This window comes from Poecile atricapillus, chromosome Z (genome assembly GCF_030490865.1).
Source record: "Poecile atricapillus isolate bPoeAtr1 chromosome Z, bPoeAtr1.hap1, whole genome shotgun sequence".
Taxonomy (NCBI): Eukaryota; Metazoa; Chordata; class Aves; order Passeriformes; family Paridae; genus Poecile; species Poecile atricapillus.
In genome coordinates, this window is record NC_081289.1 from 57,775,574 (window position 1) to 57,878,652 (window position 103,079).

At 38.8% G+C, this 103,079-nt stretch overlaps 3 protein-coding genes across 8 annotated transcripts; 1 reads left to right on the forward strand and 2 right to left on the reverse strand.

Moving 5' to 3' along the window:
• Positions 1 to 33,029: 33,029 nt before the first annotated feature.
• On the reverse strand, positions 33,030 to 45,268 carry LOC131573461 (cysteine-rich with EGF-like domain protein 2-A). The gene is made up of 10 exons (XM_058827441.1): positions 44,973 to 45,268; positions 43,960 to 44,042; positions 43,405 to 43,515; positions 41,094 to 41,185; positions 40,014 to 40,190; positions 38,682 to 38,780; positions 37,026 to 37,103; positions 36,160 to 36,255; positions 35,177 to 35,317; positions 33,030 to 33,601 (listed from the first exon to the last, which is right to left on the reverse strand). The coding sequence occupies exons 1-10, from the start codon at positions 45,144 to 45,146 to the stop codon at positions 33,543 to 33,545; spliced, it is 1,110 nt and encodes a 369-aa protein (XP_058683424.1). The 5' UTR covers positions 45,147 to 45,268; the 3' UTR covers positions 33,030 to 33,542.
• Positions 45,269 to 45,566: 298 nt separating this feature from the next.
• Positions 45,567 to 60,664, forward strand: LOC131573475 (dol-P-Man:Man(7)GlcNAc(2)-PP-Dol alpha-1,6-mannosyltransferase-like). Of its 2 annotated transcripts, none has more exons than XM_058827467.1 (10): positions 45,567 to 45,685; positions 49,407 to 49,596; positions 49,743 to 49,875; positions 50,393 to 50,566; positions 51,904 to 52,098; positions 53,431 to 53,534; positions 53,990 to 54,213; positions 54,953 to 55,122; positions 55,309 to 55,384; positions 59,393 to 60,664. In XM_058827467.1, the coding sequence occupies exons 2-10, from the start codon at positions 49,432 to 49,434 to the stop codon at positions 59,622 to 59,624; spliced, it is 1,473 nt and encodes a 490-aa protein (XP_058683450.1). In that variant the 5' UTR covers positions 45,567 to 45,685; positions 49,407 to 49,431; the 3' UTR covers positions 59,625 to 60,664. The 2 variants fall into 2 exon arrangements, with proteins under 2 accessions (XP_058683450.1, XP_058683449.1); XM_058827466.1 differs by lacking the exon at positions 45,567 to 45,685 and adding an exon at positions 45,938 to 46,207.
• A 5,339-nt stretch (positions 60,665 to 66,003) lies between these two features.
• On the reverse strand, positions 66,004 to 92,391 carry LOC131573164 (zinc finger BED domain-containing protein 4-like). Of its 5 annotated transcripts, none has more exons than XM_058826854.1 (4): positions 92,222 to 92,391; positions 85,552 to 85,628; positions 80,301 to 80,447; positions 66,004 to 71,645 (listed from the first exon to the last, which is right to left on the reverse strand). In XM_058826854.1, the coding sequence occupies exon 4, from the start codon at positions 71,239 to 71,241 to the stop codon at positions 67,723 to 67,725; it is 3,519 nt and encodes a 1,172-aa protein (XP_058682837.1). In that variant the 5' UTR covers positions 71,242 to 71,645; positions 80,301 to 80,447; positions 85,552 to 85,628; positions 92,222 to 92,391; the 3' UTR covers positions 66,004 to 67,722. The 5 variants fall into 5 exon arrangements, with proteins under 5 accessions (XP_058682837.1, XP_058682840.1, XP_058682836.1 ...); XM_058826857.1 differs by lacking the exon at positions 92,222 to 92,391 and adding an exon at positions 91,457 to 91,588; XM_058826853.1 differs by lacking the exon at positions 80,301 to 80,447.
• Positions 92,392 to 103,079: the final 10,688 nt, after the last annotated feature.

The following is a 103,079-nucleotide window of genomic DNA, read 5'->3' on the forward strand; positions in this document are numbered from 1 at the left end:
ATTTATGAAATATATATGAAAATTCTGCATCCCACCTGTACTTTATAAGCACAAAAGGAATCCACCCTCCAGATGCACATAAGCTAAACCCTACCACATCACTTCCCTGCCAAAGACATGTGCATTTTTTGGAAATCAGAAGTAGAGCCCAGAACAAATCTAAATCATTCACTTGAATGATAATAATACTACTAATAAATATATACAGAGTTTATAGCTTCTCTTGTTTAATCAAAAAGTTCAGGTTACCTAATCTGTACTCTGACACATTACATGTCATTACAACTTATCAATTTACCCTTCTCAAATGTTTAAATATAGAAATTTAGGACTATGAAAGAAATGCTCAACATCCCAGAGTTGAGCTAAACTATTTATTACATGAAGTTTTCTACTCCCTCCTTATCCCAAAGAATTCTGCTCTTGTAGCCAGGCAAAGGGGTAATTGTTACGGCCTGCATCCTACTGCTCCACCTTTAAACAAGAAAGAGGAGGTGGGAATACACAGCTGGATGTACTGTCACCTTCAAAACCAGAAGCTAGATGCAAATCTGAGTTCATCTTTTTAGCACTGGGGTCAAAGTACTCTGAAGCTCAATAGTGATCATGTTTACAACAGGGGAAATCAAAGTCTTACCAGTGTCCAAGGCCCTTTTTTTGTTACAATACTGAAATTATTTCTATTACTAATCTTGCTGTTATTCTCTACATATCCTGTTTATTCAACAGTGATTTCAAATGCAAGTTCAAATGTAAATAGCAGACTCTTTTATCCCTGGAGTCAGGCTATTCTCCCAGAATACTGCAGAAGTCAGTAGGAGAAATTGTACCAAGAATAATTTTTGGTCTTTCCATTGTTTTTGACACCTCAAACATATGCAAATTTTTTTTCATGTGGGGCATGTGAACCATCTTCAAGAGAAAGTGGTCATAAAGGGCCACTGCAGAAAGTCCTCCACTGGTATGTGACTTCCCATGGCATGATTAGTGCTGTCTCTGCTGCCTGTCTTCCTTCAGCTGCCTGACTTTTGACAGGTGATGTTCTGGGAGCTAGGATCTGAAAGGTGTCAAATGGGAGGTAACATACCTCAGTAGATCTGGATTTTCTAATTTCTTATGGAAACTTTTCTTCAACAGGTACCCATTAAACAATCCTGTTTTAACTTACACTGGTATCAGGCATCCTGAAATCAGTGACTTGTGACTCTTAGTTTCCATGCATGAATCAGGGACCCCAATACTTTGGGGTCTGCTCATGGCTACGTGTCAATGCCTTCTTCTCTTTGCCTCATCTTAGACAGAGAGAGCTTTCTTGAAGAAAGCTCTCTATGAAAAGCCACCAGGAAGAGTTATTCCTGTGAGAAGGCTGGGTGCTGTAACCCCCTGATGTCATGGAAACAGGCTAGTGAAGTTTCATGCTATTTTTGCCTTATTTCAAGACACATGTTCATGCAAATGAGGATTTGCTCCTACTGATTAATGCTGTTCAACTTTTGTTGAGTCACTTCACAGTGAAATTACTGATTTCTACTGGCTTAATGGAAGGATAAAAGATGAAGAAAAGTTCCCACAAAAGTCATCTAGATTAGCCCTGTGATTGAGGGTGGTGCTTAGAGATTACAGCAATTTAACTAAAATGTTTTGAACCTACTTAGCCAAAATCCATAACATTTCCATATCCTTAGGGAAATTTATTTGACTGGATGTATATTCATTTTAGGCACTGGGGCAGATTGATAAATTTTTACAAAAGGAAGTGAGTCCCAGATTATCCAAATGAATATATAAATTGAAAAACTCTATTTTCATACTGGGACTGAAACTGAAAAATGTCTTTTTCTCTTATATTAACTGAATTGATTACATGAAAATTACTGAAATTAAAGTCATGTGTCCCTGATTAGTGCAGAGAAAACAAATAGATTCTATGTTCACTGTGCCAAAGAGCAGAAGTATGGTGAGGCCATTTCTAAAAGATTTCTCATAAATTACCGCACAACTTTCTCACAAATCCAGAGAAAATTTCTCTTATCAGCCTAGGATTATTTTGGCATTAGGTCAGGGATTAACTCAAGAACTTCAAAAGTAAAAACAGAAAGAGGAGGGAAATGTCTGGAAAAGTAAATCTGGTTGACTCCTGCTAAGTTTCTGGAATGTCAACTATTGTTACGGTTATACTTTGTAATGTGTGTCTCATAGGTGCCACAGTACTACTCTAAATGGAAGAGGCGATCCCTGACCCAACAAGTTTACATCTGCTTTTCAGTTTTGGAGCACAGAAAACACATAAGAGGCCAAAATACAGAGCCTAAAAATCTACAGTAACCTGTCATACCTTCATTTGATCATAACAAAGAACATCAAAGATTAGGTTTGGATTTTTCCTAACTAAGAAAGGAAATTGTTGGAGTTTTTAACCCATCTGTTAGACCGGGTGAATTAACAAGCTCAAATAAAACACTTGCTCTCCTGTATCCTATTTCAGAAGGATACATGAGCACTGAAAGAGCTTGCATTCTAAGAGACCACTACTTTCTTTGGCCCAGAAGCTGTAGTGGACATTATTACCAACTTAATGGATATTGTAAGTGTAAGAAAGAAGACATCCCAGAAATGCAAACCTGGAAGTTCCATCCTTTATGATTACTGATTTGCTTGTGTCCTTCCCTTTACACTAGTGCTGCATGGACTCCTATGGCAGTGACTGGTTTTGATGATAAGAGATATTGCAGGTTGTGTTGAATTGTTTATTACTGTCAGTAGAGGGAAAAATAGGAGAGATGAGTTTCATATGATGAAACTGGGATGATTTCAACCCACCAGTGTGATGGTGGGTTTGTTTAACTCAAAAGGTAATACTCAGCTAGGACACCTATAGACAATAAAAGGTTCGGGTCTGTGCTTGATATTTAGACCCCCATCTTCCATATTTTTCATAGGTGTGAAGGCATGGAACTCTCTTAATTACTGTGGTGGTGTTAAGGATTTACCAACTCCAAGGAAAAACCAGAAGAAATGTCTTACATACAGATTAAGTGTCTTGCCAATCAGGTCACAGGATTAATCACAGAGGCATGGGAATGTGCACATCTGCATGTGTGAACATAGGCACACTTGCAAGTGTTTAGGGATCCACATCTGTACACCATCAGGAGTCTGTGCCTTGCTTTGATACCGCTTCAGAAATCCACAGAGCCTGTGTCATGAGGGTGGGGGACAAGCCGGGACCCCAGGGAATGTGACATGTGGGTATTTATTCATCATTTTCTCATGACAGCGGCATCCTCATAGACTGTCTGCATTTATTTATTTATTTTGCTGGCATTGCTTGTGGAGGTCTTAAATCATCCTAAATTAAACATTTGAATAAAAATGCCTGAGAGTTGTCAGCATGCAATTCCTCTCCGTATTCTTTTCTAAGCTTTGCATCCAGCCTTCACAGTACAGATGCTTACAGTCTGGTGTGTTATAACTTGCTTTTATTTTCAAATAGTGTATTTTTTCAACATTTCAGAACTGTACAACCTCCATCAGGACATAATGACAGCTGAACACAGGTTTTAAATAGCTGCCTGATATTTAGAAATACAGCTTTCTAGATGTCCAAGATTAGGTCTGTGATTCATTCAAAGTTGAAAGAAGGAAGGTAATGACTCTTCTCTAACGCACTGTGGTTATAAAGAGGATCTAGTTTTAGAAATCTCTGACTAACCAAATTGTAAAGCAAGGGAGAATAGCTACTGTGTTAATGAGTGACCACTACATAGGAAGGTCAGTATTAACATACAGAGAGCCATGGAGGTGTCCTTCACCACTGCTCTCCATAAGCTAAGGCTGCATTGGCTATAAAAACTTCAAAGAGCTTTGGCAAAAAAAACCAAAACAAAACAAAATAAACAAAACAGAACAAAAAAAGACACAAAAAACCAACCCCAAAACAAAGCTCAGCAGATCTCTCTTGTCCATTCTTTGGCCCACAACCCAGAGGCAAGTGGAGCTGTGCAGGTTTGCAGCAGCAAGGCCCAAGGGCAGCAGAGCACCCAGGATATCAGGCAGTCTATCAGGACACTCAGCACACAGCTGTTGTGTAGCTGATCCTCACAGGCAGGAGAGCACCAGCACTGCAGGCTGTGCAGTCCTGAAACCATGGCAAAGGCAGAGTTAGTTCAGGCTCAGAGCAGCATTCACAGCAATACACTGCTTCTATGGCCAAGTCAACATCTGCATCTAGCGGAGCTATAGACAAAGACATCACTCAGAGCTCTGGGCTCTCCTGGCAGTCCACCAGTGCACAATTTTGACTTGCCTCAATAGTGGCAGGTTAAAGCTCAAGAGTCAGGAATTAAATGCTGACTTTGTTATGTCTGACTTACTGATTCAGTTACTCACTGCTCACTACTGAATCAACTGGAGTGTCCCTCCTTGGAGATAGTCAAGAACCATCTGGACACAATTCTGTGTCATGTGCTCTGGGATGACCCTGCTTGAGTGGGGAGGTTGAACCAGATGACCCACTGTGCTCCCTTCCGACCTTATCCATACTGTGATTCCATACAAAAACTTGATTTAGCTCCACAATATTTTTTGCAGATGCTTTTTTTAGAGGGAACATAAAAGTAGATAATGAATCAATACTAGTAAGCTTTGAAAACTGCAGTAACATTACTGAAGTAAACAGAGTGCTTTTTTGTGTTAAACTATTTGCAAACTGTGAAATATAAACATTTTTTATAATTGACTACTTAAGAAATGTAGTACAAAGGAACAGTCATAGCCAGCCACCTGAGACAATAAATAGCAATCAAGTCTATTCTATAACTCAGCAATTCAAAATTGTTGGTCTTGACATATTTTAACTGAGGTATTATAACTAATTTCAAGTGTGGTGGTAAAGAAAATTACTGCTTATATAACTTTCCTAAACCAACTACTCTGTTTATTCTTTACATTAATGATATCTGATGTCAAGTCCTATTTGTTGGAGTCTGAGACACAGAGTGTGTGCCCTTGTTTCTGATACTTAGTTCTAAGATCCAGAAGAACACTGAATTTCATACAATATGAAATTCATGAGCATGTTTTCATGGTGATACATGAAAACAACTGTTAAAGTTAGATAGGAAAGCTAAAAGTGTGAGTGTGTAGATTAGAGAATTTCTTAAGTCACTATGTGAAAAAGTTAGTTTAGAGTATAAGTTAGTTTAGAAAGCAGAAGGCAAGATGGAGGATTTAGAACGTTGTTTCTTTTCCTTCTTTCTTCTTCATGTTCTTCTTCTAGAGGTTTTTGGGTAATAGTAAGTGATTGGTTAAAAAAATGCCACAGTGCAGTACACAGGTGATAAGTCATTGGGTCATTAAGAAAAATAATATACATGTCTATTGTTAATTGTGTAAGAATAAGTATAAAGATAAAAGAACTGTGTAGGTCAAGGCCATTTTGTGCTTTCAAAGCCAAAGCGAGCCACAAGGCCTTGTCGTACCATCAGAAAGAAATGAGCCAGATTGCAGTGATTTAAACTTGTGCAGCCAGTCTGGAGAGACCTGCCAAGTTTTGTAATGACCTTCTAATAAACACAAGAAACAAGATTCTAATGAGCTCGGCAGTTTTCCTCAAACCTAGAGAACTGAGACAAGCAGGACTCCCCACAAGGGAGGATCCCAAAGGAGCTCAGCTCAGAGGAGACTGAGAAATCCAGTAGGAGAAAGAAAAATACAGAAGTGCAGCAGAATCAGAAAAAGAGAAAAAAGAAACGAAAAATAATTTTTTAGAGAAAAGTTACACTAGTGCTTCATTACACTTCAGCTTTGCTTTTTTCATTTATTTATTTTTATAATTTAGAGAGGTTTGAATAACTGGTGTGATAATGAATAACACTATCATGTTGCTCATTCAGGCTCCAGTGGTCACCAAAAGGAAGGTTTTGGTGCCCATCAGCCATGAGAAAATTGGCTTACATTTTGTTTAACCAATCACTGGCAGTTCAGAGATAGGAGCTTCTAGTCATCAAACACATCCTTGCCCTTAATCCCTAGATTTAATATTCTTACTTTCATTTCATACTGTATCTCTCACCCAACTTAAATATCTTTCTAATGTCCTCTGAGAATGTCTAGAATGCCAAGAAAAACTTTCATGTTGCTATGATCATGAATAATATGACACCTGACTATAATTCAAGGTACTGTCAAAATCCTTTATTAAAATCTCCTAATTTAGCAAGCAATTTTATCCATATAAAGAGAAAAACCGGCATATCCTGCACTATTCCCTGAACTGTGAGAAGACCATTCATTTATAATATTTTCCAGGATATTTTTGGATTGTTTTTCTACCAGAGAAAGACACTAGCCATTTCATTGACTGACTGATTTCACTGACTCCATTTTCTTAAAAGATCCCATGGAATACATGAGTAACACCATGAGTATGGTTTGGCAGGAACATAAATAATCTTAAACATCACTTGCCTTGATTGCTGAAACCTCTTTAAGTCATTCCAAGATGAGATTGTGTTTTGACGGACTTCTATATATGCTGAAATGTGGACAGGTCCAAGGAAAATCCTGATATCTGGAATGAGAGCTCCTTTAAGTTTGATGCAGCCCTATGGCATATCAAACTCTACACATTGAAAACCCATTGTGTAGTGCCCACCTGCCCCTGCTGCCTCCAGCAGTACCTCAGCATGGGGACAAAGTTTCTTCCATGATTTTAGACTGGTTGTGGGGTGCCAAGACAAACAGAAGCTCAGGAAACAGCCTTGGAAGAGAGACCCTGAAGGCCAAAAAAACACTGGAAAGCTCCAGAGCTGGGATAGCAGCATTGTGGACAGATCCTTCCCTTCTCACACCACCCAACACAGAGGGGAGAGAGCAGAAGCACTACCATTATATGACCCAGCCCGAGAGATATGCAGCTCCCTATATACACTAAAAAAGGAAGATAAAAAAAGACTAGGTGTCTCCTCAGACATCTGCAAAGGTCATTGCTCTCATTTTTCACCTAAAAAAACAGTTCCCCATTGTGCTGTTCCTCATGTTGGCACAGCCCATTCTCTCCGCAAACACCCAGACTGACATAGTTCCATCTTGGCCCTGGTGTCCTGTTTGTCCAGTGCCACCTTCACCAGCAGCACTAGCTCCATCTTCCAGCATTCTCAGCACCTGCCTTCATGTTCTAACCCACTGATCTCATCTTGTTCTTGTCTTAACACTCTCCCATTCTTTCCATGTGGGATGGACCTATTAGCAATAATTTAGCACCAATCTCCAACCTCACGGATCTCTAACTGAGAGAAACAGCTTAGGAGTCATGGTGACTATTGATTAACATCATCCCACTCTACACTTTGCCATGACTGCCTCATACAACACAAAACCCCTGCCTAAGTGTTGAATTTACCTTATTATAATATATAATTGAGCAATTGCTCATTGGAGCAAGCACACAGACCAATGCAGAAGCAGGAAGCAGAAACAAGGTTTTCCTCTTGCCAAGGATGTACCTATAAATAGTAGCCTGAAGATTTAGATGCTTTTCTGCTTTCTATCCTCCCATCAGTTTCGCATTCTGCCTGTAGACTAAATGACCATCACCACAGTCTTGTCTGTAGGCTGCAAGGAGTGCAATATTCTGGGAAGGACAATCTGAATCTCATCAGGATGAGAGAAATATTAAACCAGATCTCCCCTTTTCTGATTAACATCTATAGTCTTGCAATGCTATCTGTTTTCTTTAGCTGTGATTTGGAAATTGCTGGTTTTTTTCTGTGCTGAACTCAATGTCATGTGATAGACAGGTCTAATTTGCTGCAAAATTTGCTTAGATCTAAGACAGATTCCAGAAAGCTCCACTAGCTATCACAGCCAGCCTCAAGGAATAAGCCACAGAGCTTTGACGACCCCAGCAAGTGCAGAAGGCTCTGTGCAGAGCACAGCACTGTCACCTGGAGGCACCCAGGGACACTGAGCAATCTGGCTGAGTTCTGCAGCCCCTGTGGTTTGTGTGGGCCAGCTGGAACTGCTCAGAATTAGCTGAGATTGATGTCTGTGGGAGCAGGGCCGAGCAGGTACACACCAGTCTGTGGGACGGCTTATGGTGTCAGATAGATGTATCCTCTCCTGGATGCTTCCTTCCCCTGCAGCAGAGAGGGCAAAGGAGCACAGCTCACAGGGCTGAGCCACAGCAGCTTGCATGCTGGAACAAACTCAGAAACAAGCTCAGAGGTTCAAGTTCAGTGCAGTGGTCTTTGTACAGCAGTGCCTTCCTGGTTCTCTCCTTAGAGGCATTCTCTCCTGAGCAGTGAGAGTACGAGAAAAACCATTGAAAATGGTGAAGCTTGCAGATATTTGTATATTGGGGTTGTGCAGCTTCCTCAGATGCATTGTTAGAAACCATATAGCACACTGGTGATTTATTAGGAAATACTGGATTTTTATTATTTTGTTACATAGTTAATAGGGTGTCAATCCTATATTATAACCTTATATTATAACTGTTTTAATAGTTATCTACACAATTATACAGGGGTTAACACCCTGAACCTTGCAACAGGCTAAATCTTTCTTTTCTATCTTTTGGCCCAAGGTGAATTTTTTTTTAAAGACATTTCAGTAAATTGCTTCATCCATCCCAAAGTTCTGTCGAGGTAAAAATTACATTTTGTTTCTCTCTTTTACAAAATTAGAAGAGTAGTTTTACCATGACAATAACTCAGGAACATTTAGAGAGGAAGAGACAGACTGCCACCTACTAAACACACCACGCAAAATAAAAATACATACCCTATACTTCATAGCTAGAAACATGGGGTTTTTTAGTTAAAAGTTTAACTCCATATAAGCAATAACATCAGTTACTATAGATTAAATGGCCTAAATTAAAATGGTAATATCAGACTATCAAGTGTTCTCAAATAAGATAAAAACCAATGTGAAATACTCTATCATCTGTGTGTATGGCTGAATGAACCAATAATGAGATTAGTCAGGGTCTGGCTGCAGCCAGGTGAGTGGTCTGCTCTACCAAGGATGGGTGACTGCTTTTCTACACAAATGGGGCCCATCCTAAAAAATCAGCTGCTGCACAAAAAACATCATTAGTTACCTGACAGTATCCTGATAAAACCCAAGACAATAAAAGGATGAGGGATAAAGGATTCGACTCTACTCATGTCAAAGGTTTGGAATTACCAATGGTCAAATGATGCAGTAGAGGCAAAAGTGTCATAATGGACACCACAAAGCGTATTTCACATGTGGTTCCACACAATGTCCAGAACAGGCAATACAGCATTCATTGGTGATATGGCACAAAGGAGAGGAGCACCTCAGCGTGTCTGATATATATAAAAGCAATATTTAATTTGTTAATGTTTTTTAACAAAATAAATTTCTTAAACCATATTTAGCTCAAGTTGGGAATTGCCATAATCACCAGAAAGCAATGAGGTGACCTCCAGCAGCCATGTTCATGTGCACATTGGAAGCAGGACATCCTGAGGTGCTCCTCTCCTTTGTGCTTCCCAATGGAATCCAAGCTCACGTCTGTGTCTGAGACCCGTGTCTGGGCAGCTCTGTGCCAAATCAAATTTTTACAGCACAGCATTTATAAAGCTTTTAGGGGGAGCTGATCACTAGGCAGGACTATGAAAAAGGATATTATGATTGCTTGGTGAGTGTTAGCATCTGCCATGGAAATCTGACTATCTTAATTAATGTTAGATGGAATAAATATGTTGTAACAAGAAGTGCAGAAAAAAACTAAAAGTTCTTCTGCACCAAAGGTTATCAAGATGACACTATTCTGGAGGAAGCATTACTTAAGAGTTTGAGAGCTGGTCAAAAGACAGAAAGCAAAAAAATAGGGCTTAAGTGTCACTTATAGGATGAAGAAAATACTGGAATATCCTCAGGTACAGATGATGGAAAAAGTTTTATTTAACATCTTCATGAATGACCTGGAAAAATAAGTACACAGTGAAACCCCCAATTATCCAGACCTAAATACTACATGTAGTCAAATGCCACCCCAATGGAGAGGAGACACAGAAGGGCTTCACTGACCTGAGGAAAAGTGTAAAGTTCCCTATAAAAGAAAAATTCCCCTTCAGAACAGACTGCATCTGCACTATTGTTCTTTACTGACACAGATTTGCAGGAGAGGACTTCTCAGGTGGGCAAGGACTTATTCCTTCATGGGAGAGGCCATTATCCATGAGATTGTAGCAATAGATGTTCCTTTTCCAGGGAAAAATCTCAACCTCCATTTTGTGATCAATCACAAATTGCCATATTTCAGAAAGAAATCGAAGGCTCAAGGAGAACTTGTGGGTCTTTTGTTCTCACTGGATGAAATGTTGCATGAAAACAGGTGTCCAGTAACATCTCCAGCTTCCAGACTGGATTCAGTATCTAATGGCAGCTTACTATGTATGAGAATACTGTGTTGTTCCACTCATCACTATATTTAAAGAAATATTTTTTATTTTCCAAATGTGAAGAGTTGTGAGGATCTTTTTTTCCTGAGCTGTTCAAGGAAGCAAAAAATCTAACTCCTTCATATTTTCAAAGAATAATGAGATGCACTGTTCTCCATCTTAGCTCAAGGCTGTTACTCCTGGCCAAAGTCTTCATCACTACTAACCCAGTGTGATATTGATAGCTATTAGTGCAAGCACAGTGATGGACACTTGCAGAGCTGAAGCTTTGAAGCCTTTTTTTGAAGTTTATTTTTGGAATGGATGACATTGAATTTTTAGGATTAGGATTAATTTTGGACTAAGACAACGAGGTCTTGGTGTTGAAATTGTTTAAAGTATTCAAGGAATACTTGTAGATTCTTGTGCTACTTTAGATAACTTAGGTACTCCAAGCCATTTGGAGGTAGCACGGGGCTTGCATACGATGCTGAATTTGCAAAATATTTGACATTTCTTGGAACAGCAGGTGGAACGTCTCACAAGCATTTAAAATTACACAGGATCTACATTTAGATAACTGAATCCAGATGCACATGAGTGTATTCTAGAATGAAATAGACTTGAATTTTGGCAGCTTAGATTTAAACAGCTAACTTTTTGAGCAACAGGTGTCAGATGAACTTTGTTTTTATCATTTTTGTTTATGTAATGGATAAAGGTTTCCTCCACATTTTCTTATCACCTTGCACTCATTACACTATGACTTTAACTATCAGTGATCTCCTGTTCCCAAGTGTCCAGGCAGAGGATGAAATCACAGCCCTTAGATTCACAAACATGAAATATACACACCCTATGCATCTCCAGCATGAATAGAAGTTGCATGACCGTGTCTCCAGATAGTTTTAGTCAGATCAGCCACTACAGTTAAAGAAATTCTCAGCAATATTATCATGGCTCTGGGCTGGGCACATGCTTACCCCAGCTGCTGGCCATCCTCCTACTCAGCAACCACTCTGCCAGTGGGCAAGATCAGGCTGACCGGTGGCAGCTGGCATTGTACTTACAGAGCAGAAGGGAGACTGCTGGTAGGGTTTAGAATACATGTTTTACAGCATGCCAGTGCAAGGCAGGAGCCAGTTTTATGACATTTGGCTGGTATGAAATGTCTATCCTCAATGCTTTAGGGAATGAGAAAATAAACAGCGCCAAATATGCAAATTGAAATCATCCTATTCCATACTTGCATTTTGCAAGTATGATAGTGTGCCTGGCAATTATGTCCTCAGCTAACCCTATATCTAGTAACCCCAGGCTAGCCCTTTCTGATTATCAGTTATAAAATTTGTGTTTTGCACTCTACCTTGAAAATTATTATGTTGGGTGTTGCTTATATATGCCTGCAGCTCACTGCAAGTAATTTGGAGAAACATGGTAAACAAGAGAAGCCCTGTTTTTCTGCAGTGGTATGACTTGGCTACAGAATCACTTGTACAAAATTGCTTGTAAATTGACATTTACATTTAAATAATTAACTTTGTGTTGAATTTGACCTTTCTTGAACTCTTGCACTATAGAATATATATACAAGAGTATTCATGGGAAATTATTTTTTTTATACTTTTAAACTTTCAACCTGCTAAAAAAATGCTGTAAACAAGTTCTTGGACTCCTACATTTTTCTCTACTTCATGACTTCTGCAATACTAATAAATGAAGTCTTTCATACTTCTATCTGAACTAAAGGTAATATTTACCTTTAGCATACTTCTATGGAATTTTTCAGCAAAAACCTCTTTTGCAAAGACTCTGAAATCCACTTCACACAGAGATGCTCCAGCAGCTGGGTACTTAACTATCAGATATAAGAGGGATGTTGTGTGACATCTGAGGTCATGAAGCAGCTTACAGGCAGCATTCAAAAGCATGTATGAACGAATCCAAACTAACTGTATGAACACAAGCAACCTCCATTTACTCGTAAAGCCTGACTATGAAAGGGTTCATTGTATCTCTGTGTATACGTGTGTGAGTGCAGATACAATCACTGGCAACTGGCTCTTCATGGTAGACCAAAGTCAAATAGCAAGTGAAAATGAGGACATGAAAAACAACCTGCTCTGCAGTCACCTTAGTTTTTCCTTATATTAATTTTAATTTTTTTTTAAATGAAGGAGATCAATTATACCAAACAAGCAAGAAACCAGCCACAACAATTATTCACAGTCCAACATGAATATGTAACCAAGCAGCAGAGAAAACACCCCAATAAAAAGGCACAAAGATAAATAAGTGAAAAAAGGGAAACGGTGCATGTTGCTTAGCGTGGATGTGATTAGGATGGGGTAGATCTGCCTAGCACAGGCTATAAAGCACCTGCTCAAAGCCAGGGGTTGGAACTTTTCTACCATATCCTGGTTACTCAGAGATTGTTTTGTAGTGTGGTTGGTGTAAGCTAAAAGCCACCATGACATCTGGTGATGACTCTGGAGCACTATCAGGAAAGAGAATTTGACAATATCTGGGACGCCCTGGAAGTGCAAAAACTAGCATATTTCCAGCTGGATTCAAGAGGCCAGGATGTGGTCCATGTGGCCGTGGAGTTTTCATTCCCCTTCTACCTGGAGTGATTCACCTCAATCCCCATCAGTACTTAAAATGTCAAGTCACCCTAGGTGACCACAGAAAGCCAAAAAAGGCCTTTTTCTCACTGTGGCTGAACCACAGTGTTTGCTTCCTGTCTTCTGGAATTTCCTTATATAAATTGTAGCTCAGGGGATTCCCTCTCCTATTGCTTTTATAAGAGCTGTTCTTAGGCTGTCCTCACTTTCCCCTTCCTGGACGCACTGCTGCCTTTTATGACACTGCACTTTTGACCTGCAATCCCCCACCTTTTCCCTTTTTTTTCTTTTGTTAAGAAAAGGGTTTTCCAGCTGATTTTCTTGTATCACCCAGTTACTGAGAAGCTCCTAAATAATTTCACTGATTTCTCCAGCACCTTTGGTTCTCTGAATATAACTCCGATTGGAACAGCACAAACCAGAGAGAACGGCAGCCCCTGCTTATTGGTCCCTTACCCCAGTGAGAGGCTCCTCCCCACCAGCCAGCCCCTGACTGGGAACCTCCAACCCAGTGCCACTGAACACTGTGAGCTCCCAGAGCTGTGCCACATTTTGGCAGCTTCATGGTCAGACACCTCATCCATCACACAGGTCAAACTCAGCCAGAGCTCAGATGAAGTCTTCAGGTTGATTTTTTCAAACAAACCAATCTCCAGTATGATCTCAGGGCAGGAAGGGTGCTCTTGGAGCCTGGCCCTTGGCTTTGCTGCTCAGCTGAGATTTTGGGAGTGCTGAGGCAGTTAAACACATTAAAGCCATCAGCATGCTTCTCCATCTCACAAATGCTTGAAAAACATAGGACAAAGATTACAAGTTTTAAAGCTGGATGGAAGGTTTACTCAAATTAACTTAAATCAGTGAAATATTCCAAACTGACTCCACTGATTTTTAAGCTGGACTATTCTTAAAAGTTTTCAAGGCATTTTTAGACCTTTGGGGAGCTATAGGGAACAATGTACCAAGAAAGTACAGCAAAGCAAGCTGTGAGGATTTGGGAAGGAAACAAGACTTCTGGCATTTTTGGACCATGTGTCAGGGATTTGGCACTATACTCAGATGTAATAAAATATCCCACAAAAGAGGAAGATGGTAGCATTTACCCTGAAAAGAAATGGAAAAGATAGTTAGTATTGTTACTACTATATCTCAGAGCCCTTCTCTTGGCCCCAAGGGAAGAAAAGGATTTCATCCACATGGGTTTACTCTTTTAAGCTGTCACATTTCCCTAATAAACTTACAGGACATGAAAACAACAGTGGACACAAACCAGGTGTCTCAGCTCTATCTGGAATCCAAGCTTACTTTATCCACTGTTCCTGAATAAATATCATATCTGCATGAGGGAATGCCACATCCCAAATATATCCAGATAATGCATACATATTTTAAGCTTTCTCCTTTCTATAAAAAGCAAAATAGCAGTTTCTTTACCATTTAAAGAAGTATCATTGAACGGGCTCTTTGTGAAGCCAAGTGTGCATGTACTTGTCTTGGCATTATGGAAATGATGGGGATGTGCATGGGTTAAACTTTTGCCTGACCAGATTTCATGCTCTTAGCAGGTTTCCCTGTGAGCACCACTGGAGCACTTGTAGGTGTCTGGAATCGAATGTCCGGGGGACAGGAGGAGGTTTGGGGATCCCTTGCCCTCCGACTGTGCAGTCAGGGGTTGGTGCTCATCACCAGGAACCCCCGCCCTTGCTGTCCAGCTGGGTGAAAGGGAAAGCACAACCTGCTCCTCTGCCTCTGCGGACACAGGCCAGACCTGGCAACGAAACATTAAACAAACGCGTATTAGCAACAAAAAGTCCGTGCTCGGGAGCCCCTGGAGCCCGCTGCTCTGGCACGGAGCCGCACTTCCCTCTAGCGGCGGCACCCCTGCCCGGGGACCGCGCCGCACCTCGGAAACATCAAAGGTCTCATCCCACAGGAGTGTGCCACACGGATGCACGGACAGGAACACCCGTGCCTGTGCTGGGTAGAAAAGGGCAAAGATAGGCATATGCAAGAAATCTTCAGTTAGGAATGTAAATGGTTTTGGCCTGAAGGATGATTATTTTAGCATCCACCACACACAGTGCTTGATACATTTATACACATGCATATCCTTATATCTACATACAGACTTCTTAGTGCTGTTCACTCTGTGTTGGTTTGTAAATCAGCACCCTACTAGATAGCTTTCCCTTTTTATTTAGGCACCTGCTGTTCACAGAAAAACATGAGCCAGAAAGAGTTGAGAACAGGTAAACATTGCATTCCCAGACTTCTTTCATTTTGCAAAGGGAAGCTGAAAACTCCCCAATAACAAGATGTAGGTTTCTGCAATGGAAAACACCCAGGGAACTCCCCAAGCCTTTCAGCAAGCCCAGCAGTTTTCTAACCAAAAGCTAAAAATAACCTGATGAGCAAGTGGCACCTTCAGTAAGGGAAATGGCAGCAAGGGTGCCTTGACGTGGCCCACACAGCATATTTTAAGCATGGATTTGTGCATGATGTGAAAGCCATGCCAGGGAAACTAATCAGCCTAGATTTCTACCAACCCCTGGATGCCCCAGGTCCGGGATACACAGCTGCTGAAACACTCAAGGATGACACGTTTAGAAGGTGAACAGCACCCATCAATTAGAAAAATGCAGTGCTGCTTTCTGTTTCTGTTTGCTTACAACACAAATTTGTGCCTTGCTGTCTTGGAAGGCTGCTGCATTTTGCATTATCTGTGAGTTATATACTTTTAATAGCACCTACTGAGACATCTTCTTCAGAATCCTCCTCTGTTCATAAACGTGATCCAATGCTTGCATGTGTAGTATCACGTACCAAAAATAGCTCACAGCTCCTACCCTTATTCTGAATATATCACACAAAAGAAGCACCATAGAAGCAGCACACAGAAATAGAAATCGTGGGCAAAGTAAAAAGGATTATTGTAATTCAGACTCCTGTAAGTGCATTGGCATTGTCTTTCCTTACACGGTGTCATTCTATTTTTAGTAAGATTCATATCTTTTTTAGTACTTGAAGTTTGAATGGGATAGAGACAGGTGAGAAAAAATGTTTTTCCAAAATGGCGGTAAGCTTCCAAAGAAAAAAATATCTCTTGCAATTGAAATTAACCTTCACACTTTTAATAAGACCAATGTGGAGGGGTTTAGTATAAAACCTAATATCTTAAATTTATAGAAGAGAGTGAGAGATTTTAATGATCTCTGAAAGAAACAGGACCAATTTGTACCACAAAAAGTGGTAAGTGAGGATGCCTGGTCAAGGTTAGGAGAGTAGTCATTATGATGAAGAATATTTTTATTGGTCACCACTTCTCACCCATATTTGCTAGGGCTCCCAGTCCCTCTGGGCTGGCCTCAGTCTTGTCTTTTCCACATCCCCGCCTCTGAAATTTGTTCCTGTTTTCCCCCCAGGGTGGTCCAGCTCTCCCTCGTTGAAGGCTGGGCAGTAAGGGGTTAAGTTACCCCTGCCTTGGCCCATTGAGGAAGCCTGGCTCCACTCACTCACCTCCCATCACTCCTCTCCACCCACAGGTCTTGATCCCAGGAGTACAGATTTCTAATTTCTTCTCCAAACTCCTCAGCCAGTTGCAACACCCAGGCCCGGGGAACCTCAGTCCCTTCCCCTCATGTCCTTGCCTAGCCCATCTCAAAGTTCCACCTGCTGCCTTTGTTCTGCTGTCTCTGTTCTCCCTCTGTCCAACCTTATCTTGCACTTTCATGGTCTTGCACTTTCTTTGCTTCCTTCAGAATTCATCAGCCTCTATACTATCCATTATTTCCTTTCTTACCTTACAGTCCCAGTTTCCTTATCCAACAAGTCCCAGGTAATGCAGTAAATTAACCCAGCCATCATAGCAAACTTTATCCAAGTTTTTAAGTCCTGAGGAAAGCCAGGGCAAGAATGTCAAATAAAAAGGTCCTGGAGATCCAATGGAGACCTTGTTTAACCTCTTTAGTTTTATTAGGAGAGAGTTTTATATGTCTCAGGGGAGCCTGCCAAAGAAATCCCTAGGAAGAGGAATCACTTCTCTCTGCTGTCCTGGAGTAGAGTTGTGGAAGAATGAGTCATTTTGCAGATCAAAAGGTCTGGGAATTGTTCATGTTTACAAGAGACATGGATTCCAGATCTAAGCTGAAAACACAGTGATTAGACAGGAGATCAAAGTAAGAACATCAAATACATCTGACCCAGATGTAACATGGCCACGAGGGCCTTCATGGTTTTGTCATGTTATGCCAAGCCATATTTCCATTTCAAAACAAACAGTACCTTATCTGAGCAGAATGGGACATCACAGACAAATGCAAGTTTCACCATTTTGCTTAATATATGTAGTTTCATTTCTTTATCCAGGTGCTTAAATGCATAACAGCTGTTGCTTTCATCCCTAATTCCCAAATGATCCACTGCCAAACCACTAAGGATGGAAGTTTTACTGGTGCCATGTGCTCCTAGTTCAAGTGTATGTCATTTCACTATTGTTGCTGAACTGCTTTGTCCCCCCAGGGAAACCTGACCAGAACTGCAAAGAGACACCAAACAAACACACCCTGCCTAGCTGTGCTGGCCATGTTCGCTGTGGAGTCACTTGAATGTTACAGGAGGACTGAAGGGAAACCATCTCTGGAGAATCAAATCACAAACAAATTCCACCAGCTAGTACAATAGGCTCCAGTGCCACAGTTATGAAGCAAGAGCAATAGCTGTGGCTTTTAAGCAGATATGAAAAGAAGATTTTGTAACATTAATGCTTATGTAACTATGCATGCTTCAGAGTGACAAGATTTGTCAATCAAAAGGCTGTCAAAAGGAAAGATCAAGAAGTGCAAATGTGTAACATTTTTAATGATTTCTAAATTGCTAATCATGATTTTTGAATGATCAGTTAGAAGCTATTGTAAAGCAAACAATCATATACGTAATGTAAGTAGCATAAAGTCTTCTCAGAGGTGATTTCTGCAGCATCTGAAGGCTTCATCCTGGAAACTGATGCAACTTTGCTGAAGTTAATGATCTGCCCAATTGCAATGAAAAGGGGTTTCATGTTTTTCTTTTACTTATTACATTCCAGTAGGTTAATTAAAATAACAAAGTATAAATGGTCTAAGTTATGAGGTCTTGATATTTGGAGACATAGTGTTTCAAATATAAGGGCAAGAACCAGCTGCAGTTTTAGGAGCACCCTAGCAGAGACACCTAATGTATATAAGGGAAAGACTGTGATGTGCAACATCAGAACCTGGCATTTATGAACACTAGAGTTTGAATCATCTTACTAAGGACAGCAGGAATAATGACAGCTACCTATTAAATACCTGAAAATGTTCTTTAAAGGATGTGAGGAGAGTAAAGTTTCAAAACACCTCAGTATCAGTCATCAAGAGAGAGCACACAGAATGAATGCATCATCTGCTGACCAGAGGCACTAATTACCCAGTCAGTACACAGATGAGATCAGCATTCACTGATGTAGCACTCACAAGTTTAAGCACCATCTAACAGTATTAAGTTTGTACTTAAGCAGGAGACCACAAGAATGTAAAGTTTTTGTCATGGTCATTACCTCCTTAGCTAGAGTGAGAATGAAATTTATTTTGAGCTCTTTAGTGATAACTCATGACCATTTTCATCATTAGATTCCAAAAAAAACAGAACCCAATTAATATAAAGCCTGGAAAGAATCCTAATACCTAACAAAATTCTACACTGCAGATAATCTGACACTAGGTTGCAATAGGTGAGGCTTATCATCAAGCAGGCTGAAGTTATACAAAAGATAATGAACACAAATGCTTGGATTCAAAGTGAAAAAAATAGGGATATGCCATTTCCTGCTAAAAATGTTTTGTGTGACTCATTTGAAGGAAGGCACCTGCAGGACTTGCTGCACTTGATGCTCGGTGTTTCATACAACATGGATCTCCTTTTTCTTAGAGAGGAAGTGGAAACAGGTGGCTTCAGTTACTTTTGTGGATTACATTTGATGAATTGATGTATTCTGCAAAAATCTAATTGTGTTTTGGGTGCTTTTTTTCTGTTCTTTTTTTTAATGAACACTCAGCAAGCACTAGATGACAAGAACACAGCATTTTTCTAGTGTAGTTTAATTACTCTGAATTCTAAGAAAATTAAGAATCTCCTTTTCTCCTGTAATTTCAGCAACTTCTTGTCTCACTGAGCAGACACACCTACCACAGCTTTGCCTAACTGTAAGTCCAGGAGTGGAGCATATCCTAAGAAAAAAGTAATTTCCTGTTCTGATTCGGTATGAGCAATGAGTCTCTAACACTTCACAGGTGGTTTTTATTGCTTAAACTATTCCTAAAGCTACCCTGTAAAACAGCTCTGTAATACAGAGTCTATTTCTGACTGAAGATGCTTGTGTGGGTAGGAGCCATTTATGGGGTTTGGCTGACTCATCAGGGGCCTCGTGAGGAAACGTTCGGCTTGCCACGAGTAAGGAATGGGCAGATTTCCACAGTGGGGAGCATATGGAGAGCAGTGATGTGCTTCTCCCACCACCTTCAGCCCAGCCAGAGGTCAAAGTGATTTCTGCCAGAGTTTATAACAGCACACAGGTTACTTCCATCTTAGCAGGGCAAGACCTACTAAGTAAGAGTTATGTGTCTAATTAAGGAACAAACTTCTCCTGATGCTATGCTGTATTAATCCAATTTTGGTGGTTTCTGTGTGAAGGGAATCCCTGTCTGCCCTGATGGGTAAATCAACAACCCCTCATCCTCAGCTAAGTTCAACCCAGACAACAGAGCTGTCTAGAGCTTCTGAACCCAAAGGTTTTGGTTTTGCATGAGGTCCACAAATGCCCAGGTGAAGATTTCTCAAACTCAGGTGCTGTGCACAGATGGAGCTGATTTGAGGTCCCCATACTGCTGCTCTGACAGGAGCCCAATGTGCAGATGGGTCAATGCCAAACCCAAGTGCTGATACAGAATCAATACATCTACATTGAGGGATCCCTGGGCACCTCCTGACCCTTTTAAACAGCCCTGGCAGTGTGGCTGTGGGCTATGGCAGTGGGCAGCTTATCACACAGTGCGACCAAGGTATTGTAAACTAGATAGGACAACAACACTTGAAGCCTTTCTGGAGAGATTTGATAGAGGAACAGGTAATTCCTAAGTACCCCTAAAAGCCATCACTGTTGGACACCACAAATTTTGTATACACAAAGCTGAACAAAGAAAATTCATGTTTTTTGTAGAAGACTTGGAAGATATTAAGCAGGTGTTATCAAAAATACCAAATAATTTAATTGCAACATACAGGTCTGATCCCAAAAGATACTTAAGGCATTTAATATCTTATTATAAACTATCCTATTGTAATTACTTTTTTTTTTTACCTTTTTTTTTTTTTTTTTGAGAAACTACAGAGTTGGTCTGGAAAACAGACTCTCACAGACAATTATTACCATTGATAATTTAATAGAAAATTATTTTATTAATAATAGTGGAAAATGAGTAATACAGTTTACTGAACTGGTAGACATACTCAGCCAGCATAACAATAGAATTTTATATTGAAAATATACTCCTTTCATGAGAAGCTTCACCCTGGAGAAATGGCATGTTATTTATTAATAACATAGCACAACACTAAAACTACTATACAACTGATGGGATTTGGGATTAATTATCATTGCTATGAACCATGAAATTTCTGCAAGCATAAATTTTTATCAATGTGATAAAATAGGTGGTTTAAAATACGTCTGTCAGTTGCCTGCGGGGTATTCAGACTGTCAGAAAAACTTTTCCAATTAAGAAAGGACACGTTTTTCTGATCTTTTCCTTGGTAAAACTGCAATGCAGATCTTCCTTGAAAAATGTATGCTGATTCTAAAGCCTTAGTAGTTTTGCATCCAAGCCTCATTTGTATCCTTATTCTGTGATAACCTGCATTCAAAGTGGTGCAGTCACAGCCAGACTTGATTTCCATCATTGCATACCCGTTACAATGACATTTCTGCTAATTCAAGCCAAATTAAGCCTCCCTGCAGAACAAAAAACTATCCATTTCTAAATCAGGAGGGACTGACTTTGTTTGCTGAGCCACACTGTTTTCTCAGCTTCACTGGGGATATAATAGTCTGACTTTGCATTAAGTCTCCTGACACATCCAAAACAAGAATCATCATCAAGCATTTTCTTCACTGAGGGGTACTAGCTTTTGTGTTCAGAAATGTTATCTATGTTTTACTTGGGCAACTGTTTCATAAATATTTCTACTTGCAGTTTGACTCAGCAAACAACCAGGCTTTGGTACAGGTATATAAACACATTGCCTGCCCCACTCAGTACTGCTTAACTCTTGAAGAGAAATCTGCAGTCATAATAAACAACTTGTGATATCTGTGTGAAGCACCTACTGTGGACTGGCACCATACCAAGAGATTTTCAGACACTCCAGCCCAGTGTTCTGGAAGGAGACTTTTTAAGAGGCATTTGGCACCAGCAGGCCCAGAGATGCAGCTGCCAATGTCACCCAAATTACTGCTCCACTCATGCTTAGTCCTTATTTGCAAGAACTTCCCACATGAGGGACTGGCTGATAAAGGTATTTTGCTTTTTCTTACATGTGAGCAAGCAAACCCATCTGCTATTCAATTTATCCCTCTGTTTAGCCTCTTGGAGTAGAGATTTCTCTTTGTGAGAGAGCCAGAACAAACAAAGTTTTATCTGTTATGTTATTGTCTAATTCTCTAATTCAAGTATTCTGACAAAAAGCATTTATCTTTATTCTCTTTTGAACTTTTGTTCCTTTCTGAAAGCTAATTCACTCCAATACAAGCAGGTCCCCAATGGCTAGGGTATTCTCCTTGAAAGAGACCTCTAAAACACTGGCAGAAAGGTTTCTGTTTCCAACCATTCATTTTTAGTGCTCTAAGGTCTCAGTCATGGTCCAGCTAAAAACTGTGGGTAAGTCTCCCACTGACTGAAAGCAATAGTAAACCTGACTTAGAGTGATACCCCCAAGTGACAAGGTTGGCTGACTAGTTCCATCCTTTCAGGGGTGCTGAATCACTGTGGATCACCCCAGTTTTTACTGGCAAGGGAAAGAATCCCATCTTTCTCTTTAGACACCAATAGAAGTGAGGTAAAACACCAAGTGTAAGAAAAAAGTAAGAAGCAAGCAAAGGCCTTTGGACAGCTGTGGTCTGAGGAAGGAGACTGGCTGCAGATAAAAGCAAGAAGGGAGTGGGGAGGAATGCAGCAGGTGGGGAAGGGAGGGGAAGAGAAAGCCAAGGAGTTAGCCAGAAAAAAATGATCCTCAGCATCGCTTAATCAATATCACCTGCTATCTCCAAAAATTTGTTCAGTGTTGGAAAGCATTCTTGAACTTCTCTCTGACTGCATGCACAGCTTCACCAATTAGCTAGATGTTTGTCTTTAACTTTGAAGATGGAGAATGTCATCTAAATATAATAACTTAAGTTGTGTTTTCAACTGGAAAGGAATAATAATTTCATTTTTCTGGTTTCATTGATTTCCACTACAATATCAATTCTGAAAATCAGTTTCCACTTTAAGCACTAGCCACTGTACCTAAGAGCTGTTATGTGGGAACATATGTTGTGACTCCTGCTAGCAGTAGACACAAGTATTCTAGAAAATCATTCACGACTTGTCACCATGAGTTACATCACTAGCTATGAAAGCATGAGAGGTTAAAAAAGGTTGATGAAGTTTAGCATTTCTTAACAGGACCTCATACAAAAAGTTGGTTCTGTGAAGAAGAATGTTTTGTCCTGTTGTTATTGCTATCCCCTAAAAAGTTTTGGTTTTTTTTAGAATTGGTACTTTTTAGGCAAAATAAAGGGAAAAACCAAAAAAATTCATTTGGAAAAAAAAAGAGATTGAGAGAATATGCTTTTGTCAAGTTGCATTTTATAATTTTCTCTGTCCATCTATTCTGTTCTTGCTGTGGCATACCACAACATTGACTCCCTAAACAAGAGGCTGCATAAATTCCAATTTTGACCATTCAACCAAACCTTGCATAATCAAAAGCAACTTTTTCTCTCTGCCTGTTATTTTCCTTGAATTCTGGCCAAAATTGCAGCTGCCTGTCCTTTCAAAGTTTACATTAATTCTCAGATTTGTTTGAACTGATATATGTTATGCTCCACAGTCCAAAGCCTGGAGTTATTTTATCATTTTGGACATGTCACACTGGAGTTTTTGAGTGGTTTTCCCACTTCTGTGGTGATACAAATTTCACAGAAGCACTAGAAAGCACAAAATCACTATGATCCCCATGTTCACTAGAGATGTTTGGTTTTCACCAGATACGACTGAATTCATCTAAAGCCAAGGCTGCCGCAGGCCTGTCGGGTTCTCCAGAGCAAGCCAGGTAACCACACAGATGCCTTGAATAACAATGACTATGTGTGGCCAGTTATCCCACTAAATTTCCTAATTAAGGTCAACGGTTTTAATTCCTGAGTCTGGCCTTCAAATTCAATGAGACATCAGAGACATTCCACCCTCTGTATGAAGAGATGTGCTCTCCTACCTCACACTGGGATAACACCGTACAGGCCAGTTTATCAAGGCAAGGCCTACCCAAAGGATAAAGCTCAATGAAGCAAACAATCCAAAAATCACACAAATAACTTACAGGAAGGCTAGATCTAGAACTCATAGGAATCTCATTCCTGCCTGCACTCCACCATGGGTTTATTTATGGATGTTTTCTGAACATCCTATGCTTGAAAAAGGGTCCTTCAAAGGTGGATCTGGAAAAGCTCAGAGCAATCTTTGTTGAAATCTTACAGGATAAAACTCACACCTCGGTGTGCTGCCTCTACACATATCTCAATTCATCAGTCATCTGTCCCTGCTGACAGGTGTAAGACAAAAAGTTTTGGAGACGTGTTCCACAGCTCTTCCTGTGAAAGAGCTAAAGTAAAATGTCAGTGTACTACTGGAATGACTTTTGTGGCAATGGCCTGATGCTCTGTTTCACTGGCACTACCTTTACCATATATTCCAGACTATCCTGGTTTTCAGAAGGTTCTGTACTTTGTTCTACACATCATCACATCTATTTTTTCCTATAGTCCTATTGTGTTTTAAAAAAATTGTCGAAGCTCACTTAGTTTGGATGCTTTGAGAAAAATCTCCTGCTTGCTGCTTATTCACAGAGGACAGCAGGATTAAAAGAAGTGATACTAGCAATGATAAAACTCACCGGTGACTGTTTCCCACAACTTATTTTAACAAACTCCCATCATCTCCTTGTTCAACTGCTACGAGGAATTGTAAGGGTTTTCAGGCTTTCCTGGAACCTTAAATACAGTTGTCATGCTTAGTGTGCAGAATTATGACGTTTTTTCCTCCTTCTTTATATTTGTAAATACAAGGACTCAAAAAGTGTTGCCTGTCCATTCTTTTACTGCAAACTCAGAAGCTCATGATCCTGTGATAAAATCGCTGTCTATACCAAAGAACAGTGAAACTTTTTGTCACAGCATGAGTATTTCCTGGAACCACTTTTAAGTTCTGAAATAAACAAATTTCCCATGAAAGTTTATTCAACTGCTATTCAAAGAACATTAACTCATATAGCGGGTTCTTTCCAGTACTGTGCTTCTAACTCATATAAACACTGTGTTCTTACTTCACATTGAGGGAAGTCCAAATATTAGTATAATACAGAATGCAAGCCAATATGGAGCATGTACCTCCATGGGTGATGCTTTCCCTGGTAAATATCAGACAATTTTCAGAGTAATAGCAGATAATTCTTCAGAAGTACTACATATTCTTGTTTATAGAATTCTATGAAAGCTGACAGGTTTTTAAATTGCTGTTAACAGATACATAAGTTTACAGGATTTGAAACACATGCTCTGATATAGCTAAATTCAACAACCATGGATGTTTCCTGTGGAAGTGTGAGATGTAGAACAGGGGTCAGCATCTTTTCAAGTGCCATGTGCCAGACTACTTTTTTTCCCCCCAACTAGAAGCTAAGTGCACTTGAAGGAGCTCAGCGGCAGCTAGAGAACACTGCATCTGAAGGGATGACCTCTCCCCCAATTCTGGCACTTTATGTTGTTGACTCTTGCCTTAGATGGAAACATTTCAACCATATGCAGACCTCTCTCTGCAGTACCTTAAACCCTCCAGGCTGATGTTGAACCCTTTCCCATTAAAATTTAAACGCATCAATTACAGACGGAGATTATTCATAACCTTAAAATGAAACAAATAACAGAAGATAACTTCACCTTTCTTCAGGTAACAAAAATGGTAACTGTCTGGTCTATACATATTCCAGCACCTAAGTCCTCCTTTGCTAATCTCTTACTTTTTCCAACCATGAAATCATAAAAATTGAAATGAAAGGTGCAATACAATAGATTGTGACCTTCACAAAACCATATATTTTTGCTGACCCAGTACATTTCCACAAAGTTTTGGGAAGAAAGTGGTAGAATTTAATTGACCATAGTGTCAAGTCAAGGGTCTTGTACAAAATACTGCTATACTGCCCCTAAAGAGTCACCAGCTTTCAGCAAGTCATCTGGCTCATGTGGTGCCAGGTTGCAAATTGGTCATAAAAGGTTCCATTAGTCTCAGTGCTCTGACAATCCTGGGAGCTCCAGATGCACCACCAAAAATTCTGAAAAGGTCCCAGGTGTTTCTTGCCACCTCATTGTCATGCTTATGATTCGCAGAAAACATAGAGCCGTAGACAGCAGGATTAACTGTTGATGTAGATGACTGGCAGAGGAGCAGATTGAAGAACAGTGAAGTAGCAACAGTTGTGCTTTAATAATCTCTGTTTCTACAGATGAGTAGTGACATAAATATATTTGGTTTTTAGAGAAAGATTATGAACCTTTATAAATAAAAGTAATGCTTATAGTAAGGTTTTCATCACTCTATCAAGTTAAATGTTCTTTCTCTTAACTTCTTAACTCTATCAAGTTAAATTTTTGCCTTGCACCTTGACTATCATATCACACGAGAGATATGTAAGCTATATAAGGAAGACTATTTTTCTTCTTGATGTATTATTTTTCAAAGAAACGTGTTCCTCTTTTATGTGCTGAATAGACTAGAAATCCATTATCTTATTTTGTAGTTTAACTTGTAGTAACATTGTATACAAATCTGTAATCCATAAGCCTACAAACTTTAAAGTTTCATACATAATTCTGGTAAATTCATTCTATTAAAGGCAGCAGAACTGTTGATTTGAATAAAAATGGAGTGTAAATATAATAATTCATAGAAAAATGGGATCTAGCTGAGATGGAGGAATGGACTGACAATGCCTAATGAAACTCAAAAAGGACAAGCCCAAATTGCTGCCCTTTGGAAGGAAGATCCTCTTGCAGTGACACCGTCTGTTTGGGGACTGACAGCTGGAGAGCAACTGTGTAAAAGAGCCCTGCGTGTCCAGTGGGCAGTGAGATGAATGTGAGCCAGCAGTACCCTGGCAGCAGAGAGTCAGCAGCCTTCTGGGATGCATTAGAAGCAGAGCCACTAGATCAAGGATTCACAGCAGCGCACAGCAAGACGGCAAGAAACAGCAGGTGTAAGTTGGAACACAGCAGGTTCAACCTGAGCACAGAGATGAACATTTTGTCTGTGAGAGCAGCTGCCAAAAGAGGACATGCAGTCTCCATTATTATGGGTTTTCAAGAGTGGGTAAGGCAACTACTCAGCTCTCACAGCAACCCTGCCTCACAACTCGTTTGGATGAGAAACAACCTGGAATACCTTCAAGCCTGAATTTCCACATTTTTAGAATTGTGTTATACTGACAAGATCTTGGTTTGCACTTTTGCAAAAACAGCAGTGTAGGTTTATTCAACAAAGTATGTGGTCTATTCGACACTTTTACTGAAGTACAATGAGGCCCATATAATTAACCGCTCACATTTTCAGCCCCTCCCCTCAGTAAAGTAACTCTGAGGCAGTAACCTCCTGAGGCATACAATATAACATATTGGAAGCTTAAGAGTACCCTCTGCTGGCTTAAAACAGAAGTGAAAATCTGCAGCACAATATACTGAAACGGCATGGCAGAGAAAAACTCCTTTTCCTGAGTAGCACAGCTGCGCATCTCTGCATGGGGCAAACAGCTGTGTTGTGGCATTTATCACCTGCAAAGGGAATGCCTGAAGCAACAGTGCACCACAGAGCTCTCTTTCCCAAACAACTGGAATTCCAGAGCTGTTCCATTAGAATGACTGTCTTGTCAAATGGCCTGTCAAGCACCATCTGTGTGAAGAGATTTGGCCTAGAAGAAAACTTATTCTAGAGACACTCTGTTTGTTTTGAACATGAAAAGTGTGCAATGAATTGATAACAAAATCATGTTGTAAAAGCCATAACAGCTTGTGCCTTAATGACTCATCTTTTCTCCCTTGCAAACTCATGGGAAGAGTTTATCCAGCTTCTACAGCTCACACGGCAGTAAAATATCTTGTTGCAAAAGCTGACATCAGTTAGGAAGAATTTATTTTAACCACTGCATATCTTATGATGTATAATGAAAACAAAATTAAAGTTATGAAGTACTTCAATTGGCAGGTGTCTATCTATGGCACACAGGTCTATATATACCTACCTATGAAAATGTTTCTTAATAACATAAGCATTTCAATGCATAGATGAGTAAACAAAAAAAATGGAGTAGAGACAATTCTTTATTTCCTAACCTAAATACTAAGAAGCTGCTGCTTCAGTCCAGTCTCTTGGCCAAATTATTAAAGAGCTCCAAGAGATTGCCACTGAAGGTAGATACCACACCATCTCTTTCTTGTGGCTGCTCCATACATCTGATGACTTTGTAGTCCCTCTTTTACACTCCCAGTTATGTGTGACCTTTCTATTTGCCCATGCTGAGCTGTCACAGGTAACCTTGCTGTTACTTGATAAATAAATGAAAACAACTTTCTTAAAGTTACAAAATCACTGAGGGGATACACTCACACAGAAAAAAAAAGATTAATTTCCCAAGAGCAAGTTGATTTATCTCAGTACTGAAACTATGTTTCACTGCTGCTAAGAGTTATGGTTAGCCTTTTTATTTAGGTGACTACATTTCATACAAAAATGTCAGCTGTTGTTATGCTTTTCTAAATGGTAGTTTCTGGTCTTCTTTGCTTTAGTGCTTGAAAATGTGACACTGAAAAGCCAACTAAAAGGCTGCATCTTTTTTATGCTAAATATCAAAGATGAGTCTCAGTTCCCTGAACATGTTCCTCTTCCACCTTCTGCAAAGTAAAGATCTTATATAGGACTATCTTTTGTCTGTGCATTACCTCAAACAAACGAGGCATAATCCCAGCTGCACGTGGGAGAGTTCTTGTTTATTGTGCTAGTCATTAAAAAGGATTACTATTAAATGATAATATATTCTAGTAGATAAAATATTGTGGAATGTTGGAAAATACATTACCTCAGCAATTTTTAGATACTGCATTTCCAAATGGTAATGGAAATCTGGTGAAATTCCAAATTCCATACTGGTGAGGGAAGAATAAGATGACCCACAAGGTCTTGCTTGTTAGAATACTGACTGATTTATTCATATATCCCTTTTTTGGGGCAGCCATTTTTATCTCTGAAAAAACAAACAAATGGAAAAAAGACCTGAGTAAGTAGGACACTTTATTTCTTAAAGTGTGTATTCCTTCTTCCATTAAAGCAAACAAACAAACAAACAAGACTTTTTTTTTAAACTACTAAATACTAAAGAAAATCAACAGTTTTTTGGTTTTTAATTACAAATAATTTCTTACAGGCACACAGAATGGGCAAGAATAACAGGATCTGGACCAAATTCCTAGAAGCCACTGAAAAAATCAGTGTGAACCAGAATTGATTTAATTAAGGAGCTTTTTCTTTTTTCCTCAAGGAAGACAAATTTGTGTAGTCCAAGTATGAGATCTATTAAAAGTCCTCCAGAGATACAGAATGATTTATGAAGTTACTGTATACTTAATCTACCAAAATGATACACTATGTGGATGTCACAATTTCCAAAACATGAAGCACCACCACCAAAGTATCCAAAATTTTTCAAATATGCTTAAAAATATTGGCATAGCAGTCCCAATATGTATTTAAAGATCCAACTGTTCTCCTTTTTTCTTCCCTTTTGGATTTACTGTGCACTGTGAATACAGAATTCAGCAGTAGAAACAATTCTTCTAGCTGCACAACTTTCTAGCTACTGCTCACGCAATTCTGCCCTAGTGGATGCAGTACTAGATATGAATCCTACACATCAAATGCTGTGATGCAAACTGGGGGATGTGTGAGGATTAGGGCATGCCTCTAACAAAAGCAAATCAAAAAAATGACCCTTAGTCCCAAAGAGCCTGCAGCCACCCCACCGACTAAGACTGAATAAGAAGGGCTGGATTCAACAAAAAAAGCACCATTAAGTAGAGCAAATATTTTTACCTCAGCAGTAGATCAAGAAGTGTAACCAAATACTATTTTGCATTCAAAGCAGTAGCAAGATCATAATCCTTTATATCAGAAGAGTAGACCTGGGTAGCTCAGGCATCAGCCTGAGAGGAGAACTAAGGCAGACAGTCCTAGACAGAAGGATCCAAGGCAGTTGGTTGATTCTCACTGATCACTTTCTCCATCCTGAGGTGTGGGAAATCAAGCAAAGGTGGCAGGAAGCTGTCAAGAATGAACGAGTTCCTGACTAAAATAAAAAGGAACACACAAGGTGGAAACAGTGGCAAGTGACCTGGAAGAAATACAGACCCACTGTCTTAGCATGAAGGAGTGGAATCAAGAAAACCAAAGCCTGCCTGGAGAAGAACCAGCAAGAATTTGAAGGGTATTAAAGGCTGCTATAGGCATGTCTGCAGCAAATGAAACCATGAAATTAGACAAGGTGTGAAGTTGCTGAAAGGGATGAGAAAAATTCCATTTTGATGCAAGGAAGGGAGGGAAAAAAAAACCAAACACAGGCAGTTACTTTGAATAACCTCAGAAGATTCCTTTCAGAACACATAAAATACAATCTTAGGCAATAATCCATAGCAGTCTCACAGACAGAGGGAAGGGAGGGGTATCAGGAGGTCAGGTAGGACTATTATGGACAACAGTCCTTCATATTATTACTACATATTATCCAGGACTTCTTGGATTTTTAAAGCTTTTATTTTCTTGCTAGGAGCTTTGTTGTTTATTTTTCTCTCAACACATTTTTTTCCAGTTAATTAAGGCAAACTTGAATTATTAGTGTACTTTGTGCGGTATTAAGAATGGTCTGAAATTAACCTGAAGGGCAGGGTGTATCCTATTCATCAGGGAGAATTGTCTCAATATATCCACATAGTGCCACACAGACTGAGAGCTTTATGCTTGAAGTATGATTTGGTGATTTTCACAATTCTTGGTGTTTTTTCAACTTACAAATATTATTGTTTGACTCTTCAACTGACAGCTGCCTGAGTAGTACCTCTCCCATACACGTTAGGATGATGTATGATCAGTCCTCATCATCCATAGAAAGTCCTGTGTTTGTACATGTACCTCATATATGTCCTGATCTTGTCAATAACTTATTGACTTTGGCATGTTCTCTGAGAAAAAAGATTATGATTTGAACCCTTTCAGGTGATCGCTGACTTTCTGAATTACTGAAGTCATCAAGGTGTTCTGCAAAAGAAAATTAATTTACCCTATTTAGGAATTGATTGTATTACACTTTGAAGAGAACTCAGTGTCTATTACAGACATGTTGGGAATTTTCATCAAAGAAAATATTCAGTATTATGTATCAATGCTGAAAACATTTCAGCACATACCTTGACTTCTAAGTTTAGACACTGCAGGATTGTGGTATAGATGCTGCATACTTGAGACTGCTTTCCTGGTATGTTGAGAGCCTTAACTGAAACATGAAGGTCTTTTGAGCTTGCTTGCTCCTGGAAAGTGTTTCTTTCAAGGAGCATTCAAGAAAAAGAATCTTGTCCTTTCAAGATACACTAGATACACTATTCGGTACTATTTCCCATAGCAAAAGAACACTTAGTTTTAGGTCAAGAAACCTCAAAGCAAAACAATCTAGCAAAAGGGATGCTGCTTCCAGTTTGATACCACAGTATGAAATCTACAAAATAAATCATACGTGTGGACCTAGAAGTTCACCTTTGTATTTATGAGAGAAGTACCTAACCAACACTTCACTGAGACACAAATCTTCTTTGTTGGATATCTCAGATAACTTCTGAAGTATTTACCAACATATTTGCATACTTGGACATGAGACCTATAATTCCAGACAACCCTAAGTACGAAGACTTGTGCCATGTAACCAGATATCCCTACAATGCAATAAAAAATTTAATGGAAATAGCTTTCTTTTAACACCAAAATATTAACATATACAGTAGAAAGCACTGATAGTCTGGACTGGCTTTGTTAACAAAATGCACTTGATTTTCATTGCCTGTTTCTGCTAATCAGTTCAAATCCTGCTCCTCCACCCACTCCATTCTGACTATAAAGGGCAAAACCCAAACCAACTCAGAGTCCAATCCCCACTGTATTCAAGGCAGAGGGGGGGAAAAAGATTAAGTTCAGTCAAAACAATTTTTAGTTTCAACTTCTAAAATGGGGCAGTAATTACAGTCTGAAATAGTAAAAGGAGAATACAATTCTTTAAAAACTCAGCATGAAGAGGGCATAAGACAGTAGCACAGTACTAAATATTTATCACATATATACCTTGGCCAACATTCCTTCAGTGAAAGCTCTAAATATTTGGACTCACCTTTCTGGACCCCACAATAATTTAATGCAGAACAACACATGCCTATAATTGGTGGTAGGAGAATGGGAGAATTCAGGAAATAGAATACTAGTGACTCCTAATACCCAGGTACTATGTCTGTATGTTTTGTAGGGAACAACACTCTGATGGTTCTACTCTGGTAATGGAAAGCTGAAAATATTTTTATCCAGAACTGAAAAAGTCTGATTGTATCAGACTACTCATTACTTTTGCAGGTCATGTGAGGAAGAGTGATAAAAACCATAAGCTTCAAGAATTTATTTTTCTGTGGTGATAAAGAGGAGAAACTCTTCCTCACATGACTCCAGAAGTATATAGAAGATGCCTGATTTTTACTATTTTCCTATTTCCTATTCATAGCCTTTTTATGTCCCCTTACCTCAGGGTACTGTTTATAACTTCTTCATAGTCAAGACTTTACTGTGCTCTTCTTAGCTGTATTCTATAACCCCCTTGCTATACTCCCTGTATCCATCACCACAATGTACTCTAAACTTTACTCACTTCCAGAGACTGTACATGGATGGTCCTTGTTTTATTTACAGCTCTGACAGTCCTACAGAATATATCCATTTTAGCTCTTATACTTGCCTTTAAGCTTAGAAACAACACAAAGGCAGTTGAGTCTATGATATGCTTATAAGCTCTCCCTGTGAAATGGCACAAGAGACAAGATGAAGATCTGATTGCAGGATGCTTGCTCTGCAGTAGACAGGAAGCTGTTACACATGGCAGTAGGCTGTAGTGAAAGTCCTGTATTCATCAGTTCTAGCGAGTACTCACATAATAACTATGAGCTATTGCGGGCATGTGTTAGCCAAACCTACTTTCCATCACTTTCTAAACTAGTTTACATAGTTGATGCAAGTATCTGTCAGAAAGACCTGTTTACCTGCTTTTGAAAAGTGAAGTTGACATAGCTCTTCCTTTAGAGGAAAGTGTGTGTGAGAGAGGGGATGTTGTTGGGTTGGGGTTTTTATTTCATGTATATTCCAATACAACTGAGTGCTAGTATTCCATGCTGAACTGAAGTACAGTTTACAAGGTTCTGGGGTTTTGGTTTTCTGAGGGTTGTTTGGGCTGCTTTCGTGGCTTTTTCACTGACTTAAAAGAAAAATAGGCATGACAACACATCAAGGTATTAACATCTTAAAAATTTTAAGGCACATTCCAACAAAATAAACTTTTATTGAATGCAATATTAAGCATTCTATTTTATTTACGGGAACAGTGCTTCCCTCCCCCAACAGAGAGATTCCCTTTGACAATTTCCAAAAGCTGTATTTCAGTTACAGAAATATTTCTCATGATTAGAAACAACAAACTTCAGTCTAAATTTTCCTTGAATTATGAAGTGCAACTGAATTCTTCCAGAAGATAATAGTTTTCAGTAGGCACTAGAATGAGAAGCCTGCAAGTTGTTTACAGTTGCTGGGTACAGTGTTATGTTCATTCAAATTTTATACTAACCCATCTAGAGTGTTCTTTTAGAAGAATTATATAAAAAGTGGGATTTAAGAATAAAGAAATGCAGCTTAAAGATCAGGTTGTCACCATTTAAAAAAAAGTCTTAATGGCAACCTGTGTATTTCATACCACTTCCACAGTATGTCAGCTAGCACAGACTTAATCCAATAATTTAAAACTTTAGGTAGGAATGTCTTTTGGTTCTGAGTGTGGATCATAAGTCAACATGTTCAGTATGTGAAGGCTCAGTTGTTTCACTCTCTACTTCCTCTCCTGTGAAACAAAAATATCACAATTACAATACAAATCTACTATCAAATATACATATATAATTAATTATATAAATATAACCATGACTTTTGAAATTAGGATTTTTTTAAAGTGAAACCCAAATTAACATATTTACAAAGAACAGAGAAGCAGTTAAGCCATATGTAACACCTACTTGCACTATTCTCCTAATCTAAGCATGCATTTAATTTTTTTACTACATGCAAACAAAATTTTTTCAAATAAACTTTTATAATTCTATTAGTGGAAGTAGAAAAACAAAAACAGCACAGGCACTTCTATTCTAGGCTTTTGTTTTCAGCTATTCACAGTGAATTTCCTCCTTTCTACACAACCTCTCAGTAGTAGTTCCATTATTTGAAAAAACAGGGCAAGTCTTACTCAAAATTGTTTTTTATAGTAAACTGCTCAGTTCAGATGTTAAAACAACCTTTTAAAAAGCAGAGCAATTTTATTATACTGGGAAAATCATCATCTAAGCAAAAAAAACCTAAGCCAATTTGTCAACCTTTTATTTTCCTTTTAGTCTCAAAATGTCAAACCACATTAACAAAGGTAGTAACTGATACCCTGTGTATCTGTATCAGAGAAGTACGTAACTGATTCTAAAGGACTAATAGCAGTGAGCACTGAGAGTAAAAGAAATGAACTGAGTGGCCTCGAGCAGCAATACAACATTCATCTTTACAACTTAATAGTACAAGTTGAAAAATCAGTCTTGGGGACAGAAATGGGAGGACAAAAAAACCACCCAAATAAGCTAGGAAGTAGAAAGAAAACAAAGGTATGAAATTAGGTGTCTTTCATCTATTCTCCTACAGCTATTATTGCAAAATAATCCCATCTTTCTCCATGGAATTGTAAAAGAGGCCTAGATGGAGTAATGGAACATTAAATGAATACAGTTCTGTCCATATGGGCCAACATATCCTAGAAAAAAATGATAGTTGAATTTTTTGGCAAAAGGTATAATTTAAATGAAATTAAACAGTTCCCTGTGACTGACAGATGGACGTCTTCCCCATTTCACCTTAACACCACCTCTGGCACTCACATGATCACAAAATAAACAAATTCAGTTTTGTTATAGAGCAGAGAGAATTTGTAACTCTTTTTTTAATTTGTAATTTTCTGAGATTTCAGTGAGTTGAAGATTGCATGCAATCAGATAAACCTTTAAGTCACTACAACTAATGATAAAGGAAAAAACTGGGGAGGACAAACTCATTTTTATGACAGTAGAAATTTGCTAGCTCATTTTATGTAACAAAGCCAAACCTTTAAGTGACTTAAAAACACAACCTTGAGTTAAGCAAGAATGTGTTAGTAATGCAAGAACAGAATGTTTACGAACATAAACTATCTTGAAGTAAAAAAACACAGGTCAGAGTGTGGCCTACACTACAAACTACTGATACAGACTACAGCTGTACAAAGATGAGAAATAATACAGAAGGGTTTACAAGTAACTAGACCCTTAGACTTAAATAAAACTCAAAGTTTTTGACGCACCATATTTTTTTAATTGTTTTAAATTGTCCCTTAAAAGCTACTTGCCTGATTTTACAGTTTGAACACATGTTCCATCCTTATCTTCAAACCCTTCTGAACATACACACTTGTAACTACCCGACGTATTAACACAGTCTTGATTCTCATTCATGCAGACCTTTTCAGGAAGGTTACATTCATCTATATCTAGAGATAGCACAGGAAAGAAAGAGTCCACTGCTGTTATTTTGTTATAAAACTTTTTTGTGCTCAGTCATATAAACAAAATGCTGTTCAAATATGACAAACATTGAGGAGCAGAATGCTGCTGCAACAGATTTAACTTCTGTTAAAATAATCTAATTCTTCATGATTTGGACTGTTTCAAAGTTATTCAGGTAACATCCAGTACAGTTGTTTTTTAATGTTTTGCAGGTCCCTGTATGGAGAAATGTATTAAACAGTTATGTTTGTCACAATTAGGCAATTTGTCTTAAACTACTGAACATTTCCCCCACAGTCATTTTCTATTTATGCCATCAAAGTATAGCTAAAGGGAACAGAGCTTGTAAATACTACATCAGCACAGTTAATAGCTACTTCAGATTATGCTCTTTCCCACAAAGGAAGTCTAATTTCATGTTACAATTCACCAAGAATGACTATCATTTGAACTTGGACACTGATGGATTATCAGAATGCCTGTGTTTCTGTTACAAAATGAATAGAAACACAGATCTGATGAAGTAGTAAGTAACTGACAACAGACTCATGTAGCTGTTTCCTGAACCTACTATAAAAATACCTTGCTCCTTTGTACCAGTGGTTCACTTTAAGCCTTGTCAAGCATATTAGCTGGGTAATACAAAGGAAGTTATTGAGAACATCTTTGCAGCTAATACCAGAAGGACTAGGTCCATCTTGATGGGAATGAAAGCTGAAGCACACAAATGTGAATGTAATTCTGAGCTCCTCAGCATGGCTAGAGTGCATAGCTAATCAAGAGTGAGTTAACCAGCGTTCTACTAGGTACTGCTAAATCCACCAACCTGTACACTTCTCATCTTCCTTTACGTATCCAGATGAGCAGGTCTTACATTTTTCAGAACCTTCTCCTGTGCAATCTACACAGCTGGCATCACATGCTAAAGATAAAATATGTTATGTGTAAAAAAAATTTGTTTATCTGGGGTTTAAAATACCACCCTCAAAGTCAGACAGCTTACCCACATAAGGAATCACAGACTGGCTTGGCTGGAAGTTGACCTTAAAGATCATCTAGTTCCAACCCCCCTTAGGGGGTTGGACACTCTTCACTAGACCAGGTAGCTTGGAGTTCCATTAAACCAGTCTTTGAACACATCCAGGGACAGAGCATTCATAACTTCTCAGGTCCAGTGCCTCAACTCTCTCATAGTAAAGATTTCCTTCCTAATATATAATCAAAGCCTACTCTATTTCAGCTTGAAGCCACTCCTCCTTGTCTCGTCTACTACATGTCCTTGTAAAAAGTCCTTCTCCACCTTTGTTGTAGGCCTCTTTAGGTATTGAAACGCTCTGGAGCCTTCTTTCATCCAGACTGGACAACCTCAGCTCTCTCAGCCTGTCCTTATAGGGAAGGTGACCCTCTTGATCAAGATTTTCACAGCTGTCCTCTGGCACTCAGGCAGGTCCATGCCTTCCTTATGTTGGAGGCAGTACTCAAGGTGGGGGGGGTGTCTTACAAAAGCCAAGTAGAAATAACCAGAAATCTCTTGTTTTGCTTGTACAATAGGTCTAAAGCCTCATCATCCCTGTGCCCAGTGAGGATCAGACCACACTGTACCAAATATATATCATGCATTTTATAAGCATTACCTCTAGCATTAGTTTAGGATTCTAGACAGTAAAATACAACAGCAAATTGAAAAGAAACCTTTGCAAGAGAAAGATCCATCTGTGTTCAAACAATACTGGTGATCTTTGCAAGGAGAAGAAGCACATTCATCTAAATCTGAAACATAAAAAGTGACAAGTTACTTAAAATAGTAGTCAAGATTAAACAGACAGATGCTATAAACTGACTGCATTGAGAATAGTTGTTGCAATGTGTTTGGAGTCAGGTATGCAACATAGTGGACATAGAACTACCATGGTAACACAGTTTTGTTCAGTTTAAACCTGTATTAGAAAATCAAAATCGATTCTCATATGCTTTGTGATGACAATTAGAGATATATCAGAAATTCAAGAGCTCAAATTAAATAAACTTCCAGTAAACCTGTGATCTTTGTCATTTTCAAGTCATGCATTTATGCAAACATTTTAACAAACAAGCAGACAGACAATTGTTTTAGAACACAATTTTCTTCTGTACTCCTACATTACCAAGTTATAGAATTCTTCATATAACTAAAAAATTTATACTAATGCACATACACGCACCTCTTAGTATTCTACACAAAGCAAATTGGAACAAATCAGGTTAAGATTAGCAGCAGTCAAGCTGAAAACCAATTCTACTGCAGAGTTAAAACATGCAAGTCTTATGATTTTGAAGAAAGGGTGCAACAGTATTTCATTAAAAAATTCAAACAAAGAAATACTATTTCAGTCCCTTTCTTCCTGTCATTGCTGTCACTCTCATCTTGCTGCTGCGCCCATCATTCCTATTGATTACTCAACTGATTTATAGTTCAGTAGTGGCAATAATTATTTGGAAAAAACCCAGCTGCACAGAAGACAGTACCAAAGCATCTTAAAAGTGCCCTGGGAGTGCTCAGTAGTGGCCCAAGCAGGTATTGCAAGATCTGTAATTCAAGCCCAGTTCTCACTGGCACTTTGAAAAGGAAGCAGTGTTCATGTAATTTCTAAGACACTGTTTCCGGGCATTATGTTAGAGGTCTTTAAATGGTCAAATTCAACCACTTAAACAGAATGTGTTACTCTCCCCTAGTGCTTTCCTGCACTGGGAGTATTTTTAGTGTTCACATTTTTCCTGAAGTGTTTCACATCGCCTCATAAACCAAGTTAAATGCTAAGATAAAAACAGGTAAGAGATTAACGGAAGCACTGAGCTTGATGTCTCCTAGTATTTCTGTCTAACAACAGGAAAGGTTAGCACCTCATGGCTTTTAGTGACTTGTTGAACTCTACCAGGGTTGAGCATTTACAACAAAGTTATGTGAAGGTAAATGTGTAATTAGTACAAAGTAGTTAAGTTTATGAATTTTCTACTAATTGACAAAATGGCTGAAGTCAAGAGCAGGACATTGTTTAGCATTCAAATAAACACCAAAAAAACTCACGTCTAAAAATAAACACCCCACTTGCTGTTCTATGTATTCCACTAAACTAAAAAGACATACAGTGAACAGTATGATAACCATCATCACCAGGCAATCAGTGGTAAGAAAATACTGTTTTCCTGCAACATGAAACAAATTGGGAAAAGAGAGACTAATAAAATTGTAGAAATCTAAACTGACAGATCATTTCCACAGAATACAATAAAACTTGGAAGTGATGTTGTCTAATCTTACTAGCCATTGTTACTACAAAACCTGTTTGAAGTCTGCCAAGCATTACTCACCCACACAAGCTCCATCTTCATTTTTAATCCAGCCTTCTTTACAGTCTTGGCAGTCCTTGTTACTTGAACCAGTACAAGTCTTACAGGCAGCATGGCAGGCTGGTAGGAGAAAATTACAACCTGAGTTTTGTTGAGAGATCCCAAGACGAGTTCTGGCACACAAACTCTCAGAGAAAACTTTACCTAGCCTTCATTGGAAGACATCATTTTTTAGTAGCTTCAAAGTCCCATTCACAAGATGGCACCTCTCTAAGTTCAAGATTTAATACAGAAACATCCAGCTATCTGAGCAAAACAACTGCGAAATCCCAAAATATCCCTGGAAACCAAATCTAGCAATTACAGTTATTTGCACCACTGAGAACACTGCCATGAAATTCTAGTGACTGGAAGTGGCAGGTCCAATTTCTAAAATATTTGGAAAGGGGAGATCAGGAAGGCAAATTTAGCTCAGCCTCTCAAGGCTGGGACATGAATTTAAACATAAAACTCTGCATTTTTTTTCCTAATGAATCGTTAAACTACCTCATAGCTAGTTTGCAACTAGCTATGAGAGCAACGTGTAAAGTGATTTAACTCTAAAGAACTTCAGAAGGAAATATACTAAAAATCCAGCTGTGTATCCATATTGTACACATGTATATATATATACAACATACACATATAACAGAACCTATGTAACATTTGTATGTTACATATTGTAATCTAAGTATGCTATATATTGTAATCTAAGACAAATCATATAGAAGAAATACTACACAACCAGATTAAAATAAAAAACCCAAACAATATAGACTATTTAAAAACAAGCTTATTAGATCCCAGGGTCAGGATGTAACTGTTGCAGAATTTAACCAAGAGTCTAAGAACAGCTGAAAATCTGACCAATGCAAAATTTTATTCCTACAACCTGACTTTGTTTCAAAATTAAATTTAGGCGTATCTAACTGGAATCTAAGTCATTTGCAGTACAGATCAACTGTTTCCATGCCCATTGATTCCATTTATGATTATCTGAGACATGAGGAAAAACTCAGTCCAGTATGCAGTAATTTCAGCTCAAGATCTTAACAGTACTTTGGAAGCAGAGAAGCAAAGATTTTTATGAATTCAGCTTCTTAAAGCAGAAAAAAACAATTTAAAAATCAAGGGCAGTGTGGAAGGATGACTTCGCAAAACCTTAGAATTCCAGCCAACTGTCTTTTATGCTTAAAGCTGAGTGACCAAACTATGTTTTGTTTCTACATTTGTTAGTTACAACTGCTTTTATTTTTGCTTGCAAAAACTGAAGAACTAACACAAAGATAGAAGCATGTGTTAAGACTTGGTTACCTGTACAAACAGAGTGCGTTTCATTTCTCAAGGAACTGAAGTAACCACTAGAACAGTCCAAACAAAATTGTCCTGTGTACTCCTTTTTACAGCTACATGAGCCATCTCCACCTCGGGTACCATCACCATCACAGTGGCCATTCCCATGGCAAGGTCTTTCTGATCCACCACGACAAGCTAAAAAGGGATCAAAAATATTTTTAAATCAGATGTTTAAGGAAATAACTTCTGACCTTCAGGCACAAGCATCCGAAGTCCATCCCTCTTCACAGAAAAGAAAAAAAAAAAAATTTAAAAATGTCACACTAAATTCTTCTATTCCTTCTTTAGAAGGATATAATTTCCAAGAGTCTTTTTCACCCTTGAGAGTAATCAAAAGTTTTGCAATAAGGCAATGCTCAATAATATATTCAAGTACAATGGAAACGCAAACGAATCTCCCAGAAAGTTCAGTTATCAATTTGATTTTGGGTAAAGACCATGGATCAAAATTTTATTTATTTTCCTAGCTTCCTGAATAAAATCGGTATTTTTATTTTTTTTTTATCTCTGAGACAGCTCATATCACATTTGTAAAAGTCTACCGGCTATCATTTAGATCAATATAGAGAATAGAGACTTAATTTTTACCAATATATTAAGTGGCCAAAATTGATCTCTTAACAAGGTACAGTTTTAGAGATTTATAAATTTTACCAGCTTCAGAGGCAAAAATATGTCTCATCACTTTTGGTCAATTATTGTTGTCCAGAGAGATTCTGCAAGACCACCTAAACAACAGACTTCGTGTTACAGAGAGCCTTTGAGGATGGGTCAGGTGTGGATATGAGCATCACATTGATTGTTTCTCAGTACCTTTGACAGCTTAGTACATTACTACATGCCCAGAAGACTTTTATTCAGGCAGGATATTCACAAGGTAGCCAGTCGGTTTTGAGGCCCCCAGCAAGTACATACTACACAGCAGCCTGTGTCTCATGCAAAATATCATACATCATATATTTGTCCATGACAGTAAAGACTGAAACAAACAGGTTAAAAAACTGTGTCTGCCACTGAATTTTTCAGAAGAAAAATTACCAAGGCAATCAGGTCCATAAGTTCCAGCAGGGCAGCAAACTTCTATTGTTTCAATGCAAAACCACTTAAACAAATCTGGATACTTCTTCTTTCTGCATATGAAAGACATTAATTTACAAACAAAAAGAACAAATATTCTTTAAAAGCCAACTCACACAACTGACACAGCACAACAGAGGAGAAACCTATTGCACATGACAGATTAGAAACCTATTTCTTCCGATAATTTCAGGAATCAATTTCTAGAAGTAGTCCTCCAACTTGAAAACGCACCTTTTAAAATACAATACTATTAATAAGCTCTGTTCAAATTTTATAGATCATATTTAAGAAGAAAGTGAAATAAGAGCAACAAATAAAATCAATTCATCTTCATACATGCACACACCCCTTTTTTTAAACACCTTACTTTTAGGGAGGGCTTATATATAGTTTAGACAGTCTTATTTATGTCTTTCTCTCATAGATAATTGCTGTACCTTTATATCAAGTATACAGAAGACAGCCCAGAAGAGATGCCAACATTTGTTCAAATTACTGGCAACTTGACAATAGGGTTAAAATTTCTCCCTTTTTGTTTTAGAAGACATATTTAAAGTTAAGAAGTTAGTTATGTGCTGCTTGAGCACCAGCATACAAGCTCCCTGCTCCTTGCAGGAGTTCCTACACTAAACTATGTGAGCTAGAGTGTCCTCCAGATGATTCCTGAACTCTGACAGGCTTGGTGCTGTGGGGAACCTGTTCCAGTGATCAACCACTCTTTATGTAACAACACGTAAAAAATACCTAAGGTGTTGATGGGCAAAGAAACTGTCTTTGGAAACTACCACAGAAACTGAATGACATTTTGATACTTTAGGTTAAAGAAAGGAAAGCAAATTATCAATTGCATGCACTCAAAAGGTCTATTAAAAACAGAAACTTTCCAAAACCCAATGTGTTTTATGAATTGTTTTGATTATTTTAGGAAGTCTACTTTGTCAAATTTTCTAGTTTAAGACCAGTTCCGCAAATTTTAGCCAAAATAAAGACTTTGGGTTGCATAGTTTACCTTTCTGGAAGGCATGTCCTAGGAGGAGCACCTAAGGACTCTGTGCTCGTCTAGAAGGAGGTGGAGGGGGTGGCCTCATTGCCCTCTGCAGCTTCCTGAGGAGGGAAAGGGGAGAAGGAGGTGCCAATCTCTGTTGTACTTAATGACAGGACACAAGAGAAGGGCTCACAGCTGCACCAGGAGAGGTTTAGACTGGACATCTGGAAACATTTCTTTACCAAGAGGGTGATCAAATACTGGGACAGGTTTCCCAGGAAGGTGGTGGAGGACCCAAGCCTGTCAGTGTTTTAGAGGTGTTTGGACAATGACCTTGACAACATGCTTTAACTTTTGATCAGCCCTGAGATGGTCAGGCAGTGGGACTAAGTGATCGTTTTAAGTTCCTTCCAACTGAAATACTGTATTTTCTGCTCTGCTATTCTATTCCCTTCACAATGTGTTGACACATACGCAATCTTGTATAGTTAGGTAAAAGGATAAAGCAAGCAGTCATTTAAAAGTAAGTGGAGGATCAAAAAGCCTTATCCAGCTATGAAACATTATAACAGCAGTTCACCCTATTGAATTTGAGCTAATTAGGAATGCTGACAGTCTAAATTAGTGAAAAATACTTAGAAGAAATGTGATTTGGAACTAAAAAACCCAAACATTAAGAAATTTAAATGTTACACTGCCATCTGTGCACTAATTATATTCAAGACTGGTATACAAAATACTTAGGTATAACACAATTCCCAGTCTGACTTAAAATGCAGGTAGAAAAGTCTAACTACTACTAAAAACTACTCTACCATCTTCAAGAGATCCAACTTCTACACTGAATAGCACCAACTATTCTTTTGATTGCCAGGAGAACAAAATGTAGTTTCAGGAAAAAAAGCAAGTAAACAAAAAACCCACAAGAACCAAAAAGCCTCTTGCAGTTTTGTGTCAAAGGAAAAGAATAAGGGACTAAACTTCAAAATTTTTCAATGTTAGTTTGCCTTGACAGCCTGCTGGTAACTAAGTAGACAGTGTGTAAGAAACAAGTGTAGATCCTTTGGCACAACACTGCTGGAATTGAAAATCAAAAAGAACATAGTACAGCAGCACATGATACTAAAAGTTAGCCTGAAACTAGCTGTACCCAATGGCAGCTCTTGAAAGACAATAAAGAATTACTCATACTGCTATTGTACAGGCACAAGGTTTAACATTATTAGTTCATCCTTCTAGATAATTTACTCACACAAAGATCTCCACCAAGAAAATGATACTTACAACTTGAACCACCATTTCTCTATAAGCTCTTCATGTTCCTCAACCATGTTGTTACATTCGAAGTTACTACTGTCACACAGATTCTCTATGATCTCTACAAGACGAATTTCACTATAAGCAGAGAAGGAAAACTGTAAATTTAATTTAAACGTTCAATACAACTCAAGACCTGGCAGAGCAGTCAGACTTCAGTGAGAATATTTCACCAGTTTATGGGGTGCCCTGGATTAGTTTAAATACATACCAAATATCAGAGTAAAGAACTAATAAACTAATAATTACTAATAATTACTTCAGTGATTACTACTATGACTAATAACAGAATTAACCCCTGTTGTTTTCAGAAATAAGACTAATAAAGGCAATAATAAGGTGTTTGAGTCTTTACTATAATCTTTAGATTACAATGTAATGCAACATTATAATCATTAAGAATTTAAGGTTCGGACAAGAGAAACCTTAGCTGCCAAGTTCAATACATTAAGCTCCAAGCAAACACTGATACACAGAGCAAACACAAAATGCAGCTGAATAAGAAGTGCTGAGACAGCATACCTGGACTCATACTTTGACAGCGTCTTCTCTTCCCAAGCAGTGTTTCCACCACCGAAGTTTTTTTTAGCTGTATCTGCTAAACCCTACAAATAAAAAGTACCAGAAATTACACAGGGTTTGTTTCTAACAAAAATTAAGGGTAATCACAAATGCTTACATGAAATTGTGAAAAGCACCATGCATAAACTACAGAAGAGCTCTCAAGCTGCTGATCAAATTCCTGAATGAAAGCAACAGCTAATGACAACATGAAAAATGAGAAAGTGTATGTTACAGGATAACATGATTAAATTTCCCTAGTGCGTAAACAAGGCCACGTTACAGCCGATTTACAAAAAAAAAAAAACCCAAACAAAACCATGTATGTATGAAACTTTACACCCTTCTCCCCCAAGTTCTTAGGAAATTTATTTATTACCATATGAGCAGAACCTCTACTTCATTCAGTTTTGATAACAGCCCGGTCGGCACCACGTTGTAAGTTAAGCACACAAGCTTACAACAGGGCGATCAGCACAGCTGATCCCAATCGTAGCCAATGGTACCACACGACACCTCGCAGAAAACGCCGCAGCTCAAGTGACCTGGCGAGCCCGCAGCAGCCGAAATGCGTACGGAGAGTACAAAGCACCGCTCACCAGGCGCAGCAGCCCCCGCTGCCGGCCCAGAATTTACTGTGCCACACGTACGGCTGCTGCAAGTAGCCACAGACAGTGAATGTTTGGGTACGAAGCTTTCACCAGCACTTCCTATGGAGCCGGACACGCTCCAATGGAGCCAGCCTTTTTGTACAAGAAGCACCACAGCACCTTTGGCGGCAGAGATGTAGCCCCACCCGCCTCAGCACTGCGACCGCTGCCGGAGCGGGACCCGCTGCTGCCCCACCACAGGCCCGGCCGCCGCCCCTCGGCGCCGCGGGCGCGGAGCCGCCTACGCCGCTGCTCGGCCCCGCCGGGAGACCCCGCGAAGCTCTGCTCCACCGCGGGGCCGTCCGCCCACACCCCGCGACCCACCTGGTTGAACCTGTCGACGATGCCCCGGCAGGTGGAGCACGCCAGGCGCCGCCGCTCACCGGCGCCGCGGACAGGCGGCGGCAGCAGCAACAGGGCGGAACAGAGCAGCACTGCCAAGGCCACGCGAGACGCTCGTGGCGCGGGGCCCGGGCGAGGAGAGGGGCCGGGCCCCATGACGAGGGCGCGGGACCCCTGGACGCGGAGCGGGGCCGCCCCAGCCGAGCCCCCTCAGCACCGGCGGCCGCGCTCGCCCCGCCCCGGCCCGGCCCGGCCCCGTCGGCGGCGGCCCGCGAGCTCCATTCAGATTTCCGCGTCAGCCCCACGCGCGCACCAGCCACGGGCGCTCATTGGTCGAGGAGACGGAGCGGAGGGACGTGGTCCAATCAGCGGCCGCCACGCTCCGAACCAATGGGAGCCCCCCGCGTGCCCAGAGAGCCGGGTAGGGGGCGGGGCAGAGCTGCCGGAGAGGGCGACGCCCATCGGCCTCTTGCGCCGCCATCATGAGAAAGGGCAGGCACCGGTTCCGATGGGGCTTCAGAGCCGCCCGCCATTTGTATTTGACAGCCGCCTCGGAGACCTCCCGCTGCCGGGGGCGTGCCCTGCCATCACCTAATATGGCCGGCGGGGGAGGCGGTCACGTGCTCGCGGGACTGGCGCTGCCGCTCCCGCGCTGCCGGCGCCCTCTGCGGGGCGGCCACGTGGGCGCGCGCGCGGTGAGTGCGGGACGGGCCGCGGGCGCTGCCCGGGGCGGCGGGGCGGGTGAAGGCAGGGAGGGAGGGAGGGATGGATGGATGGGGCGGCGGCCGAGCGGGAGAGCCGCCAGCTGTCCGTGCCTTTGCTGCAGCCGGGCCAGAGGGCGTTCCCGGGAGCCCCGCCGGGCGCTGCCAGGCGGCCGCCCTAGCTCTCCGCCTCCCGGGCGCGGGAACTGTGGTGTGGCGGGAGGGAGCACGGCCGGGCCGGGCCGGGCAGGGCAGAGCAGGGTAGCCGCCTCCTGAGGGGTGTGCGCGGGGCGCGCTGCCTTGCCCCTGCCGCGGGGGCCTGGCGGCCTCGGGGCGGCGTCGGCGGCTGCAGGAGCAGCGGGTGCTGTTTGGCCACGGCCTGAAGCCCCCAGGGAGCCCCCTCACAAGAGTGACCTGACACGGGCGGCACCTCAAACCTGCCCCGCCTGGGCTGGGCTGTCCGGGCGTCCCCTGCGATGGCGGCGTGGGAAGGGTGGGTGTTCGGGTTGGATTTGGGTAGGTTTCAGTCGAGAGCATTCTGCATGTTTTTTTATCCCGGCCCCAAGAGTGCCATTTCTTTCTGTATCGCTGCGTCGTACCTTTGTGTCTAGTGGTGTCCCACACTGTATTTCCTGCCACTACCTTCTCTCCTTTTCTTTCTCCTAAGTTTGTTTTTGGTTTCTGTTTTTTTGTGTTTTTTTTTTATCTAGCCTCGAAACTCATGAGGATGTGTATATAAGCATAGTAACTGCAGTTTTTTCCTAATACAAGAAGAAAAGGCAATCCCAGCAACTACAAGGTTTAAATCTGCCCTCATTGAGGTATTAATTCTAGAGCAAACTTGAAAGAGCTATTAGAGCATAGGAAAAAAGCCATGGAAATTTAAGATAATGCAAAATGAGCTTTTTCAAAGGTAGATCAAGTTAAGAGGGAAGACCTTATGCTGGGGTGCACTTGGCAGTTCTGCTTAGATGCCTCCATGTGAAGCAGTGAAATGGCTCTAGACAGATTTAACATGCAGTTTGGCCGCCAAACTCTAGCTCTTCTGAAGCATGTCTGAAAAACATAAATAAGCTAAATTTGGTAAATTTTTCACGGGGAGAGTAAAAAATTTATGTGAACTAGTGATACTTCCACTGAAAAAGTATAAAACATAAACAAACCATTTTTGATGGAAGTACCTCAGCTATATTTTTTTTTACATTAAAACCCACATTTTTTTTCACCCAGTTTAATCCCAGGAAAGGATGAATCCTTTGTGTTAAAATCTCTGCTCTTCTATGATTCCATCTGGATGTAGATTCCTGTGGGAGGAGTCAGTGTGGCTATGTTGTAGAGGCCTGAGGAAGATTCTTCTGAAGTTGCCAGAATGTAATCAATGGACAAACCTGTGTGTGTTTGCTTATGGTTATTCCTCTAAGCTTCATTATTAAATTAATTTTATTACGGGAAAATATGTTTCTGTGGTTTTGGCATTTAAAAAATAAAAAACCATAATTGCAATTATTTGCTTTTTATATAGCAAATTTATTTTAATCATCAAATTCAATGTCTACCTGTCCTTGATAAATTCTTCTTGACAAGACCACTGAATTTATTAGGCTGTATCCCAGAAACCCGGGTGTTGTCTTCATGCTTTGGTTTTTTATCTTCTAGCATGTTTCCCTTCAGGAAACTTCAGTATCTGTAATGCATATAATTATCTTCAAGATGTACACGTATGCTGGCATGCTTACTTTTTTCAGGCATACAAAAGGATTGGAGTCAACAAGATTAAAAAAAAAAAAGTTTATGATAAACTATCTGTGGGATATATAGCTTTGCTTTCATTCTGATTTAGGAAGTTTGGTACTGATTATTCATGTGGTTTATCAGCTAAAGATAGCGGGTGCAGGTTCTGTTGTAGATTGGTCAGAGTATAATGAATGCAGTATTTATAGGTGATGTCAGCAGCTTGTTGTTATGCAGATGATGTAGCTAAGAAGGAAGAAATAGAACTTCTTGGCACTTGGATCCTTTTATAAGGATTTATTGGGTCCTAAAATACCTGCAGTGTTGAGAAGCTGTGAACTTGGGGTAAGGAGTACCTACATTGTGGGTGAATATGCGGTTTCACCTGATGCATGAGCTGCTCAAGTGTTGTGTTGCTGTGTGCAGCAGTGGATTGACCCTTCAGTGTCCGTTTTTCTCCTCAGTTAAGTTTGCCCAGAAACGTGAGATTCTTGTGCATTTATTGGAAGAATTTGCCTTCTATAGACAAGAATTTGTGCAACATAAAATGCCCTGTGCAGGAACTTAATTCCTGCCAGACACTTTTTGAGGTATCCTGGTGTCAGTCCCATACATCTTTTTTCTACTCCTGTGGGAAAAGGATTCTGTTGTAGCATAAACCATCGTTATCCATTCTTGTAAAGAAGTAATACTAGACACAGGTTAAAAAGGCTGTTGCTACTTCCTGGAGTGAAGGGTTTGTTTAGGCTCTTGACAATGACAACAGTCTTTGAGCCCAGACTTGAGAGCTTCAATTACAGTCTTCAGCAGAAGCAATCATCAGAAAAAGATTTGCCGAGTCAATGAGATATTTAAAATAATATGCAGATACATGCAATTTACAGGAAGTACACAAATTTCAGGATTTATTTGTGCTAGGTGTGAATACAAGGAATGTGAGCTCACTTGTTTTTACTGATGAGCAGCACAAACATCAGTTCAGGAAAAGGTAGCTCTAGGACGCAGTTGCTAAGTGATGCCAGGGAATCTGCCAGTTGTCATACATCTGTTTGATGGACATATTTAGACCAAAACGCAGGAGAAAACATCTCTAGCCAAAACCCCAGTTGTACCTTAAAAGTACTGGTTTTGAAATTTTGTCTCTGAGAACAGAACAAGAATAACAATAACCAAAATCTCTTGTATTTTATTAAATTGTAAACTTAAAAAAAAAATTAAAAGCTTAAATTAAAAGAGCATGAAATAGATTTGCTCTGGCATCGTGTGAACACATGATTTTATCATGATGATAAAATGCAAATAAATACTACTATAAGAATGGCTCAGTGGTGTTGTGAAATGAAGCACTAGGGAGGGGTGGCCTTCATGTCTGGGAGAAGTGTGAAGTGGGGTACAGAGTGTCTCTTGCCATAGTGACGTGTGTGGGTGCCAGAGGGCATCTTTTGTCCTTCTGTGGCTAAATCCAGACCTAGCTGCTGTCAAACCTGGGAGATCAAAGTACTCTGTTCTGAATAATTTCTCATGCTTATGGATTCTCTCCCACTGATTTTGGAGCCCTGAACAAACAAGACAGTATGTTCTAAAGATCATGGGTAAATCCACTGTGCAGTTAAAGTATGGTAAATTACAAAGCTGTCTGTCCCACAAATCTGAGGTGACATTCAGCAGTGGGGCAGTATGGAAGGCAAAGGGATATACTTTCTTTTAGGGTCCATGTTTTGAGTTTTTTTAGGTGAAAATTAAAACAATTATATTTACAGATGGTGGCATAAATTCTGAAATGCTTCTGGATATATTTTTGACTACCTTAATCCACTGAATGTAGTAAAAAAATTCCTGGATTTTTTGTCTTACTAGTCTTTGTTTAAACTTTTCAACTGCTGTAATACATTTTCCTTGCAAAATCAATATTTTTTTCTGGTTGTGCACTTCATGCCATATTATTTATGTAATTTAAAAAAAAATTTCTTTTTAATTACAACAGAATAGATCTGAACTTAAAACCTAAGATGGCTCAGAAGAGGAGCTCAAGTGGGAGGTCATTCCCATTGCTGCTGCTGCTTATTGCTGTGGCCTTTGTTCATTTAACTGTCTGTCCCTTTACAAAAGTGGAGGAAAGCTTTAACCTACAAGCTATCCATGATGTGGTGTACCACCAGCTGGACTTGGATAAGGTAAATTGAAAATAATATCTTCATTTTTGGACAGTGATAAAGATGGCAATTCCCTGCAGTACCTGTAGGATGAATGTGGTGTGAATATGATTTATTTTCCCTTGTTTCTGATTTGCCTTATTTTAAGTAGATTCTCCTTTTTGCAGTATGACCATCATGAATTTCCTGGAGTTGTCCCAAGAACGTTCCTTGGACCAATTTTTATTGCTGCTCTTTCCAGCCCAGCCATCTACGTACTTTCTGTGCTAAGAATGTCCAAGTTTTATTCTCAGCTGATAGGTATGAGAACTTCAGATCCTCGGAGATGTCACCCATTAGAGCATCAGTTAAAACATTTTTGCTACATTTGGATCAATGGTTAAATTGTGATATTCTTTTCTTCAATGAAGGAAAACTCAAACCGTGGTACTTGGGGCCAACATGGCCACTCCATTCCTTCTTAAGGGAGTAACTAACAGCACGCAGAAAGTCTGTGCTAACAAATGTCAGGCAGTGTAAAAAAAGCAAGTGTCTCAAGTCTTTTCAGAGAGTACACTCCCATGCACACTTCAGAAAGGATCCTTAACTTTGTCATGGAAGCACTGACCTTTGTGCAGAACTACCAGACAGATTAAAAGTGGATTAGAATAGATAAACTAAAGGAAGTTTTGTTTGGCTTTTTGTTTCTTTGAAGGTAGTTATATTGTGGTATCTTAAGTGTTAATCTTCAGAATGTTTTCCCACTTATGTAACATGGCCATTCATCAGTGATCCATCTGACAATACTCTTTAATTCCTGTTTTTATTCTCCTGATAGTCCGAGGAAGTTTGGGGCTCTGTGTGATTTACACATTATGGAAGCTACAGAAAGAAGTTAGAAAACAATTTGGAGCAACTACAGCATCAATCTTCTGTCTCATCACTGTTACTCAGTTTCATTTGATGTTTTACTGTACAAGAACCCTCCCTAATGTGTTTGCACTTCCATCTGGTAGGTATTTAAAGTAAAAAGATTAAAACCTAAAACTTACTTTCAAATATATCAGCAGTTAATGCACAGGAAAAGTATGGTCAGACCACATTAACATATCTACTTGATTAAATTGTGTGATAACAAGACTAGAAAGTTAGTTTTCTAGTCTAAATTTCTTCCTCTTTTTTTACCATATATGCGTACGACGACTGTTGAATCAAGTTTTATTGAATGTGAGTACGTGTAGGTTTTGTCAGATAACTTTGGTTAGCTAAAGGTTTCAGTACAGTCCAATGCATGAAGCATAGAGCTATGAAAAAGGAGGAGGTATACCTGCAGTTCAAAAAAAACCATGTGAACTTGGTCTGCAAAGGACTTTTTCATGGGATTGTAGAAGAAATTGCTACTGCAACATCTCCACCTTCCTCTTCTGAAGCTGTCTACAAATGCAGCAGTTTCTATACTTAGAGTAAAAAAAAATCAAAGTTAAACCCTTCTCTCTGTATACAATTTTCCCCCAGAGATGATAAAGAGGAAAATTAATCACATGTGACAGATATTAACTGAGTCAGTAAATGCTTCAGTGCAAGTTGTTCTGCTAATAAAATTAGGAGGTTGATGTAAGAACCTGTATAGATGAGAAATGAGAAACAAAAGCAGATGAATTGTCAGATAAACTGGGTAGTAATGTCTCAGATAATTTATGCATATTTAAAAATGCAAGTTGTTTCATGATTTTGTACCTTAGTATTTTATGTTTTCCTTAGGATCCAGAGCACTTTACTATGTTGAGATTTAAATTACAAGTAGAGACAACTTCATCTGTAGAGACAGGTGTCCCACCTAATCATGTAAATGAATTTATAGATCTTTCTTCCTCAGCAGTAGTCTGTAGTCTCATTTTTATGTTTGAAATGGGTTTGCGTTATAGTGAATATAGAATATACTCATCCAAGAGAATAAACCAACTGCCCAGCTGATATTGAGTAATAATAATGATGAATCACAGTTTCAGAAACTTTTAGTACTCCCTTAAGGTTTGTTTTTCTTTCCCCTCCTCAACAGCAATTAAATACAGTGTCTAGAAAGAGTTCCCATGTATTCCTTCTGTGGTTATACTTTTCTTAATTACTTAAGCATCAACAGTATAAAGCTGTGCATTATTCCAAATTACATTTCTCTCAAAGGAGGAATTTCTGGACTAGAAATGGTAGAGAGACCAAGAGAGGATTGATGGGAAGTTAGAGGAACAAGATACCATTAAATGTTACCCTTCAGAAAATAAGTAATTCAGTGTGTTGGATGATATGTTTTGGGTTTTTTTGTTTGTTTTATTGTTTGGTTTTTTTTTGCAGTGCTCCTGGCATTGACATTTTGGATACAGCAAAAGCAAAGGCAGTTCATTTGGTTCTCAGCTTTGGCGATTATAGTCTTCAGATCAGAGCTCTGCATATTCTTAGGCCTCATGCTCCTCGTGACGTTATTAACTAAAAGAATCTCCATTTTCAAGGTGCTTTCCCATGCTGTTCCAGCTGGAATGTTTTGGTTGGGTAAGTGCTTGCTTAGAGGAAGGCAAATGGCATTAAGTTCAAGAGACATCTGGAGTTTTGACTGATTTATCTGTTGAATGGTCCTTAAGGGGTTTTTTTGGGGCATGGCAGTGGAGAAAGGGTAAGTGGGGTGTTATGAGTTGTTTTTGGTTTAATTTGATTTTATTTTCTAATAATATGACAGGATTTTTTTTGTATCTTTGTGAGGAAAAAATTTCTGTGTGAGGAAATAGATGTGCAAAGCAGAGAAAGCTACTGCGGCCTCTGAGTTCAGATGCTTACAGTATAATGTCCTGATCTTAAAGAGGCTTAGTGTGAGTTAACTTCAGTACAATTAGTACCTGGCTTTGGCTACTTGTGCATATTATCTGTTGTAACATCTATTGCCTCAGCTATCTATAAGCTGAGTCCCAAGATAAAATATAACTGTGTGGCAGAGATACCAATCAGGTGGGTTGTGAGCAGAGCTGCAGTTCAGCTGTGTTCCATTATTAAATGAAATTTAACAGCTTAAGTGATCTTCATGCTGGGGTTGTTGAAAAATTCCCTTGTCTCTGCCCGTCCATGGAAGACCCGTGTATATATGCACATAAATACTCTAAGCTGCTCTGCCAGACTGCCTAATTAAAAATGCTGTTGTCAGATACGTAATGATGACCCCTAGCAGTGTGCTGTCCCTTCCACAGAGTGCACAATAGAAACACTAAACAATTGTGCATTTGGAGGCACCTCATGATGTAGAGTTTGGATGTCTGATGGGAATTAACCACTGGTACTCCCATTTCCTATCTGAGCAAAATCCTTAAATATCAGAGCAGTTTTCAAAGAGCTGAGTGGGGGAGATAGGGCTGACAGTTTTGGTATTTTTTTTGCTTTTCATCCCTTATTCTCATTCACCCTCTACCTAATGAATAGTAGCAAACTTTGTGATTGTTTCTTCTAACTTAACAAAGAAGAGTTTTAGCTTCACAATAAAAAATTTAGTATTATTTGAATTTATCATGAGCTTCTTACCATTCATTACATTTAATGCTCTTAATTAATAGTCTTCTAAAACAAACCTCAGTTAAACCATGTTTTTCAAACCTGGGGTTGTAGTGGGGTGAATCCAAATTGGATTCATGTCTAACATGCTTCTTTTAAGGCTTTTGTTCAGAAGTGCCTCCCTTCTCTGTATCTCCCCTGCAAGACAGACATATTCAGTCTTCTCTGTGGTTTTGGGTGAGGTTTACAGTGCATGGTTCAGTTTATGTTGGTCTCGATATTCTGTACATGTTTTGCTTTTCCCTGGTTTTTAGTTCATGCAGATTTGTATCTCTTTAATTCTTTTAGGGCTAACAATTGCTGTGGATTCTCTATTTTGGAGGCAGCTTGTGTGGCCTGAGGGGAAAGTACTCTGGTATAACACAGTTTTAAACAAAAGTTCCAACTGGGGAGTATCCTTTGAAACATCCAGAGAAAAAGAACACTACCAGCCAAAGCAAAGACTTGATGTGACTTATTTCTGAGACTCAGGGTGTTAGATTCTATTTTTCAGTATTTAAAACTTACGAGACAATGTCTGTCTCTTAGGTTTTTCTGCAAATTGTAAGTCTCCTCTGCTAACTTTTTTCTTGCCCATTTGTGTCCTACCGATATAAAGCCGGGTTTCTTTCCCTTAGTTTTTCATGTTGCCCATCATTAGTGCCATTTGATGTGCCTCTGTTGGGTAATGTGAATGTAATTAAGCAACTGTTTTTAGTTCTCTAAAAATAAGGCAGGAGATGAAAGGCTGGAAGAATGTGTATACAAAAAGTATACTGCATATTTGCAAAATTTGTGGGTAAATAATGTAAAGAATGGTTACTTTACTTGTTAGCAGTGAAAGCATCCTTAACTCTTCACCTTGAAGACCTCCCCCTTCTTGTGGTATTTCTATTCAGCCCTGCCTCGTGCTTTGGGATGCAGCATAATATTTGTACCTTTAGGGGTAACGGAAAAGAGAACTCGGATTTTACTTCTGCCAGCGCTGGGCTTTATTTTCTTGTATTCGTTTCTCCCACACAAAGAGCTACGTTTCATCATCTATACTTTCCCTGTCTTCAACATTGTGGCTGCTAAAATGTGCTCACGAATGTAAGTTCAAAATCCTGTTTATTCATTGGTTTTTTTTCCTCTGAAAATGCAAAAGGAAAACTATTAATACTATTTTTATGCACTTTTTTTCCATCTTGAACTCTGGATAATATTGAAATATTCATATGTTGTAGAAAGGAGTTTGAGGTCTTTGTACCCATTTGACTGCAGAGAGGAGTGGAAACAGAGAAGAGTCAAATGGGGCTTTTGATGGGACTGTTTGGGAAGTCTGGAGGAGAATTGAGATAGAGCCCTAATTTTACTGTTACGTTGTTACAATGCAGTTTATTTCATCTACCAGAAAAAAAGAGATATTCCAGGGTACTCCTGAGCTGTTAACACAACTTACCTCAGGAGACAGGTTAATACACCAGCGAGGCTTGTGAAACATGGAGTTAAATAGTTATGTTTGGGTATATTAAGTAAACAAATTGAAGTTCAGAGTTTAACTTCTTTAAAAGAGAATATATTCGTAGTTGAAGTTTTTAAACACAGAAATACTTTGCTTTATTGATAAGTTTTTCTTAGATTTATTAATGAGAATATTCTAATTTAATGTCATTAGAAGTTAATTATCTAGAAATTAGTAATAAATACATGCCATGCAGGATTAATAAAATTTGCATTAATCTTTATTATCTAGAGGTGGAGGTTCCATAACAGTTGTGTCACAGTAGTCAGTGACCAGTATGAAAGAAAATAGCAGTTTATTCTTTGTTGTTTTTCTCTTCTTCAACAGTCTGAATAACTACCGGAGATCCTGGCTGTACAAACTTGGATCTTTCTTTATTATAATGCATCTTCTACTTAATGCTGTTTATTCAGGAACATCTTTATATGTTTCACATTTCAATTATCCTGGAGGAGTGGCAATTCAGAAGTTACATGAGTTGGTACCTTCTACAGCAGGTATGTAAAGCTGGCTTGAGGTATGTTCACCTAATTTTGATTTCAGTATATCTTTTCATGTACTGAACACCACTTCTTCAAATTAGGTACATGCATCGTCTTTGTTACTATTTTGTTAATTTATTACTAATCAGAGTATAGTTGGAAGAGTTTTGAAACTGTATTCTTTTTTCTTTATTTATGTAGATGTCTCTGTTCATATTGATGTGGCTGCAGCACAAACAGGAGTTTCTCGGTTTCTAGAAATCAATTCCGATTGGAGGTATGTTCTGAATGAAGTATTTTGATTTGTGGACAGTAGCCTGCTCTTTCCTTTTTTGCATATGCACAGGGACAATAATTGCAAACACAATTTCTGGTACAGCATATTTATTAAACTAGCTTAAGAACAATATGAATCTACAGAGAATTTTGGATGTCTGCAGTACTGCCATTTCAGATATAAAGCACTACAGTGTTTTTTCATTGTTTTGGTTGATTCTGATTTGCCTGTATAGCATAGAATATTTCAAAGGACAAGAGGAAATGGCCTCAAGTTGTGCCAGGGGAGGTTTAGGTGCAATACTAGGAAAAAGTCCTTCATGGCAGAGGTTGTCAAGCATTGGAACATGCTGCCCGGGGAAGTGGTGGAATTACCATCCCTGGAAGTGTTAAAAGTGTGGATATGGCACTTGGGGCCATGGTTTAATGGTGGATGTGGTGGTGGTGCTAAGGTGACAATTTGGCTTGATGCTCTTCGACATCTTTTCTACCCTTAATAATTCTATGATTCTAAAGACATCAGAAACAGCACAAAAATTGTGGGCTTACCAAAATTAATACCAATATGTTTAATGAGGCTAGGCTTGATACCCCACGAGACTTTAAACCTAAACCTGAAAGAGTTGTTCTTGGCAAACAGTATATATAATGATTTGTTTGTCTGAATGACGTGTGGCAGTGTGAGGCTCATGTACATTTTAATACTGAAAGTCTATTTTTATGTGGAACATCCTTCATATAGATGGCATGGAAGCTGCTGCTGTGAACACATTCATTAGCTCTGAGGGAAGGCTGTTGAGTGCTTTGTTACTATGAGTAGGGTGATACACAAATACTTTTTAAGGGTTGGAATATTGGAATGAATAGTAGGAGATGTGGGCTCGCATTATTTGCTTTTCAGGATGAAAACAAAAAAAAAAATAGGCACCTTTCTGATTTTTAGGCCTACCTCTTCAGCTGAAGCATAAGGTTTTAATTTAAATGAAAATTATGTTAATGAAAATTATTCATTAGAAGGTGACACAAAGCCTCCCTTCATACTGCACAAAACAAAAGCAACACAAGCAGAGTTTGATTTAAGAGATATTCTGAGCATAGAGTTCTTTTGCCCCAGTTACAGTATTCAGGATCAGATGAACAAACATAATTTAATTGTTGGTATGTTATGAGATAGAAGTAATTTGAAAGTAAAGCAGAAGGGGAAAGAATGCTTCCAAGGGAATTACAAAAATCATCGATCTCGCTATGCCTTTTTATTTCCAAGCACTCTCATGATGCTACACACTGTTAAAAGCCTTCTCAATTACCTGTCCACTGTTTATTTCATGTTGTTTTTTTGTATGTTTCATCTAGAGAAAGTCTTAAGCCATGAATTGGGAAGAGACATACATTAAGCTGCTATAGTACAAGGGATAGAATGTGCATGATAGCTAAGATGTTTCAATCTTTGCAGTTTTTAAATATACTTAAATACACACACTACTCTGCATACAACTCTACTCTCTCAGAGGTGCTTCATTCCAATGAGCTTTTTGAGTTAGTGAGTGTTGGATTACTTTGTGTTTATAAGGCTTGTAAGGCCTAGTGGGATTGGAAGGTGAATGAATAATATCCCTGTCACTGACTGATGTTTCATAGTGTTGCAGCTACAAAGCAGTTTCTCTCTCACTTTTATCTGTACTCAGCAAAACAAAGGCTCAAGGAAGGGCTGATTCAGCATAAATTTTCACATTAAAAAAACCAGGCAAAATCCACAACTGAGCATCATACACAGGACTACCACTTGGTCTGACAGCACAGTAGTGCAAAGTTTAGTGGCACCAACTGTCCATTTTCTTGTTGTCCAAGAAAGTGTCAGCCTTTCAGATGGGTAAAAATTAACATCTTTATAGACTGTATATGTCAGGTGGAAACAGATTAGGGATGGGGTGGCTGTGAAGGCTGATGATTCATCAGGTAACTGCAATCCATAAATCATCTTAAAGTTATCAGCTTTCAGTAGAGTGCTCAGATTAGATCTATTTGCCTCAAGAAAAATGCAAGTGATATATTATTTTTCTTCAAAGGGTGATTGAAAGGAGCTTGATGCAGGTTCTTAAATGGAACAGGTGTTACAATCTTGTCTTCAATTAGTGCAGTCTCTTTGAACCCTGACTAAATATGCTGTGTAAGCTTAAAGTATTTAAAAATAATAAAATTCAGAAATGCTTGCAGCCAGATGAAAGGCCTTCTACTTGCTGATGAAGAAAATGTGAAATTAGTTGGTAAGGTTGTTACAAAGTAATGCTGTTCCTTCTGCCAGTTTGGATGCATCTACCAACCTAAGGGGTATTGTGATATTTTTGGAAATAGCAGGTGAAATTAGCATGCAATTGTTTTAGAAGAAGAAGAAAACACCTATTCATTGTGCAGATTCTGCATTATATGGTGTATTTAGTGACCCTTATGAATTCTGTCAGTCTGGGATCTTTTCTGAGTTGCCAAAATTTTAGTTAACAATCCACACAAAACCTCTAGTTTTCTGTAAAGTCCTTCCTTCAGATGTCTTAAATGTTAATGCCCTGTCAGGCAGCATTACAAAATTATCAATAGATACTTTTTTCAGGGAATTCAGACACAGGAGAGGCCAGGCCTGCAAAGATGCAGGGTGGATTTAATCCTAGGTGCATTTAAGGGTATGTAGGGCTGGGACTGCACTGCTTCCCTACCTGTGTCCACATCTGCAAGGGAAGTCACAGCCTGAATAAGATGCCTCTGAAATGTGTGGAAGGATTAAGGTGCCTAAGAATAGGAGTTCCAAGTGCTGGTAGAAAACAGAACAGGGCAAGAGAAAAGGGGAAAAATGGGGCACTGGTCTTCACTCAGGTTACAGAGCCTAACAGTGGTTTATGGAGTGTTTTGGAGTGAACCGACCTCCTTCTTTGAAGCTGCTGGATTGAGGACTCAATCAGGCTGCCATGTCCAGTATGGATATCCTAACCCTTAAGCTATAAATGGTACCTGACTCTCCTCAGTGAATGAACAAATAACTATTGCGAAGTAGAATCATGTCCTCATGAGACAGTGAGGGAGATCTGTCTCAATTCCTAGAAGATTAAAGGGGTTCATACAGTTCTTAAGCGGTAATGAACTTCAGTTTTGGGCTTAGATGAGATGAAAAGTGACTGAAACTAGATCTTTCACATCCCTGCCAAATGGCTAAGTCACTTGTTTTCTCATCTTGTAAAATCCTTCAGTAGCTAGTGAACATAAGTCCTTTTAAGAAACAATTGTAAGTGTACATAATTAATAGCCCTAGAACTCAGTAGTTATATTTTTTTTTTAATTTTACATGTAATTTATATGTATTCTGGTACTTAAACAGCTCATAAAAGCTGACCCAGAGTGACCTGCCCAAACATGTAGTAGATCAGGAAACTGAACTTAGAAATAGCAAGTGCCAAATCAGCACTGTAATTTCCAGGCTCTTTCTTTCCTCCAGTGTTCAAGGAGGTCTTCTCCCTGCTATTCTCTGAGGCTCCTACTCTAATGTATGACTACCAGAAGAAAAAGGTTTCTGCTTAAGTACCACATAAGGTACTTTTTAGAATTACTAAAAAACCCCACAAACAAACAACAGCAAAAAAGCCCAAACCCCCCCCCCCCCCACCCCTTCCCATTTCTCCAAATGCGATTCTTGTAGGGTAAAACTTAAAAATTGGTCCAGTTTCCTACAATTTTAGGCTTTGGAGTCATTTTTCCACTAAATTCAAATAGGGAACTAGTAAAAAAAATTCTAGGAGTTGTGATTTATATCACAATAGCAGCAGAAAGACTTGCATGGAGTGACTGAATCCCTACACTCTTCAAAAACACTGTTTCTTCCTCTAGTACTGTTTAATCAGGAGATATAACTGAGAACATTAGTTCCTTTTTGTGTTTCATCTTGGATGCTACATGCCACTGCAATAATGGCCATCTTTAATAGGTAAAACAAGGAATAAAAATAAACCCTCTTTATTCTTTACAGGTATGACAAAAGAGAAGATGTTAAACCAGGAGACCAGTTGATGTTTTCTTATACACATATACTGATGGAAACAAATCCTCTTCAAATATCACATTACAAGACAACCCACAGGCCACTGGCAAATATACCTGGCATCAGTAAAATTGGGTTGAACCTTACTGCACTACCTCCTTTTACTTTAAACTTGAAACCAAAATTAGTACTGTTGGAGAAACTTCCTCTATCATCTTGACTGTGAATTTTAAGTAAGTCTTTGATGTGATTTTGCTGATGACTGAACTATATAAGACAGCAACAAATTGTCATTCCAGCACTGCAACTCAGCTTCTGTGGAAAGGCACAGAAAATCTCTGTACCTGCCAATTGGTATTTAGCTCCGTCCTGTTTCTTACATAAATAATACAGTGCATTCCTATTCAGTATATTCTCAGTATACTGAGTTGTATTGTTAGATATATTTCAGAGAGGTTGCCTACAAGTTCACTGATATTGAGTAAAACCTGTGTACTTGGTTTGGTAGTCTGTTTCATCACGTAGCACAGGTATGTCCTAATTGTCCTATATAAGATACAAAATCAACAGGTTTGTGCTAGGGCAATAATTTGATATGTAATCTATGTGTGCAAAGATGTATTACTTAATGTATTTACAGGATTGTAACCCCCTCAGCTGTCAGGTTGCCTGTGTGAAACCTAATGATGTTACCAACATAGAAAAGCCATATTCATTGTAGCTTCATCATAATTCCTAACTGTGCCCTGTAGGCTACCAAACTAATGAAATATTCACTTAAAAAGCAGTTGGACCTCTTGACAAGTGTTTCATAACAGATTTGAGTACTAAGGATGATTATCTTCATTACAACAGTTCAAGAAAAAGCAGTAACTTGGATTTCTTGGGAAAAATAACTTTTATTATGCAGAATTTACCTATGAAAATGTCCATTTTAAGATAGGTGCTTTTTTTTTTTATTAAGTAATCCCTTTGGAAAGGAGTACTCTAATGTGCCATTTGCTGCATTCTATAAACTAGAGTAAGATTGCATGCTCTGTAGTTTCTTTACTAGATTTTTTTTTTTAAGGATGTCTGCATAAATTGCTGAATGGAACAAGGGAGAAAGGTTAAAATTCTGGTTAGGGCCAGTTGTAATGTGACGGAAGCTCCTTTAGTGTAAAATGTCAGCATCACTGAAATTATCACAGGCAGAAAACTATTCCTTGCTGACTGAAAACTTGAGTAAAATCTGATTGTGGAATAAAGTGGTTTGGGTTTTTTGTTTTGTTTGTTTTCTTTTTATTCTAAAATTGCTTGATTCAGGAACTACCTTTACTTGTGTATGTTTCAGTTTTTGGGACCATGTTTTCCTTTTAGCCTCTAGATTATATATCAGTGGAACTGATCTGGTGGGGTGGAGTCTGCTCCCCTGTGGGTGGCTGTTGTTGCCCAGGCTTCCTTGGCCTGAGCAGATCTGGCAAAGGCAACCTGCAGAACTTGTTGGTCCAGTCTCTGGCCGCTCTTGAAATTTAAATCATTCACTTACTATCTATTTGACTTGTCTTTGAAAAAAAAGTAGCTTCCTCCAGAGCCAGTCTGAACATCAAACAATTCACAAGAGACAGAAGGAAATGCATGTGCAAATAGCTGCAGAGTTGGAACCACACAAAGGAAAACTTTGATTTAAGGATGTAGGTAGGCCTTCATATTAAGGCTAATCATTGATTTCATGTAACTGTCCCCCATGCTGGAATCCACAACTCAAGAACCCAAACTGAAATTTATCCTGCCCAGGTGTATACAAATGTCTGTGTGGTTGCTCCAGCTTTCCAAATCCCTGGCTGTCAGAATCCTTCTGTAGGAACTTGCTTCTATCACCTACAGAGAAAAACGTAGGGCTACTGTGCTTGCAGAATAGGCATCTCAAGCTACTGTCTGAAGTAGCACTGAATATGTACACAAGGCATTTGAAGAGTTTCATCTTGCTGAATCTCATACATCATAGGGTCCTTCCCCACAGACTTGATCTGGTGTGTAGGTGCTACCTGTGGGACTTAAACCAGTGATGGTGTTCAGCTGTGGTGCTCGTGTGTACTACTGTTCACAGCCTCATCTCCCATGGAAATAGAAGCCATCAGCTCAAACTGGCCTTTTACTCTATTTGTTTGGGGTAAAGAAAGGTAAAATACATACAAGGAGACAGGAAAGAGATACTGGATTGCAGTTTTGAAGAGTGTCTGAAGTCTATTTGGGTCCTGTTACATCTTATTCTCCTTATGTAGTTATTGAAAGTGCTTAGTTTGAAAATCTGCAACTGTAGTTTTGTAGCTAAAAGGGCTAGATTGTGATCCAGGCACTACAGTACCTGTGGCTATATGACATCTGTAACAGCATGTTGTCAGGGCAGGTTTAAGCTGGATATTAGGAAAAGGTTCTTCACCCAAAGGATGGCTGGGCACTGGTACAGGCTCCCCAGGGAAGTGGTCACAGCACCAAGCCTGGCAGAGTTCAAGAAGTGTTTGAACAACACTCTCAGGGAGATGGTGTGACTCTTGGAGATGTCCTGTTCAGGACCAGGGTTTGAACTTTAATGATCCTTGTGTGTCCTTTCCAACTCATGTATTCCTTTCTAACTATGATTCTATGGCTAACTATCTCAGACACAGGCCAGGAATATTATGGTGGCCCACACTTGGAATAAGCAGGGCAGCTGCCGAACAGGGATGAAGATTACTGCAGTTTTCCCTAAAGGCTGCTTGAATAAAACAAGCAACCCTTGGAACAGAAGCTAAAGCCATCTCTCTCTTAAATGAATCTTCTAATCTCCAAGTCTTGTGTTGCCTTTCTTTAGCTCCACAAGAACAACAGAGCTTATTTTCTCCTTTAATATAAATTAATATTCAGCGTACTTGCATGGAAGAAAAAGGTGTGAGTTTAAGTTCCCTTAAATAAAAGAAGGCATAAGGGAAGTCTCTTGCTCCTTCTACAAACCTGAAGTGGGGTATTACAAGTTCTACATTTGGGGGACATCTGAGGAAGTGTCAAGTTACAGACTGAATGGGGCAGGTAGGAGGACAGACTGAACACTTGGAGTTTTTGAAGGGACTTTAAAATAACAAATTTCTCCTGCCTATTTAAGTTCTTAAAAGAAAAATACCTTTTGATTTGACTGATTACAATCCTACCATGAAGTTCAGCTTTTATCAAAAGCAGAAATAAGGTGAGCATACTGAATTAACTGAAGGTTGAATTAACCTGAATAAAGCAAAAAGATAGTACAGTTCATCTCTAATGCTGCTATAGAATGAAATTTGCTTTAGGGTGTCTTGTTTAAACTCTCCAAGGGTCAAATGTTGTGTAGCATTATACATTGATCTTTCCAGTTTGACTTAATTTCTTGGAAGCAATGCTTGTTCCTGTAAAAAGTCCAACAGATTACTTGGACAAAAATACGTAATCATGCCATTTCACATGGAGAAGGTGAATAATCAGTCCTATAGCCTGAGATGTAAGACATTCTTGTTATTAAACTAAATAAAGTAATTGCATGAAAAAAAAAGTTGTGGAACCTGCCAGTAGAGGACATTTCTAGAAGATGAAAGTAAAAACTGCTTCAAAATAAAGGTAAACTGATGACTCTTCCATCAAGAACCAAAAGAACTAAAGATTAAGGAACAACTTCCAGTTCACAAGGTCTCTAATATCAAGAGCTAGAAAAAACTAGACTATATTGACCTTATACCTCCCTTAAGTACTTGCTAGGGTCTTCTCTCTCAAGCTAAATTGGGGTGAGGAGATATGGAGAATGCTTTTATTGGATCTGACATAAAATACATTTATCTGCTACAACTGAAGAAAAAGCAGAGCATGTCTCATGTGAGGCAGCTTACACATTCAGAAAGAGTGTTTCCCTTGCATCTGGCAGCATTTTTTCATAACTTACACAGAAATTCCAAGAATGATAGCCTAGTGTTGCTTCCCTTTACTACATGTGCTCACTCTTACATACTCCCCTTCTACCACCACCCTCAAAGAGCTTTCCTTCTTAGTATTCAAAGGCTCTTTCTTGTGCAAGTGACTTCACTTTCTGCTTGCAAGAAAAGAAGAAAACTTTTCATCACTGATGAAACTGATGAGTTTATCACTGATGTAAGCAAGAGTGTTTAGCCACAGCTATCTCAGTGAGCTGGTTACATAATTAGTCTCAACTATGCCAAGACTAATGTTAAGAGGCTGTTAAACAGTGATACATGAAATGTATCACTATCTGCTTAACATGTGACACCAAAGATTAAAAGGGTATTTGCAAAAATTCTTTAAGCTAAATAACAAATAGCTCTACAAAGGTTTTCTTTATTTCCTATTTATATAGGTATGATTTCAAATTGTAACTGGTCCATTTTATATGCAGCTACTTATTTTAGAGCAGCTCTTCAGATAAACATGAGCAACTCTTAACTACTTTTTGGTTGCTCATTCCAGACCTTTTGACAACCTTTATGATATTAAGGGCAGCCAGTGTTTCCTCTGAAATTCTACATCTTACTGTCAATGGCACTCTTTCACCAATTCTGCTTTCTTTCAGCTACAACTGCCCTTGGTTCTGTACTAAGGCTTCTTCATCTGTCAATTTGTGCAAAGTATAAGGTAAAAATGCTGCCTGAAATGAAGTCCACCTTGTCCTTTAGAACTGCCAACTTAAGAAGCTGGAAGAAGGCACCGGTTCATAGAGAAAATGAAGAGTCAGGGACAGCTTAAGCAAAGATCCTGTCCTTAGAACCCAAGTTGATACCTGAGTTGGGAGATTGCTGTGGTTACTATTTCTGGTTGGCATACTCATTTTATGAAATCACTTTAGGGTCAGCTTTGCAATGAATTTCAGTTCTTTATAATTCAGAAGCTATTTTTGGGGAGCAAAGGGAAGGTATTTGTAGTAAGTGCTCACTGACTAAATTCTGCAAACACGTTTCCTTCATTTGGACTTGGTGGGCAGGAAAAGAGGCCACATACAAAAAGAGGTAAATGTGGGGGAAGCGTTATCTCAGGTTTCTGAAGCATAATATGCATCTCAATAGATCGTTTCCATTATATAACCTTCACAAGACCTGAGTTCTTTGAAAAGGCAGTTGCAGATCTCAGCTTCTTCCTACTTTTATTACTACAAACTTTTTCTTGCTGCAGTGTATAGTTATTACACCTACTTTTGCCTACTTTTAAAAGATGCAGAAGCTTTAAGATTTTTATGACGACCAAGTATCATCTACACTTTACTTTCTATTCTAACACTGAAAAAGCACTGCTTACTGAATTTATTTCTGAAGTTGTTAATGTTTAAGTATCACTGTTGCAGGGTCAGCATGTTATGCATTTGGGAACTGTCTGCTGCCGCAGTGATTGGTGCAGCACATCGGGTTGATGAGAACTCCTACTGTTTACAGCTTTATTAGTCTGAGGGAAAGCACTGTAAAAATAGGGGGCATCTTATCCATTACAAATATGAGAAAGGTTGTGAAAACAGAATTTTGGCAATCACTGAGAATTTACATTAAAAATAATAAGGCAAACCCAACACAAAACACAGTCACTCAATAACTTACCTCAAGATTCAATGAAAGCTTCCAGCCCCTCTTTTGGAGTCATTCTTTTCTCACAGGCAGCAGTGCCTGACCTGAAGGAGATACTCCTGTAACTCCTATAAAAGGATCAAGGCTTACAACTGAAAATAGCAACTTTATGTTCTCAGTTTCCCTTATTTTTATATAAGACTAAGTTTTTCAGTTTTAAGGTCTTTTGGGCCTGTGTATTATCTTAAAAAAATTCTAGCATAAGCTTTTATTTAATTTAACCAAGCTGACACTGAAACAGTGTGGTCTTAAACACGGAGCCCTTAAAAAATGCAAGCCAAACCAAAATGAAAAAGGGAAATCACAGTATAAATAGACTAACTTCAACTGATGAAATTTTACTTTTAAAAACAGTGACTAGTTCTTGTGTTCTCTGTAAGTTTTGACAAAAAAGCATGACTATACAATTATCTGTATGACTAAGAAGCAGATTTGGGGCTACAAAATACCATCACTACAACTTTCCACACAGAGAGTTTGATAGGAGCTACAGCAAAGACTTAGAAGCCAAGATGCTTGCGTCCAGAGAACTGTGATTTTCAGGTGAGCTTGTTCACTGCCAGCATTCCTCCTCATGTGATGCGACTCCAAAATGCTCTAAGTCTTAGGTTGTATTTACATTCAAGCCTTGAGTGAAAATTGTATCATTTGTTTAAAAAGAAAATTGTTTTTGATTTTTTTTTTTTTCATTTTCTCTCCACTGCTTTGGAGAGATTAAAAATCTCCTTTACAAGGGTCAAGGTTATATTCACAGTTAAAATGTAGAAGAAAAAATTGAGGTAATGATTAACCAGTAACCATTTAAACATGTTTCCCAATAAGCTGCTTCAAATTCACCTACTTCCAGCTATATATAAATGAGAACAAATTGTTTTATTACTGCAAAAAAAAAGTGTGCTATTCTCATTTAACCCTAGAAGACCAAAGAGATGATGACTGTTGATACAGAAGTAAACATCTTAAAATACTGCAGGGGAAAAAACAGTATTAGTCTTTCCCAAGTACACGATGTAGTAATTTACTTAAACAGTACAGGTATAAACATAATATGATGGAATAACACTTGAAATACCTGAAACAGTAAAATGTTTAGAGAAATGACACATGGAAACCAGAGCCACTTGTGAAATAATTAAACTAATTTTTCTGAAGTTAAAACAGCTTTTGGAAAATGAAAAGAAGCAGAATCCAGGCTCAAGTCCAAAGAACTAAATGGAAAACCCATCTTTTCACACAGCTTGTTCTGTGGTATATTTATGATTACAACTGTTTGAATTAATTTTTATTCAATGGTTGTCTTAAATCCACAATAAAAAAAAAAAGGCAGTGTTGACTACCACTGGAAAATTGCAAATAAAATGTTTAATTTCAGAAACTGAGTTCACCATTTATAAATACACTAAAACATAGTAAATGCAAAATTAGATTAGGCATAGGTAGAGTATTTTAACAAAGCTACAACTTTTCTAAAAGGTCATAGGCAAATGATGACTTGTTTCCCAAAAATGTATTCAATGAAAACTGAAATGATAAGATGAATCTTTCTAGAGTTAAACTAAGGAGAATGTTCCTTTCAAATTAAAATGCTGGCTACTTTTTCCATTATTTGAAGTTTTAAAGGCTCTATATTCCGTTTGCCTGATGGACACCAACATTTAAGAATCAACCTTACTACATGAAGTTCTAAGCAGTGCACCATATCCATAAGGCTATTACTGAAAACCAGAAGATCAGTTATTTCTGTACTAGGAGCTTTAAAACAGGCTGTTCTACACAACTGAATTTACACTATGAGTAAGGGCTCAATTTTTACAATAGGGACCTTAAAGTTTTGATGCACTAAAGATTAGAAAAGGCTTCAGAATTACATTAGAATCTTCGTGGTAAGTTTCTTGCCTTTTTTTGTACATGGCATTAAATAACAAGCATTAATTCACAAACTTTGAGAGAACTTCCAAGACCTTTTATAAATACCCAGAATATTTCTGTAATTCACTTAAAATGTAAAACTTGAACAGGAGAACCCATAATGGGAAGTTTTACTACCGACTGCTGTATAACTGACATTCCATCTCATGTTAAATTTAAAATTTATTTTCAGATATTAAGTCAACAGTCTCCTGTAAACACACCGTCCTCAGTAACTCCTTAATCCTTTAAGTACTTTAGGGCTTGCAGTTAAAAACACCATATGATAAAAAGACAGCTTGAACCCCATCTTTCACGTACATCTTTCTTTTGACAACTACAAAACCTGTTTTCTTGCAATTAAAGCAATGTTCAACTAAAATACAGTACCTGGTTTATGGTTTTTACATAATAATTGAATAAAAAACTACAGAATAGAACTGTTTACATCTTTTTTTTTTTTTTTTTTTTTTTGCCATTCTATTAAAACAAATGACTGAGCTTTTTAAAGTTCATTTACAATTATGGATTAAAACCTACATAATTTTGTATAATTTGACGAGACAGGCTATCTCTAGTGTGAACTTTTAAAAAACATATATACAATATCTGGCCTGAAGTACTATGAATAAGGCACATGTAGACATATTGAAAGCTGAAAAAAATGAACCTAAAATTTGGAATTATAGTCACTGATTAGATGTCATACATGGCCCCTATTGGAGCAATTTAAAAATCCGAGTTATAGATAGTTAATATCCAGTGAGCAACAATAGATTTAGTCTAGAAGTTTGTTCATTAGTTTCAGTACTGGAAGTATATTAAAGGAAGATTCACTTTCAAAAAGATAAGCTTTTCAAAGTGTTCAATCATTAATCTTGACTGACTAAAGTTGTTGCTTTCATTGGATGTACTGAACAGTCTCTCTGAAGGAACAATGCTTGGTGGACAACCCAAGAACCTGACAGCTAATTTTGACAGTACTGGCCAAGATGACTTCTTAAAGTTCCAGTAAGTTAGAGGATCACAGTTATGCTCAAGCACTTCTTCCTCCAAGTAAGAAAGCACCATTTCCTCTGGTAACTTTGCTCTCTCTTTCAGGTCTTTTGTTTTCTTCATGTCACCCATGAGTGACCAAAGGTTATCTTCCCCATATGAATTTGTAGATGGTGAACCTATATCACATCCATTGGAAAGAGGTTTATCATCATCTGAGGTAGAACTCATTATTTCCAGCTCCCTGATTAAGTCTTGTTTATATTGTTCAGCCTCCTCTTCTGTAAATAATGATGTTTTATACCGGGGATCCAGAAGTGTAGCAAAAATGTACCTTGGATCATGAAGCGTGGAGGACAATCTACTCACCATAGCTTCTTTCAAAGATTTCAGCATAGTATCTATGCCCATAGTTTCCTCAAACAGCATTTCTATTTTTCTGTTAAGTATATGAATCATTGGAATCACTTGGCTTAGAGTAGACATGTGTGTACTCATCTCCCTACTTGCAGCTTCAAAAGGTTTGAGAGCATGACACACTGACTGCATGACTTCCCACTGGTCACAACTTATTAGTTCCCGAAAGCTGCACTCTATTGACATTTCATCAATTGCTCTTTTCTGTTCAATAAGACGTTCAAGCATATGAAATGATGTGTTCCACTTGGATGGAACATCTTGTATTAGCTGATGCTGAGGCAACTCATACTCTTTTTGCAACTCAGCTAGCTTCTCTTTTGCTTTTGCTGAGCGATGGACACGTTCACAGATCTTTCTTGCAATACTAAGCAAATTCTGAACCATTCTCTGGCTTTTAATAGCCTCATTTACAATTACATTAACAGTGTGACTAAAACATTGTACACTTGAATGATCACCTTCATTTAAAGTTTTCTCTATACTCTGATTATCAGTAACAGTAATCCCAATCTGAAGTCCAATGGAAGTAATCCATGTTTCCCACCAGTATTCTAGCTGCTTTTGAATACTGATTCCATTGTAGTCACAATCGATCTGTGATACGTTTAATAGTGCTGAGCAATGGTAATCCTCACACTGTGGTCGAAATGAAGACTCAAATGTTACCCAGTGAGCGGTCAGGGTTAGATATTCTCGTGTTTGGTTGCTCATCCATATTCCAGATGTAAAATGGATCACTCCACTTTCAGCTTCTTTAAGATGTGAAATAATTATTTGTTTTACATTATCATACATATCTGGAATTGCTGTCCTAGAAAAGTAAGATGGAGAAGGTAAAGAATACTGAGGTTGCAAATATTCAAGCAGCCTGTTAAAGCCAATGTTGTCTACAAAAGAATATGGCTGAAGGTCAAGTGCAATCATTTCAGCTACAAGACTTGTGATTTTTTTGGCAACTGGGTGAGAGTCACAAAACTTGTCATTGGTTTCATCAAAATTTGAAGATCCTAGTATTTCTGTGCGGAGTGGCATGTGATTATCCGTAGATGAGGATAATACTGTCTCTGGAACATCAGTTTTCAAAACATTGTTATGAAACCGCTGCAAATGTCTTAGAAGGCAACTTGTGCCTAGGTTTGTTGGCTTTTTCCCTCTACTTATTATACGTCCGCAGTGTGTACATATTACTTTTGTCGAATCTGCAGAACAAATTGAAAAGTGATTCCACAGTTTTGAGGTCTTCTTACTATTAACAGGAAATATAATTTGATTATCATGTGTAACCATTGTAGGCAAGTCAGTCAACTTTGAGGATGAACATTCTGCAGAAGCCAAAGTGGCGTAAGGAGAATTTGCCAAACTCACATCAAGAAAGCTCTTTTCGTTTCCAATTACATCAGGATGGCGTCTGTATAGATGTCTCATTAAGCAGCTTGTGCCCACATCTCCTTTCTTACCACGACTTATCATACAACTGCAGTATCTACATACTGCTTTTAAACTGTCTGCAGGCGAGAGTGAAAAGTGGTGCCAGACTTCTGACTTAAGCCTTTTCATAATCCTTTTATTTTGCTGAAACACAGCAGTAGGTTCAAATATTAGTGGACCTAATCCCTCACACTGTTTTTCAGGAGATGAAACAAAGGAGACTTCACCTATATCATCAGAAGATGACAGCATTGAGTCTTCCACTAGAGTATCTCCGGAAGTGAGATTAGTATGGATCTCCTCAGAGATTCTGTCTGGAGAAGAAGAAACAGAAGTTGGTTCTTTTATTAGTTTTCCTGGAGAGGATGACATAGAATTCAGATCGCTATCTGATGGTAGTAAAGAAGGCAAGAGAGTAGGAGGTGTGGTGTAGAGAGGTGGTATGCTGGTACCCCCCCCATTCTCTTGCAGGACAATGGAACGATGGGCTCTCCACATGTGTCTTATTAAACAACTCGTTCCTAGGTCTTTTCCATTTTTTCCTCTACTGAATTCATTCATGCAGTGGATGCAAACAGCTTTAGAATTATCTAGAGGTGACAAATAAAAGTGTTTCCAGACAGCAGATCTCCTTCTAGAACCTGATGCACTCTTTGGAAGTACAACTGTTTTTTCTGCTACATTCTCAACAGTGTCATCATATTGGTTGTTAGCTTGCTGTGGAGATGAACCAACCATGACTTCTTCTTTGCTGCACTTTTCAGAAACTGAGAGATCTGATATTTCTTCAGAAGAAACGATAGAAACAGATTCCTCAATTATTTGATCTGGAGATGGTATTTTAGAAGCCATTTTCTTGACCAGTTTTATTGGGGATAACATAGAACTCAGATCTCCAACATCTGCAGACTGAGGTGGCAGCAGTAATGTAGATGAAGAAAAGGAAGATATACCTGGCATAGTTCCATTTTCTTGAATTAGTACAGTGGGATGTGCTCTTCTCACATGTCTCATGAGACAACTTGTACTCAGGTCCTTTTCATTTTTACCCCTGCTAAATTCTTTCATACAGTACATACATATTGCTTTAGTGCTATCTCTAGGAGATATAAAAAAATGGTTCCAAGCAGGTGACTTTTTTCTGGAGCTTATGTTTCTGCTAGAAAGGAGGCTTTGTGTCACAGCTTCCATTGCTACATCGTACAGCGTATTATTATACTGAGAAAAAAGAGATCCATAATCATCTTCATTTTCTGTAGACAAATATTTGCCAGGGTTGTTGGTAATGAAGTTCTTTTCTTTGTCTTCCTGTTCATCACTGCTGTCCACATGTTTGAAATCATCTTGTTCTGTCTTTATACCCGTTCTTTCTAGAGTACAGTTAATGCTGTCGTCTTCTTGCTCTACTTTCAAGTTATTGATTTTTCCCAATACAAAAGTATCATCCATTCCGGGGGAATCTGCTTTACTCATGTCCATGGATGATAAATTCTTGCCAAGACTTCATTTATTAATAAATATAGATAATTTAAAAGATTATTTAAAATTTGATTAAAATTTTGTAACTTGTATACTGAATGTAAAACAAAATCTGTGCATGTGTTAAAATAATCTCTGGTTTATGAATTCTGTATCCGCATTGTACATAAGCAAATATAATTAGTCATGAAAATGCATTTAAAAATTATAGACTTAATTAATGGAATCTCTTTTTTTTTCTCAGGATCAGGACATTTCAGGTCATAGATGAATGTTCTCAAAGACAGCTACTGCTAAATGCTTCATGTTGTAGATATAATCCTAAAAAATGAATGTTCTGTTTTCTTGTTGAAGAAAGCCATTCTGTTCATCTTGATTGGGCTACTGAGATTCTTTTACACCATCTACAAAAAAAAAATCAGAAGACAAAGTTGACTAACACACATTAAAGAACTACAGTAAAGGTGAAATGAAAGCAGGCACTTAGTATTCTATGTTTTGGGTTTTTTCTCCTTTAAGATAAAAACTATTCAATGTACTATTGAAAAAAAAATGAAAAAGCCCAACATTTATTCAATACATTTACTGTGGGCAAATATGTGTCTATACATGCAGCTCTGGTTCAACTTTGACAAAAATCCAAGTCAAAGCATCACTTTTGTATTTCCATGCCCATACCTATGCTTCATCCTACATTATCATACAACCACTGCATGCACACACAAATACCAAAGTATACACACACATATCTACAGCCATATAATATATAGGTATCTCTATCTACCTATATATACACCTATAGTATAAAGTATATACTATAGCATAAAGAGTAGGTTTTTGAAGTTGCATAAAAAGGTGCATACAAAAGGGCAACACAGCAGCCTCAAAAACTACAAGCAAGTTGTTGAGCTGTCCCTCACAAATATGAAGAAATTGTCTGCATTTGTCAGTCACTTTTTTTAACACTGCAATTATATTAGAATTTTAAATTTTGCCAGACCCTTTCTCATTTATTCCTCTGTGTCATTAATGCAGTTATTGCTGCCTTAATTCAAGATAATAAACATTTTTGGCCACATTGGTGATGGTACACTCTGCATTGCAATTTTTGCAAACTATATTTTATGGAACTCTTTCTGCACAGCTGAAGACAAAATACAAATTTAAATTGATTATTTTAGAAAGTTTCCACAACTTTTATGTGTTACTAAAAGACAGGAAGAATTGGGGTAATTCTTGTAATGTCCTGTGCAAGGCCAAGAGTTGGACTGATGATCCTCATGGCTCCCTTCCAAATCAGCATATTCTATGATTTCAGCAATGTTAAAATTAGCCATAGCCACAAAACATATTAAGAAGGTTGTTATTCACACTGACATTTCCCACCTGTATCAAGATCAATGTCATAATAGCTTTGTAATCTATTTTAACTAATTTTCTTCTGAGGTTTGCTTACAAGAGAAATTAGAAACACTTTCTGTGTAGTTCTCATTTATGGAAAGCCTATCATCGTTACAACTTCCTTTCTTTTCCAGTGCAAGGGAAGGGGCAGGGAAAAGGAGGGGCAATGATCTTACAGCAGCTATTTTAAGAAAAGGGAGATGGAGCAGTCAGAACTTGCTAAGAGGTAGGAAGCAATTCTGCTTTTCTTTCTGTGTGAGTTTTAGTATTTATGCCTTTCTTTCTCATTCTCAGGGAAAAAAAAAAATATTTTCAGATATCAAAAGCTATGAGGGTTGAGCATGAAGAACAATGAAGGGAAAGACTTGATGAAAAAGAAAAACCTTAGATTTCTACAGGAAATTTACACTTCACAGGACTTTCCATTGGCTTGTGAAATCACATCTGAGAACAATTCTGGCAGCCAGACTAAATTTACATGACTCAGTACTAAACTGAATGAAATAGAAATTAGTGATCACACACATACTAATGATACGGACATATATGGATCTGGGACAAGAGAAAGAGTGTAACACTGTCAACTTTTCTTAATAGCAATCAATTCAAGAGGATTTTTGTTTCATCTTTACTTTGATCTAAGCTGTGAATTTGGAGCTTGTACTGCAAACAGGAAAAACAAGAAAATATAATAAGCTGTTGTGAATTAGGATCACAGAACAGAAAGGCTCATAAGCAAGTGGCTTGATGCAGAGCTTACAGAACATAAATTATGCATGGAAGTGCCAAGTTACAGTAAGGACATTACAGATTACTAGCTAGATTCACACAAAATAAATGTGTATATCCACTGGCATCGGGTTCTGATAAAGCTTTGTGCAATTTTTTTTTAGCTCAAAACAGGTAATCACATCTTTATCCTGCGATTTCTTTAATTTCTCAGCTATGCAAGATCAATTCTAGGCTTTAAACAGAGACCCTTCAATTGCCTCTGTCCTGATAAGCAGTTACTGCTTAACACAGTGAAGCTTAAGGTAACTGTGATGGGAAGATTTGAAAACCTGATAAATAAGACCAGTTACAAACTTTATAACCACACTTAACTAGATTGGCATTCATTAACAACACATTGTGGTTAAGTTCCTAATCACTATCAGCCATTATCACTACATATTCAAATACTTAGGCCGTAATCATCTTATCCTAAATTAGCTTTGAGTACACAATACCAGTGAGCTGATGCCATGTAGTTAAATACTGATGGCTGTGGTCCTTGACAGTCTTAGTTACTGAAGCTGAGGTGAAGAGGTGAGGGAGCTGTTTGGGCTATGAAGCAGGAACCATGGTGGTAGACTTCTTTCTTCAGTATTTCTCCTTGCTGTCACTGTGTGTTTTTAATATTCATACTCTCCTCCACCAAAAAATGTGGGAAGCAATCTCATCTGCTCCTGACTCTACTATCTTCATTTCTTTAGGACCAAAAATTGTTCTTGGTCCACCGAAAATCCTTCCTGAATATTCTGAATCCTTGATTTTTGATTGCAGTTTTTACTTCTTCAGCTGTTGATTCACATGGGTTTTGTCCTCTTTTTGTGCAATTAAACCCAGGTCTCCCTTTGTGGCTGTTAGTTTTATGTTTAGCTGTGAAAATGACTGCATGCTGTTAACAAAGTTATTCTATTAACAGTGTTTAAAAGCACTCATAGACTGTAGTCATTTACACTATTTTACTGTACTTATGACTGAGTGTAAGACAAGAAAAAGTTATTTATATCTTGTCCACTTTATGGCTGTTAGAGGTCTCTGGCTACATAGTACGTATTTTTCTCAGCCTTATTGCTGCCTTCTAGAAATGACCTGAGATTATAGGAGAAATAAGCTCAGAAATAGCTGAGATTAGAGGAGACAATCACATCCTGGGAAATCCCCAAAGTTGGATGTCCCTTAGAAGATTTTGAATGTATTTTTTTCCATTTTCTTTCAAATATCTAAGAATGATTTTTGTTGCTTTGAGGACTGGACAAATAGCAGAGCTCAGAGGGTTGCAATCAGCAGGGCAGTCTGGTTAGAGGAAACCTAACTCGAACAAACCTGAAACACAGGAGGGTCCATCTGAATACAAGGAAAAACTTTTCTTTTGACAGTGACAGAGCACTGGAAGCAGCTGCCCAGAGTGGTTGTGGAGTCTCCTTTGGAGATATTCAAAACCAAAATGGACAAAGATCTTCTCCAACCTGCTCCACCTGAACCTGCTATAGCAGGGGAGTTGGACTAGTTGATCTCCAGAGGTCACTTCCAACCCCCATCATTCTGTGTTATCATGCTACATCACACTGTAAAAGTAAGTCAAGCTCCTTCCCTTCAAACACCCTTTCATGTTCAAATGAAACTTTCTTTAGAATACACTCCCCAGAATACTCAGGGTTAGAAACAAATGTTTTTCATCTCCTCCTCCCATGCCGACTCTATGTAAAAGTTGATCTGTTTTAATAAGAAACCAAAAAGGATGTGTTAAAATTTTACAGTCTCCTAGAACAAAGTATGAATTTGATTATGACCATGTTTACATAGCTTATTTACCCTTGAACCCAAGCTACTCAAAATTAAGGACTACTGCTAAACAAACAGGATATTCAAGAAGGAAAATGTTTTCAAAGGGGCAAAAAGCTATAGGCAGTTAGCTCAAAGTGTTTTATGCTTTTGAAATCTCCACAATGAGATAGAGAGTCACCTTGCAACAAAACAATCTTCAAAGAAAATAAATAGAACTAAAGAACAACTATCTACTCAAATACACTACTCTGGACTATTACCTCCTGAACAATAGTTTGCTGTGGTAAGAAGCCAACAGAAACATTTTATAGGATTTTCCATTCAAAAATGGGATTACTGAAAGCATACAGTAGTTGTCAAGAAATGTGCAGAGAATGTCACTGATACTGAGCGCCACAGCAAACTGCCATGACCAGAAGAAATCACTGCTGAAGGAAGGAGGTAAAAAGTGAAACGCTGTTGTCTCAGAATTGCAGAGACATACATTAACACACAGAGAAATATGACAAGTATGCAAGAACACTGAACCATAAGCTGATTATTTTTTGTAAAGCAGAGCGTGGCCTGTAAGCTTTAAACAATTTTAGATTTTAGATTGAACAGCCAGGCGATAATCATGAACTTTATTATATCACAGAATCTTCGTGGAAATAAAGGTCCAGAAAAAGTAGTTTAAAACAAAAAAAAAATTACATTATTATTGAAGAGCATGCAGTGTAAATACAAAGACACACACCAGCAAAATGCAAGAACAGTTCTTTTAAGAAAGATGTGGAGAAAGTGAAAGTAAAAGCATTTACTAGTTTGAAAAAAAATATCAAAAGTACTGATAGATTTTGAGCATAAGATGTACATAAAAGTTCATTAATAGTAATTTGCACAAATGGATGTCTGTTTTATAATAGTGCTAATCTTGTTTATTTTTGGAAATGTACAGACATTATTAGGAGGACCTAAGAGCAAGCAATACAAGCAATAAGAAGCACATACTTTAAGAAATTATTTGCTTCAACTGCAGTGGCAAGTACTATATTAATTAAGGAACACTTGCTAAAGCAAAACAATCAAACAAAACAGAAACACACAAAAAAACCCCCCACAAAAATCCAGAGAACAGACATCCACAATCCTGAACAAATAAGTAGTACATATTCATATGGATTTATAGTCCAGATGAAACTTACTGCTTTTCAAAGTTACAAATCCCTTGAAGAAGGAAAACTAAGAACAGTGCATTTTTTCTATAGAAATTTCCTATGACAAAATTACAGTATTAGCTCACCTGTAAGAAACTAGAGGTTTGCATGATACTGATCAGTCAAAATGCAGAATTAGAAATGCAAAATTGGCATGTCAGTCACACTAAAACAAGGTGGGTTCCAGTCTCAAGTCTCACAGAAGCTCACAGGAATTTGCACAGATGTACTAATATGAACTAGAGGTATGCAATAGTTTAATCTTGAACAAAGTACAGAAAGTCAGGCTTAATAGAAGAAACACATCATTCTGGACTTCACGGACGGTATGATTTCTAGAGAACTGGATGAGAAAGAGTTGACACCTTTACTATTTTTAACTATTCTTTACTATTCTAAAAGTAATTACCATTACTTCTGAGTCACCTGAAAGGCAGATCTTATGAAAACCACTAACTGTCATGATTTTACAAGAGTTTTTCTCTCCAACTTGTATAACATCCTCTCACATCCACAACCCTATATGTTCCATCTGGACACAAAGGATTGAAGAGTGGAAACAGCACCACCAATAGTGAACACTGCTCCTTGTTGACATGAATACGTCTTCTGTGAGCTCCCCAGTGCGCTTGTGCTACTTGTGAGGACATGACACAGAGACCTCTGATTTGCTGAAGTATAAAGATCACTCATGTCCCTTCATGTTACTGGAAAACTCAAGGCTTGGTGTAAGCTGGGGCCTAAATCAGTCATTGCAGGCAGAGAAAAAAGGTGTAGAAAGCCAAGTATAACAGTCACCATTACACTCTGATTACACAACTCTAATTACAGATCCAGGAATTTAGCTTAAGCAGAGACTAAAAAGATAAATGTAAATATTCCCCTCTTTCTTGCCCCACAAAACATCAAATAATTTTACTGTGAACAGATGTTTTAAGCAGTAAAACAGACCTGCTAGGGCCAAGTTACACTTTTCTGGTTTAGTAGACTATGTTTTCTATTTTCCTCACCACCTCCAAATTAATAACAATTCAAGAAGGTAACAGCTCAGAAGTGAAAATTTTAGTCATTTGACTATTGTTAAATGGACAGTGTTGAGTTAAAATGTAACCAGCACACAGAAAACACGTAACACTGTACAAACTCAAACTCCTCAAATTTAGTTTCTTACTCTTGAAAGATGTTTTTATTTGTGCAGCTGTTTTCTTCTCTTGTTGCTGTAAACATGTAAAGTCAATGGGATGCTGTTTACTAATAATTTTCAAATAGTCCCTGAAACCTCAGAAAAGATTCAAAACTAAAAGCTCCAGCTTTACAGCAGTATTTACACCTCAAACCCTAAATCATCTGCAACAGTGTTCACGCCAGCTCCCCCTGCAAAAAATTACACTGGCTTGTACTCCAATGTGTAAAAGGTTGAAAATAATTAATGACAGTGGTAAAGCTGAAAAGAAACAATATGATTTCCAAATTAGCATCATTAAAAAAAAACAACTTTGGAACAAAGTGGAAATGAAGATATATTTAAGTAATATTTATTTTAAAAAAGGAGAATCTAGTTCTTAATTCAGTTCTTACACTTGTACATCCTCAATCATAAAGCTTCTTTAAAGAATTGAGATAATACTTTTAAAATATGATACATTACTATTATACGATACTATACATTTCCCATTAATTAAAGTGTGATAGAAATAAGGATGTTCAAGTTAGCATGTATATTATTTACATCGGGCTGACATTTAGTTCTGGTATCCCTATTTAGTGGTGTAGCAGGATGCTCTGCCTGGAATGGGGTAAACCAACTTGAACACTGCAAATATACAAGCGGTAAATGAAGCAGGGAGCAGCACACTGCTTTTGGTGCTGAATAATGCTGAAACCTGCCTGACTCATCAGTCCCAAAGCAAAACATCCTGCTAGTGAGATGAAGGTGTGGTAGATCTGTTCCTGGATAAATGAACAAACAAGTGATACTACTGATAACTTGTCCAAAGCTGCTGAGTTGACACAGCTGGAGACTGTGATCTAACCTGGCATCTGACCATCATCAGTCACTTTACACTATAAAAGCCCAGTCCTAAATTTTAATGCAGGGTCTTCTGACATAAGCCTTCTTGGAGTGTATGTATGGAGATTTGTCTCTTTACTGGGGAACATCCCTCAAGGTTACTCCTCTTACTCCTGGAGGCTGAGCTAAAGAGATTTGCCCAAGGTCATTGTTACGGGTGAGTAACATCAATCTACTTAATTGTTTTGCCAGCTTTCATACAACTGCTTCATAGTGCACTATATTAGAATAGTTGTTACAGTTCCTGTACTGTGTAGTAAAATATTCTGTAAATTATTTGTATCTAATGATAATACATCATATATATTTATATAAAAATATATGGTTTGCCATCCTTAATCCTGTAGGACAAAGTTGTATAAAGGTTCAATTACACCTCTATAATCCTTTGGACAAAAACTGATGAAAAGTCTGGATCCAGCCACACCCAGGCTCCTCTCTGAGAAGAAGTTCAGACCCTGCGACTCAACAGGAGGGCATCTCTAACAAGCTCTGAAGCTCCCATTCAGCCCACCGGGTTTGGTAAACAAGCTCAGTACCCAAACGTTTCATCAGACTCAAGTGATGCAGGCTCACTGCACAATTCTTACATATTCTTATGTGTAAGAATGAAGCAGGTATCTGATACAGGGTACCGAGTCAAAGTTCAGCCTTTTCTCTGAAGAAATCAATCTTCATAATTTATCTGCCAATGTACTAAGCATGTATCTATTTGAAGCATCATCCTCTACCACCTAGACTTAAGTAACATTCTTAAACACGCTAAAGCCTATAGCACAGAAATCCCCATTCCATACGGTTTTCAACAGCATTTATCTTGAAAGTAAAATAAAAATGTAAAGCTACAACAACAAAATAATCACCCTGGTCAAAACATCACTCCCAACTTCAAGTAAAAAAAAAACAAGGAAGCATGTTACATGTGCCACCACACATAACATTATGTATCACTGGAATTAGTAGCACTATTCACACCTACAACCACCTGATAAGCCTTTAATTGTTGCTATTTTTCTCCTTAGTGCACTAAAAATACCATCAGATCTCAAACGGGGCTACATCCCTTCACATGTCCTTTACTAACTTCTCATTGCAGCACACTGTTATGAAGGACAAAAAAAATGCGTGTTCTACACATGCTAATAATTTGTCCCAGCTTCTACTAAGAGAATACTCATAAAAACAGATCTATCACGCTAAGTAAATCATGTCAGCGTTTGCCTAGAATCCAAACTGTCTCAAGTGCTGAAGTGTTACTTCTCATTATCAGGCATGCAATACTTGCAGGATATGTTTCTGAGGTATTGTTCACACCTACCAAAAGTCAGATCTTTCAGTGGTTAAAATGCCAATGTTTTAAGCAATAGTTTCATTAAAACTTTAAGCAGGATTTTCCCAAGTCTTACACATCAGTTCAGTGTTGCTACAGCAAATTATATATTTATTTTGATATTTTGATCCTTTACAATTTTTGACAAACAAATATCATATGCTAATATGATGGGGAAAATCATACATGATTTATGTTAGAAGAAGTAAGGTGGTTTTCTTAAGAAATTTTTTTTTTTACACAGCTGATGCATGTATTGTTTGGTTTAGAGCATTTTTAGAGCAGGACATCAAAGCTGCTTTTAGTATCACATGCTGTACAATTTGGAGCTGACAGGAGACAAATAAAGGTTGCAGTAACACAACACAAGGGTAAAATGGAGAAGATAAAAAGAACAGAGTAGGAAAGATGCATCAGTATTATCACAGGATAGGAAAAGCACACAACCAAAACCACAGTAACAACAGGTAAGTCAGAAAAGAATGAAAGGAAAAAAACTAAAATTTACTCCATATTTCTTGAGAACAGCAGCTTGCTTTCAGAAAAGCATGAGAAAATTCAAAGCAAAGCTCCTCTGACAACTCTTCTCTCCAAGTGATCAATTCTCTGAATAGCCCATTAGACTCTTCTCTTCCTCCTCCCATGCAGCCCACAGCTGATGAAGTAAAAGGGATAGGATTAGGACAAGTGATTTTTCTACTGACTACTCTACCTTCCTAGCTTGCAACATAATGAAAACCATACAGTTTTGTGGGTTTTATTTTTGTTAAATGTCTATCTTTAAATCCAATAAGAGTGAAACTTCAAGCATGTTAAGGATGATTTCCAACACTAAGAAATGATACACCTGTAAAGAAGAAACCTGAATAGGCTGGATGATGAAGAACAAAAAACAGTTAGGAGAGAGACACACCATGTTTTGTGTAGTCAGTCTTCTTGGAACTCTTGCTGAAAACATCCATGTAAGTAGAAAGTGAAGAAAGTCCTCACAGAATGTAAACTGAGTCCTTTACAGAATATATTACATTCACCTGTTATAACTATAATTTTTCTGATATACAAAATGGAACTACCTGTTAAACTGGTAAGACTACCATGTAGTAGTATTTATTTTCCTGCTAACCAGATGAAGTCTGAAGATGTCTTTTTTAAAAACCCTTCATAGCTATCCATCAACCCAATTCTGTTCTCATATTAATGCAAGTTAGTTGTAACTAACTAACCTCGGATAGTTTCAACAGTGCTATTGAGAGATTTCCCATTATTTATATATATAGTATTTGTATATGTGTAACATGACATAATAATATGCTTCTATTAAAACATTTGTATCCTGGAATGCTTGTGAACTCGAAGGTTATGCAAAGGAAATGCAATCCATCATACCCAAGACCACAAAAACATATTTTCAAGGGTATGAACAGTAGTTTAAGTACTTCATAGGGATTTTTTTAAACCTAAGATTAATCTTCCTTTTGTCACACAACTTTATTTCAAGTGAGAAGACACCTGGTATGGAGATGAAAAATTTCTTTGGAGAATCATTTGCAACTGAGAGTACCTTCTTTCTTGCTCATGTAATAAACTGAAGAAGCATGCCTAGATTTTTCTTAAAGTAAGGAAAAGATAATCTCTTTATTAAATCTACTAAATAAAACAGAAAACAATATTCACAATACTATCCAAGGTAATTAGAGTTCAGAAACACTCAGTTTCACCACTATGCCAATGAGAACAAGAAATGTAATGAAAATAAAGAGGTAACTTTAAAACCAAGTTTCCATATCACATGCAGGCATAATGCACATGCCCACAATAGGGGTGAACTTCTTATGCCTCTTTCACGCATTTTTTGTCATTCTGTATTTTCTAAGTAAATTGTACATTCATCAGTAGCATCTGACATTTTCACCTGAAATCCCACTTTAAAAAACAATGATCACATCTCTCTCCCTCTCAAAACAAACCCTCCTAGTCATGGAACAGGGGCGAGGGAGGGAGAAATGACAATGCATCGTCTTCGTATTCACTTGTCAACCTGCCTGTTTGTAGCCTCCATAACAAGAGGGATTCTCCTCTTAACCTCTTTTAGGGATATATTCTCTTTGTCTTCTTCAAGGCAAGGTGAAGTTAGTCTGAGGCACAAAGTGTGCCCTTATCTCTGATAACAAGCTCTGACATCCAAGAAAACACCGTGAAAATAACTGTTAAATAGAAAAGCTAAAAGTGTGTGTAGAGAGTTTTCTCAAGTCACTGGGTGAAAAAGTTAAACTAGTTCAGAAAACAGAAGACAAGATGGAGGATTTAGAGTGTTTTCTCTTTTCCTTCTTTCTTCTTCATCTTCTTCTAGAAATTTTTAGGTAATAGTTAGTGATTGAATAGAAAATACCGCAGTGCAACACACAGCTGATGGATCATTAAGTCACTAAGAAAAATAATATACCTGTCTATTGTTAATTGGGTGAGAATAAGTATAAAGAGACTGCGTAGTTTGGGGCCATTGTGTGCTATTCAAGCCAACTTGAACCAAAGCTGTGGTGGATGAACTTGTGCAGAAAGTCTGGGGAAGACCTGCCAAGTCTTTTGATTATATATTAATAAACACGAGAAACGAGAAGCTAACAAGCCTTTTACAGTATCCTTCCTGAAAAAGAACTGAGATAGAGGAAACTCCCCTTTGAGGGGGTATCCCAGAGGAGCTCAGCCCTGAAGAGACCGAGATCCCACAGCAACAGGTGAGACTTTGCAAAGACTTAACTGACTCAGACAACCAAGCTAAAGGAAGCCAATACTGTTTCCACCAGCACCACACTGAGCACTCCCAGGAAGTACTTCTCTCAAAAGAAATTATTTATAGAAGAACCATCCTACTGCCGTAGACAGATCTTAAATTTGACCAAATAAGGTTTTGCTCAAGGAGCAAAAAATACAAGAAATTTTAAATTAAGAATAAAGCTTTTTGTAGTACTTATTTTAAAAAATGCAGTTAATGAGCTTTAATTAATGTAATGCAACTCTGTTTTTAAGTAAGTTTGACACATACAACTACATGGGTGTCCTATCCACTGCAAGATCCACAACACTATTACTATAACAGGTAAACAAATGGATAACCCTTTCCATTCACTTGATTCCTATTATTATTAATTATTATTTTAATAAACTTAATAATTTGTGAGTTATAGAAAAGGGAAATAAAAACATTTTTAAAAAAGGATGAGGAATCTTCCTGCTCTTTATGAGCATCATTGTATTTCCTGTCATAAATTGATTATGGTCTCCCCACAGTTCAGTAAGCCACTGAAGACAACTCAAAATCACTAGAAAAGGAAACAAGCAGGACCTCAATTCCTCCCATTTCCCAGTACCAAAGCAAGGATGCTGCTGACAGCACAATCTGCACACTTACTGAAAGCAGACCCACTCTTCCCACTGTTTCAGCAGCTATTGATGCAAGTCACAGCAAGTGACAACCTCCCATGAAATGAGTTGTAGAATCTTGTCTTTCAGTTGCTTTTTTTCCCCCTGTCTGTACATATGCTCCCATATCATGCCTATCACATTTCCACCTTTAATGAAGGATAAAGAAGGGGAACCACAGAGTAAAAAACCAGAAAAAAATACATGATTGCCATGAGCTATGCCCATATTAGCACTGGGATTTGCAGTTAAATTAAGAAAGGTTGCCATGAGCTAGGAGCCAGTAGTTGGGTGTGAGACATAAACAGGCAGCAGTTTTCACACTGCTTTGTTCTCTCCCACCTTCTCAGGGCACATCTAGCACTACTAGACCCCTTTAATCAGGAACTAGCTTTTCTTCAATGATCTAAACTGCACATAAGAATTACTGTATAGCATACAAACTGAAAGACTATTGGATTACAATGGATGCTGAAGGATGTAGACCATTAACAGTGCTGACCTACCGAAATTTAAAATTTTCACAGTAAAGGTAACATCTGGACAACAGAATCTTTGTTCTCAGGAGACTCCAGCTCTATCTAAGCATCTGTTTTTAGGGTACCCACTCTCAAGAGAGTACTGTTTTAATCACAAATTAAGAAAGGATTTATCAGAACACTGAGCTTGCAGTCAACAACATTATTTCATATGAGACTGAAAATCAAGAAATAGTTCTCGAAGGTACAAAGACCAGATACTCATTTTCATTGGACAGGTAATACTAAAGTGGATTATTTTCATTGAAGGCATTTAACCTTGAGAGTCACAATGGAAAGGCACTTTGAGTATTATATACTACAGTGCTTGACATCATATAATGAAACTGTGCAAAGCATTCAGTGACCTTGAGATGAGTATATTAGAATACAGCATTAACTACATGGAGAGTGAACTTTTGCATATTCTGGAAAAAAAACACCTTTAGTGGTCTAAAACTGACCTGGGAGGCTGGTACAAACAACTACTCACTCCTGCTCCTCAGCTCTCCTCTAGGTTTGGAGAGCGCTAGCAGCCAATTTTTCCTTAGACTGGTGAAGAATAACCCACAGACAGATTTAGTATGTAATGAAATCTACATCTTCTGTATTGGTCACCAAGGAAAAGTTTCCTTCAAGGAATGAATCTGAATCAAACTTTTAACTTCTCTTCCTACAGGGACCACAGTCTTACAGGGAAATGCTGTGAAAGTTGTGGTTGTTCAAAGAGAAGGCTCCAGGGAGACTTTAGACTAGCCTTTCAGGAAGAGGAGTTTGTAAGAAGGATGGAGACCAACTTTAGTAGGGCCTGTAATGACAGGAAAAGGGGTATGGGTTTCAACAAAAAGAAGGTAGAGTTGAACTAGATATAAGGAGTAGATTTTTTTCAATGAGGACAATTAAATGCTGAAACAGGTTTTCCAGAGATGCAGTAGATGCCCCAACTCTGGCAACACTCAAGGCCAGGCTGGATGGGGCTCTAACTCATGTGGTCTAGTTAAAGATGCCCCTCCTCATGGCATGGGGTTTGACTTCATGGCCTTTAGAGGTGCCTTCTTCCGATTCTAGGACCCCACCAAGACTTCCTAGCTCAAAATTTTCTCCATCTTACACATTCTGTCCATCTGTTGCTAACATGCACGTTAACCAGTGATACAGATGGCTTAAAAATTGAAGTATTTTATTCAGGGCACAGAGGGGATGAGATAAGAAATAAATACAAAGTTCTGAAACACTATACAAGAACAACATTTATTGTTACTCCACATATAAATGCTTATCATCATATAAACAATCTTTTCTTTACAGCATCTTACTTAGGAATCTCAGGCTTCCAAAAAATCTGTATTCAAAAGCTCAAATTGAATATATAAAGTTTTAATATTTTTAGACAAAAACCCTAGAAGAAAATATTAAAACTAACTCGCTCAGTGAAGACATGAAATTTGATTAAGATGCCTGTAATTTGAGTACAGGATGAATGCAGCATCTAAGTAACCTCCACTTTCTAAACAGTATAATTCAGGGTACGGATGTATATATGCCAGCTGATACCACGGAGTAAGGGATGCCCATAAATCATAAAACAGTTACTATTTCTGTACCACTCTAAAGATATCCAAGCTTCTAAACTTAAATTTTTAAGGCTCAGGCACTCATACAAACCTCGTGCTAAATTATTAAGCTCCAGACAAGTCAGTGCCCAGGCATACAATTATTCATTACCTTTTTCCATTGTCTTCCTTTAAATTAATAAAAATAATGATACAAGACCCAAAACAAACAAGCTGCTCACTAGTTTATTTAGAAAAACAAACTTACACATCTGTTCCACTGCAGGCAGGCGACTTCATTTGAGGTTAAATAGTTGCTACTCAAACTTAATGAGATGATTGTATCTAAGGAAAAAAAGAAAGTAATTGCTTTTAATATTTTTTAAACACATTAACTGTCACAGTGGCAACTCATGAGATGTTTCAAATTTCTCTTTAGGTGACAGCTCCAGGAGCTGCACTTAACACCTCAGCTTTTTTCAAATCCCTAGCCCTCACAATTATCAAGAAAAATCAGACATTTTCACTTCTAGAGCTCCAAAGCAAAATAAAAATAATAATAAAAACCCATCAGATGATTGCTAAAATAAAATTTAAAAGTCAAATTTTTGTATTTATTTTAGCACTGCTCCATTTTATAATGCTTATGCTGAATGAAACAGAGTCTACATTACATGCAAGATTTTATGGGAGCTTGCTGACACCTTTCCATACACTACAGGATTCACCTTGTTAAACCTTCTCTTCATAACCCAAACATATTGCTTATACCAACTAACTTGCTTGCACCAACCACATGTATTAATCAACATGCAATGGGATAGGATCAACACAAGATTATCATTCCCCATGTATGAGAAATGAGCAATTGCAAGTGGAGCATATTAGATCACATATTTTGACTTGGCAACTAAACAGACCAAAACAGTCTATTGCAGGACACATTTTTTGAGTTTTGCAACTTCAGTTCCAGTGATCTCATCAATATACAGAATGAGTGCCATAGTACAGAGGCCCCAGTACACTGTGAAAAACCTAACCCAACAAACCAGGAAAACATTTTGCCACCTTATAAAATCCATAATCTGCAAGGCATTCTCTCTTATATTGCAGAGCTTACTCTTCTTAATCAGACTGAGATGTTTAACACTATAAATATATATATATACACACATACACATGCATATATATATCCACACTTAGAGTTTTTTCGCTTAGGAAGATTATCTCTCAGAGGGCCGACAGTCCTGATGACTGGCTTAGTGTGCATTATGAAATGAACTATCATTTCTCTTGCTGACATTTTTTACTTAAAACCATTCCGATAGTGCCTCTTAAGCAATTGAAACACCTCCAGAGCTGTGCTGCTGGCTAATTTGACTGTTGAGATACTTTAGCTATCCCTATTACAGCAACATATAAATAATGTATGCAGAGAGGAAGGTGTCAGCCAAGGAGACACAGACCCACCAGAGGCAGGGCGCTCAGTGGAGCAGTCAGGGAACTCTCCTCAGATGTGGATTAAGCTCCTCAGGCAAAGCAGGGAAGTGAACCTGGCTCTCCCACATTCCTTGCAAGTGCCAGAGCCATCAGACTACAGGCAAAATAAAGTACAAATATGCATCCTGCGCTCCCTGATGTCTTTAGAACACACCAGAAACCCTCAACCCTTCTATTCCCATTTTCCCCCTCTCTGATTTGTTAAAGATGACTATAGTTTCGTGCCAGGCCAAATATTTTATTAAATTCAAATTAATGTTTGGGTTTTCTTGACTGTTTATTTTTGTGAGAAGAATCACAAAAAGTAATTTTAGCTGGATCTCAGATTACTTTCTTTAGAGGCAAACTGATTTTTTTGCAGGCAGATTGATTCAGAAAATAGCATACAGAATGACAGCAACAGGTAAACAGATTAATTATTAAACAGCCACTTAACCTATTTGGGGTAAAACAGGCACAAATTCTTTGATCATTGCCACACAAGAGAAATATATTATTAAATATTTCCCATATATTTTGCAAATAATTGCAAAAAAGTATTGCTAAAATGTTCAGCTGTTAAAAATCCTATTTTCAGCCTTGATTTTCAAGCTAATGAGTACTGCACCCCAGAACTGACTTTTATATTAATTATACAGAAAATCTGAACACTCCCTGCAAAAATTACTCTAACATATCTCAGGAAAAACAATCTGTATGACATTCGTGAATGAAAACTAGAAGACACAGTGTAACAAGGAAAAAAAAAATCCAACAACTTTTCACACAGCTGCAACAAAAAACCAGTTCCCTTCTAAACCTTCAGAAAGGGATTGTCCTACACGTCCTTAAACAACAAAGGAGCAAGGGAAAGAGGTAAGAGATAGAAAGGACGCAACTGCGCAGTAATTGCTAAAGAGAGCACGCAGGTTGTGAGTTTACATAGAGATTATAGTAATATAATAATATTTCTTATGTCAACATCCACTGAAAACCAGTCTTAGACTATAGAAAAGATTTATACCACACCTTTCAATATGTTGTTCAATATAAAAAAAAAAATAAAAAAAAAATCACTATTTATCCCGAATTATCACACTTGAATGAAAAGAAGGGCCTTAAAAATCAAGCTATTTCCCTGTTTTGCTTGAACAGCCCATCATATTGACTTCTATCTCATCACAAAAAAAAAAACCCCAAACCAAACCACAACCCCAAACCAATACTACCATGGTTCAACTATGTACCACACTAATTTAGGACAGAAGTTCCTTCGCTTCAGCAAACAAACAAACAAAAAACATAACAAAAAAAACCCAAACAATGAACAAAAAAACCACAAAAAAAGTATTATAAAAGCTTTAGTTTTTCTTACTTCTTGACCTGAGAGCTTTAAACTCTAGATTTCACTTGAAAGCTACCATTAGGCCACAGAAAGTACTCAATTTTTTCAGTAATTGGATGAAATGAAATCATTACATAGCTGTAAATTGAGCAATACTGAGCATGCCAGTAACAAACAAATTAAATAGCCAAGGATGTGCAGAAAACAAGGTACATCTGCCATATAAGAACTCTTTCTTTGTGAGGTCTATTTTGAAAGCATACACTACAACAGGTAACATTCTGTGAATTTCATTAATTTTTGTTGACACTAGTAAAATAGGAAGATCATCCCTACTTCAGGAGAAAAATGTCAGTCATGATGAGTTAAACACTCTGCTCTATATGGTGCAAAATTCCCCATTAAACTATCTATAATATTCTTTTCTATATAAAACTGTATCATCCTGTTATTTGCACATAGCTGATTATTTTAACTGTTCATTACAGTGGCAACCCCATAGCAAAACATGATCACTTTGAAGATGAAACTCTTAAAAAATAAAAGCAAGCTGCAAAAAAACAGGATTAACAAACCCCCCTGTAAATATTCTTCACTGTGAATGGCAATAAATTGCAGCAAGCTGTTGGGAAATACAACATGCACATTCTTTCACTCAAACCTTCTCAGAGGAGAAAAAAAAATGCCTCAGAAGTTAATGTATTTAGGATTCTAAAAACTCAAAGAGAACAAAATCCAAGAAAAAAAGGAGAAGAAAACAGAAAAATCCAGTAGACTCAAAGGCCAATTCCTTCTGTAATACCTAGTTTTAAAAAGTATTTGATAGTACTTTAGTGGATTGACAATCTTAAATAAACATGTAAAATTCTGTTGGTCTCCTGTATTTTCCAAGGCCCTGTTATAATTCTTAGGGATATGTTAATGTTTATTGAAGAAGACCCCTCTGCACTAAGCACCTGTGACACTGGCTGCTTCTGCAAACACAATTCTTGCTCTGGACATTTACTGTCTTGGTTTAAAATAAGCCATAGTAGGGGGAAGCACCAGACAGAGAGGTTGCAGCAAAGTAACAGGAAGATAGCAAATAGCAAACATTAAGCTCATCACCTGTCTAGCCTTCTGCTGTTCTATACTTTGCCTCTCACATTATCAATGAGGATGCTGTACATATCACAATTTTGCCTACATAGATGTTATGAATGAGTGGTTTGGCTGCTTAAAGGAACACTGTCAAAGTGTTTAAAAAAAAGACAGGTTTAATATGGATATGTGAAAAAGCAACTTTACAGAGTTCAATGGCAAGATTCACTATACTACTTACTACACAGACTAAAGCATACAAAGGAAGATCAAGTAAGAAGCAATTTGGAATAATTTACACAAAAGCTGTGAATGCAAAAGAAGTAAGATTACAAAGAATATGGGTGGAAAGATAAGGGTGCAGAAGGATTTAGCAGCACTTAATACTTCAGTACTTTAACATTTACAAAGTGATTTGTTAGTTTTCACAACAATTTTAACAATGGCTTAACTATGGATTCAAAATAATAACATTTGTATCACAACCGATTCAAATACACACAGGTAAATGATGTATACACCTTTTCTATGAGTGTAAAGGCTCCTATGAAAAATTCCCCTGAAATTCACTAAAATATGTCAAATCCCTTTGAATTTCCCAACAGGCAATGGTTGCACCTTGATGAACATGGAGATGGGGGGTGAGAAGCTGACAGTCCTTGAGTACCATGAACTTGAAGGTTTGTGAGCTCTGGGAGGTGCTGGGACTGGCTGCTGTGGTCCAGGTGAGCTCAGCCTCACTTAGGACTGCTGTTTATAGGGTCAGAAGACAATTGACTTTGGTCATCAGAAGCCTTCCTTCTTGACCAAAAATGAAGTCAGTAACTACTAAGCTCCTTTCCCCAAAGTGCAGTAACAATGGTACCGTTCCACTTGGGCTACATCCAGATAAATGGTTTACCAAAGCTACAGGAGGTAATTGCTTATCCTTTTTTTCCCACCTTTACTACACCAGAGCTCCCTCGCGGCCCAACTGGTACAGTCAAAGGACTGCTTCACCACTCAGCTGGTTTGCTCGAGGCTTCCCAGGAGACTCCAAGGCAGAGCAGTCACAAGAATGGGGAGGTGTTACACCACAAGAAGAGTTATTTTTATGTAAGAGTACAAATGCTTGAAAAACTTTTCTCCAAGATGTTTAGTTTAGGTACTTCATTTTACTTATTCTCAATTAATTCTTACATTTGACTGCTCTGGAGAACGCCTATGGAATAAATTCCTCAACATCTACTGAAGCTGCAAGGTACTAGCAACATAAAGTACCAAAGCAGATACACATCCAACTGTACAAAAACTGTCAGCATCTTGCCTGTTGCTCTTATACCTAGTGGACAGCACTCAAATTTTTAAAAGTACACCGAAGAATTTATTTTGTTTTGAACAGAATTTTTTCCTCTGCAAAACCAGTCTCCATAGTGAATAATAGCTAGAATGCCCCTGCCCAGTATTTGCACAAACACAGGCTTCCTTAGCAGCAGCATAGTATCTTGGGGATAGTTGATAAAGTCTTCCAGACTTCACTCCCCCCAGAATGTAAGCCAGAATGTCCTCCCAAGGGTGCAGGCCTGCTCTTAAAGTGAAACACTGCATTACTGAAAATAACCTTCAGAAGTAAAGTGCTGTACTCACGCTCTTGAAAAACAAAACAGATACATATGTATAGTGGGCCATAAAGACAACGTGTAAGGAAAGTCCGGAAAGTACGTTCATATTATGGGGGCTTGAAAATCTTTCTCTGCTTAGTATTATATGTGTAGCATGACAGCTCATGCTAAATTATTGAAATTTCTCAAAGGAACCCCTCAGAAACAAGACAGGACTGCTTCTAACAAGCACTACAGAGAGAGGTCTCTACACTACAAAGCCTAACTACTAAACTTAGCAATGATAAATAGAGCCACTATGAATGCAAAAGAGGCTTTAACCTTTCAGTATAATACATGTTTTTATACTTTCAGTAGGCTGTATATGCAGCAGACAATTTTAAAGTGCATCGGACACCCTGAGAACTCAAGTAAGCATTCTAACACAAGCACTCGACATCAGAAGCTGCCTCAGTGTAGATCTAGAAGCTACAAGACATTTTTAAGCAAAATTGCCATGCCCCAAGCACAAAACGAGAGCAACACTACATGAAAGCTAAATTCTGCACTTTTCCGAGCCACCGTTCTTGAGCGACTCTGCCAAGGAGGGATGGCTAGAACTTCACCGCAAAAAAACACAGACGCGGCGCTCACCCCGCGGCCGAAGCCGCTGGCGGGCGCCTGCCCACCTCGTGTCCTGTTTCTCGGAGAGGGAAAACGCTTTTTAGGATTACCGGGCTTTCCGGTCCCGGCACCCGACTCGGGAACTGTATCCGAGGCGGTCCCCGGTCCCAGGTTCGCACCCTGAGGAGGGCGGTGGGCTCTCCACGCCTGGGCTGCCTGGGCCATCTTGGGTCGGGATGGCAGCGGCCACATGGTCACCGCTCCCTCCACGGGCCCGGCTACTGCGGCCCCGCCAGGTGGGCGCGGGCGCTCAGTCCCGGCGGGTCCCGCCGGTCCGACCCGGCCCGGCCCGCGCCGCCACAATGCCGGGGGGGGCTCGAGGCGCACCCGGCCCCGCGGCGGGCACCCCTCCCCAAGCGCGGGGCGGTGGGGCCCGCCAGGCGGCCCGGGACAGCACCGAACCCCTAGGCTCCAGCAACCTCTGTTCACCGGGCCGTCCGCGCCCCCCGCGGGGCCCCGCAGACAATAGAGCCGGCACCGCCGGCCTGGTTCCCGGCTTCCTGCACTGCCCCGCCACCACACGCCCCCTCCCCGGCCTAGCGGCGCTGTCCCGCGGGCGTTCCCGGGAGGGACAAGGCGCCGCCGGGTCGGGACGCAGCTCCCCGGCCGCGCAAGGCACCGAGGCTGCTGAGGCCAAACGCAGAGGTGGCGGGCACGGGGGGGGGGGGGGGCGGGGAGGGAGGGAGGGGGGAGCCGGGAGGGGAGTGCGGGACCAGAGAGCCGTACCGCCCTGCCCGGCGCCCTCCCGGTGCCAGAACAGTACTACTCACCTACCCGGGCGGCCGTCCCGGGGGAAGCCGGAGGTCGCCGCTGCCGCCGGCCGGCCGGGCCCGAAGGAGTTAAGAGGAAGGGCCGGGCGGGCCCGTCCCATTCATTACCCGGCGCTTTGTCTCCGCCGCCGCCGCGGCGCTGAGCAGCTGCCCCGGCTCGGCCGCCGCGGGCGCGGGGCGCAGGCGCGGGGGGCGGCGCCACGCACGGCGCGCGACATGTCAGCACGCCGGGCCGCAAAATGGCGGCACCGGGCCGCGATGCTCAGGGGCCGCGGGCTCCCTTCGCATCTGAGTCGCGGCGGCCCCCCATGCGGGTCGGAGCCCGACACCGGCCTTCTCCTGAAGAGTGCGGCCGCTGGTCGCACTCCGCTTCGTTGCTGGGGCGGCTGAGGGCGGTGGATGCGATGGCTCTGAGGGCGGCGGGCCGGGTTCAGAGCGGTTCCTGTGGTGCTTCAGACCTGGAGGGACCTCCGGTGCCTCCGCCGCGGCCGGCTGCGCCTTCCTCGGGAGGCTGCGGACGGGCGCCTCGCGTTCCCCATGGGCCGGCCGCGGAGAGGGTTTCCTAGGCCGGCTGGAGCGGGCACGGACACGCTGTTCCGAGCGCAGCCCTCGCCCTGTCAGGATAGCCTCCATTGTTCGTATCCGCAGTTAAACCCACCTTGATGGGTATGCGTGGTCTAGCGCATAGCGGGTTTGGTTCTGGGCGCTGTTGTGATGTCCTGAGTCTGCCTCGGGAGGGGCCCTTGACGTGGCGCTCGAGTCTCACCTGAGCAGGCATCCCAGGGGAGGATGTTCAGGGCTGAAGGCGATGCACTGCGCCGGTTCAGGGAAACGGTGGCCAGCTATATGCTTAAGGTCATGTTCTGGATAAAGCTCCTCCAGTTCTAGTGTTCTGTTCTAGGCCGGTGATTGTCTTCTCCGATTGAGAAACATTTGTTAAGGTTACCAATGGGCCGAGTGATCCAGGCTTTTCAGGTGGGGTGAGGGTGAAGAAGGGTGGTTTGTTGTTGGGTCCTTTCATTTCTCCGGAGAGCTGAGAGAGATATAATCTGCTGTGATTGTGACATTTGTTGTCAAATTCCCAGTGGCAGTCATAGATTTCACTTTCGTTGCTTTAAGTGTTGGTCGTCATAACTCTGGTTATCTTTGGGAGTGAAAACAGGAGAAAAATCTTAGGAGTACTGTAAACAGTACTGGTTTGGAAACAATGCTAAATTTTAGATTAAGACAGTGTTCAGAGAGACAGTGCTTAAGCAAGTCCTTGCTTTTTGATCTGAGTTATTTTCATCACTTAATTTTCTGGGTTTTTTTATTTTCAATTTCAACAGATTTATTAAAGAGTGTTTTGGTTGGTTATAGGCAATACATGAAGAGAACAGTTGATATCTTTTTGATTTGAAATAGTAGAGTTCTTCAACATTCTGTTGTTTTAGGTATATGTTTGTACTTAAGTACGTGTGTGATTTTCTAAATGGATTCTGCCAGTCAACATACAGTAAATGATCTGTTGTGGTTAATACTTCCTTTGGAAATCTCAGGTCAAGTTTTTTTGTTGTTGTTGTTGTTTGTTTGTTTGTTTTTGGTTTTTTTGGGTTTTTTAATCATACACTACTCAAACTCCCAAAAAAATAGTTGTTACGCTGTGTGCAGACAGTCCGTTTTTCCTTATTACTTTTTAATTTACAGTTTATTGTTATTGGTAGAGTTCCAGTGTATCATTGTGTGTATATATATGTATATACAGACAATATTATATATATAGTGTATATATATATTAGTTACTGTAGGTGACTGAGGCCAAGCATCTGAGGCTGGAGTGATTTCAGGTGAAGTTACTTGTAGTTGCTTGGTTTCCACTGTTACAAAGTGCAGTTATATGAATAGAACTGCTTAAAAATAAAGTTTGATCTTCACTAGCTCTTCCAACTAGACACAGTAATAGAAGTGTGAGAGCTTAGGTAAGAAGTCTCAATCACCACTCTGCTGATGGGAAATTACGGAGGTGATGATAGCAACAACTGTTATTATTAGTATCAAAATATGTCACCTCATTAAGCATCTTTTAGAGAACTATAAAATTTCAACAGTTGGAATGACACGGTTGTGCTTATCACAGTATGGAAAGACTGAATATCAGAGTACGGGGCTTTGTTAATTGCCTTTTTTAACAACTGTGATTTTAGAGAGTTCCACAATTCATAGTTGAAAATTTTACACTAAATTAAAAAAAATTGGAAATTAATTTTGCACTTTTGCACTGTATGTTGTTCTTTCTGTAATCATTTCTCTGTACCTCTTAATTTTTTTCATACATCTTATTCTGAGAATTAGCTTGAGGGTTATGAAAGTTAATATTAATGAAAGTTAATTGTTTCTCTAAATTATCTTTTAGATGTCTTGAGAACCAATCAGTGATTCTGTATAGAATCTACAGGTGTGTATCACAGATTGATTGAAGTAACTGGAATTTCTCTGCTCTTGTTTTACAAAAATAATATTTTTGTAAAAATTGGGTCTTAAAAATCTGAGCAAAGCTGGATCCAGAATGTCTTCTCACAAACAACCAAGTAATGTGATGAATAAAACACTGAGGTGGTGATCTGGTGACAGTCAAAAGAAAGAGTAAGTAACTACGATTCCTAGAGAAGGCTCCAGACTGCCGGCTTGTGGTGAATGTAGCAGCACTGGTGTGGGGATTTATAATCACTGGTGTGATTTTCCATGAAGGTTGCAGTCTGAGGTGTGAAAGTCTAAGTAAGTGAAAGAACATATTAATTTAGGAAGACAGATAATTAGGAAAATCTGCAAGGCATCCTGACTGGAATAACCCAAAACTTCTGTTATTTTCAGAAGAGTAATTTTTTTCTTTGATTTTTCTCTATTTATGCATTTATAATCTTGTTATGTGTTTCAGATATTGTGAATAAATGTCTTTATTTGCATGGTTAATTGAACCTGGCATGAATTAAAAGTGATATGGTATTTAAATTAATATAAAAAAGTCATTTCTCACTCCAGTCTGTGGAGCAAACTGCAAGTATCTGGCTCCCCATTATGTTTTGTAGAATAGCAGAAAGCTAGGAGACTGTGCTTCCAAATAAATTTTTCAGGTTCTCTGGAAAATAGGTATGACAAGCTTAGGTGATGTAAGTAACCATCTCTCTGTCATTCTCAGTAGTGGAGTGTACCTTGAATTTGGAAGGCTTTCAGGGAGGCTATAACAAGAGCCTAAGACCAGTTGGAAATAAAATTAGATTCTTATATCCTATCCTACTGTGGCAGAACTTAAAATATGCCTTAAATGCATCTATTTCAATATTATGTTATTAGCCCAATAAAGATGTTTAGTACTGCAGACAGAGTTTAGTGTTTTGTGGTCTCAGGGTTTCTCCATCACTGGACTATTCATCTTAATCTAATTTTATTGCTTCCTTCCTTCCATTTCTTTCTTGGTAGTAAACATAATGTTGATACTGCAGAGATAAATTTCTGTTCTGTCTTTCTGCCTTTGTATACATTTGGAAACAGTAAACGTTGATAATAACAGTGTAGTTAGTTATATTGATTCCATTACATTGTTTTAGCAAAACTGAGCAGTTAATATTTATTTGCAAACCTTCTCTGTTAAGATTATTTTCACTCAAACCTTTGGCTTCACCTCTAGTAACTTCTGCATCACTGATGCATTTTTTGTATGAAGTCATGAAGATTAAAACTACATCAAGAGATAACAGTTCTTAAATAAAGCACAAAGCATTGCAGATTTTTGTGTGCACTGAGGTAAATTATCTCATTTCTTCCTTGTAAAGACTCCAGCCTCTTCCAGGAACCTATTTAGGCAACATCAACTTAATGATCAAAAAACTAAAATAGAGGTCAAAAGTACTAAATTTGGATGTCCAACTTAGTATCTATTTAGTTTCTAACACAGGGCTATGATTTCTAAGAACTTGTAACATGGGAAAGTACTTTTATTTAGCATATGTACGCATTTATTTTAGTGTGGACTTGGATCATCAGATCCAAGGTGTCAAGGTGGGTGCTCAGGAAATAAGGAATGGGCAGTTAGGATTCACTGTCAAAACCATGGTGCCCTTGTGCATTTATATTAATTAAATCATTTGTTACAAACACAACTGTTTCATCTCTATCATCCTTATTCTGTAGCACATCAGAGGTGTATGTCACTGATTTTTGACTTGGAGTTGAGCGTATAATAGCATGTTGTCAGGATTTACTCATACTTGCCCTTTACATAGAATAAACATGGTGCTGGAGTATGTCTTTCAGGAGTGGTCAGTTTGAAGTTCCTATTCTAGCATTTTTACTTGGCCTGTGGAGATTTTGTCTATGTTGTGAAACCATCAGTATAAATCAGAACTGATTTATATATACATGAGCTTGGAAGTTCTCTTTATAAGGCAACATCAGGCCTTGGCTGAGGCAGTAGCAAGTCTGGGACAAAGAAAGTTGTGTAGGGCTCATTACTACTTGTTAAATGGTATGCACAAGTTTGGTTTCTCTGAACAGAGGAAGCTACAGGCCATGTTGGTTCCTCTTGGTGGTTCAGGCTTTTTTGTGGATGTCCTGTGTTGAGTCTTACTTCTGACTTACTTTTCACTTCATTTTTCCTTCCCAGATCTTGATGTTACCTTTGTGTAGTCCTTCCCCAGATAAACGAAGAGGCAAGGTTTTAATTCTGAATGAGCCCATCTATTTTTTGATTTCTTCTAAGACAAATGACATGGGATTCTAACAGCCAAACTTCCTCATTGCAAACCATCTTAATCATCTGCAGACCAGGTTTGTCCTCTAGAATGAATGAGGAAGAGATAGTAAAGTAATTAAGACTGAATTTGGGTCTCATTGCTAATTGAATTTTAATTTAATTATACTAAGGCTGAAGTATTAACTCACTGTAAATATTGGAGATTGTTTCTTAGAGATACATGTTTGTGAGTGAGCTAACTAGGAAAAGAACTTCCCTCAGAGCTTATACCTCATACTATATTTGCAAGTTTTTAAACTAAGACCAGAGGAACTGAGAATAGGGAAGTCACTAAGGGTTTCAAAAAATAAAAGGTACTTTTTGTATGATTAAACTTTATGAAGGTAGTGAGCAACTTGTCTTTGCTTGGATGAGTGCTGTGTAGAGAATCATTTCCAGTGTAGAGGAAAGGATCAGGAAGTAGGAAAGGGAGATGGTAACAATGTATTTGCATAATGTTATTTACACTGGTTATGCTGTCTTAAGAAATTACTTAATTTATCAGAAACTCAGGTATCTTCTGAAATCTGAACCTGATCAGGAGAACAATCACACATACTAAAAGAAATTGGATTTTTCAAAAATCATTGTGTATCCAATATAGGTATGAAGTACACTTTGTTTTCCCTTTGCTATGGCAGCATTTTACAAAACTGTTCAGTTGTGTTAACTTTCTATAAATTCTGTCATATCTGCTATTGAGGTTTCTTCAGTGTGTCTTGCAATAAAAGAGGTCAAAACTCAATGTAGATTGTTTAGCCACGCTGTTTTGTAATTCCTTGCTGTGCAAGTATGATATGTTTAGAACTTTTTGCATGGCAATTACTGTTTTGGTTTTTGATTCCTACCCATTACCACTGACATTCTGTCTTTACCCATAACTTGGCTCAGTTAGTTATGCTGTGTGAATTGACAGACACTCAAATTCTAAACATATAGCTGCTTTTGTAAGCTAAACTAATGATGGCTAATAACTGGGGGTGCTGAAGGGGCACTTCCAAATCCTGGATTTACTTTACTGCTGTTCTCTTGTGCTGGAAATCATTTTCATCTTATCATGCAGGGAGGCACTCTAGGAGCTGAACAGAAAACTGGTGACTTGTTTATGAAGGGCTTGTTCTGATGGCAGTTATTCTGTGGCAGGAATAGCATCCCACAAAGACCTTTGTAGGGGGAGTTACTGTACAGAACATAATAAAGGTGCCAAACTGTAAACACTAGGAATTGAATAATTAATACCAAAGAGACAATGGTGGAAGAGAAGGGGAATATTATTCTCTTATGGCTCTATCTACTCCTTTGGAAATAGCAATATCATTATACATGAGTGCCAATAACTCTGTTCCAAGGGTTTGTTCTTGATAAATTAGTCTCTAAAATAGCAGATGGTACTTTTGCTGTTTGACAGACCTACAGATCAGTACATGGGCAGCTCTGTGCTTGTGCTGCAGCATGTTGTAATTTGGGTGTGTGTTTTTGTTTTGTATTATTGCAACATAGTTTAGATATGTTTTCATGTATATCCTAATCATAAAGTTTGGTTTTGCATCTTTGTAGTGTCCAGAGGAGTGAGCTCAATCCTCACCTTTTACCTTGCAACAGTTATGAGCACATATTGTAGGGACCATCTTAAAACTGCAAAATCCTAAAGGTACATGATGTTAAAGGATTGAAAGTAGTGGATAAGTAAAACAGGCTTTACACCCTGTCAATTGTGTATGTCAGTGAAGAGCTTGGTATATCTTTCAGTCAGCAAGTGACAGGATACATATGTCTTCTTGCAGTAGGTGACCCCAAGCAGTAGTTCCAACAAATGTTTAAATGGAAATGGGATAAGGACCTTTGCATAGCAGCTTTACTACTTGAAGACCACTCTGTCAAATGATCTTCAAGCTTATCTACAGATAACATTGCATAGGACTGCTTATCAGATGCAGCTCACGGAGGTATTTCTTAGCAAGCACCCTGATCAAGCATGACTTCTGGTGGAACTCTTACGATAAAAGGTGTCTAGACCTTCATCAGTACCATAAAAGGCACTGACACAGCTCCTGGTCTGTTTTTAAACTTGTGTTTTGGTGAAGACTGTTCGTTTGGATCAACATGAACTGTTCAGAAGGGTCAGACTAAAGGGTCTTATCAATTTATAAACAAAGAATCACTTTGGCAGTGAGAATGAGAAAGGTGGTACAATGCAGGAAGTAGGAGTTACGGAGTCTGTAAGAAATAAAAAATCCTTGATTCCATAGCAGTTGATGAACATTATGTACACCAATATAATTTCATTTTTATTTCCCCTTTTGTCATAATACAGATAAAACTGCCAGATCAGAGGAGTGAGAAGGAAAATCCAGACAATTCTTCCTAACTAGAGAAAAAGGAATATATTCAGTAAACAAGTAGGAGTAAAATGGACCAACACTTCTCTTATATATTTGAAGCCAAAATTTTGATCTTCATTCTGAGATGGTCATCTAGGACTTTAGACTATATATCCCACTCAGTCAAGTGTGACATACTAATCTTTCTGACAAGGTATCAATGATAACTAGGAGATGGATCAGTGGTACATGTATTTTTCTGTAAATACAAAAATTTGCAAAGATCACCCAGAAGATGAGTGATCCTGCACCACCACCCCACAGACTGAAAATAGCTGAAATTTTGTCCACACATTGCTGTAATATGTCTGTTGGTAAGGTTACAGCATCTTTTCCACAGTGAATGCTCTTCTTGCTTTTGTGAGGTTTGGGACCAACCTTTCTTTTTTGAACTTAAAAAGTCATGCCCATGAGTATTCTACCAGTGCCACATACGATGACTGATGAAGTAAGTGAGATCTAAAAGCATTCCCATATAGGATAACAGGACCATGGTGATGTTGTATCTCATAGATGAGTGTGAAGGTGTAAATTGTATAATGGAGAAGCCAAACTTGACAACTACTGGTGATACATTACCTTGAGGCATCACACAGAAGTATCTCATGCAAGGTTAGGCAAATTTGTTGTCATGAGAGGAAGAAGACCCACACTTGTATGTTATGGCAGTCCAAAACCTTTCTCAAAATGTAGATTCTTGCAGGTGTCTTGGTTTGAAAAAACAGGTGTCTGCTAAGGAAGGCAGGAACCTCCCTTGAAATGGAAAAATTTCCCCCTCTTCCCCCTTCTGAATTAGTATAATCTTGAAATCAAGGGGGTCTCAGGCAAAGATACAGGAGTAGGAATAACAGTTCTTTACTAGTAAAATTAAAATAAAAATGCAGTAGTACAAAAAAAAACCCTGACAGAGTCAGAATACAATCTGACTCCCTGTTGCTCAGGTTGTTGGTAGCAGTCCGATTAAATGGTGGCTGCAGTCTTCCTGGAGTGACAGATGTGGTCCTGTTGAAGCAGGGGTCCTGTAGAAGGTGTAGTTTTCCCCTGAAGGTCCAGTGGTGGTGTAGCTGGGTCCTGTTTTCCTCTGGGAATCCAGTGGAGAAAGGCTGCCTGTGGTGTTCCAAGTTTCAGATTATATCCAGGTAGGAATGCTTGGCTTCTCCCCTGGGTGGAGCATCTCAGAATGGAATGATGTAAATTTATCAGTCATGCAGTGAGACTCAATGGGCCATTAACAGAAGATCCCCCTGGAGTTATGAGGGATGGGTCATGGAAAAGATAAAGAACACTGCCCCACCTGGTTTTAACAGATGGTAATAGAATACATTTGGTTACATCTTGCATTGCAACCCAAGACAGCAGGTTCTAAGGAAGGTGTGGTGTCAGTCCAATTCTTTCTAGTCCCTTCACCCAGCTGTCCAGGCCAGGAGAGGGATAAAAAATTGCATCCAAAGTAGGTCAGTACCCCTGCCAGTATTTAGTGCTACAGTAAGTCTTGAGTTGACTTTTAGAATGTAAAACAAAGGTGATACACTTTAGAAACATAGAAATGTGTCTCATGAAGTTTGATTCTAGGAGAAAATGGAAGAGGAGTCCAAGGCAGATAAATAGTGATTGTCTTTCTTTACGTGATCTTTCTTGAAGTGATTCTATGGAGAATTTGACAGCTAGTGGAGGTGAAAACTAGTAGGCAGAAGATCCTTCTGTGAAGTTTTTCATGCAGAGTGAGTCAACACCGGCAACTTGGTTAGCATTTTGATGCTGCCAGGTAGGGGTCTGAGGATTCTGGAGGACTGGGACTGAAGCCCCTTGCACATGTTGAACTGGTGTGAAAAAAGGTGGTGAGGGGTCTGTTGCCATCAAACTGTGGATCAGAGGGCTTCTTATTTTTGGCTTGAAATTGAACCATGCCTCACTTGTGATGTGGAAAAGACAAAGGTAACAGATCTTTGAGGTTATAGGGACATGTGCTGAGGACTGGTCATATACCCTAGACAATACTACATACTGTTCTGTTTTGAAATACATGGGCTAATGTATTACTTAAAATGGGGAGGTTGAGCATCCTGCTCTGGTAGCCTGTCATAAGGTCAATGAGAAATTATTTTGAAGTCTAAGACTCCCAATACAGAGCTTTTTGTTGAGTGTGTCCTGATCTTTGTGTCATTGATCTGAAATATCATATGAAGGAATGACATGAGTTCTGTGTCCTAGCCTGGATGGTCCAGAGTGAAAACTCTACATACCACCTTCTTACTGAGAATAATTGGGAGAATCTAGAAGCATGAGTTTAAATTACTGAAAAGTAGTCAAATGGTGCAAATACCAATAAGGAATACCACGTTATCAAAGGGATATCCAGGGACTATATATGGAATATATATGGAATGCTGTAGTCCACCTGGCAGAAAAAACAAACTGGAAAAATGCCAGACTTGCTGTTTGTCAGACACATTAGAATGTGGACACCATTGAGGTTTGTGTGGAAAATTTGTCTCCACTTAAAATATGTTTGTACAGCTGCACAGCAGATACACGTGTGAATTATCCCTTAAAAGAGAAACCAACATATTTCCATATAATAATACTATGTTTTTGACAACATTATTTACATTATTTTTTTTACTGTGCACAGTAATGTACATGATATGGTATGATGTTCCCTCTTTAGTACCTTTCTATCACAGGTTGAATTCCAGTGCAACACTAACTTATATCAGCATGTTTTAAGACTTCTGAGACTGATGGCAGGATCACTAAAAAAATTTAACTGTAGAGTAGCTCCTCACAGCAAGTGACCAGATGGCCTCCATAGCTCATACTCTTATATTGGAAGCTGAAGGTACTTTGTCTGAGGCTAAGGATCTATTCCTACAGTGAGCAAACTGCACAAGTGTTATCTGCTTTAATATGTGTTAAAAAGTGTTTTGTTCTGCGATCAGTGCACTAAATGGTCCCTGATAAGGAAAAAAGAATTTGGAAAGTACTTTTCCTATTCTACAAGATTTCCATAGCCTAATTGCATAAACTCTCTGGACCTTAATTAATTTTCTACAAGTAATAACACGTGTATCTATTTCTTATTCCCTAGTCATATATTTATTGTAGGACCAACTGGTTTTTGAGGCAAGGAAACATCTTACGGATAGAGAAAACATAAAAATGAATTGGTAAGCTGTTTTGCAGCAATTTAGTTGAGTGGATGCTAAATACTGATGAGTAAAGAGAATCATACCTACTCTCAATCAGTTGTTTTTTATTATATGCAGGACTTGTTCTTTATGATTGGCATAGGCAAGTGTTTGTGTTAGGCTTGCCCAGCTAAACGTTTTTTAAGGATGTGGGTGCAGCTGCCTTGCAGAAATGTATTGCAGTAAAATCCTCCAGTTCTCGAATATGACTGTAATGGCTGTCTAAAAATAATACCTAACAAAGAGTGTCCTTCGCAGGAGGAGCCAGAAATAACCTTCTTTTTCTCTGTCAAAATGTAAGTCTATTATCTATTAATCTACTAGCAGCAGCTTGACCCAGAGACCACGAAAGAGCTGACTTTCAAGCGTATTTCCTACGTAAGGAATCTTGAGCTTGGACTTCCCCCCGAAAGAGATAATAAATACCACTCGCTTCAACTTTTGAGCCTCGGTTTTGTAACGAGCCGCGTCCCGCCTCCGTCCGTTCCCTTGCCCCCGCGCTGGGCCGTTCGAACGTTCTA

Bases quoted from the DNA above. Each gene is read 5' to 3' on its own strand.
- LOC131573164 (XM_058826853.1), bottom strand. From the start codon at position 71,241: ATGGACATGAGTAAAGCAGATTCCCCCGGAATGGATGATACTTTTGTA.
- LOC131573475 (XM_058827467.1), top strand. From the start codon at position 49,432: ATGGCTCAGAAGAGGAGCTCAAGTGGGAGGTCATTCCCATTGCTGCTG. The intron at 53,535-53,989 runs GTATCCTTTGAA...TTCACCTTGAAG, and splicing joins ACAAAAGTTCCAACTGGGGA to ACCTCCCCCTTCTTGTGGTA. The intron at 54,214-54,952 runs GTAAGTTCAAAA...CTTCTTCAACAG, and splicing joins GCTAAAATGTGCTCACGAAT to TCTGAATAACTACCGGAGAT.
- LOC131573461 (XM_058827441.1), bottom strand. From the start codon at position 45,146: ATGGGGCCCGGCCCCTCTCCTCGCCCGGGCCCCGCGCCACGAGCGTCT. The intron at 41,186-43,404 runs GTAAGTATCATT...TTTCATATGCAG, and splicing joins GAGAAATGGTGGTTCAAGTT to AAAGAAGAAGTATCCAGATT. The intron at 35,318-36,159 runs GTTGGTGGATTT...TGCTATCTCTAG, and splicing joins GGAAGATGAGAAGTGTACAG to ATATAGATGAATGTAACCTT.